At 36.7% G+C, this 123,179-nt stretch overlaps 5 protein-coding genes and 1 long non-coding RNA gene across 15 annotated transcripts; 4 read left to right on the top strand and 2 right to left on the bottom strand.

The window, feature by feature from the left end:
- Positions 1 to 4,231: 4,231 nt before the first annotated feature.
- Positions 4,232 to 8,965, bottom strand: LOC133867409 (protein NDL2-like). Of its 3 annotated transcripts, none has more exons than XM_062304165.1 (11): positions 8,823 to 8,965; positions 7,432 to 7,531; positions 7,074 to 7,171; positions 6,868 to 6,956; positions 6,495 to 6,555; positions 6,299 to 6,385; positions 6,068 to 6,145; positions 5,948 to 5,992; positions 5,765 to 5,820; positions 5,050 to 5,185; positions 4,232 to 4,785 (listed from the first exon to the last, which is right to left on the bottom strand). In XM_062304165.1, the coding sequence occupies exons 1-11, from the start codon at positions 8,916 to 8,918 to the stop codon at positions 4,564 to 4,566; spliced, it is 1,068 nt and encodes a 355-aa protein (XP_062160149.1). In that variant the 5' UTR covers positions 8,919 to 8,965; the 3' UTR covers positions 4,232 to 4,563. The 3 variants fall into 3 exon arrangements, with proteins under 3 accessions (XP_062160149.1, XP_062160147.1, XP_062160150.1); XM_062304163.1 differs by having other exon boundaries at positions 5,936 to 5,992; XM_062304166.1 differs by having other exon boundaries at positions 4,710 to 4,846; positions 5,936 to 5,992.
- A 40,323-nt stretch (positions 8,966 to 49,288) lies between these two features.
- On the top strand, positions 49,289 to 71,657 carry LOC133865502 (serine/threonine protein phosphatase 2A 55 kDa regulatory subunit B beta isoform-like). Of its 3 annotated transcripts, XM_062301927.1 has the most exons (15): positions 49,289 to 49,554; positions 49,664 to 49,802; positions 51,227 to 51,330; positions 51,451 to 51,549; positions 51,665 to 51,784; positions 59,904 to 60,113; positions 60,304 to 60,395; positions 60,952 to 61,070; positions 61,482 to 61,605; positions 67,603 to 67,726; positions 69,814 to 69,882; positions 69,988 to 70,079; positions 70,189 to 70,266; positions 70,457 to 70,524; positions 70,912 to 71,657. In XM_062301927.1, the coding sequence occupies exons 2-15, from the start codon at positions 49,688 to 49,690 to the stop codon at positions 71,046 to 71,048; spliced, it is 1,551 nt and encodes a 516-aa protein (XP_062157911.1). In that variant the 5' UTR covers positions 49,289 to 49,554; positions 49,664 to 49,687; the 3' UTR covers positions 71,049 to 71,657. The 3 variants fall into 3 exon arrangements, with proteins under 3 accessions (XP_062157911.1, XP_062157912.1, XP_062157910.1); XM_062301928.1 differs by having other exon boundaries at positions 49,289 to 49,802; positions 59,904 to 60,110; XM_062301926.1 differs by having other exon boundaries at positions 49,290 to 49,802.
- Positions 71,658 to 75,457: 3,800 nt separating this feature from the next.
- LOC133866761 (NADH dehydrogenase [ubiquinone] iron-sulfur protein 7, mitochondrial) lies at positions 75,458 to 81,369 on the top strand. Its single transcript, XM_062303392.1, has 2 exons — positions 75,458 to 75,964; positions 80,799 to 81,369. Exons 1-2 carry the CDS (start codon positions 75,567 to 75,569, stop codon positions 81,031 to 81,033), a joined length of 633 nt encoding a protein of 210 aa, XP_062159376.1. The 5' UTR covers positions 75,458 to 75,566; the 3' UTR covers positions 81,034 to 81,369.
- A 19,684-nt stretch (positions 81,370 to 101,053) lies between these two features.
- LOC133867487 (uncharacterized) lies at positions 101,054 to 107,882 on the top strand. 5 transcript variants are annotated; one of them, XM_062304274.1, is made up of 7 exons: positions 101,054 to 101,488; positions 101,808 to 102,091; positions 102,281 to 102,370; positions 102,450 to 102,521; positions 102,624 to 102,740; positions 105,300 to 106,466; positions 106,798 to 107,882. In XM_062304274.1, the coding sequence occupies exons 1-6, from the start codon at positions 101,134 to 101,136 to the stop codon at positions 106,455 to 106,457; spliced, it is 2,076 nt and encodes a 691-aa protein (XP_062160258.1). In that variant the 5' UTR covers positions 101,054 to 101,133; the 3' UTR covers positions 106,458 to 106,466; positions 106,798 to 107,882. The 5 variants fall into 5 exon arrangements, with proteins under 5 accessions (XP_062160258.1, XP_062160257.1, XP_062160259.1 ...); XM_062304273.1 differs by having other exon boundaries at positions 106,885 to 107,882; XM_062304275.1 differs by lacking the exon at positions 106,798 to 107,882 and adding an exon at positions 106,650 to 106,669.
- A 6,183-nt stretch (positions 107,883 to 114,065) lies between these two features.
- Positions 114,066 to 118,227, bottom strand: LOC133865970 (ferrochelatase-2, chloroplastic). The gene is made up of 9 exons (XM_062302507.1): positions 117,980 to 118,227; positions 116,891 to 117,236; positions 116,657 to 116,800; positions 116,382 to 116,483; positions 115,995 to 116,098; positions 115,764 to 115,890; positions 115,474 to 115,626; positions 115,166 to 115,266; positions 114,066 to 114,750 (listed from the first exon to the last, which is right to left on the bottom strand). The coding sequence occupies exons 1-9, from the start codon at positions 118,063 to 118,065 to the stop codon at positions 114,435 to 114,437; spliced, it is 1,479 nt and encodes a 492-aa protein (XP_062158491.1). The 5' UTR covers positions 118,066 to 118,227; the 3' UTR covers positions 114,066 to 114,434.
- Positions 118,228 to 118,386: 159 nt separating this feature from the next.
- On the top strand, positions 118,387 to 119,267 carry LOC133865971 (uncharacterized). Of its 2 annotated transcripts, none has more exons than XR_009899847.1 (2): positions 118,387 to 118,714; positions 118,803 to 119,267. It is a non-coding gene; the product is annotated as an uncharacterized LOC133865971 (long non-coding RNA). The 2 variants fall into 2 exon arrangements; XR_009899846.1 differs by having other exon boundaries at positions 118,821 to 119,267.
- The last annotated feature ends 3,912 nt before the right edge of the window (positions 119,268 to 123,179 follow it).

Here is a 123,179-nt window from a genome sequence, read left to right on the forward strand (position 1 = left end):
TCGTTCTTAATGGGAGGGTCGTCATATGTTGGGAGCCCCCAACAGCAATATCTCAAAGCAATTAAAATAGTGCTGGAAAAAAACTATATATACAATCAATTGGAAATGAGCCGAAATTGACCATATCCAACGTTTCTTGGACTAAACGCCAAGAACAGGGCCACTAGTAAAGGCGGTTTGTCAAGCAGTCCACAAATCATGAGCAAGCATGGAGGGACGCCTGCAGCAGCAACAAAAGGGCTTGAAGCTCAAGACAAGTGGGAGGAAGCACTGAGTTCAACTGTTCGGAAACCATTGAAGGGGATCTTCCATCCAATGTCAAATAGGAAGTTGTCCAACAGTTTATGTGCACAAGACACCGGTTCTTGCTTACTCCACATCAAAAGGAAGGGGACCTGTAGCTGAAGGGTGGAGAGGCGATGGAGAAGTACAAAAAGGCACAGGATCTACCGCTTCGAGGAGGTGGCTATACAGTAGGGTGGCAAGTAAGACTCACATGCAGGCCCATGGGTGGTGCGTGGCGCTCACAAGCGAAGGTGATGGACTGAGGGGCAGAAATGAAGCCAATGAAGATGGTGGTGAGGGAGGAGCCGTAGATCTAGCTTGAAGAGACAAAAAGGGGAGAAAAACAAAAAACCAACACAACTCTGTACAAAGGAATGAGGACGACGGGAAAAAGTGGGAGGGGATCGGAGGATGGGAGAGGCAACGCCATTTCCTTCACCCCATACACTCACAAAAAAGTTGGAGGTATCTCTCACGAATATAGAAGAGGGAAAGTCTCTTACTTGAAGAAGAGAGGAGCTTTCTCTCGAAGCAGTGAGTGTGCTTGGACTTTCTCTGAAAATCTACACAGCTTGAAACCAAAATCAACTACTTAGGTATGGCACAAATTACGACTTAGGAAAATGAAAGAAAAGATAAGATATAGTCTTGTCCTCAAGCTTAGAGGACTTATTACACTACAAGTACAAAAAGGGAAACTTCTTCCTTACACACTAAAGGACGCATGATAAAACATGCATTTCTTTTCTTAATAAAAAAAGAAGAAAAAAAATCCCTGAGCAATCGACAAATACATCTGTCTCATAGTAATTAACATACATTCTTTCATTGGAAGTTCAAGTTTATTTTGGACATGCACAATTTATAAGTCCAATACAATCATCAAGCTTTAACCAAATCGCTACTGCGAACACAAGCTTCACTGCAATAACTCTCTCTCTCTCTCTCTCTCTCTCTCTCCCCCAAAGAATAATAAGCGGTGGTGGAAGCAATGGTGGTGATTTTTTACTTTGACAAGGCAATTATCGACTATGATCGTGATAATTGTATTGTGGATGAGTTGGTTGTCACTGAATTGTTAAGTTAGCTCCTTCCTACCTCGCCTTGGAACTCTCTCATGGTTTGTTTTCATCCTATGGTCGTTTGTCGTTATGATACTTCTCGTTTCTGTTGTTGACATGCATGAAGAATTGTAACTCTTATAAAATTATTGTAGAGAATATTATAGGATTATTTCAAATTCATTTTTATTCCGCCTCTCTCTAAGTATGAATTAATTTTCCATTTTAGCTCTTTTTTCATTGGTTATCTTTTTCCATTTTTCTAAATAAAGTAGATATATTTGTACCACTAACTTGTCATTTTAATTCTGGGATTATGTTTTAATTGTAATGGTTAACAACTTTTTTAGTACCTATGGTAAGACTTACGGCCGCCTTGGTTTCTAAAAGCATCTTACATGATACTTGTCTTTAAGCTTAAATACCGAAATGATACTTTTATCTATTCTCCATCCATAATTTTAACAAAGAAACCCATCAAACCAATCAGAAACTGTCACGTGACCCATATGCCTCATTAAAAATTAAAAGCAAACTTGACGACCATATGGGAAGTTTTGGGCTACCTCTGCATAAAGAGTGGAGAAATGGCAAAGCCAAGGGGGTACCACTTACTCCTCTATTTGGATGTATATTTTTGGAGGAGATTATTTGAAAGGATATGAAAGGGTATGGCACCCTCAAATAGGGCGGTATGCTTGGTTACAATTGAAATTATTGCCTCTTAACCACAAATGCCTTAAGCATTTATCACTTTTAAATAACCATATCTATCTTGGTAGTCGCTAATCGACAGTTATTGAAGGTCAAATCGCACCGCTAAATGCCTGCCAAGTAATGGGTCTTCTAAGCATTTTTTAGTGTTTTGAACCTCTTTTTATGGTCTATTTTAAACTGTTTCGGCCTATTTTAATGTTTTAGAAGATTGTTTTTGTCTCCTTTTAATAGCTATGTAAATATTCTTTGAACATAATTAAAATATGTCTTATCTTGGCTACTATCACAGTAAATCATAAAGGGTGAAAAGCCGCAAACAGTGAAACGACCCCAAGGGAAGAGGAAACGTAGAAGGTTTGGTAATGCTCTTGTTGGGAATTTTCAACCAACAACTTTTGTCACCTCTTTTATAACAACGTTTTATATATATATATATATATATATATATATATATATATATATATATAAAAGGATATGCTGATAGCGATTATTAATCGCTTTTGCCTATTCTAAAATTGTTAATTGCATTGCCGTAGGCGGTTAGCAGTTTTTACATGAATACGATTAGTAGCGGTTAATAATCAACCTTCATGTATACACCCCTTATCCTCAAAGCTCTTTCTATATTTTTATTTTTTAAAATCACTAAAATTTTGGAAAAGTGAAGGGAGAATATACTAGGTTTAAACAATTTTTTTTACACTTTCCTTTTTACTCGTCAGAATTTATAAGATTTCAATATTATCTTAACAAACTTTTGATTCACATAATACCTCATCTTCTCCTGATTTCCATTCTACAATTAATACAAATTGCTTTTCCCTCCGACCAAAGAAATATTTAACTTTTGGCTTCCTCTTTTTCCTCTCCTCCAAAATCTTTTCTCCCTTATCCCCTCAATTGCTATCCCCTCCTTCCACAACTTTAAAACTAAAGACCGAAATTTCTTACAGGAAATTCTTACGTGCCAACCTTTAAAATTAACATATCTTTTAAAATGTGAAAAGAGTGATGCTATGGAGTAGTACTTTTTCTAAAATTCATCTGAAAAAAGTGCTACTCCATTGCACATTTGTAATTTAATGTGCTATGAATAATTACAAATGTGCCATAGACCAGCATTTGTTTGAAATGAATTCCAAATAAGGTGCTGCTCCTTAACATTAGCCCATGTGAAAAAAACATGCTTTTTTTTTTTTTTTTAAAATTAACGTGTACTCCTCACATGCTTTTTAATATCACAAAGACACATGTTGCTTTAAAGGCTAATTTGTAAGAATTTCTCCCAAACCAATTTATAGTAAATGACAGATCCTCCCAATTTATAGTCATTTCATGGTTGAAATTTTTTTATTTCATTTAACTATGGATTCAATGTCATTAGATAAAATAAAATAAAATCTTGACAATAAAATAACTCCATTCTATTTCAAGTAAAATGAAAAGAACCTACTTCCATTAAAAAGATGGTCAGTACAAACTGGGTTAAATTCAAGAGTTTAATACCTTATTGATACCTGAATTTTCAGCTTTTCTAAATTTAGTACCTGAATTTTCATTTGTTTTATAGGTGGTACATGAATTTATAGGTAAAAACTACTTTGGTACTTCTATTATATTTTCCGTTCAAATATTAACGGTCCAGCGGTTGACACGTAACACTATATAAAAAAATTAAAAATTTAAAAATAAAAATCTTTAAAAATTATATAAAAATAATAAAATAATACAATTTAAAAAAATAAAATTGACCGAACATGACAGACCATTAATATTCGGACGAAAAATGTAACAGCATAAGTATCAAACTAGTTTTTATCCCTAAACTCAAGTACCATTTATAAAACAAATAAAAACTCAGATATTAAATTTAAAAAGGTTAAAAACCCATACCAATAAGATATTTAACCCTAAATTCATTCCCATAAAGGCCCTAACAATTTTTTTACACGTACTAAGAGTAGAAAAAATGCTCGCAGAGGACAAGGGAGACAACGTAAATCCCACTCCCTCCACGTATCAGCCAACCAAATTGCCAAACTCAAAAAAGGTCTGCCACCTAAGCATACCTAACAAATCTCTTCCACTACCAAACAAAAAAGAAAAAGTAGAATTAAATTGATAAATTAACTAAGAAGATAAATATTAAAAACCTGAGAAAAGCAAAGTCACCATCCATCGCTTATTTTTGTTCTTATTATTATAATTTGTTTGTCATTGATGAATGATTATTAGAGGACTTACAGACAGCTAGGCTCACCTCAACTAACAGTTGTGGTTACAATGAAAGAATGAAAATATATGCTTTCTTTCTAAACTTTTTCTCTTACATCTTTGCTTTTTCCCCCCGCTCTATCTATACACCCTGGTAATCCTCTCACATATCAACCCCAACAATTCACGAAAAACACCAACTCCTATAATATAATAGATTACAAAAAAAAAAAAGAAAGAAAAAAAAAGAAAAAAAAGCAATATTCCCTGCATCTTTCATCTTCTTTCAGATTTGCAGAGAAATTCGTGTTTTTATTGGTTTCAACTTCAAGCCCATACTTTCAGGTGAAAAAAGCTCCGGGGCAATGCCAGAGGGACTCAAGGGGCTCCTTGGGCTGACACTTGATTGAGATGGCCTGTACAAGCCATATCCCATGAGGAAGTACTCCAATGGTATCATCATGGCATGGGGCTGCTCCTCTGTCACCATTGACCCGCATGCCTGAACCTGTAGGTCCCCCAAACCCTCCAGCAAATAAAGCTCACTTCCATATGGATGCCACCCTAATCTATATAAAATGAAATGATGAGTAATGCTATGACCGTCATACAACTTGATCTTGATGATGTGGTAGTAAAAATTAGCCATTGGATCTCTACATGTTAAAAAAGAAAAAAACCAATGGCTAATATTCATTACCACGTCATCCTAATATAACAGTTTACTAAATAGCATTACTCATAAATGATATGATAGAGCTGTGTTACATACCTCAACTAAGGCACTGTATCGTCTATCTAGATTGGAAGTCATGTGGAGAGCCTCGGAGTGAAATTGGGAGTTATCCCCAACAAAAATTAGAGAACGACATTGTAGTTTTCTCAAGCCCTCAGTGATGTCAGGTCTCCTGCAAGACCAAAAATAATTATTCCTAATCCCAAGGAATTAAATCAAGAAACCAAAAGCACATAAGGTAACCCATATCTTCTAAGACAGTCTTCAATAAAGTATTAAAACAATTTTTTTTTTTTTTAAATGATGAGGAACCCCTCCAAGACAAGGCCATTTCGTGTACCCATCCTTGTCGGGTAAACCTCGAACCTATGCAAAGCGCCCCCTCCACATAGATCGGATAGTATTCCGGCTTTGCCGGCGGGCTAGCCCCAAGAAATTGTTTGCACTCAATGTGATTTGAACCTTAAACCTGATGAGAATTCCACTAAGACTAAGACCCTTACCACTTGAGCCAAGAGGGCAAGTCACTGTTAACACGGTTAACCATATCAAGGGCGGCAATCCTCACATTGATCAGTGAACAGAAAGTCTAAATATTACTCTTTAGTATCACATTTACTTATCAAAAAACAATATTGATCTTTAGTGATGCACTCTTAAGCTGCTCTCGACCACAGAATGATTTCAAAACAGACATTCACACTTGTATGCTAAATGCTAGGGATGTTGCCATCTTAAGAACAGGGTTTACCCATTAATTGCTTCAAGAAACCTCCAAACATTTGAACTCTGCCTCTCCTCCAAAGACTGTTGAAAAAAACATATTATGTCATTGAAAGAAGACTACTCTGCCTTTGAACACCACAATAAAGAGCTTATTGTAAAAAAAAAAAGGAAAGATTGGAAAAGTTGGAGGACTAACTCTTCTACATGCCTGAACTATATCTGATTCTGATACATGGGCATTGCCGCGAACTTCCTGCCACCATTATTTAAAATCCAATAAAATTCTGGAAAGACAGATCAATTGAGGAAAATTGAATCAGGAGAATACCTTGCTGAAGTACCGCTTACTCAACAACTCCTTCACCACTCCACACATGCCATAGAAGTAGAGTAAATTCGACATCACCTGTAATGATAAATTTTTTTATAAGTAAATCAAAAGCGCAATTCAAGTGCACAGGAAGTATTTAAAAGAGACCCTCTATCAAGGATATTGAATCTCACATAATAATAAGATTCTCCAACCTAAATAAATAGTGAAAGGGTTCTGAAAAAGAACCTTATTATACAGCCATTCTGTCCAAGAGGGTGCTTTGCATAGAGGAGAGACAAGTATCAAACCAAGAACACGTTGTCTATATTTCATCTGTCATCAAGAGTAACAGTAAGATCAGTTAACTCACATGAGTCCAAAACAGAACCTAAAAGTCACTTACAACCAAAACATATCCACTGTGCCAAGTGGAGAAGCTTACAGCAAATAGGGTAAGGATGTAGGCCCCAGCTGTAACCCCCAAACACATCACAGCACCAAGTCTGAGAGAGAGAGAGAGAGACATCAGTCGTTTCCCTTCATAACATCCAAATGTAAGTAAAAACTGACGATGATGTATAACAAAACAACACATTTCAGGCATGTTTTCTATAAATAGTCGGAATGTCCTTCGACATATTTTTCAGACAACTACCAGAAGCATTACTAGCCAACAGAAATTATAACACGATGATAAAAAAAAAAAAAAAAAAAAAAAAAAAAAAAAAAAAAAAAAAACTATTTGAAGCAAATTCTTGATTTGCTGCCACGGAGAATAGATAAATATCAAGTGAAAAAAAAAAAAATTAAATTACCCAAAAAAGTTGAGAACCTCTTCAATCTGATCTGCTAAATCATCAACAGAAAGCACAGGCTTGTCAGGGCTAATTGCGGCAGCTCCCAACTGCAACAGCTCTTGAAGAAAGAAATGATGTGAATTATAGCATTCAATGAAAGAGATATTAGAAAAATGCAGACACGAAAACCAAGAAGGACTAAGATATGCAGACAAGTTACAAACCTCATGCCCTGGAGGACTAATATGATATATGCAAAAATTGTGGAGTAGCAAGGAACATGCTTCTGGACAAAAGAATAATCCTTGAAAACAGGACACATCTGATCAATCACATAAAAAGACAGAAGCCAAATTAGAGATTGGTACTTCAGTAACTAATGCCCCTTCCATTCCAAATTAAAAAATTTGGAATGAATGAAATCTCCCCCAGAAGGATTAAGTGTTGGACATGCTGCATGCATGACAATCTAAAATTGCAACAGATGGAAGAGGGGAAAAACCTATACTTGTAAAACATATTTTTTACCAGAAAAGGGGGGATAAAGCATTCTTGTAAAACATAAATTTAACTTTTACTTACGATTTAGGGCTAAATCTGGATAAGTTACAAGAGCTGGCTTGTCCGGATCTCCAATCACAGCAACAGACACAGAACCATGACAAGTTTCTATAAGATGCTCCTGCAAGACATATTTCAATGTGTGCTACTACATTTAGTCATATTAATGGAAGAAAAGTGAAGAAATTAAACATGGAGTATTAACCACAGAGCAGCAAAGTCAGTTTTTTTACCTGGAAATAAACAATCTTGTAATCAAACAATATTTATCATAACCTTGTAACAACCATTAAAGTGGTAAACCTTCCATGAAAAAGGTCCAACACCTTTTGGGGGTCATTTACTTCAAAAAAGTAAAAACATTCAAGGCACGCTCACTATATAATGTAACCAAATGGAGTTTTTATGTGCAGTTGAACTTTACATAAGAAACCTAACTCTTTTCCTCATATTGGTACATTAGCACTCTACGTGCAATCAAATTGTCAAAGCTCAAAAGTTAACAACCATATTCATCAACTCATTGAAAAGTAAATTGACCTAAATTTATAAACTACTAATTTGAATATTTTAGTATTAAAAGACATAAACAAAGTGACCATCCAATATCGCTCACAAAATAATAATTTCAGCAACACCGGGGAGAACAATTCTTAATACAAAACAAAAAATCCATTAAACTTGAGCGTTTAAGCCCAAATCATCAAACCCCGGACAATTATCAAATTGCAGAAGAAACATTCTCACGATACTATGTCAAAAAAGAAAAGGAATCCCCCCACTGCCTGTATTTAAAACAAACTAAAATTCCCAAATATTTGTTCATGATAAAAATGTTTAACGTTACCCAATACCCATCCATGTTCCTATTTCTGATGCCCAAACTCAAAGTCAAAGACTAACTACGGTTTTGGGGCATTTCAGAAAAGCTTAACTCAATGCAGCAATTGCATTTAACAGCCAGAAAAATAAATAAATAAATAAAAAATAACAACTTTTTTCAAATGCTAACCAAATAATCCCAATAAATCATCAGAATTTACCTTGAAAACACAATGAAATCAATCAAGGACAGAGAACAATATAAAGTTATAACCGTGGTAACAGTAATCAATTAAAAGCCCAGAAACTATGACTCCTTCAGTCAATTCCTATACAAACAAAAAGATATTTAAATTGTTCAAAATAACCTCAACTTGGTCAGATGTTTGCATTACGCTTAGTTGAGAAGAAAGGAGTCGTGTTCCTCCTGAGTGCATAACACTCAAAAACAATATGATTCAAAATTTATTTCCTACTTTTTTTTTTTCTCTCCAAAACCTAAATTTTCTGTCCATTCCTCCAACATTTTCTCAGACATGAAAAAGAGGTGCACGGAATGCGGTAGTACGAAACGAAAGGAATGCAGGTACCTTTCCGCCGAAGGAGATCCCCTCCATATCCACAGACACAGAATCGCTCGAATCCCCCATTTCTCTCTCCCTCCCTCCCTGAATTTGCTGAGGCATTGGCCTTGCCTTCCGTTGCTTATATACCACTCTGCCTCTCTCTCTATCTCTGTCCCTCTCTATTTAAAAACTAACTCGTGGTTAACTCGTGCGTGTCCGTCCGAGTCACCGACGCTTGATACTAGAGAGAGGGGAGGGGCTCACGAGGGGTCCGCAACAATCCTGCAACCAGGGACTCTGGTTATGATTAACCGGGGTTAGAGAGGCCGACAGTTTTTCTTCAATTATTATACTACCCCTGCGCCTGGGCAATGACGTGTTTGTTTAGTTGCATTAAACAGGGCTCACTTTTTCCTTTTTATTAGAAAAATAATATGTGCATGCTAATTGTGAAGAAGTTGTTGGCCAGTGATTGTGGTGTGGGCCATTACACTGAATCACTGATTAGTTGATCTTTGATTTCAATTCTTTAATATTCTTACCGTATTTAGTGATTGTGGGCCATTACATTGATTTGATTTGATTTGAGTTCTTTAATATTCTTACGGTATTTAATCAATAGATTATTTACCCGATAGATATTGTTGAGTCCGAGTCATATTCAAAATAAGAGGATACGAGAATATAAGAAGGTAAGATAATTTTTCTTTTTTCAAATCTCAACTTATTGATAATCCTTGATTCAAGTTTTGATGGTTGAAATTTTGTCATATTAGCAATTATTAACTTCAAAAATGTGGATAAATAATAAATATGGTGACTCCTAAGTAATAAATAGCAATATTCAAAGTATTAAATTCCACAACAATGGTTGAGTGTACTCTTCTTTTTTCTTTTCTTTTTTATAAGCACAATGGTTGAGCTTACTTGATAGAATAGTTAATGGCTTAGAAATGGAGCAACCACCCTTCAATTGGAAAGCCTCCGGCATCTAAGGCTCATAATTAAGTCATGTAACTTACTCACACAAAAAAAAAGTCAAGTAACTCATCTTTAAAAAATAAAAAATAAAAATAAAATAGCATTAATGAGATATCAAGTCTAGTTAACATCACTCTCTTTCTTCCTCCCACTACTTGGACCTTTTTTATTTTTTTAATACAATAATCCTCTCCAGTTTCATTTGAAAGAGTATTCGGTTAGTGTAATTTGAATAGTAAAATTGTTTTTTAATATTTTAAAAGACAGGTTTATCCTTATCATTACTCTAACCAAATACTTTCTAATTCAAATAAATTAGAGAGGATCAAAATTCTTTTTTTTTTCCTCCAGGTCTCGAACAACCGCAAGACAGCAGCATTGGATCCATAGCCGGACCCTCAGCCTTGTTGTTCGCAAGGTCGAGGGTCCGGCTAGGGACTCTGCCTCACCCTCTTACGATTGTTCGCACTTCGCGAGTACGAAGGTCTAGCTATGGAACCTGCACCGTCCTCTTGTGGCTATTTAACACATGACATCTTTCTTATTAAAAAAATTAATAATAATCGAGTGATGTAAGAATTCCTCCTCCCTCATATAAATTTTTAGAAATCTTAATCCAACCGAGGTTAACCCTATAATCTAATATGATCAATTTTCTATCTTTGTCATAGTCCGTATCGGTATGTAACTTAGCTGATACTACCATATCCTAAATTTTTGTTCCAAGTAAAATAATAAAAATTAAATTAAATTATCAATTTTCATGTACAAGAGAATTACATATATATATATATATTGCAAAAGCTTTTTTTGATTAATCCCACAAATTGTTATAAAATCGCATTTGTGGTAGATTATTAGTGCATAAGAATATTGTTTAAGCATGGTAAAAATAGAGAATTCCCGACTTCCCGTACAATAACTCCGACGAAATTGAGCAATAGATTATTGGTTTATTTCAAGAAATAAGAAATATTATTATGATAGTGATGGACATATTGCAGAAATTAGTCTAATTTTGCCATCACCATAACATGTACACACGTGGATTTATGTCGAAGACACGCATCACACAAATTTTAATCATTTTATGCGTCAAATCCTTAATAAATGTTACTTTTATTCTGTCTCTTTTTTTGTCGTTCTTGTTCTTGTTCTTTTCCCTTTTTGTCCATAACCTGCTTTATCTGAAAAATATGAACAATGATATATATGCATGTTTTTTCATAGCGGCAACATTCATACATACATTCATACATGGCTTATATTTTCTCAAAAACAAATCGATTGAAGCAATATTGTTTCAAATATCCCAAATGACAAGAAATATACTTAATAGAAGAAATCAAAAAAATATATATATATATTATAGAGATATTATATCGTATGTATATTTTTTTATATATATTTATTTATTGGATTTTACAAGACTTTTAAAAAGATGCGAAGTGACTTTCGACCATAGGTTTCTGTAGTTGAGACATTATAAATATATGGGGTTTAGTCAAGATGGATGGGGTCCATCGCATACGAATAAGCAATATGTCACTTTCCTTTTAACTTTTAAGTTGGTATCTGTCTTTACCATTCACCAGCCACTCACAAAAACGTTCCTTTCGAGTCTTTCTACTGAAACGTTTTCCAAATCAGAAAATGAGTTCTGAACAATAATTGACATAATACACCACGAGAAAAAAAACTGCATCCATTGCCTTTTGTTTCACCACTGCTTCTCCATTTCTTTTTCTTCTTCTTTTTTTTTCTCCCCCCAAATCTCCTCTCCTCGCATTTTTTTTTTCTTCAAATTATTACCCATATTTATTTCTTGGTCCATACTCCATAGAATAACTCTGCGAAAGACCTCTACTTTTTATTGGTGCATGGAGAACTCTTAGGAAGCATTAGCTTTGCCTTTAATTGCTTCTTTTTTTCTTCCTCAAAAAAAAAAAAAAAAAAATTGCTTCTTTTTTTCTTTTTCTATTTTTTCCTTCTTTTTTTTTCTTGGTACATAGGGAACTCTTATGGTCCGTTTGGGTATTGAATATTTCGAATATAAATAATATTCTAAATCTAATTGCGAATTTCAAGGCAATGAAAATGTGTTTAGATGTTGAATATAATTCAGATTCTTTTCGAATATGTGTTTGGGTGTTGAATTTCTAAGATTGAAAAAAAGTGTTTTATAATGGTAGAAAGTGATTGGATTGTATGAAAAGTTGTGTATAATGATTGGTATAGTAAAAAATAATAACAAAAAAAATTAAAAATTAAAAACTAAAAAAAAAAAAATTATTTTTATTTTTATTTAAAAAACAAAAAAAAAAAAAAAAAAAAAGAGGAGAGAAAATAATGTTTTGGGGTGGCTACCAGTGGGAGGGGGGTGGCTTGCGAGCCACTCTGGCCCATGGGGGTGGCCGAGTGCCACCCCGAAATCTATTTGGGGTGGCTTTTAGCCACTGGGGATAGTCGCGCGGCCACCCTCAGCCCCAGGGGTGGCTTTCAAGCCACCCCTAAGGCTTCTGGGCCACCCTTGGATCCATTTGGGGTGGCCCGAAAGCCACCCCTAGGGCTCAAGGGGTGGCGCGCTGCCACCCCCGGCCACTGGGGGTACCCGCGCGGCCACCCCTAAGGCTTTCGGGTGGCTTTCAGGCCACTCGTGGATCCATTTGGGGTGGCCTGAAAAGCCACCCCTAGGGATCAGGGAGTGGCGCGCGGCCACCCCCGACCACTGGGGGTAGCCGCAAGGCCACCCGTGGATTCATTTGCGGTGGCCCGAAAGCCACCCTTAGGGCTCAAGGGGTGGCCTTCCGGCCACCCTTAAGGCTTAGGGGTGGCTTTCGGGCCACCCCAAAATCCATGCGGGGTGGCTTCCAGGGGGTCTCGGAGTGGCGCGCGGCCACCCTCGACCCTTGGGGTGGCTCGCAAGCCACCCCATTTTCCTATTTTTATTTTTATTTTTTATTTTTTTAGTTTTTTTTGTCAGCTCTGATTTATGCAGTTGAAAGAAAATTCACCTCGAAATTCACGCGTCAATTTCATGATTTCATCACCTCGAAATTCAAAACCGCATTCAAAACAATATTCAAGAGGCAGCCGGGTTTTATTCACCATGGATCCGGGTTCCGGGTTTTTGAATAAAACCCGGTTCGAATATTGAATAATATTCGAACCAAACACATCATTAGGAAGCATGAGCTTTGCCTTTAATTGCTTCTTCTTCTTTTTTTCTTTTTTTCTTTTATCTATTTTTCTCTTTATGAGCCTCTTCCTTTGTTGGAACTGTTTTTGGGTCGATTACTGCAACGTCTTCAAGGGAGACCTTTCAACTAGTCTTTCACACAAGTCACTACAATTACAAAGAAAGTTAAGCAAAGCTTGTCGGATCAGATCGGCGGGGATAGCTTCGATGCCTAAGTCAGATTCTCATCTAAAAGGGAGAAAAACTATGCTTTAAGTGAGTGTTCTCGTGTGGGGGTCACTATCGATTCGTTCTATGCGTTCCGAACGATATATAATAGCCCGCTCCTCTCAAGAACCATTATAGCCTCTTACAGTGTAGTCACTACTTCCCCCTAAGAGCAAGCGATGTTTGGCCCTGGCCCAAAATTAATCCACTGGCTGGTAGTAAGCGGGGGCTTATTGTGTAAATGGGCTTCGTGATATGGGTCATAAGTGGCATGCTCATGTCCTAACAATTAATTGCTTGCCCATCACTTTCTAAGGTTTCACGTACCCTATTTAACTCATTTTGTTTCTATTCAATTTTTTTTCTATACAAAGACTATACACCACTCACCAAGGGGAGGATCTGCAAGAGAGAGAAGAGGTTAGTAGGGTTCGTTGGAGTTGGATCCAACGAGATTTCTCTGACACTTAAGTCGGTTGATGAGGGTGAGAAAATTTTAGCAAAGTATTGATAACGCAAAAAGGCATACATGAGTGAATGCCATCTTCCTCTATATACAAGTTGGCGGCGCCGTCCCTAGCCCTTCATCTTTAGGGTTTTGAAAAATTCTGCCTATAGTCTGTTACTAATGTGGAGATTCCTTCCTTAAATATGTTGGGAGAGAATGTATGGTGTGTACGTACAGGTGGTTAGCTGGGCTAGCGGAGTGAAAAAATCAATTGTTGGGTGCTATTTCTTGGCAATAGTATATTTAGACCCTTTTTGACTATTTGGTTGTTTGGGCTGCAAGCTATGAGGTAGTGAGTCGTCGGTCTTCTATGGATGACCTACCAAAAATCCGCCAATAACATGACCCTCTAAAGAGGATTGACGTCCGTCTGCGCGTTTATGTTAAATAAAATAGAAAATCTTTTAATAATGCGTTGTCCTAAATCTCATTAAGTTTCTAACAAGTAATTAGTTAGAGTAGTTATCTTGCAATATCGTTTCTCTAGTGTTTAAGACAGAAACACTCATCTCTCCTCCTCTTCCCAACTTAGCCGCTATTGGGAGGAGGGAAGAGACCCCTCCTTCCCTCCTCTTATTTTCTTTATGAAGTTTTTTTAATTTGTTTTTGCTTGGTTAGAGGTTTTTTTAGCCTTTTTGGCTTCTCACGAGGCTTTACCCGTCGCCATGTGTGGCTTATCCCACCCAAAATCACAAGCTCGGCATCAAGGCTCCACCATTGCGTCGGTCTTCTCCTCCACCGTGTTGGTAGATGGTTGGTGTCCCAGCTTTTCATCGCCATCAGCTGACGCTCATTCCGACCTCCCTGTGTCGGCGCATGGATCTCACGCGCCGGCCAGTTCCAATGCTCCTCCGTCCTCTGCCCCGCCTGCCGTCGAAATTATTATTATTATTTTTTTTACTGTTTTTATTTTATGTGTCTTTATGTTACATGGGTTCTTGGACCGAAAATCTTTGATCTTTGACGGCAGGCCTTGTTCATTTTTCTACAATGTTTTTCCCTCCTCAATGTCCTTTCAAATATTGTTGTAATTTCAGTCTAGTAGTGGTTTTGGTTGGATGGAAGGCTCTTTCGAGTGTCATGGCCCTTCCTTCCTTTGTTTTTGCGCCTATATTACTATATGCGGCCAATTCTTTGGCTTTTACCCAAGATTTAGAGGATCGAAATTTTTTTGACCTCTTTAGGGTCATAAAAAACTCCAATTTTCTGTTATTTTTTGTTTAATTGTTTAGTATTGCTTATTTGGCTTGTATTTGTTGTTAGAAAATTCACCCCTATTTAACTTTGTAACCCTTTGCTTTTTTAATGCATGATTTTTTTTTTAATTAAAAAAAAAAGAAAAAAAAGTTAAGAGCAGCAATGGAAACGGACCTCAAATTGAAATTACTCGTAAGAGCACTCCCATCAGACTCCCTAAAATGGTTCAATTCCTTATATTTAGAAAAAATTTCATAAAAAAACATAAAAAAAACCCCCCATCAAACACCCTAAATTTGCATAATCTCCCTGGGAATCTACAAATACATGGTTATTGTAGATTCCCAACCTAATATTTTAATAAATAAATAAACCATCTCTCTCTCCTCTCTCCTTCCACCTTTCCCGTCCTCCATCGTCTCCACCCCGTCAAAGCTCAAACCCCGGAAATTTCCTCTTGTTTCACCGGAAGTTTGCACCTCAAGCCACCAAAATCGCGCCCTCAACTTCGACGGCGTCGACCCAGCATCACCCACCAGAGATCGGACCTTCCTCTCACCGCGTCTCTTCTTAGGCTACCGAAAATCGGACCCACGGGTCTCTCTGCATCTCTGGTTCTCTCTCTGATTCGATCTCTCTCCCCAAGCTCTCTCTCTCTCGATATCTCTCTCCCTAATTAGGTCTCTCTCCCGGGTTCTCTCACTCTACTTGTTTTGGGTCACAGAAGAGAGAAATGAAGGATCGGGAAGATGAAGAAATGGAGAAGAAAAGAAGAGAAGAAGGGGTGGTGGTGGGTTTTGAGAGAGATAGGACAGAGATGACAAGAGATGAGAGAAGAAAAAAATGAATAAAAAAATAAAAGTAGGAAAGAGAAAAAAATAATAAAATAAGAGTAAAAAGTAGTATTTAATTGATATAGAAAAAATTAAATAAATCTATTGTGAAATTTTTTTTATAAAGAAGTAAAAAATAATTTTCTTCTTTAAATATTAAAAAAAAAAATAGTTGAAAAACTGATGTCTATGCTCTAACAACTCTACTATAGTCCAAATCTCGATGAATTTGACAGGAAATTAGGTCAATACATTGTAAGTTCCAACGTCCTTTCGTTTATTAACCCTCCAACAACATTTAATGACTACTAATAATTTTAATTAACTAAATTCCTTAACTATCACGTGGTACACGTGGGATTATTTTCGATAAAGATCCAAAAGCCTAGCAACAAAACCACATTAATTAATTAATTATTATTATTATTATTTTTAAAAAAGTTATGGAAGACGGATGGATGCATCACTCATGACTCATCGTTAATCTATAACCACATGGTGTAGTAGGCTTTTATGGGCAACACTTCACTCGCCATAAATATCATACATGTTATGGGGACTTTTATACGTTGCCTCATCCATCTCATTCATGCTCTTAATTACTAACAAGATCTACACTTTCATGGAACTTTAACGATGTGAGGCTGCTAATCAGGGATGGAGCTAGAAACTCTTATGGCCAGAGGCTAAGGGTCTAAAAAAATTATTGGTAGGGGCCAATAGGCTAAATTTTATTTTTTTTACCTTATAAATTTTTTTTGCCTAATTTTTTTTTTGTTGCTTTTTGGAATTGAGGGAGGGCCATGGCCCCTGCCAGCCCCCCTTAAATCTGTCCCTGCTGCTAATTAATTTTTATTTTTAGATTTTTAAAAAGAAATAATTAGCTGTGTCTCATCAATAAAGTACGATAAAAAAATTTTCAACAAATAATGTAAATTGAGTAATGTTATAAATTATATTTTTATCTTTAAATTATCACATAATTTTAACGTGATAATTCTAACTAATTTTTGAATTTTTTTTTTAATAATGACTAATTAAAGAGTTAGTTAAAATTAATACATCAGCATTTATGTATAAATGTTAGATAAGAATGTGTGGTTTTTAAAATTTTTCCTGAAATAATGCTGAATATTACGTCCTAATCTCATTCCACTTCACTGACCTAATATGAGAATAACAATCCGCTGTTGGATTTTTTTTTTTAATTTTTTTAACGAAGGTTTATATATATATATATATATATATAAAAAAGAAGAAAAGGAGCTGTTATTAATTGACTGCCTCGTCGTCAATGAATTGCACGTGATGTTGTCACTTGTTCGACTTTGATGTTCACGTTCCCATGCCATTGGTATTTGATTATTGCTCTTAAGGTAGAGCTTTGAAACGTTGACATGAAGCACCGACACAACCTGAACGAGGTCCAAAAACTAAATCCAATCATCTGAGTGACCGACAGTGCCTTCAAGATTCCTCGGATCGAGTTTTTATTTCAAAAACGTGGGTGTGTTTGGTAAATATATTTGGGTTGTGATTTATTTATTTTTAAATAGTAATAAGGACAGATTGGTATCAACCAGAGAGAAGTTTTGAAATTTCGAATGAAAAAATGAAAAAAATTTGTTAAAAAATAATTGATGTAATATAAAAAGTGAAAAAAATTGTTAAAAAGTCGTTGATCTGATATAAAAAGTAGAATGTTTTGACGTTGATATTTTAAGAGAAAAAAATAAAGTGGTTTGCCAAACTTAACCAAAGCTGTGTTTTTTTTAGATGTAACACTAAACAGAGATAATCCGGGATTTAATTGCGGGAAAGATCAATATAAACTTAATTAGTAAACCATGAAATTTGGAGACATTTGTAATTTTGTAGCTTATAAATTATGCTACGTGTTCAATAAAATTTAGAGAACAAGATTATTCAAATAATTTTTTTTTTTTTTTTTAAAAATATTGACCGAGCGTGAATCATTTTCTAGATGTTGTTTTCTACAAGTTAAAATGGAAAATCTTATGATTTCATTGCACCATTTGCGTTTGGGATTATCATTTCATAAATAAAAAATGTGATTTTAAATTAAATAGTATAAAATAAATAGTTTGAGAATTGTCTTTTTTTAAAAAATTTTGATTTAAAAAACACAAAAAATCTGTTTTTTCAAATTGTAGATAAGCCCATACTTTTTTAAAAATAAAAAATTTTAAAGTCTAACATGTGATTTTAACGTTTAATTTTTGATTTTGTCAATGCTTTTACTGCATTTTTTTAAAATCTCAAATTTTAAAATCGTACTTTTTAAAATATAAAAAAATCAATCGGACCCTCTTTCTTTGTTGAGAAATTCCTACCCACCGGACCCTATTGTATTTGTCTCTTTGTTCGTTCCTTTTTTCTTTTTTTTTTTCCTTCTCCTTTTTCCTTCCTTTTTCCTTTTTCCTTTTTTCCTTTTTTCTTCTTCTTCTTTTTCTTTTTGTCTTTTTTTTTTTCATGTCAATTGTCTTTTGTATCCCTCAAATAATAGGAGAATTTATTGTTTAAAAATAACCCAATAACATGTGTCGGTGATGTGCTATAATACAAGAGATAAATATATAAAATTATTTACTTATAAATAAAAATGATTAAATTACTATTAAGATATATATTTTTTTTAATCTAATTGTTAATTTGTTAGTAAAATACCTATAAATTTGAATTTAAGATGCAGCACCATCTCTATTTTTGTGATAGTTTGTTTCATGGAGACATATGTATATATAAATTTATAATTGTAATTAAATATCTTGCTCAGAATATCACTTTGGCTAATGCTAAAGGCTTCTATCCTTTGTTTGAGGTTCTAAACTTACAACTAACATATTAAACATTTATATTTTCAATTAAGCATGGTTTTTTTTTTTAATATTTTTTTTGTAGATAAATTAAGCATGGTTAATATGCAACTAGACTGAACTTAGGATCATTCTATGATTTTAAACAATCCAAACTATCAATTAATCCGAACTATAAAACTATCTAGTAGGAATATTGAAAAAAATTAAGGTTAATAAATTATTAAGATGTGTTTGAGATTGCGATTTTGTAAACAAAAAGTGTGATTTTAAAACAAATTGCAGAAAATGAACCGTTTGAAAATTGAGTTTTTAAAAAAATTTCGATTTGAAAACGCATAAAACTGCTTTTTGGAATCTCATGCTATTGAATTTTTTTTTGAAAACGCATAATTTTAAAGGCTAATTTGCAATTTTAAATGCTAAACTGTAATTTTGCCAAACGCTTAACTAGGTTTTTAAAAATCATTTTTTTTTAAATCGCAAACCCAAACAAATCTTTAGTTTAGTCCTAATTTTCTGATTAATTTTTAATATCATCCCTAAATATTTAACCGTGTCATTTTGCTTACCGAATCGTGTTAACATCCTCCTCCTGAACTGGAGTACAAAAATTACAACGTGGCTCGTGAAAGTTCTCAAGTCAATAGTTTTCTATGACGTAGAAGCTTATGTCACGCAACTTTTTAATGAATTATCTATGTGGCACATGTCATTTAACTAGCAAAAAGGAAATATGTCACGTCAATCGTTTATGAAAATTTCACTATTTTCTATCTTTTTAGATTTAAATTTTAAATATAAAGGAAAAATGTTTTTTTTTAAAAAAAAGAAAAAAGAAAAAAAGATATTGAATAAAAAACCCTCATTGATATTCGTAGAGAGGAAGAGAGTGGGAAATAAGGAGGTAGAGAGCGAGAATAGAAACATGATGGTGTCGAGTGTCGACTCCGTTAAGAAATCGACCAAAATCTGATTGAAGAGTAGCTAAAATCTAGTTCCATTTTGTTTTGATATGAATTTTTTGGAAAAATATTTCTTTTTATTTTTTTAGTGTTTGTTACAACCGAAAATCATGATCAAACTAAAAATATTTTCGGTTGATTAGAAAAACCTTCTTTAATTTTTGTAAAATGATTTATCTTTTATAAAACCGTAAACTATTTTATGAGTTTGAATTTCTAATCGTCGTACGTACTTTCTCTCGGTATTCATTCTCTACCGCCGTCGGAGGTCGCTGTCAGAAGTCACCAGCCGCCACCAGAAGTCGTCCATGATTTTTCGTAAGAATCAAACGTCGAAAAATGTTTTCAACTAAAATCATTTTTCTTGGAAAATGATTTCACTTCAAATATTTTTCAATATTTTCCATCAAGAGAATTTTGATAGAAAATCTTTTGAATTTGTTGGGAATAATTCCACTCAGACCGGCCCATCTTAAGAATCATGGGCCTTCGGGTTAGTATTGGCGCACCCAAGGAGGATTGATACCAGGACTCCCGGGAGATAGACACCAAACAACCGAAACAGAAGGACTCCCAATAAATCCTATCTTGTAAGATAGACACCAAGCAGTCGAGACAACATAACACTCGGGAAGTCCTATCCTGAAAGATAAACACCGAGTAGCTATTCCCGAGAATAAGTGACAAAAAGTGTATCCTAATTGGGTCCCAGGAATGCAGACAACTAAAGACTAAGAGTCAACTCAGCCACCCAAGGCCTGGGACAAGCATGTCTCGGAAACTCAAGTATCAGTTATCCCAAGAGATCCAGAATATGACTCTACTCCAAGTTGAATTGAAGTAGAATTCATAATCAGAGTCCAAGTCAAATCTGATCAGCAGTCCTAATCCCGGTAGAATTGTGATAGGACTCCTAGTCCAAATCTGATCCCGAATCTTTTAGGATCAGGTCCTACGTTTACTAAGGGATCAAAGTCCAAGTAGAACTCTGACAGCACTCTTTGATCAAGAAGAAACAGGAAACCTAATTTAAGTTGACCTCTACTTCTTTGCCTATAAATAAGCTCATACTCAATTATAAAAACAGACTAATTATTTTATTCATTTTAAGAGGGTTTTTGGAAAATGGCCAATGAGGATATTTTGCATTTTGCATTTTTCTTTTTTTATTCTTTTTTTTTAAAAAAAATAAAAAATAAAAGATGAAGGTTGGTGAGGTTTCATAATCTGTATGTTCCCTCACGTAAAAGTTATGACCATCACTTTCAATTCTCAATTCCGCAATCAATATCCCACAACCCCCCCCCCCCCCCCCCCCCCCCCCCGCGCCTCAAGCTGAATAAAGCTTGCATCCGTTTTGCTTGTCTTACGGGCGACTGCACTGTGGTACTCTCCGTAATATAATAGAGTACAAGCCAGCAGCAGTTTATTTTTAATTTTTAATTTTAAATTTAAGAAATTAAATTACTTTCCACTTTTTTTTTTGAAATGAAACTGAAGACTTCGTTACTGAATATGAGCCCAAAAGGAATTACACTTGACCAAAGGCCAATAGAAATACAAGAGGAACTCATACATGCCCGAAGACAAAAATCACTGCCCGTAGGCCCTATTGTGACTAGAGATATAGAAACTCCACCCACTAAGTCAGGAAAACCTGACTTAAAACAGCCTATCAAATGAGATAGACTGTGAGAAAGATCAAGAATATACATAACAAACAACTACCCAAATAAAAAATAAACATTACAAGAATAAATCTTTAAGCCTCTCTTAACAATAAAGCACAACCTATTACAAAGAAAAGAGGCAGATCTAGCAACAAGCCATCAAACAGTCTCATAATGTCTAAAAATTACAAAGGTAAACCGAAACAGAAGACACAAGCAAGAAAAAAACAACACAGTGCCGGCAGAAGATACAGAGGCGGACTCCGCCGGAGACAACGGCGCGTGGGAATTACTTTCCACTTTTCTATTTAAATACATTTCACGTTAAATTCTCTTATTATTTTTCTATATCATTTTCTTATATTATTTAAATTAAATATTAAGATAAAGAGAAATAAAAAAGAAATCGTTTAAATATTATTGCAAATAAATTCTAGAAGAATGAGAGAGAAAATATAATATTTTTTTATATTAAAATAATGCTAAGAGAACCACTTTTTCTTCTCTATATGTAAAAGTGTAAGGTACAATTTTTTGTTTTCTTAATTTAAAGAACAATAAGAAAATATGATTCAAGAGGTTTTTTTAGTAGTTTTCTTTTACGTATAAGGAAAATAATAAAATTTAGAGAAGCTGCTGTTACTACTCTTAGATAAAAATTTGAGAGAGAATGGTAAGCAAATTAGAATTTTTTTTTTTTTTTTTTTTTTTTGTAGTATTTCCAATTATCGTATACATAAATACACCTTTTTCTCTAATATGCGTGACTGATCTTTTACATGAAAGCATTTATTCTATATATATCTTTAGCCCTTTTAGAATGAAAAAGGAAATGAGTAGAAAAGAAGAGAAGATAACGTTGCCTACTTTATGGGTGAAGAATGAAGATGGTGGAGCAATCCATCTGAGGAGCGCCAACTCCACATTACACGTGATGAATTAAGTGCTCCCACATGTAGACAAGAGTCCCATTTAATATTTATCACCCATCGGCCATCGCTCCTCCCCAGAGTAACTGGTCCGTTTGGCAAACATTTGAAAACTCTTTTCAAGCAGATAGATTTATAGATGGATGCAGCTTCCAGAACAAACGGGTAGGCCTACCAACCTGAATACCTGGCCCATTGCCCAATGAACCTGAGCGTAGGCTTCGAGCATCGCACTGGAACCCGTCCCTTAGGACGTCAGCCTCTAAGGCTATAAATGAATACGGCAACTTGGGAACATGTTCGGACTCGGTTCATTTATCGAACGAATAGAACTTGAACAAAAAATTATGTTTGTTTATTAAACATGTCAAACTTGTATAAGCTTGGTTCAACTCGTATAACTTTATTTTATTATTTTTAACTTTATAACGAGAATATATTAATTTTTTTAAAAATAAAAAAATAAAAAAATCTTTTAATGTTATAGATATAACTTGAATTATTGTAATTTTTTTTTTGATGAATTAAAAGCTTTATAAACCAAACTCAACAGTACAAGCACTCCAGTCAAAACTAGAAACAAGAGTTTCAAACTAGAACTACAACCAAGTTGCATACTCAGCTACAATCAAAACACCAAAACACAAAAGCTCAACAAAATTAAACAACCCAGACAATACAAGAGTAATTTCGGAGGGAACTTACCCAATACCCTAGTTTTTACTTCCCATCTAATTCGAGATACCATCTTCTCTTCGGTCTAGAGAGTTTTACCATGGAGCAAAGAATTTCTTTGTAACCACAAGTGATATACAGTAGCACCAAGATAAATTTTCCGGATACACGCCTTCAAGCTTTTTCCCCCCAGCTCTGCCACACTCCACAAAACAAGCTCATCCCAATCTATAGGAGGATTATGGACTGAAAAATCTTGCATAACAATTTGCCAAAGTCGACGACTGAAGTTGCAGGAAAAGAAGAGGTGGGTTTAGCTTTCAATACAAGCTCGACAGAGGAGACACGAACTATCACCCATGTATCCCCATCCAACTATCTTCTCTCTTGTAACCAAAGCCCCATGGAAAGCAAGCCAAAGCACAAAGGAATGCTTAGGGATGGCAGCAGGAAACCAGACCACTCTATACCAAGCAACGGTCGGGTATTTCTTCCTAATCCTTTCCCATTCTCAAAGCTATTAAAATTACCTCCTTTTGAGTCCCAGACCGCTAAATCCATCTCCCCCAGATCAATCTTAGGTAATCAGCTCTGGATCTCCACCAGAGCTTCAGATCTTGTACAAGGCCAATACCAATCCCCTCCTTTAATAATAGAGGACAGTTTAGGACCTATAGCTGAACCTGCATCATACACTGCTCTATAACTATAAGCATCAAGAAGACACCCAGCCGAATGCCAATTGTCATACCAGAGGAATATATTGCGCCCATCTCCTACTTTGTGTTTTAAGAATGGTTTAGCAAGATTGAATTATTGTAATTGCAAGTATAGATATAGATATTTGTGTATTTGTGTGTGTATATATATGTGTGTGTAATGAATGTATATACAAATTATAAACTTATATACATATTATATAGATTGTTTAATATTTAAGTTAATTTCTCTAATTACTCAAATAAAAAATCTTAACTATAATTAGTATGAATCTACCAAAAAAAAAAAAAAAAACACACGACATTTATCTTATATATGGAATGAATAAGTTAATTAAGTAGCTTGTGAATAAGCTCGAGCTTGTTCGAAAAAAATAAGCTTGAGCTCGGCTTGTGTTCGTAATAAATAAGAGAGGTGCCTCTCTAAAGCCTTTGTTTTTTAAATTGTCATCTCTATTACAGCTCTATCAGCATCGGCCCCCATGATCCCAGCAGGAATTTATGGTTTGCAAGGGTCACAGGACCTATGGAATACCACAACAAGGAAACCTCCAATCAAGGCATGCCATGTGGAGGGCAACGACAAGTTGACTATAAGAAGCAGAGGACATGTAAAAAGGGGACTCATGTCCTCTTCATTCTATTCTCTCCATTTTTATAATATTATCCCCTTGAAAATATTGGCTTAAGCATCAGAGCTATCGCCTGCTAGCCCATCATTGCAAGCTCTTGTACTTATCTTCATCCTTCTTTGTAGGTACTTTGGATCTCTCCTTTGGCATGCGATCAACTGCTCTAACAGTTTCGCGCAGTTTGTGGAAACCAATTGTAGTTCCTTGACAAAAGATCAAATGTCAAACACATGATTCAAAAGTGTCTGCAACAACGATGGTGCTACATCCAACCCACCTGACACGGGTACATCTAACGAACAACGTCTCACCACCTTTGAAACTCACCTCCTGCAACTCTCCTAGTACATGAACGCCTTGGTACAACAGAACCATGAAATTGTGCAGCCCCTCCAACGCAACTGTCAAGAGGAGAGCTATCCCACCAAGACGACTGCAAGACCTATCCCAACAAGGATTATAACACCCCGCACTAAATTAAAATTAAGGACACCCTAATTTATGCCTAAGTGTGTTTTGTAGAGTTGAATTAGTCTTAAATTTCAAAAGGGGGAGAAAAATTGGACTTTTGGACACTTCAAGTAAATCTGCGCAGACCAATTGAACAATTGGCATCGGTGAAGAAGGACAACTGATCGAATGTTTCATGAACTGCCTTAACGGTACACCTCATCAACGTCCAACAGTGCCTTAAACATTCGAATGGTGACAATTAGCATACGAATGAAATTTGGCCTTTTAGCATGGGCTCGTGGAGGAAATGGCCATTTAAGGGTCTAGATTGAAAGCTAAAGCAATTTTTTCACCATTCGACCACCAGACCCTGAGAGAGAAAGAGAGAGAGAGAGGAGAGGAGTGCAGACACATGTTTGGCTTCTTCTGCATGCACGTCAACCTCTCCTAAGGTGAGTGCATACACTCGAGCCTGTGCAAGTGGTCCTTGTCCTTCCTGATTGCCGCCTCCTTGCAGCCTCGCTCTTCCTGTGCCAGCCACGGGGCAATCTCTAATGAAGTAGCCCGTCTGACCACATTGAAAGTATGTCCCGACTCCTGATTTGCACTCTCTAGCGTGCGGCCTATCGCACTTGGAACATGGGGGCCTCAATCCCCCTTGGAATGTAGGTAAGTTCCTTCTCACCCTTCTCTTTGTAGTGTGAGATGCTTAGGGCATACCTAAGTATCAACAAATTTAAGGGAGAAAAAATCAACATCCCTTAATGTCACAATCGACAAGAACACATTCAATAAAATTTGAGGGAAAAAAAAAATGGTTTTCTCCAAAAGTCAAAATTTACTAGGACTTGCATCTAATGTCAATTAGTCAATGTCAAAATGTTACACGTATATAGTACTATCATAGACTGAAACATCTCTAATAAAGGTAATTTGAACTCAAAAGAGGCTTCTCAGCTCAAGTATTGAGTATAACACATGTGACATGGCAATCGGCCTCAATATTTTCAAAATGACAATAGGCCAGTTGCATTCTCTCAGCATCTCTCCAAGGAAATAAACCAAAGATCAATCACATAAATGTTTGGTTGCTCCAACTTTTCTTATCTAATCCGAAAGTTTATATCACAGCAAAGATAGCAAAACCCAAAAGCAAGGAATCAAGCTACAGTAACAAGTATCAAGCCTCAAGGCTATTTTGACAAAATGTTGTGTCCATATAATGCATCAACAATAATGGCTTGCTAATCCTCCAGAATTCATAGTATAGTTGTACCTTTGTCTTGTCGAGGGTTCTTGTCTAACAATGCCTTAAAAATGTTGTAAGCCATCTGCCCATTTTACCTAGAAATGTTATCTTTTAGGCTTCATGCTGCTGTTAGTGTGACAATCAGAATCAATTCAGCTGCAATCTTGTTTCCTTCATATGTGGATAATAAGCATTAAAATTTTATTCATCTATAGAAAAATGTTTTACTTAGTATGTGCAGTAGCATCATTAGGTACTTCTGGGTTCTTAAGTTTCATACATGCATGTTGCAGCTAGAGAGAAGAGAAGTAGGGGAGCAATAAATTTTTCTTTATTGTTTTTCCCCCCTTTTTTTTTTTCTAAGATCTTTTCCATAATGATCATACCCTGTCCCCCTAATCCCCTAAAGCAAATCTTTTAGAATCCATGACTCTTTTGACTAGAAAATCAATACTATTTAGCTCTAGATTTTTTTCATTAGAGAAATGCTGGAGATTATAATTATATCTAACATTCATTCAACAAGACTGAATGGTACTCTCAATTAACATTTGGATTAATCATTGTTAAATAATAATAATAAAAATTTAATGATTAATTTGGAGTGTCACGTCAATATTGTTGGACAATAACACTCCCAATTAACATCCCAATCAACGTTGCCTCATAGGGTCGTGTCTATCATCCATGCGCAATGTGTGGAGGAGAGTTGACCAAAAAGCACACGGATTTCCTTTTTATTTTAAATTAAATGTAGAAATAAAGAAAAAGAGATGTTGAAATAAGATCACAAAGGAGGTTGAAAAAATAATTACATATATGAAGAGAAATGCCTACGTTACAATTGACAGAAGCTTATAATTTTAGGATAAAGTTTTCATTCAAATCAGATTAGAGAAAAAAAAAATTAAATCTAGTTTATTAAATTAATATGATTAATCGATTAAAACTGCATATAAGAATCACATGAAAAATATCAGATAATTCAACTAGATAATTAGAAAAAAAAAAAAAAAAAAATCAACCAAATTTAGAAGAAACTTATCCACAAATTTATGCCTGACAAGTTGATCGTAACAAGATAAATTTGCATAATACATGCATGTAGAACCAAAAAGAAAAAGAAAAATAGAGAAGCTATATTGTGACTTGTTTTCATCATAGACAATTGGATCATGACTTTGTGAATTTCTACATTAATTGCGGAGAAAATTTTTTATCCTAGTAAAATTAATTAATTACGTATTCTCAGTGTCATGAAAACAATAGAACTATATCTTTACCTTTTTCAATATTTTTTGTATCTTTAATAGAAATTGACGCTGATGTGGCGTGGACTAATTGGGCAAGAAGCTTAGATTAAGTCCTTGTAAAGGAAGGAGATAAAGTCCTAGTAAAGGAAGGAGTAGACCAACACTCTACACAGCAACACTGACTTAAATATAAATAGGAAGCCTCAATCCTCATAACTTATCTTCAGGATGAGGTAACGCCTCTTCATCTTTTGTAGTGTTTTCATTATAAGCATGTGTTTTAGGTTGTGATTATGATGTGTTGCTCGTTATTTTCGTTTGTGTGGTTTTAGAAGTTTAAAGTTAGGTTTCGTGTTAAAGATGAAGACTTTAGGTTTAGAGAGCTTGAGTTTTGAGGATGGTAAGCCCTATTTCGGATTTCATATTTGTTTTAGAGTATATCTCCTACTGCTAGAGGTGTTGTTGTGTAAATCCTTTTGACTTTTGAAATGATGAAAAATGAAAACTTTAATTTTTGAAAGAAATGTTTGATTTTTTTTATAAATCTTAAAGCTTTGGTGTTTGTGTAACACTCTAGTCTCATATTGAGAAGAGATGAATATGTCACATAGAGTGAGTGGTTTATAAAGATACTTATGAGTGCTATTGTAATGATCAACCCCCAACTACACAATACTGTCCTCCTTTGACTCTCCTGAACCAGACTTCCCAGGAGGTCACTCATCTTGGTAGTGCTCAAGCAAAAACACTCTTAACTGAGGAGTTCTGATAGGTTCATGGTCATCACGGCTTTAAAATGCGTTGTGTCAAGAAGGGTGCGAATATACATATAAGCACATCCTCATTCCTATACCCAGGCAATGTGAGACGTCACAATCACCCTTTCTTGGGACCTAATGTTCCCGCTAGCGACTCTCATGGGATCGCCCTATTCTTGGTGTCCCAACAAACGCCCGTTGGCGACCTCATGGGCTTGTGCACGCTCCTCCCATCTCAGATTGGACAATGACTTTAATACCATTTGTAACGACCTAGAAAAAAGCGCTAGCCGCATCTGTTCTCTAACCCCAAAATGACTAGTCAATTTGAAGCTTCCATACAATCCCTTATAAAGCCCAATTCCACCTTATAATGCCAAGCCATGTGGTACTAGACCGCTGCATGACGTAGTCCTGACAAGGACGTCAGGATTTTAAGAGGAGGAGTTTGTAACACCCTGGTCTCATATTGGGAAGAGATGAATAGCTCACATTGCCTAGTTTAAGAGGGTAAGTGATTTATAAAGATACTCATAGGTGCTAAATCTCATATTGCTTTTATAAGGGATTGTAGGGAAGTTTTAAATTGACTAGTCATTTTGGGGTTATAGCGTGGTTAATACTTTTTCTTGGGTCGTTACAGTTTCAGTTTTGCTTTAAGGTGTGATTAGTTTCTATGTTAGTGACATGAAGCCTTTTTGAAGCATTAAAATATGTTAGATGGGTCAAAAGTAAGTCATTTTCGAAGTTAGGAGTTTTTTCCAAGAGGTCGTCCCAATGATTTGAAAATCATCCTAATGGTGATACCATACTGACGATGGAAACATCTTCCTAATAGTGAGTCTGTTTCGTCGCTTGAAAACACCGTAAAGAAGCAAGCATCTCAACTGTCCTTGTACCGTCCTAACGGTCTAACTGCAAAAAGCTTAAAAGTCTAAGTTTTAGGTTTTAAGTTAGGGTTTTGGTCAATAAGTGTAACTAATGGTAGAATACATTGTAGACAAAGGAGGTGACAAGTACTTTAACGACTGTTAGGAGAACATCCTAGGACTTGCTGAGTAATTTCTCACATAAACCTTTGAACTAAGATTTTCATACATGAATATTTTACTATGAACTGTGCATCTTTATAATGCCATGAACATTTTTTATCCAACAATATCAAACCTAATTTTACAAGCGTGATGCCATGAATTTTACCGTCGGATGATTGGGTTATTGATATTTATTGTTTTACATGCATATGATAATATGAAACTCTAATTGTTTGTCACGGTAACTATTGTAAGTGTGACGTCCTACATCGCCTGGGAATGAGGATGTGCTTATATGTATAAATGCACCCTATATGACACAATGCGTTTTAAAGCCGTGATGGCCATGAACCGATCAGAACTCCGCAGTTAAGCGTGGGAATGAGGATGCGCTTATATGTATAAATGCACCCTATATGACACAATGCATTTTAAAGCCGTGATGGCCATGAACCGATCAGAACTCCGCAGTTAAGCGTGCTGCTGTGAGAGCAATCCCAGGATGGGTGACCTCCTGGGAAGTTCTGTTTGAGGAGCCAAAAGCGGACAATATTGTGTCATTGGGGGTGGGTCGTTACAGTAAGCATTGAGAACTTTTGTAAAATGAACCTATGGTATGACATACTAGTTATATACGTACTTGACTTTGTGGCCAAAGTGATGTGTGTGTGAGTTCTACCTTGGATTTCTAGGGCTATCGTGACTAGCGCAACCACACAATGAAGGAGTCACCCCTGCTCGCATTACTAGTTGGGTGGATCACTCGAGATCAAACTTGGTCGACCAATTTATGGATAGCTTTCTACATGCATTCTAGGTAAGGGTGTAAAGCCGGCCGGTAACTGGTAACCGGCTCTATTGGAGTGGTTATCGATTTTAAATATTGTATACACTCAATTATAACTGGTAACCGGGTATATTTATAATAATAATAATAATAATAATAATAATAATAATAATAAGATATTTATTTAAAAAATTATACTAATAAATTTAGCCTTAGGATTTTACACTTTTATTTATTTCCTTTATCAAATATTGGTTTAATTAGGTTCCAGAAGTTATTTGTACAACTGGATCTACTGAATAGGTCGATAACTATTTGGTTGATTTATGTTTTAGGGATAAAAGTACTGAGTACTTGCATCTAGCAGGGCATAGGTTATAATATATAGCTTAAGAAACTAATATTTTTTCTATAGGGCGCAACATATTGCATAGTTGAGAAAGTGTATTGTAGGTGATTGTGGATAATAGATATTGATAATAGCTTAAAAGTGCTTATTTTATCTATTAAAGTAAACAGTATCATACCTTATTATGATTTAATTCTTGTATTTTATATTTAATTGTGGAATATTGTTCAATTATTAATCTAAGCTTAAATAATATATTAATGCAAGAGATTGTGTTTGTAGGGATTACAAAACAAATAAAAAGAAAGAGGATGAAAAGAAGAGAAGTTGCTATTCAATTAGAAGAAGACCATCCTATCCTATGCCCAATGCTTGTTGTACGTGGCTAGAAGTCTTTGAGGAAAGAAAGGAAACCAAATGGGACTTGCTAGCTTAAAAGTAGGAAACAAGGGAAAAAGAGTATGAGACCTGTAGGAATAAGTTTTCTTATTCCTTATAAAAGCTGATAGTAATAAAGAGGAAGAGAAGAAATTCAAAGGGAAACGAAAAACAAAAGAAGTAGAAGTGGGACTTACGACTTGGAAATTAATTGGAAGATATCTCTTAGTTGCATGAGATGTGTAAAGAATCAATGCAATCCAAATAATAAAGAGATGATGATAATAATTGGTTTCCTGTAGACTTGTACGAGAAAAGGACTTTCTTCATGCTGAGTTTGAGTTGCTTTTATGAACGGAAATTATGAAGAAGATAAGAAGATAATATTTTTCCTTCTCTATTAAAAGGAGACGTTGGGGAAGGGGATGAAGAGCATTTTTTATCGACTTTTATTTGTTCTTATTTTCTTCCCAATTTATTTTATTTTGTTAGCTTGATGTTTAGGACCTTGATGATGGAATTTATTTTCATAGTCATGTGTAACTAAATCTCTAACTAAGGCTAGGGGTGAAACTTTTAATGAGATTATGGTATTTTTTCTTCCAACTCTTCTATGGTTTTTAATGTATAATCTTTTTAATTAATTGCATTTTTTATTTTAGAAAATGGTTTTTGTTCTGTTAAATTTCTTGATTCATTGTTAACTACGGGTACTGTGAATGCTTGGAATTCCTTACGAATCAAATAACTAATTTTGCGTAACGAAATCAATCAATTTTAAGATTAATCTTTTAATGATATTTTCTCTTTATAATCACTGCTCTATTTTCCGATTAGGTGCACTCTTTAGTTACCTGTCAATTGAATTAGAAAATGAGTTGATGAATAAATATTATGGTTTTGTTAAAAGTAAAACCCCAATGCCTTAGCAATTTCTTTTAATTATTGTTTCCCTTATATCTTTTATTGCATTTTATAAAAATCATTAAACCAAATCAATTGTTACAGATTTTTCCTAATCTGATTTTGTTAGTACTCTTTATTTCCCAAATCCCTATGGTTCGGCACTCAGACTCCTGAGAATTTACAACTTCGCTATAACTTGCACTTGGGATTGCACATTTAAGTTGTCAACAAGTATTGATACCTACTGTCTTATATAGCGTATGTTTTATCTCATCCTAATTGTTATATACAATGAATCTTGTAGAAAGGATTCTAAGGATGGAAGATCTTATAATTCGATTAAAATACAACCCTTACGTCTAAATGAAGCCAATAAACAAGCATATTGAGCCAAAAAATGCTTAAATGTTTTTTTTTTTAATTTTTGCTAAAAACGTATAAATAAAGCCTAAAAAATAGGCCCAAAACCCCAATTTTTTAAAATTTCAGTACCAGTCCAAATTACCGATAACCATTGGTTATTAAATACTCGGTTAACCGGTTACCCGATTACTGGAGCTAGTTGGAGATTTTGGTCAACCGGCTACGCTGGTTACGGTTACCAGTTTTAACCAATAAATGATAATTATAACATGGTTTTCACCCCTAATTTTGAGGCACCGAAAATGTACTTAAGGTCCCTTGTGGATGCACGAACCCTTCACGAATAGACTATCTATATATATATATATATATAAATTATGTAATGCATTATATAAATTATGTAATGCATCAACATAATTTTATGCCTTATTTCTAAGATGATGAAAAGTTGTATGAGATGTTTAGCTTTTACCTACATTAAAAGTGGGTACATAGCAACATTATGATTACAAGAGTTCACTACTTACAAAGTCATGGACTTACTGTTTTGTTTGTATTTTTCCACATGTAAAACATTATTATTTTATAGAGGACTTTGAGGATGGTGCACCAAGGCCCATTGGGGGGATTGGATGTGCATAACTATGTTTGTTACCCGTTTAATTGGTACGGTAGAAGGAGTCACCTACCTATAGGAGCATTACAAAGAGTTTGAGTTGCCCCCGCTAGGTTTCATGTATTGTTGGTATAGATACTCTACTGTGAGCTGTTGAAGATTTTGACTATGACTCCAAGACTTACTATGTGTTTTGATGTATTCCCGACTTTCAAAATTGATATGTATTCTTTGGTGAATTTGACTTGATGCCCAGTCTATGACCGGCATCTGTTGCTGCTATAATTGTAAAATTAAACCATTTTATAGGTGAAACTAATAGTCTACAGCTTAGTAAGCAATACTCAATCAAACTTGTGTGTGTGACATGAGTTTTCTTTGTTATGATAAAACGTTCATCTCTTTTGTTGAATTGAAAACGTTAAATACAAAAATTAATTTATCTAAGAATCAAGGTACTAATCTCCCTTCAAATGAAATATTTGATTACTTTGAAACTCATACGGATTATTCGCTTTTGGTTGAAAATGTTAGTACACATTCCTTCCTTGAAATAAAACGAGAGAATTTTCTACTGATTGAAATACTAAAACTAAAACATATAAATGCAACTACTCTTACTACTCAATTCATTTGCTAGTAAATTAATAATGAAGAAATATACTAAAAACAAAAAATTCTTTCTAAACTTAAATATATATACAACGAATTACAGAATATTAATACTGACAAAACCTTTGCAGTCATCACACTCTTGAATTATAACAATCGATCCACTTGTCTGCTTCTCTCTTAGAACCTTTGGAGAGTTTTTCTTCTTGATCTTCTTTAACTGGAACTCCAGTTGGCTTCAATTGTTCAATGGTTGAAAGTTGAACTAAAAACTCTAATTGAGATACATCATAATTCTATTCAGGTATAAAAACATTCTCTTAGCACAATAAATTCTATATAGGAATTATTATAGAACTATTGCCTATAAACCTTTTTAAATAGGCTTTAGAAACCCTAAAACAATTCAGGAACAAATTTTTAGGCGGCGGCGTGTGGACAGGTTAATATCGTGTCCGAACACAAAGCAGAAAGATAAACTTTCTGTGACTTCGGTCTGGACAGGTAACCATACTGTCCAGACACAAGAACAACAACAAACTTTTCTACAAGTTGTGTCCGAACATGGCTTTTGGCTGTCCAGACACATGAAGAAAAATTAATCTCTCTAGAAGTCATGTCCGGACACTGCTTCTGGTTATCCGGACATCTGAAGAAAATTGAAACTCTCTGGAAGTTGTGTCCGAACATAGCTTCTGACTGTCCGAACATTTGAAGAACTAGAACTCTCTGTAAGTTGTGTCCGGACACGACTTCTGACTCTCCAGACACACTAAGCTTCTTGAGACTTTTTCTTCAAAATAAACAAAAACTTTTGTCACTAGAATGAAGCCAAAATAAAAACTAACAGTTATGATACTGAACTTATTTTACTAAATTAACTAGTCTTTTTCTCTATGTCTTGTGTCGAACTTAAAACCTTATTCGACCTTAGTGTGTTGAACGTATTCCCTCATTCGTCTTAAGGCTCTCAAGCTTACCACCTCGCTTGACTCAGGGTTGATGAGCATACAACCCCTGTAACACTCCGACTTTTATATTAGTCGCAAAGCAGAAAAATTATAATTCCACATGGAGCTACTACATTTACATATACTGGCAGAGGAAGAAAACATGTATAAATTTTTTCTTTTTAAAAGGGATCACGTCTCACTCTTCATCACATAATACCAGAGCTTCTATTTGAAATAACATATTATAAATAGTACATAATATTATTACAACAACATGAAACTACTATTGTCTTGAGATAAAATTTAAAATGCCACAACGGCATTTCTACTCATAATTTTAAATATTGACTCAACATGAGTCAGTCCTTCAAAAGGTGAGAGGCCTCCTGCAAGCCTCATTAACAAAATATCCTGATCATACATGTGTGACGTGAGTCTCTCTTTTTCCTTTGAAAATCTCTATCTTAAATTTGCTAAACGGTTATCTTTGTAAAGTTTTCATAAAAGTGTTTACTTTCTTTTATTTCATAGTCGTTTTGTAAATCAAGCATAGAGTTTTGTTAATACATGCTTAATAAACACCCCAAATGTTTTTTTTTTTTTTTTTTTTTTTTGCATTTAATACCTATCAAACCCATATCTCATACCATGGAGTATTAAAACAATTTATAGCAAGTTAATGAAAAACGATAATTAAAAACATAAAACAGTATATATTACATCACATACTTGATTCACATAATAAATGCATTAACAAGTTCATTTATCACATTTCACACATTTAGATATTCATTTTTCATTTTATCTTTCTGTAAGTCAAGTGTATACTTCTACTTAGCCGTTGGAGTTCGCTAAGTGTATACCCCCACTTAACTGCTGGGTTTTTACCAATTTATTCTTCTTATAGCTTCGAGGTTAGAGGTTCTAAGTGTATAACCCCACTTAATTGCTGGGTTGGCTAATCATTTTTATTTCCCCTTACTAGCTTTGGGGTGTTAAGTGTATAACCCCACTTAACCATCAAGTACCCATCTTTTACAAACTTTTTACATTTCACATATAATCATATTTCATTTTCCTTTAAAAGTTCATTTTCTTTAAACACATGAAATATATCATATTAACATAATTTATCATGATCATATACCAAAATATACATGCTCATAATCACACTAAAAATATTGTACAATTTATGAAATAAAACATCAAGTGTAGGGTCAGTAAGTTTTATACTTACCGCTTTCGCGTAATCTCCTAAAATGATCTCTTGTATATTTACTACGTACTCTCTGTTGCTGAAAGAATCACTACTCCTTCCCATTCCTTTATTTTCTTTGGTTTCTTTGGTTGCCAAACATTTAATGCAATCTACCTTTTATTTCTCATCTTGCCTATTGATTACATGCATAATTTGAATTTATCAAAACATAGGCAAATGAGATGCATTTTACAGACAAAACGTGGAGATGAATTAAATGAAGAGATGCGCGTGCTTTATCTTTCATTTTTCTTATGACGAAAAGTTTCTCTATAATAAATGCAAGACACGCCATCTTATTTGATAAAACTTTGCAATTGATTTTTCTTTTTTCACCAGCTTTCACGGCGTGAAAGTTGGCCCTTTTTTCGCAACATTTACATCTTGGATGTGAATGTTGCAGAGAACCAACATTTAAATCTTCATGCTATGTTGACTTCTTTGATTTTTTATTTTGATTTTGATTTTTATCATTATTTTATTTGGGGTAGAACTAACTTTCCGTGCCTTTTCTTATAAACTTTCATGTCTACATAGCTAGGCCTTAGGCTTGTCTTCTAGATATTTCTTACACAATTTTCTTTATTTCTCAAAGACACTTTAGTTGACCAAATCAAATGTTTTATTTTATTTTATTTATTTTAAACTTCTAGTATTATTTTCTAAATCACTTCAAAATATTTTATATTAGTAGTTCTAACTACTAGCCACTAACCTTAAACTAAATAGCTAACACTTTCCTTAATTAAAATAATTCATCCAAATATTACCATAATAAATACTACTTAAATTTAATTATTATATCTTCATTAATTATTTATATTAGCAATCTGAATGATCCCACAACATCAGGACTCTTTCGATGTTGCACAATTCTTTTATGTTGGACGCTACAACCCCACTTGACCTAGGACAGCTGAGCGTACGACCTAGTAAACCTAGGGTTGCAAAGCATACGACTCTGCACAACCGAGGGCTACCAATTGAGCATATGAACATGCTCAACCTAAGACTATCAAGCATACTAACCCGCTTGATCTAGAGCTGTTGAACATACGAACCCGCTCGACCTAAAGCTACCTTGGGGTTAACTTGCATGCTCAAAATATCTCATGTTTTACTTTTCCTAAAAACTTATTTCTACTAATTATGAAACTATATTGTTAAATGGGTTATCATGCAAAACTACGTAAAACTTGGACTTATATCACAATTAAAATATAGCATGCTTTTCTACTACTTACATATACTTGTTATAACACATTTTATGTCAAATAAGATTGTAGCTTTTGAAAGGGAATTTACTTACACAATTCATGCAATAAAACTTCAACTAGTTTTGAAATGGGTTTACTTACTCTTTCACTTAGAATTCCTTGTAAACCTTTTCAACATGTGTCGTATGATTGCTTGCAATTTATTACACTATTAGTTAGGGTTTACAGTTTTAAAACCCTAGATCTATACTTAGAACCCTAAAATTTTCTTGCTCTTTGGGGAAAACCCTATTTTTTTTTCAACTTTGGGCCACCTTATTCGAATAGGGTTTGATCAAGGGTTCAAACAGGGCACTCTGTGTTGGCGCATTCTAACGGGTTGCAATTGAGGGTTTGATCGTGGTGTTCTGATCAAGTCTCATTTGAACAAAAACCCTACTGTTCGAAGGAGATAACACTGCAATGATTTTTTCTACATAAACTTCACTACAAATCCAATTTTCTACAACATCAAACGCTTCCTCCATAAAACCAACCCATATACAACCAAAAAACAACAATCATGGGGTAATTACCTTTTCCCCCCATCAACTACCAGCCATTGTCAACATGCCCCCATGAACTGACACCTCGACCAAAAGAGAGCATCCAACTACCATCGTTACCCACTTTGCCCCCATCCGTCAGTCTAATTCACACAAAGACCAAAATGCCCTCTACAGTAATTAATAAAAAAAATATTAAAATTAATATTTAAAAAAAAAACTGAAAAAGGGCGCCACCCTTAGATTAATTTTTGTTTTTGTTTTTTTTTTTAAAACAAAAAAATATATTAATTTTAATATCTTTTTATTAATTACTGTAGAGGGCATTTTGGTCTTTAAACAAAAATTAACACCCAAAAATGGAATATTCCATCCAAGTTAACGGAATCTTCTGACGGATGGGGGCAAAGTGGGTAACGATAGTAGTTGGATGCTCTCTTTTGGTCGAGGTGTCAGTTCATGGGGGCATGTTGACAATGGCTGGTAGTTGATGGGGGGAAAAGGTAATTACCCCAACAATCATAATACCAAAAGTTCCAATGTTATGTACAAACCCTAATTTTACACTTCTCTCATTTTCTTCAAACCACAAAACCTAACAAAGAAAAAAAAAAAACTTTACATAATTTATTAACACAACACAACTCAAATAATCAAATCCAAACCACAAATCATAACCCTATCGAAAACATCAAACCAAATACCACAATATTTCGTCTATACTTCATCAAAACTCCAAAGCCAATAACTTCAATCAAATAAACCCATCAATATCAACTATTAGTCAACAATACTAAAAAAAAACACAACTTACAAAAAATCAAACAAATAGAAAGGGGTTAGAAATTTATCTCTTTAGCTTTATACTCCAAGCCCCTCAAAGTTTCTTCTTGAGCTCCTCCTTTCTTCCTTGGGAACTCCCACCGAAGTCACCCTTGGACTTTTTAACGAATTTGGGGGTTTCCTATACTTACCCTTATCAAAGTAGTCATTGACCTCTTCCCTACTAGTTTTCAAAGTTAAGGTTTTTTTCTTGGGGTGAGGTAGAGTGAGTTCATTAGTATAAAGGGAGCCTACAAGATCTTAATTTTGATGGTGTCAAGGTCATTGCTTTCTTCAATAGTAGTGACCTTAGGTCTAAACCTCTCAAGTAAATACCTCATGACATTCCTAACAATCATATTTTCATGAATCTTTTCACTTAGGTTGAAATTAGAGTTTACAATATCATTCAGTTGGGCATAGACCTCACCAAATGTTTCATCATCTTTCATCATAATATTTTCAAACCTGGAGGTCAACATCTAAAGTTTTGAATTCTTGACAATTTTAGTACATTCATGGGTAACCTCTAGAATGGACCATGCCTCATTGGCAGTTAAATACATAGAAATTTACTTGAACTCTTCTTGTGAAATAGCCATAAATATAGCATGCAAACCCTTATTATTCTAATTACAAGCATTTAATTCGTGCTTAGACCACAAATTTATATTGGTTTCTGGTTTAATCCAATACTTTTCGACAGAAAGTCAAACTCATTCATCAAATGACTTAAGGAACGCTATCATGCGCACCTTCCAATAGGCAAAATTGTTGCCACCAAATAAAGCCTGGCAGACATGGATATAGATTGAGCTATGACCACAATGTTTAAGGATCACCCTCAAGAACTTAATTAAAACAAGTGAACCAAAGCTATCATTCCAGTTGAAAAATTCATTTTTGACCCCAAGTTATAACAATCATGAATAGTTAAATCTTATTACACAATTTAAGATTATCAAAGATATCAATTTAATCCAAACAACACGGTAATAATTACCAAAATCAAAGCAAGTACAAAACAAATCAACACAAAGATTTTGGTAACGAATTGGTTTTACTTTTAAAGAGTTGGTCAAAATGTTTCACTTTTCACCATGCACCACATCATCAACCTTGCAATTTTTGGTTTTTAATAAAATTTGTGCATCAAGCCTCTAAAGATGTAATAAATAAAAGGGTTAAATACTTTATTGGTACCTGAGTTTTGAAAACTTTATTTTTTTGAACCTGAGTTTCAATTTGCATCACAGATGGTACCTCAGTTTTGAGAAAAATACCAAATTGGTATCTTAGTCAAGTTTTCCGTCCAAAAACTAACGGTCCACCACGTCACTACCATTTAGCACCACTAGGAACACGGCACTTGTCCCTTGCGACACTTCAGCATCCACATAATTGTCAAGTCACCCAAACACTTCCACATCATATACCCACATCATTTACTGATTTTGGGTGAAAATTATTTTCTGTAATTAAAGAAATTTAAATTTGAAACTAAAATATTTCAAAAAAAAATTGAAAGTAGAAGTACTGAAGAGAAACGTCGGTCATTTCAAAAAAAAATTGTGGAAGAGAAGAGGACGAATGATGTAATGCCCGGGAAAGACGCCATACTTAGGTTATTAAATATGTGCCTGCATAAGTATAAGGCTTAAGAATTACTATTAGTCTAATAAAATTGTATATTTATGCATGTAGAGAAATGGATCAGTAAAGTTAAAGTCGATCGAGCGATTCTGATGTCGATCGATCGACTAATTTTAGATCGAACGATTTTATCCAGTACGACGCAACTTACGGGTAAACAGCAGAGAGTGATTTTCTACCTTTGATTTTGAACCCATTACTTGTGGACGGCTCCAAATGATTGAAACCCATTCAGTTAGCCTAAGTTAGCTTAGTTTGGTTGAAATTGAACTATATATGGTAGTACAATCTAATTCTGACACTAGATATGGAAAAAAAAATCTAATATTGGATATTGCATGATCTTGCATGGATATCTCTCCCTCTTGCTGTCAAAGATCCGACCATTGGAAGAAATTGTGCTGGCTTGATCTCAGCCATCCAAAGTTATTATATATAGCATGCATGGGACATCAAAAATCAGCCAAAGCTCTCCCCATACCACTCACGTAAGCTTTCCTTCCCTTCACTGTTTAAGTGCTGAATCTTCCATGGGAAAAACTCTCTCACTCTCCTATGAAAACCAGCACTTATGAGCCAGAAATGAAGCCTTAAATCTCCTCTTGTTTCTCAACAAAATACCAGAAACCAACATCTGAAATCCCTTTTTGATTCTAGCTCCAAAACCAACAACTTCCAACTCAGTTAAGTACTCTGTTTTGGAATCAGATCCCTTCCTTTTATCCAATCTGTTGGGTACGAATTTCGGTAAGTAAATCTTCCTTTTCACTCTCTGAAATTCAGTATTTGTTCCCTAGGATCATGGGTTGTTTCTCCTCTTCTAATGAGAGAATTACACCTATGAAGTTTTAAATAAGCAAGATAGTAACTTTGCCTTAATATTTTGTGTGTGAATGAGCTGCTGAAATGTATGTGTGCTGATTAATAAAATGAATGTGTGAAGTGAATTGTGTGTGAGGTGTATGCTAGAATTTCCTGCATGAATGAGAATATTAAAATAGAAACTTAGTGAGTGAGTGTATATAGGTATATGGCTAATATGTGTCTGTGTAGAAAGGATTATTTTAGCCACAAGGTGTACATAATATATATATATATATATATATATATATATATATATATATATATATATATATATATATGGGTATGAGTGGGAGTCATATATCAATATACTAGTTGGAATTAATGGCTAATAAAAGAGGATGTTTTAGTTTCATTATTTAATAATCTAAGATGTCATTCAATATCTTGATTAAGAAAACCAAAAAAAAAAACGAAAGTGTTAGAACGATCGTTAAAATAATACTTTAAGGATAAGTATAGTAAACATATTCGTAGTACCTTTCCACTAATTTAGTATTACTACATGATTGAAATTATGCAGTTGTAGAGAAAGACTTTTGAAGCAAAAACTAGTAAGTATCTCTATATTTACTGAGGACGAAGCTGGTTGACTTTTCCTATAATATTATGTTTACTGTTTTATTTACTTGTTTGCGCATGTGGTTTTGCATATTTTATTATTTTAATAACATGTCTAATAACAAGCTGTTGGATCAAGATCCACAGTGGGTATGCAAGGCTTCACATGAGTTCCAAGGTTCTCAGTGAATGAGGAGGTACTTGAAAAGAATAATAAATACAAAAATTGGTGTACCAAGGTCACCAGGGAAACCAAGGTTTCCAGGAGCCAAGGCTCCCAAAGATTATAATCAAAAGTTAAGTGAAGAAACCAAGGTTTCAAATAACACGCTAACCGTGCCAAGGCCAACATAGTAGTGGAAAAAGGGATTTACCTAAAACTCTACACTTAAAACTATCATTGCTTTATGATTACGTTTACGTTCATTTTATGTCTATGATTCGCGGTCATAGATTATATTTTGTATATACATGTGATTATATGGCCATTGCATTGTGTTGCATTAACTAAATAAATCAGCATTCATATTATTATTATTGGAAACAGCGGACTCACTTTAGTATTCTATGTTGTTGTCTTCTCTCTGTACTGTGTAATGATTCAGGCTGTGAAGAAGAAGAATATCAGGACTATCCCGACCCATAGATGGTTCCTGATTCAGCTTTTTGTAAGGCTAGACAGCCTCTCTTTTTGGGACTACCCTGCTGTAGTTCACCCTACCTAACTTAAGATATTACTTAGAGTTCTTCAGTTACATGTAAATATTTGGCTTGTATGACTATCTTGCCCTGTGAGGCATAACTGTTATCACTGTTTGTATAATTATACTTACTAACTTAATATATATATATATTTTGAGGTATTTCAGTAGTAGCTCTGAGGTGTCAATCTATCTATATTACATTTACATATATTCCGTTGCCAACATTTACCTCTGATAAGTTAGTAATATATAATTATACTTACTAACTTAATATATATATATTTTGAGGTATTTCAGTAGTAGCTCTGAGGTGTCAATCTATCTATATTACATTTACATATATTCCGTTGCCAACATTTACCTCTGATAAGTTAGTAATGTTACGTGAAAATTTGAAAATTTTCACTTACGCTTTTTGTAAAAGCGGGCCGTTACAAACGAAGAACCCTAAAATCCCTAAACTCCCTCCCGAACTCTCTCCCATCGAATCCATAGAACTGGCAGGCCGGTATTCTGTATCAGAAATTTGCGGTTGATTTTGGCCCTTAAGTCGGGCGGAAGGTAATTGCTACGTATTCTTGCCGATATCACACCTAACCTCGGCCGAACGTAGAAGAAAGGGGATTTCACTCATTAAATCGGCCCATTCCGACAACATTCTGAAGTATTTTGCTGCAGCACCATTTTTGTTTTTTAGAGGACTTGTTTGAAGTTTGTTTTGTGCTATATATATGGGTTGTATATTGTGATTGTCAATTGAATCTTTGTTTTCTTTTTTGAAACAAATGCTCGTTGGTTGTTGGGCAAAGTGATGAGGTTATAAAAACCGAAACTTTTGGTTGTTGTGAGTGGTATAAAGTTGGGTAGGGTCTGACCATTATCACGTGTTTTTGTCGTTTGTTGGGCAAAGGAAACCAAAAACCAGTTCGGTTGGGTTGTTGTCCAACACATTGCATTTTGGAATGTATTACTTTATTGCATGTCTTTGTCTTTATCTCTTTATTGTGTTTGTGGTTGCACATCTAGAAAGGGTTCTCACTAATAGGGTAGTGGTGGAACCCAAAAAAGGGACTTGCTTTTGTGATCCTCACTGAGATACCTCGTTGCTTTTTTCTTGACCCCTATTACTTGCATTTTGTGGGTCCTCACTCGGACACTAATATATCATAATTTATGCTACTATAAATTTATATGTGTTGCAAAGAAAAAAGATTTGACAATTAATGAAAATCGACCACAAAACTGTCAATGTGGACATGGATTGAGAGCACATGCATGATGCATCTTATAAAGTATAGGGTATTGGCTTAATTAGATTGGTACTTCAAATTAAATTGTGAAGGCAGCTCGGGCCAAGAGATAGAGAAGAGATGAAAAGTAACCAAATATTTTTCATATTTAAATGGATTCCTACTTATAACCACATTGGCTGTTGTTGTTTTGAATTGTGAAATGGGTGTGCAAAATGTAATTTTAAATATACTTCTATTATTTATACTTAGCTTATGAATTTATACTTAGCCCATGTAATTTTTAGTATCGCGTAAGAGAGTTTGACGATCCTTTTTTTGTTTAATTCACAGGGTGCAGAAATGTCAGATCCAATATTTTAGCTACTCGTTTATCATCATAGATTACTGTTTGGACACATGATGGCTTATGTTGGGGGAGACATATTGGCAATAGCCGGTGTTGATGCATACCGGTTCAACTTCTGTAATCTGACCAACATTTTAAAGTGTTATCTGGACTATGGTTACAACAAGATACCTAATATGTATTACAAGTTTGATGACAAGAGCAACGAGCAGATAAACGATCTTACTACAGATCGTGATTTCGTGACTCTGCTAAAAGGGCTATTGAATAGTGGCAGGAAGAACCTGCACTTGTTTGTGGATCATGAAGAACCTGTTCCCATTGAAGTGGTAAAGCCAGATTTGCTTTTAACTCAATCTCCTTCAGAAGTTGAAATAAACTATGCGGGGGAGGATTTATCACAGTAGTGCAGCAGCCACCCCTACAGCCACCACATCAGATGGATGAGGAGGAGGAGGAGAACATTGAGTTGAGTGATTTTGAATTGACAGATGGCGAGGAGGAGGACATATTTGTAAAGATGGAAAATGATGTCCTACGCAAACCTAGGGATGATACAAATACCTGGTTTCACACGTGGGGTAGAGATTCTAAAGCGGGAATTGGAGTCGATGCAGCAAATGACCCGAATACGGATTCATATGACAGTGACAACTTTGACAGTCTAGACAACGGAGAAGAAGATAGTAAAGGGTCATCTGTACAACGTAGGAGAAGATGTCCTGAATGGAGAAAAAAGTGGGACTAGAGTCAGAAAGTGGAGGTAGTGTAGGGTTGAGGTTTGCCAACCCGAATGATTTTAAGGAAGCATTGCAAATATTTGCAGTGCAGAACAACTTTGACTACAAGTATCTACACAACGAGAAAAAAGGGGTCATCGCCCACTGCAAGGAAAATTATCCCTGGAAAATACATGCTTCCTCCGTGTAGAAATTATTTTTAGATCATGACTCTCTATGTTGAGCATAACTGTGGCAGTCATTACCACAACAAGAAGGCATCTATAAAGTGGGTTGCACATCGATATGTAGAGCTTTTCCAGGACCAAAGAGACTTTAAGGCTAGGGCGTTGAGGGAATTGATACGCCGGGATTATAATGTGGAGCTGACAATGTGAGTTTATTTCTTCCTAAATTGCTAAACAATATTTTATTTCCTAGTTGAGTGAAAATATTTTTGTATACTGATGTGTTTGTCAAATATGCGGCAGGGAGGTACATTAGATGCAAGGACATCATGTGTAGGCACATCAGATGCACCTCCATCAGGTGCAGGCACATCAAATGCACCTCTATCAGGGGTAGGCACATCAGACGCATGGCCATCAGGGGCAGACATGAGGAAGTATCCCAAACGGACTAGGAAACCAAAGGTAGATATTGTGAGTTTATTTCTTTATAAGATGCTAAACAATATTCAATTTCCTGGTTGAGTGAAAATATTTTTCTATACTGATGTATTTGTCAAATATGCGGCAGGGAGGCACATCAAATGCAGGGCGACCAGGGGCACGTATGTAAGATGCACCTCCATCAGGGGCAGGCAGGAGGAAGTATCCTAAACGGATTAGGAAAATGAAGGCAGATATTGTGAGTTTATTTCTTCCTAAGATGCTAAACAATATTCAATTTCCTGGTTGAGTGAAAATATTTTTGTATATTGATGTGTTTGTCAAATATGCGGCAGGGAGGCACATCAGATGTAAGGCTATCAAGGGCAGGCATGTCAGATGCACCTCCATTAGTGGCAGCCCCATCAGATGCAGGGCCATCAGGTGTAGGACCATCTGCCCCATCAGATGTAGAGCCATCAATGGTAGGTCCATCAAGTGAACTGGCAAGCATACCTCGAACACCAAGACAAAGGCGAATATCTTCCGTAAACAGGAGGCAACCAATGGTTAGCCACTTACTATTTTTTTTTTTTTTTACCCTAAGTGGGCTGGTTAATAGTTATTTTAATACTTGTTGATTGGCTTATCTCTTGGTTGGGTTGTAGCGGGGTGGATCACAGCTAGTTGAAGCAGTTACACAATCACAAAGATATTGATGTACAAGACAAAGACAAGTCACATTTTGTGTTGATGGGTGTATCTCGGTTGTTGATGTACATGCTTGTTGTTGTGTTGATGTGCATATTTTGATTGATGCACATTTTGTTCATGTATTTATGTTGTTGGGTGTATACTGGTTGTTGATGTATTCATTTGCATCTATTTGTTAAGCAAGTTATTTAAAATCAAGGCACAGGTTGGAAACTTTGTGTTATTATGTGTATCCTAGTTGTGTTGTGAGAACTTCTTGTTGTGTTGATGTGCACATGTGCACATTTTGTTCATGTTTGCACATGTTTGTTGATGTACATATTTGCACCTATTTGTTAAGCAGGTTATTTGAAATTAAGGCACAGGTTGACAAATTTGTATTGATATGTGTATCCTGGTTGTGTTGTGATAAATTGTTGTTGTGTTGATGTACATATTTGTACATAATTGTTGATGTCCAGACAGGTCATACCCAAAATAAAACAAAAAAACATATTGTGTACGGGTACTACTTATGGTACAACTAACAAAACTTAAGTATCATTTGTGATACATATGTAAAACTGAGGAACCAACTATGATATAAATTCAAAACTGAGGTACCATCTGTAATACATATGTAAAACTGAGATACCACTTATGATATAAGTTCAAAACTGAGGTATCATATGTGATACTATTTAGAAAACAATGGAACAAATTGGGGTCACAAAAAATCAGTGAATGAAAGGGCAAAGGTTGACAAATTTGTGCATGAAGGGATATTTTTTGACATACCATATTAAAAAATATATTAAGGTATATATGTGATACATATGTAAAATTGAAGTACCCCATATGATATAAATTCAAAATTGAGCTACCATCTATGATATCGTTTAAAAAACAATTGAACAAATTGGGATATTTATGAAGTGACCAAAATTAGTGCATGAATGTACATTTGTTGACAAATTAGTGCATTTATGGACATTTTGTAGACTAAAACATATTGAGGTACCATTGATGATACAGATTAAAAACTTAGGTATCATTTGTGATACATTTCAAAACCCTAAGTACCTATTGTGATAATATGACAAAAGTTAGGTATTAAATGTGATACACATGAATCCATTCAAACCAGCAACTCCATCAATAAAACTTACATACTTCCCATACATATACAAACTATATAATCTACAATTCATATCTCAAACTACAGTTCATTTCATAAGTGCAATACAAGCAATCAACAGCATGGTAAACCATGACAAGAACAAAGCATACATAAAAAATTTCTCTTTTGCCCTATAGTTGTTATTTTCCTTTTCTAGACACCTGATGATTTCCATTTGTTTATCATCCTCCTTTTGCGATTGCCTAACCATTTCCATGCAACTGTCATTTTCATTCTCCAAATCTTTAATCCTTGCTACCAAGGTACCATTTGCATCCTCCACTTTGTTAAGCTTCTTGGTAATCTCATTTAAGACCTCCGCACCTCTTGCACAAGTTGGCTTGTCCAGCCATTTGAAAAATTTGCATACAGCTTTTGTCTGTATGTTGAAGTATAGCATTCAGTCAGCAAAAACTCACTCAAACTATCTATAATTCTAACAAAATGCTTACTCTTGAGTTGTAAGTGGCGCAATCCCAAAATCTTATTCCAGAGTTTTCTATAGTCCACGAGGTCTTCAATGGTGCGGGTAAATCGTAGAAACAGAAACAGGATACGTCAACACAGCCCACCGAGGATGATCTGGATGATGACTTCAAGGAACAAAGAACACGAAACAAACAAAAAATTGTCTAAATCTTCAAACGAAGCATGTTTTAATTACAAAATTACAAATTTTTTTGGCCTAAGAACCGACCTTCTTTACACCACTGGAAACTTCATGGAATCTCGTGTGCAACAAGAAGCCATTTCGTTCATAAGAGTAGTCTTCTCAACAGGGAGCTAAAAGTCGGCTGATCTGCTGCAGATTCCGGAGATGGTTATGTCTGAGCTAGGCAAGTCATCCAACTTCCGTTCACATCCGGGAGACTTAATGGATGAAATCGGCAAGTCTGCAATTCCAAAAACACCGGCCGACTTCGTCTGATTGTGTTTGGGAGAGAGTTCGGGAGAAAGCTCGAGAGATTTCACTTTTTGATTTAGGGATTTAGGGTTCACACTTTCTGTTTTTGTTCTACAGATTTAAATTTCTTTAATTACAGAAAATAATTTCCCCCCAAAATCAGTAAATGACGTGGGTATGTGATGTGAAAATGTTTGGGTGATTTGGCAATTATGTGGGTACTGATGTGTCGCAAGGAACATATATCATGTTCTTAGTGGTGCTAAGTGGCAGTGGCATGGCAGGCCGTTAGTTTTTGGACGAAAAACTTGACTGAGGTACCAATTCGATATTTTCTCAAAACTAAGGTATCATCTATAATGCAAATTAAAACTTAGGTACCAAAAAATAAAGTTTTCAAAATTCAGGTACTAATAAGGTACCCTAAATAAAAATTGAAAAATGGAAAGGTAAAGATGTGAGGTAAGAAATTCTTTGAGGGGTTTATACTAAACGATTCGATCGAACGGAACTTTTGTAAATATCATCGTAGCATCTTAACCAACGTTTATATCCATTATAATAAAAAAAATCTTAATATTTTTTGTCAGAGATTATGTATTGTTGGATAAAAAAACTTGCAATCATAGATTTTATACTCATAATTTAAAGACACAAGTTAATGAATTTTGCTAAGAACCGACCAAATTTGTGTAGTTGGTGTGGAAATGAGTGAAATTCCTTGTTGATTTGTAATTGTAAGATCGGCTAATGTCAAGTGCAGATAGAGATATATTTAGTTTGGTTTTTGTTTATCTATTTCAAATTTTGTCCCTTCTCTGGATTTTTGTTTTTGTTATAGAATCTCCTGACCACAAAAATGGACAAAAAAAAAAGTATGTCTCTTATTATAAAATCAATTACTCTAAAAAAAAAGAAGCAGGGGCGATCCTACATTGGGGCTAGGGGGGACCTGGCCCCCCAAGCCCCAAAATTTTCCCCCTAATTTTTTAATTTTTTTAGTTTTGCCCCCTCAATTTTTATTTTTTTTCGATTTGGCCCCTCCATTTTTACAAGCCTGGGTCCACCACCGAAAAGAAGAAGCAAAAGTTACACAAAAAAATTACATATTTTTAGGGACTGACTTCTCGTAGGCCATCAAATTTTATTTTAAAATTATATCGAATTTCTTAGATAAACATCATTCTGTCTCTGGGCTGAGGGTTCTAATGTCTACCAAAAAAAAAAAAAAAAAAAAAAAGGAAAAAGAAAAAGAGATTGTTTTTGCAGTGTTTTGTTTGATAAAAAATGGCTGATTGCTAGCATTACTTCTTCTTGAATGATTTTGTAGTTTGTACTAAAAACATATTCTATTTTTAAACACATATTTATTAAGCAATACAAATATATCCTATTAGACTTTTAAAAAATGACATATATTTTTTAACGGGCAAGGAATACATGTTTTTTCTTAAAGGATACATGTCATTCCTTAGAGATTGAGTCGTAGGAGTTGGTAATAAATTTGTATACTTCTTCATAGAAGGAATTTGATCATTTTAAATGAAATTGAAATAAATTGTTATATAATTAAAATTTAATGTTGTTGCATTAAATAATATAACATCATTTTTTTTACATTATTAAATATAATAACATTAAATCATCTTTATCGGGATATATTTATACCAGTCCAATAAAAAAAATAATCAGGGATTAAATAAATAAAAGATCATTGTAATCTACGCCATACTCATCCATAAAGCTTAAGTAGGGCCAGAGTCTGTCATTTTCAGCGACTTAACATCATTAATTTCCATCTGTGGAACAACTTATCGTCATCCTCCATCCCGTCTGTCTGCCATGATTTGCGTAATTATATATATTTATTTTTTTTATTTAACCCATCCATTGATTCCATTCAAACTAGCCGACATAAATATTAAACTAGCATAAATAAATAATAGTAGTAAATGAAGAGATTTGCTATAATTATACTTATTTAGAGATACGCAATCCGCCAAAAACCCTTTAAAGCGACGACGTTTTCGCTGCTCGATCGTTCTCTTCCATTCTCATTTTTTTGTCACCTCATTGGCTGGTCATCATCCACAAAAAGAAAAAAATAAAAAAATAAAAAAGTTAAAAGTTAAAAATTAAAAAGAGAGAGTGTTCGTGCGTGAGAAATTCTCATCGATTCTCATCCCAAAGAGACACAGACACAGATTGAGTTTCAGGGAGAGAGAGAGGGTGAGTGAAATCTCATCGATGTTAATTTCATAGTGATAGCTTGGGAGAGAGAGAGAGGGGCTTGTTCATCACTCGTGTCCGTACACGTATGGTTGGAGAGGACGATAATGAAGGACGAGACTGCATTTCCTTAGTCCGTGAGATTCCTACAAAAATCCGAGTCTCAGATCGACTGGTTTATGCATTTTAGTTGCGTATTTCGTTACTGATTTCATTGTTAATTTGGTTCCGAATTTTGCCGAAAAGAGCGAGCGAGAGACAGAAAGAGAAATGATCGGCGGAGACGAGGGAGCGCCAGTGACGTCGGCGGGGGCGCCGCAGGCGCTGGAGTGGAATTTCTCTCAGGTATTCGGCGAACGGGCGGCCGGGGAAGACGTTCAGGAAGGTTCGGTTTTCCAATTCCGATTTTCAGTTTATCGATTTGATTTTTGTTAGGGCTTGATTGTTATGGTTTCTTAATGTGGTTTTATTCTGTTAAGTTACTAATTAATTGTCAATATCCCTTTTTCGTGAGCTAGATTTATGCATTCAATGCTAGAATCGTATTACGCGAGTTTGACTGATAGAGTGGGTTTTAGTTTGAGGATAAGAGTTAGTTATCTGCTGTCGTCATTGTATCCGAATGGCTCCTGGTTTACCGCCAGATGAGCGTTCTCACGATTTTACTGTGATGATAGGATTTGTGGCTTAACTTGGTCGTTAAACTACTGCAAATGCATTCATGACTCTCTAATTTGGTTTCTTATGGGAAAATTCATTGTCAAAAGGTCACTATTGATAATTGGTGTGGTTTGTGTATGACTGTATGGCTGACTTATTATGTTTGTTGACTGAGCATAAGCTGTCTGCAAAAGACATATGTGCACATTAGAAACACTAGGCTTCATGCATGAGGCGTTTGCAGCGGTTTTTTTACTTTTCTTGTTTATAAGAGTATGTTATTAAAGTTACTTATCAAAAAAAGAAAAAAAGAAAAAAAGAAAAAAAAAAAGAGTATGTTATTAAAGTTATTTATATGTTTATAATATGTAACAGCTTTGGCTTCCTAAGGCTGGGAATTCACTCTTACTTGGTGGGGAGTGTCCAGTATTAGTTAGGATTTTTGTATTGGAATATTGTAGAGATTCAGGATAGAAGAACAGCTTATTAAGGACTAGGAGTTAAGATATTAGCTGGTATGATAGATTTACAATTTGAGAGGTTTTATGGTGAACATTAGCAAGAAATTGCTGGCCAGATTGACAAAATCGACACCCTATTTAGATCTAAGTAACCTTGTGAGGCCAAGTCACCAGGTCAGACCAGAAATTTTGTATATTTTCCACTTGCTAGCTACCACCATGTTGACATGGGGTTATAAATATTTCAAAGCAGTTCTTCAAACTCATGAGTCAGATCAAGTTGACACAAAATGGATTTATTATCTGAGCTAAAAGACTAGAAGCAGCTGCGTAGTTGGGTAAATGGTGTTAAGTCCTTGATCTTGCTTGATGGTCTGGGTCTGTTAATTATTTACTAAATTCTTTAGTTTCTTACAATCACTAGAATTATTGGGTGTAAAGTTTGGTGCTGGTGGATATTAACCCTACAAGTTAATTGGTAAGGTTTTCCCTTTACCCTTCTTGTTAAAAGGGATTAGAAATAGAATTATTTGGAATAAAACCAAAGAATGTATCATGTGTCACAAGCGTTGTTCACTTGATAATTTTGCTTGAATATATTCTTCTTCTATTTCTTTTACCTGAATGGCTATAGTGTTTGAGGGTATTACTAATTTGACCTGTTTACATGATGACTGTTTATCTGCAGTCGATATCATTTCTGCTATTGAATTTGATAGAACTGGGGACCACTTAGCTACTGGAGATCGTGGGGGTCGGGTGGTTTTATTTGAAAGAAATGATACAAAGGATGTAAGTTTGTGATGCTTACTTGTTTGATTTTGTAATTTTTTGTTTAGAGTATTTTGCCATAAATGTTTTTCTTGTTACAATCTCGTAATATATTCAATGATATAAACACAAAATATGTAGCATTATGGACATCGAAGAGATCTAGAGAGGACAGATTATTTAATCAGTAGGCATCCTGAGTTTCGCTATAGAACTGAGTTTCAGAGCCATGAACCTGAGGTATTACTTCTACTGGCTAGTTATGATTTTTGCTTATTTGCATATAGTTATAGCCTCCTTGCTGGAATGTGTATTTAATCATTTTTGTTGCCTTTTGTACCTTTTCAAAATTCAGTTTGACTATCTTAAGAGCTTGGAAATTGAGGAGAAAATTAACAAGATTAGATGGTGCCACACAGCTAATGGTGCCCTGTTTCTTCTCTCTACCAACGATAAAACTATCAAATTTTGGAAGGTAGGGAAAGCACTTTTGAGTTTTTTGAACTTTTCAGTTCTAAATGAATTGCACTTCTAAATTACATTCCTAAAATGTGATACATGTATTATAATTGCTCCACAGATTAGAAATGCTTGCATCATGTGACATAGGAAAATTTAGGAATTCTGTCAGGGGTGTTTGTGGCAGGCTTAGGGTTAGAAGAATTTGTGGATCTAGGCTTTGGGATTTTAGAATGAAGGTCTAAGAATTCTGGGCGGCAGTGAAATTGGGTATGTTGGGGCTTGTTTCTTTGGTTAGTTATGGGTAAAGACTTGGGAATACATGTAGTGTTTTGAGGTTTTGATATGGTTCCGGAAAAAGGCTTGATTTAGGGTTGCAAAAGAGGTGAGAAGAAGCTGAGATTGAATCTGTACACTCTGAACAGTACCAGAGAGAGGGAAGAAGACTAAGAAGCACTCTAGACATTAGGGCCTTCTACATATCAACGCATTTAATTAATTGACTGTGAATTATTTGAGTACGAAGGCACACTTATATAGATTTTGATCTTAACTTCTCCTAATTGATTTAGAACTTCTACTTTCATTAGTATAATTAGTAACAAACTCTGAATTGGATTGGACGAAAGGCCACACATAACCACTTATTTATAAAATAAAACACAAGGCCCACAACTATGACACATTCCAGCTATTTTGGATTACAAAATATCATCAACTCTAAAAAAATTCAAATACGAAATAAATCAATTATTGCCCCAAACCACGGACACTTGTTCTTGGACCAAAAGCTTTTTGGCTTAGTTTTGCCTTAGTCTTAGGCTTTTAAAGAGGATGCTTTATATTTAACCTTGCTATATATGCGCATCAATTCTCCCCCTCTGTGAAAAACTCGACTCTATCAAGTTTGGAGCAAAAGCCAATAATCCATGAGAAATGAAGCTGACACATTTGATGAGAAAGGAACCTGTCGTCTTCTTTAGCTTTATTAGTTGAAAGTGAAGGTCGAAGAAGTAGTCAAAGTTTCTCTTCAACACCATCCACTTTTTTATCTATATCTTCTTCCACCGCACAAACAATCACTTCCTTTTGCTGTCCAGTAGTATATCAGACCAACTTATTTGGGCACTGAGCTGAAATGCTTTGCAATTAGAGCATTGGTTTTTCTTTTCCTTCAGATTCAAGCTTGTGTTACATTATGCAGCGGAAAAGTTAGATGAACGAGATGGCCTAGTGGCAGAGAAATTGGAGCTATTCCCAAGCTTTTCCACAGACTTTTCTTGAGGGAAGCCAATAGAAGATTTATTCACATTTTGTATGTTACTTCCATATAGCTTCGAGTGGTACCTTCTTTCTTAATTCTTCCTCATTTGATATGCAGCCTGACTTGCATCTCCCATTGTACTCGAGCGACAAGGGGCTGAAATAGAAGCTATTTGTGCCTTCAAACCTTTCTGTTACATAGTAATCATAACATTCTTATCCGAGGGATGCACTTGCTAGTTTTAAAATATCTGCCAGCATCCTAGTGAGAATTGATTGTGGTGAACTGACTCTCTGCATTGGCGACCTCTTCAGCATGCCTTCTAGCTTTGGTTAGTAGTAGGAGCTGGGCGGTGCATGTGGGCGAGTGGGGTGGTGTTTTTTAGGAGTTGATTGGTGAAGATGGGTTTTGTAAGTTGGTTTTATGCTAAGGCTAAAGCTTTTGAGCTTTAAGTGGTTGAAGGGGGTTTTGTTGTCCACTTGGTGGGATGGAGAAGTGGATTTTCCCGAGTTGCTTTTTTCAGCAAGTTGTGTGTTGCTTGGCTGAAATCCATGGTGGAGGCACTGGTTCGTAATCCAGAGGTGAAGGATTTTATCCATTCGTTTAGGGAGAGGTCCAAGGCCTTCATCATTCAGAGAGGCTCCAACAGGTTAGGATGGTATGTGGAGGTGGTGTCGTATGCGGTGGGGGGATGCAGAGGCCTCATCGTGATCCCGGAGGAGACTTTGTCGTGTTTTGGCTCTACCCCACCATTGGCGCAGCTGCGGGTGCGTGGCCGAGGGAGTTTCTGAAGCTTGGGAGTTAAATCTACAGTGTTCGGGACCTTTTTGCCACACACGCGCCTCTCCGTGGCTTCTTCGGCAGATTCCACGCCGCTTCGGTGCGTGTGGCGCACGCCACTGCCATTGCATTTTTTTTTTTCCCTATAGCTCTGGCTTTTCCTTTGTATTCTGGGTTTGCTTTTTATTTCAACTTTTGTCAGCTCGGGTTTTGGGTGTCTCATGTGGGTTTTGGGTTTGTGGGTGTTTTTTTGGGAGGGTTGTTCGGGGTTTCTAGTGGGTTTTGGGAGGTTTGTTGGGTTTGGGTGCTTTTGGGGCAAGTTTGGGTGTTTGACGGGGGATTCAACTTTTTTTGGGATTTGGGTTTCACGTGGATTTTGGGTGTTGGTGTTGCTTTCTGGCTGGGAGGGTTTGACAGGTCGCTTTGTTGTTTTTGAGTTTTGGGTTTGCAAGAGCTCTATTGTATACTGTCTGTGTACGTAGGGGTGCCTTATGCTTTTTCTATAAAGTTGCATTATTACTTATTAAAAAAAAAACAAATTCACATGGGTAAGAACTTGGGTGGATGGGTTTTTAAGAAGAATGAACAGGTCGGAGTGGACTTGGGTGCTAACGACACCTTCCTTAGGTAAAGAATCTGCGTGGCGTGAAGGAGCCTTGCCTAGCCTGGCGGCACGCCGGTGGACTCGACGTCAATCCTCGTGGTTGTTGAGTGCGTATCGTAGCCCTCTCCAGAGGCTTCCGTCGCGGTGCATCCTCCCTCAGATCTGGCCAATGAGTTGGCTGGGTTGATCTCTATTTCCCTTGCGGGACAGATCATGCCGATGGACCTCGCCTAGCCTGGAGGTACGCCGGTGGACCTCGAGGCTGTAGTGCGTGTAGTGCAGCCCTCACCGGGGATTATTGTCTTCCCTCGTCCTCCCTCTGACCCCGCTTGTGGTGTGGATGGGTCAGTCTCTTTACCCCCTAGGATCATCACTGTTGTTAGGTCTGATGGTTTTGGTTGTTGGCCTGGAAGTCTCTCTCGTCTGAGTAGGAAAGGAGACACTCGTTCTTATGGGGAGGTTTTGCCCTCTAAGGCTTGCACTTCACATCTTGCAAGGACCGTCGCTGTTGAAGAGGGTTTCTTCTCCAAGGAGGCCTCTAATAAGGATAAAGGCGGTGAGTCTTCTGAGATGGATGGGGTGTTGCGAGGGGAGTGGGTAGGTGTGATGCCATTATTACTTGGCTCTGTATGGAGCTGGATATGTTCTCGAAGGTGGAGCCCACTTTGTTGAACTAATGTCCAGCAGTAAATAATAAGACTATAGGTGGGATGTTGCCTTCAGCCTGGGTTCTTCGGTTAGTACAAGAGTTTCGGCATTTTGTGAACTTTCGTGTGATGGTTTTGAAAAGCAGCTCCTAGCATTGTTTGTAGCCATTGAAGTGAGCAATTCTGGGCAGATATCAGGCTCTTGTTCGAACTCGGTCAAGAAAGGTGTTAGAGAACTAGAAAGTTTATCATGTGGCAGTGCATGCCGTGGCAGGAATAAGGGGAGGGCAGCAAGTGGTTTCTTATGAAGCCTAAGTTGCTTTCTTGGAATGTGAGAGGGTGAATGAGGGTGACAAGTGTTTGAGAGTCAGAAATCTCATTAGGCAGTGGAAAGCGGACATTATTTGTTGCGGGTTTTTTTGGGTTAGCTTTGGTTGTTCCTGTGTATACTTCCTGCGTACTTATGGGCGCCTTACGCTTTCTTTAATAAAGTTCTTCTTACTTATAAAAAAAAAAATTTGTTTGCAGGAAACTAAACTGGAGTTCATTTCTAGCAGTGTTATGCGAAGCATGTGGGGGATGTCAACGTGTGGATAGGTGTTACTCAGCTTCAAGAGGGGCATATAGTGGTATCTTGCTTATGTGAGGTGGCTTGTTCCTATAGAATGCTTTATGCAGTCGCTTTGGGCTGTCCTAGGTTATGGCTAGGCTGGTGGTTGACTTGTTCGCTTGCTGGTGGGTGGGTGGTAGCTCTCAGAGTGTCATATTGTGGAAGCTAATGTCCTTTTGCCTTTTGTGGTGCCTTTAGCGGGAAAGAAACGATCGAAATTTCAAGGACTGAGAGAGGATGTTGGAGGAGCTTAAGTCTTTTTTTTTTTTAATTCTCTTTTTACTTAGACAACTGCGGTTTTAGCTCGTTTGGTGATTAGTTTTAATGATTTTTTTATTCTTTTTACTCTTTCTAGATAGGCGTTTCTCTTGTATACTTCCTTTGTACTCGGTTGTGCTTTGCGCTTTTTAATGATATCTTGATTACTTATCAAAAAACATTCTTATCCGATGTATAATCCAATCAAGTGGGATACCATTGGATTTGCTAGTTTGTTCTTCCATAGATATACTCTTGTCGTGGATTGAGAAATTGAAGGTATTCTCGCTGCTTGTAGTTAGGAGAGATGAAGTGACGGATCATGCCTTGCTTCATCTCTTTGCATGTTTGTTATCTCCAAATACATTCCTCTTCTATAGCTCTTTTCGCTTAATCTGCCAGACTCTTGCTGTCCCCTTGCGTTTATCCTTGGCAAAGTAAAACATTTTCTAACTTCATTCACGTCATACCAACGAAAATATCTCTCCAAACCATGTATCCAATCTTCTATAGTTTTAGATATGCAATATCCAAAAAAGATCTGGCACATCTAACTTGACTCTTTTATTTAAGTCATCATACCTTCCAAAGTTCCCTTGCAAGCGTTCATGTTGTATGGGAGAATAATTCTGAAAGTCAGCTTTTGGAACAGCACTCTGATACACTGTTCCTAGAGCTGATTGTAGCTGCTGTGGTTGCATTTCGATGAGACTGTTCCATGAGAACTTGATGAAGAAAAGGGCTTAAAGCTGAACTGAAGCACTGGGGTTGTGGACCTGATTTGGACATCTCTAGCTCCTGATTAATAGCTTTTTCCATGGGTTTCTTGGCCAAAACAACCGCAGCCAACTTGTCCAAAGTTTCTTTAAACCCTTCTAAGTTAGACAACCTTTGATCTAAAGCAGAATTTTATTTATTTATTTTTATTTTTATAAATAAATAATTAAAATTTTATTAAAAGCGTAGAGTGGAGCAACCCAAGTACACAGAGTATACAAGAGAGACACCCAAAAAGAGACTTGAACATGATAGCCTTCAACTCTATCACCGTTCTCTTGCAATGTTTGAAATTTTGGGCATTGTGTTCTTTCAAAATACACCACATTAAATAGGGGAGCCGTCCTCCAAACTGATATATCATGATAGCTACCAAATTGATCTCTCCAACTAGCCAATTGCTTTACCCATTGGAGCGGAACCCACTCTATCCCTAAAAGACGAAAGACCGAAACTCACAAATCTCTAGTCACTTCATAGTTGAGCAAAAGATGATCAATGAATTCCTCGCTTTTCTTGCACATGTAACACCAAACCATCACTATGACATGCCCATTTCTTAGGTTATCCAATGCCAAAATCTTTCCTAATGTTGCCGTCCAAACAAAGCACGCCACTCTCAAGGGAGTCCTATTTCTCCAAATGCTCTTCCAAGGAAAGGAGGGCTTACGGGAGGACTAAGCACATGATTAACAGATTTGACCTCAAGCGTTTGCCTTTTGGAGGGGATCCAACAAATCTTATCCTCGCCACCTCGTTGCAACTCAAGAGAATACCACAAATTAAAGAACGACGAAACCACCTCCACCTCCCAATCATGCATTGATCTAATAGAAATTATATTCCACTGTAATGTGTCATTAGAAAACTGCATTTGATCTGCCACTGAGCCTCCTTAAAGCGAGCAATACTAAATAGCTTTGAGAAAGCTGCCTTCAAGGTTTGTTTACCTCACCACACATTATGCCAAAATCTGACCTTAGCCCAATCTCCCACATAATTCTCACAAATCTAGAGAAAAGCCCCCACCCCCTCTTAATGATTCTCCACACCCCAACCTCGTAAAACCCATAAACCGCATTGGAGTAGCACCCTCACACATGCTGTCATATTTAACTTCCACCATTGATCTCTACAAAGCCTCCCTCTCTGTGGTGTAACGTTATAATCATTTCTCCAAGAGAGCTCGATTAAACAAAAGCAAGTTTCTAACCTCCAAGCCGCCTGAAGGGATCAGAGTAAAAATTTTCGACCAACTGACGAGATGGAATTCAAACTCATCTCTGACTTTGCCCCATAATAAATCCCGCTGAATTTTCTCAACACGGTTGGCAACTACGACCGGGATGGGAAAGAGGAATAAAAAATAAGGAGGCAAGTTGGAAAGAACACTTTTAATCAAAGTGATCCTACCTCCCATAGATAAATAAAGCCTCTTCCAACCAGCCAAACAACGTTCCATCTTTTCAATAATGCCATCCCTTATTGATTTTGCCTTGAATGAAGCCCCCAACAGAAGATTCAGGTACTTCATAGGCAAAGAGGACACCCTACAACAAAAAATACTAGCCAAACCTCCAACATCTTCCACGGAATCAACTGGGACTAACTTTGATTTAGTCAAGTTAATTTTCAACCCCGAGACAACTTTAAAACATAAAAACAGATTCCGCAAATGACGGAGATGATCAACTGGCCTCACAAAAAATAAGGTTATCATCCGCAAATAATAGATGAGACATTAGGAACTCTTCATTATTCTTGGACCCCACCGAGAAACCTAATAAAAGCCCCCTATCCACAGTGGCATACAACATTCTACTCGTAAGAAGAAAGTAAGATTGAGTCTGTTTACTGGAGGAAAATAGTATTCATGAACAGTACCCTAGAAAGTAAAGAAAAGTAAGAAGCCCTCCACATACAAGCCTTCCATAAATCAATGTATTCATTTTTATTAATTAATTATGAATTATTGGAGTACAAAGGCGCACTTATATTGACCCTAGGTCTTAACTTCTCTTCAGAGGATTGGAATCTACTTTGACTAGTAAATAAATTCCTGATTGGACTGGACTAAATCCCATACTTAAAGTCTATGGATTAAATAAAACCCTAGGTCCACAACTATGTTCCACAATCAGCAATTACAGAATTATGAAAATACTATTGAGTCACAGAAATCGAAATATAAAATAAAATAAAATGAAATAGTATTAATCTAATTAACTATCATGGACATTTTTTCTTTGACCGAAAAGGCTTTTTGCTTGGTTTTACTGTGGTGATAGGCTTCCAAGGAGGATGCTTCATATCTAACCATGCTATAGATGTGGCATCATCATGTCACCTTTTAGGGCTTGAAGTGTGGATGCTAGGACATTTCATGATGCACTGTTTCACTATTGGATAATCTAAATGTAGCTGAAGATGGTAGTTAACTAAAAAGATTTGTAAAAAGAAAAGGAAATAAGAATTTGATAAGAAATTTAGTGACAGTTATTATGCTATGGTTAGTCACTGCTATATGAGGGCCCATTTAGAAATATAAAAGATGTTCGGACTTGTTATTTCTGAGTTAAATATGTGGGCACTCGCCTAGATAATGTACATGATATTGTTGATGGTGATCATAAAATTCTATTGCATTTTTTTTTTTTGATGAGTATAAAATTCTATGGCATTGAGTCTTAGAAAATAAATTTTAATGCATTGAGATAGACAATTCTACATAAGAGGACAATATTTGCTGGATACTTTGTGCCTTTCTTTGATCTGGGTGATCAGAAAGAATGCATCCTGGAGAGACAATTGTCTTAGGTTTCCTAAGAAAATCTGAATATATATCTAAGGACCATTATTATCCAAAGGGGAAAAGAAAAAACCATAAAATGCTCCCTTTTTCGTTAAATAACACTGATAAAGCTGTCTCTACTAGTGGGCTATTTAACCCTATAGCTTTTGATTTCCTGATATCTCGTAGGACAGCTAGGAGCCCAGCCTTTTGAACACCTCCCCCCTCCTTTTTTCAACACACGCAGGTATACAGCGTAGTTAGATCTTGCACTAATTGGTATAACAACTTAGTGAGTAATACTGGTCCTGTAAAGATCAACTGTCTATTTTGTTGAATTGTAACTTCCTAAGATCAAACTGATAAGTGGTGTTTTCTGCTGCTATTGATTTAATGCTGGGCAGGTCCAAGAGAAGAAGGTAAAGAAAGTATGTGACTTTAATGTGGATCTTTCAAGAGCTATGGGAAATGGTCCAGTTGTTTGTTCACGTATATCAGCAAGCTCCAAACAGTGCATGGAGAATGGAGGATGTAATGAAAGACCCTTTGGTTATTCGAGCATTGATGCTTCACTTCCATCTGGGGGTGTCGCACCCTTACGGCTGCCTGTGGTAGTTGTATTCAATCTGATTTACTTATTTTCTGGCACCAAATGGTTTTTAAGTTAAGAAATAATATTGTTAAGCAGCTATTAAGCATGCCATTGTTGTCAGGCTTCAAGCATTGGCAAGTGCATTAAATGATTTCTTGTTATGGTTGTATGTGGTTTGCTGCTTTAACACTTAACAACTTTGTTACACTCAGGTGACCAGTCATGAGACAAGCCCTGTGGCTAAGTGTCGAAGAATCTATGCGCATGCACATGACTATCATATCAATTCTATTTCAAATAACAGGTGCTTACTGATAGAATGTTTTCTTTAACCTTTTTCATCTTAAATGCTTTGTCTGTATAGCATGTCTTTATTATCTTGCATATTCATGTTGACTTTTGTGCTTGTATTGTGCTTGAATATGCCTTCTACCTATTCTATGAGCTCCTGATCAATAAGGATGCAAGTTATACATGTTGATTCACTTCTTCCCAGCATGGCATGTGAAACTGAGGACAAGTCTGTATAGCATTTCTCTATTATCTTGCATATTCATGCTGACTTTTGTGCTTGTATTTTTACTTGAATATGCCTTCTACCTAATTTATGAGTTCCTGATCAATAAGGATGCAAGTTATACAAGTCGATTCACTTCTCTGCATGGCATGTGAAACTGAAGCAATATGGTTATAAGGCACTATTTAGGAGAAAAAGGATTTAAGCCTAACTTGATGTCTTCGTCTATGCAATATGCATGTCGGTAGTGATGGCTGGTTATTATATCTGGAAGTGCCTCCTTTAGCTATGCTGTTCATGTTGTTCACCGATCACTTAATTTTTATTTTTTTTTCTTTTGCAGTGATGGTGAAACTTTTATCTCCGCGGATGATCTGCGAATAAATCTTTGGAACTTAGAAATTAGCAATCAAAGTTTCAATATCGTTGACGTGAAGCCTGCAAACATGGAGGATCTCACTGGTAGAACTCATGGCATCCTGAGTGGCAATTACATGATTTGGTGGATCTTTTATCATTTCTAGTTAAACTGTTGTCAAAGGATTTGGAAATGTAAAAAGAAAAATCCATTTCAGTAGATAAATCAGCATTCTTTCTGGTGTCTCCATTTTGCTTAGTATTTACTTTTCCCGTCATGCAAGGTTGTGAGTTGTGACCTCCCTTTCTTAAGTTTTTCTCCTTTTCTGGGTTGAGTGGATGAGATGACATCTAATATGTTTCATTTACTGTTCTTCTCTCAGCTGTTTGTGTTGGATTTTGAAATGTTCTAGTTATGTAGTCGACCTAATTTCATACATAATTTGTGCTAATGTGGTCAATGAGCTTTCTATATTTAAATATTTGTATCCACGGTGCTTGAATTTACACGTGCAGAGGTGATAACATCAGCAGAGTTTCACCCTACTCATTGTAATACGATAGCATACAGTAGCTCAAGGGGCTCGATCCGTCTTATTGATATGCGGCAGTCAGCTTTGTGCGATACTCATAGCAAATTGTAAGCTTTCTGTCAGTGTTTTGTCTACTTACAGTCCTTATCTTTTGTTTGCATCTTAAAGATAAAAGCATGAGAATATAAAGGCAAAAATCATATTTGGTCCTTAGGTTTTTATCTTATTTGAATTTAGTCATTGAGTTTTTAATTTCAAGAATATGGTCCTTAGGTTTTGCACAAATTTTAAATAGGCCCCTCTGCCACTTTTTTTCTCAAAATTAATAGTTTGTCATATTTCATGGGTGTCTCAATTGACGCATTATCGTCTATATTAGTACTTAATATCAATGTCATATCATTAAGAACCAAGTCATCTATAGAAAAAAGGAAAGAAAAGACCCAACTCTAGAACCAAAAATCATTTTCTTCGTCATCCTAATCTTCTAGATTTGTAACATTAAATAGAAAACCGTTAACTTTGATGTTGACATGGATATTGACATTGTATTGGATGCTAACATGAACCCTAGAGTGTCAAATGAAACACATGTGACAAATGAAAAATTGTTAATTTTGACGGTAAAGTAATAGAGGGATCAATTTGAAACTTGGGCAAAACCTAAGGACCTTATTTTATAAATTGAAAACCTAAGGACTAAATCCAAATTAGATGAAAACTTAAGGGCTAAATATGATTTTTTTCCAAATATAAATAATGTTAGAGACATATCTACCCCTCAGCTAGATATGTCTTCTCGAGATAAAGTTCCTAATTCTATGCGATCTCAAGATGAAGATAAAACCTAGATTATAGGAACTAGTGATAAGATAATATTTTGAATTCAAATACTCAGATTAGATTGTAGTGTTTCATTCCTATCAGAACTGTAGTCTCCTAAACTCATGTAACTATGTTCTAGTTTCTCTATATATACAAACAGCCTCTACCAACATTTGGCAAGGCAGCGCAAAGCATAAACACAAGATCCTCATATTTTATATGGTATCAGAGCCACAACAGTGACTCACGTCCTCCTCCTCCTTTTTTCCCTTCCCACGTTTCAGTCATGTCTGCCTCAAACCCAGCCTCACAACCACCACCTGACACCAACTCTCCTACTGTTGTTGTCTCCACCCACTACCAAACACCTCCGTTGGTGACCTTCACCAATTTTAATCCTACCAAACTCACCCACGTTAACTACCCAGTTTGGCTGCCTCAGATCGTTCCTCACCTCAAAGGCGGCAACATATTTGGTTATGTTGATGGTTCCACGCCCTGCCCTCCTCCCACTGTGACATCCACCAAAGATGGTGTTTCCACCACGTCTCCCAATCCGGCCTTCCTCCATTGGAGCATGCAAGATCAACTGCTGCTCGGAGCTATTAACTCAGCTCTTTCTGAAAAGATGCTGACCCATGTCACTCGCTGTGCCACCTCCCGAGATGCATGGACAACCTTGGAGACTCTTTTCACGTCTCAGACGAAGGCGCGCACCATGCAGGTGCATTATCAATTGGCGACTCTTAAGAAAGGATCTTCCTCCATCACCGACTACTACCACACATTTCAGACGTTGTGTGATGCCCTTGCTGTCGTAGGCCAACCTCTCAATGGCTTTGAGAAGGTGTCCTTCCTTCTAGCTGGCCTAGGCTTTGACTTTGATCCCTTTGTAACTTCTGTTACAACCAGAGCCGAACCACTCTCTGTGGACGAAATCTACGGTCATCTCCTCTCTCACGAGATGCGCTTAAAGCAGCATCAAGCCTCTCTTGATCTCTCTGTTGCTGGTGCAAACTTTGCTTCCCGAGGCAACTCTTCTCCACACTCAAATGGTGGCATGCGTGGTTCCCGCGGTAATCACTCTTCTGGCCGTGGCTTCCCTGGCACTTCCAGGCCATTTCGTGGCAGAGGCCGAGGACCCTCATCTGGTCGTGGTTCCTCCTCCATCCGCCCATTATGTTAGGTATGCAACCGTTATGGTCACGTTGACTTGGATTGTTACAATAGGTTCAATGAGGCCTACACTCGAGAACAACCTTCTCAGGCTCAGGTCTATCTCTCTACCCCATCCAGCAGCACTGATCAGAACTGGTACCCGGATTCTGGAGCTACACACCATCTGACATCTGATCTGGCCAATTTAAATATCAAGGCTGACGACTACTTGGGCTCAGATCAAATCTGTATTGGCAACAGTAAGGGGCTCTCAATCAAACACATTGGTACAACTCGACTCTCTACTCCTAATTCTCATTTTGATCTCCTTGATATTCTGCATGTTCCTCAAATATCCAAGAATCTCATCTCTGTTCAGAAATTCACCAAAGATACTAATACGTTTTTTGAATTCCATCCATCCCATTTTTTCTTAAAGGACCGACGCACGGGGAAACTCCTCCTCCACGGGCTGAATAAACATGGACTCTATCAATTTTTTCCTTTCGCAAATAAACATCCCCGTCGTGCCATGGTGGGTGAACGTGTTTCTGCTTTTCAATGGCACTCACGGTTGGGCCATCCCACCTTGAAGATTGTCCGCCGTGTGCTTTCTCGTTTTCAGCTTCCAGTTGCTTCTCCAAAAGACTCCACTGTTTGCATTGCCTGCCTTAGAGCAAAGAGCAAGCAACTTCCTTTTTCTTCAGCTTCCGGATCTGTCAATTGTCCTCTTGATTTAATCTATACTGATGTATGGGGACCAGCCCCTGTTAGCTCTAGATCTAGTGCCAAGTATTATGTTTCTTTTCTTGATGCTTATAGCAAATATACTTGGCTTTATCCAATTTCCTTAAAGAGTGATGTTCTTTCAGTTTTCTGCACTTTTAAATCTTATGTTGAACGGTTTTTCAATACCAAAATTAAAGCACTTCAATCCGATTGGGGTGGTGAATACCGCCCTGTCAACAACCTCCTCAAGCATCTTGGCATTCAGCATCGTGTGTCTTGCCCACATACTCAACAACAAAATGGTGCTATCAAACGGAAACATCGACACATTGTCGAAACCGGTCTAGCACTACTCTCTCATGCTCATTTACCCTTAAAATTTTGGGATGATGCCTTTTCCACTGCATGCTATCTAATCAATCGCATGCCTACCACAGTTCTACAAAATCATTCTCCATTTGAAACACTTTTCAAATGTTCTCCGGATTATCCCTTCTTACGCACCTTTGGTTGTCTATGTTGGCCCAACTTACGTCCATATAATTCAAACAAGTTTCAGCCACGTTCTGTCCCTTGTTTATTCCTCGGCTATAGTCCTCTTCACAAAGGCGACAAATGCCTCCACTTGCCCACAAATCGCCTCTACATCTCAAGAGATGTTATTTTCAATGAATCTACTTTTTCATATACTCCTCCCTCATCCTCCCTTGAGTCTAACTCTTGCAATACTCGGCAACAGCTCTCCCTTCCCATTCTCCTACCACAGTCAGCAGCACAGCTCCCACAACCTGTCCTAGAGCCCTCCTCTCCAAATTCCTCTCACTCTCTACACTCTCCATCACTGCAGCCCCTCTCTTCCGCATCTTCTAGCTCTGCCGATTCCCCACTTCCAGCTGAATTTACAGCTTCTTCAACTCCTCCTTTAGTTCCACCTGCTTCTTCACATCTCATGGTTACTCGTGCTAGAAATAACATCTCCAAGCCTAGAGTGTTTACAGATGGTCGAGTTCGGTACCCCCTCCCGAGAGCCCTGCTTGCCGAGTCCTCTCCTGTTGAGATAGAGCCTACTTGTCACTCTACAGCTGTGAAGGATAAACATTGGAGAGCTGCCATGAACACCGAATTTGATGCTTTACTACAGAACCAGACTTAGACCCTGGTTCCTCTTGAATCAGCTTCTAATATAATTGGCTGCAAATGGGTTTTTCGGATCAAACGGAAGTCTGATGGCTCGATTGAAAGGTACAAAGCAAGGCTAGTTGCTAAGGGATTTCATCAACAACCAGGCATTGACTATGGTGAAACCTACAGCCCTATGATCAAACCTACTATGGTACGCATTGTTCTATCAATTGCTCTATCCAATGGCTGGCCGATTCATCAAATTGACATCCAAAATGCCTTCCTTCAAGGAAATATTTCTGAAGTGGTATACATGTCTCAGCCTCCCGGTTTTCCTCATCCTCAGTTTCCAGATCATATTTGTAAACTCAAAAAGGCTTTATATGGCCTCAAACAAGCCCCAAGAGCTTGGTTCTCCAGACTTAGTGGTAAACTATTGGAGCTTGGTTTTCATGCATCCAAATCAGACACATCTCTCTTCATCTATAAGTCGGCTGCTTACACTACTCTAGTACTCATTTATGTAGATGACATTCTAATCACATCATCCAAACCATCTGCAGTTTCTACACTTTTACAGACATTGAAACAGGAATTTGCTGTCAAAGACCTCGGGAAACTCCATTTTTTCCTTGGAATTGAAGTTCTTCCAAGCTCCACTGGTTTTATCCTGTCTCAGCATCGGTACATTTTGGACATTCTCAAAAGGACCAAAATGATTGAGGCCAAACCGATCAACTGTCCAATGGCATCTTCCACTCACCTCTCGGCTTTTGAAGGTGATTTATTCTCTAATCCAACTTTATTCCGCAGCACAGTAGGTGCATTGCAGTACCTCTGCATCACAAGACCGGACATCGCATTCTGTGTGAACAAACTTGCTCAATTCATGCATAATCCCACGGATCTACACTGGCAGGCTGTAAAGAGACTCTTAAGGTATCTCAAGGAAACAGTTCAGTATGGTCTTCACTTCTACCGTGCACCAACAGCCTCCATTGATGCCTACTCCGATGCAGATTGGGCTGGAGACCAAGATGATCGTCGCTCTACGGGTGGATATTGTATTTTCCTTGGAAAAAATCTTATTTCATGGAGCTGTCGAAAGCAACACACTGTTGCACGCTCCAGCACCGAGGCCGAATACAAATCCCTAGCAAACACTGCAGCTGAACTCTCCTGGATTATGTCTCTCTGTTCTGAACTTGGGCTCAGCTTACACGTCCTCCTACACTATGTTGTGACAACATCGGAGCTACTTACCTATCTTCAAATCTAGTTTTCCATGCACGAACAAAACATGTCGAAATTGACTTTCATTTTGTTCGAGACATGGTTGCTAAGAAGACCATCCGCATTCAATTCATCTCCAGCAAGGATCAACTAGCGGATGTTCTCACCAAGCCTCTCTCTTCCGCCCGTTTTGCTTTCCTTCGTACCAATCTCAACGTTCTCCCTATACCGTTGAGATTGCAGGGGCATGTTAAAGACATATCTACCCCTCAGCTAGATATGTCTTCTCGAGATAAAGTTCCTAATTCTATGCGATCTCAAGATGAAGATAAAACCTAGATTATAGGAACTAGTGATAAGATAATATTTTGAATTCAAATACTCATATTAGATTGTAGTGTTTCATTCCTATCAGAACTGTAGTCTCCTAAACTCATGTAACTATGTTCTAGTTTCTCTATATATACAAACAGCCTCTACCAACATTTGGCAAGGCAGCACAAAGCATAAACACAAGATCCTCATATTTTATAAATAATGAGTATTTGGTCGGAATAGCATTTCCTCCCGTCATTAAAAAAGGGTAAAGTAGGGTGAGGTCTTAAGTTCAATTAAGTATGGGTACATGAGTGGTGTTTTACAACCTAAAGAAACAAAGAAAAAAGAAAAGAAGAAGCGTTTCACCCTACTTATTGTAACACGTTAACATACGGTAACTCAAGGGGCTCGATTCGTCTTATTGATATGCGGCAGTCAGCTTTGTGCGATACTCATAGCAAATTGTAAGCTTTCTGTCCGTTTTTTGTGTACTTACTTTCCTTAGCTTTTGTTTGCGTCTTTAAGATAAAAGCATGAGAATACAAAGAGTATTTGGTCAGAATAGCATTTCTTCCCGTCATTAAAAAAAGGCGAAGTAGGGTGAAGTCTTAAGTTCAATTCAGTATGGGTGCATGAGTAGTGTTTTACAAGCAGGCACGAGCATGTTCTATCTATGGAAAAAATTTACTTAGTTTTTATTATGCTTTTTATTGGTACAGGTTTGAGGAGCAGGAAGTGCCTGGTTCAAGGTCTTTTTTCACTGAGATAATAGCCTCAATTTCAGATATTAAGTTTGCTAAAGGCGGAAGATATATACTTAGTCGAGACTACATGACTCTTAAGGTTCATATTTTCTATTTGTTTCAGTTCCTATTTCAATGTATCAGTTGAAACTGTGTTTGCATCATATCTAAAAATGAAGCTGTGAAGTGTTGGATGATTCTTCGGACTATCTGGTTATGCATAAAAGTTCGTGGCTATGAGTCAGCTGTGTTACATCTTTTGCAAGACTTGATACTTTTTATTTCTTTGGTGGGTGGGGTGAAGAATTGGACTAGTGTTTGGGAGTTGTATCTATGTAATGTTGTATAGAAGTTTTTGCAATTGCGATGATTGTGGATAATAGGAAAAAATTTGTATGCTAGAAGTTTGAAAATTTCTATGGAAGACATGTCTATTCTATTTATCATAGTTACATAAAACTGTGTTCTGAAATATCTTTGAAGTACTGGGCATGGTTACGGTTTTAGCAAATGGATTAGATGGTTGATATGGTATATATATGATGTAATCATGCCTTGAGGAGCACGTAGGGACTAATAAGGAGTATAATCTCCATATAATTGCTAGTCATTTCTTCCCTAGTCTAGTAAGGAAAATATATTTCAAATAAGGTTATAGGCTATTCTTGAGTATTCTTTCTCACTAAGGTCTAAGTCAATGACGACTAAACCTAGCCTTGTAATATGTAGCTATTATTCCTCTAGGGTTTCTGCATGATGTAAATGATGGTTAGACCTAATGGTTATGTCTTATGACCTAGCTGTCTTCTATTCAAGCATAATCCTAATGAATAAAATATCATGCTTGAGTATTATCAAAACCTAGAACATCTTTTGGTGTCTTGGAGATCACGGCTCCCTCGAAGTAGCCTATATCATTTTCCCTTAGTTCTTGTGCCATTTGGTTCACATCAAGTGGTATCAAAGCAAGGTTGATTGTTTCTACAACAATCACCAATCCATGCCCATTACCATGTCTTTCCAAATTTTCTTGAGTGCAGAGCAACAAGCAAGGCTAGAAAAGATGCAGTCAGAATTCTTCACGTGGAATGGAAAATTTACCAAAAAGATGGAGGAGCATATGAGAAAAATTAAAAGTTTGTTTCCACCATGCCCCTCTCCAACAAGCCAATCCCCGCCCATAACACCTACCCCACCGGCACGATTTTTTGGGCCCTTTACATCCTGTATTTTACGTTAGTTTGCTGAAAAGGCGCCTGGGCAGTGAAGTAGTACTACCGCATCTCCCTGAAATTTTGGAAGATGATCGGATGATGTCATAGCGGCAAAGCCCCAAGCTGTGTTAGAGACACGAACCAGAAACAAGAAAGCCGAGGTATTGATTCATTGGCAAGGTCTATCCCCTACAGATGCAACATGGGAGGAACAAGAGATGATTCAAGTCCAATTTCCAGAATTTTCCCTTGAGAACAAGGGCAGTGTTAGGGGGAAGGGATGATGTAATCATGCCTTGAGGAGCACGTAGGGACTAATAAGGAGTATAATCTCCATATAATTGCTAGTCGTTTCTTTCCTAGTCTAATAAGGAAAATATATTCCAAATAAGGTTATAGGCTATTTGTGAGTATTCTTTCTCACTGGGGTCTAAGTCAATGACGGCTAAACCTAGCCTTGTAACATAAAGCTATTATTCATCTAGGGTTCTTGCATGATGTAAATGACGGCTAGACCTAATGGTTATGTCTTATGACCCAGCCGTCTCCTTTTTAAGCATAATCCTAATGAATAAAATATCATACTTGAGTATTATCTCAAAACCTAGAATATCTTTTGGTGTCTTGGAGGTCACGGCTCCCTCGAAGTAGCCTATATCATTTTCCCTTAGTTCTTGTGCTGTTTGGTTCACATCAATATATGCAATGCGTAATTTGTGAATGAATAATGATTTGAGCAATGTACTTGGTCTCATTTTGAATAAGAGAAAATTTGTAATAAATTATTCTGATTAAATTTGCTAAAGTGGTATTGTAGTTCCCTAACCTACATTAAAATTGACTTCTTAATAGAATCCAAATGGAGTATATATGTTAATCCCTTTCTGATCTCCAAGTTTCTCCATCATTTCATTACTCCATCAACGACTTCCTTTCATTTTGTTTTCTCAAATGGTTTTGTTTTGGTTGACAGCTATGGGACATAAATATGGATCGTGGCCCAGTTGCAACTTATCAGGTTCATGAATATTTAAGACCTAAGGTGACGAATTCCACAGAAAGCCTCTATCAATTATTGGTGATGTAGAATGGAGCTGATACATTTATAACATGTAATGCAATTTATTTTGGTTCTTTACTTTGTCAGCTGTGTGATTTATATGAAAATGATTCAATCTTCGACAAATTTGAGTGCTGTCTAAGTGGAGATGGACTTCATGCGGCGACAGGTTCCTACAGGTCTGCTATAAACATATTTGCTTGATTCTTTTTTAGCGCCATAAGTAAAACTCTTACTCGTGATCTCTGCACCCTAACATTTGATGCAACATTTCTCCTATGATTCCAGCAATCAATTCCGTGTGTTTGGTTGTTCTGAAGGCAGCACAGAAGCAACAACATTGGAAGCCAGCAAAAACCCTACGAGGTATTTTCTGAAAATGTATATCGGGCTAGTTTAGGTGTATAACAATGAGAAAAAGAGCTGTATCTGCACTTAAAACTAGTTTGACAATGTACTCTATCCGAGTTAATAGTATTATATGATTGTCAGGAAAAATTATCTTCTTTCTTTTTTCTTTATTAAATGTGATTTTATATATTTCATGCATTTCCAGGAGACAAGTCCAAACACCAACAAGGCCTTCTAGAACTCAGGGCACCCTTCCCCGTGTCCTCAGGCGAGGTATGTCTTTGGTCTCATGCAACTCATATACAATATAGTCCAAAGTCCTAGAAACTTTGTACAGGTGACTGCTGAATAGCTTTATCTTCCCAACCATATTACATTGACTTGTACACAATGAATTTGTTAAGCTCAATTTGATCGGTTAATTGGCCACCTAAATTTCCTGGTTGACTTAATTATGTTGAGGTTCTAGTTCATATGATGGTGACTTGTGATTCAGTTTGACATACATTTTGTATGAGGTACATAGTTCATTTTTAAGAGCAATATGAACCCCAGGAAAGTTATCTGTTGGGAAATTTTGTTGTGGCGTTTGTTTATAATCTTGTTCTAATGTTTGACTTGTGCCTCTGCACGTCTTTTTGTCCATTTCATCTGTAAAAGGAGCTGATACCTCGGGGGCGGATGCTAATGGAAGTTCTTTTGATTTCGCCGCAAAGTTGCTACACCTAGCATGGCATCCAACTGAGAACTCAGTTGCCTGTGCTGCTTCAAATAGCCTTTACATGTACTACGCGTAAAGATGGTCTTGGAAGAATGTACTTTTGCCAGACAAAGCTCTTGTGGCTTGCTTTGGCAAATGCTGCTTTGCCTTCTGCCCCAAACCGGTGATGTTGAAGCTGCGATATTTTTTCAGAATATCTGACACTTACAAATCTCGCCTTTCTCAAACCTCACGATTTCAATCTTGGGATGTGGAAACTGTCAAGGAAGTAACTAACCTTTTGCTCCAGGCCGGTTAGGCAATATTGTTGTTTTGTTATTTCTTACGAGGTCGAAGAAAATTTGATATTTGCTCTTCTGCAACCAAAAGAAGAGGTGCGCGATGGTGCTGGAAGTTTCAGACCAATGGGGTCCTAACTTAAAGCTAGAAGACGGAAATACTATGCTGCATCAATTCTTTTTGATACCTGGGGCTTCAACCTTGTATTATTTGAACCTAAAAATATAGGGATTGTTAAATTTTATCATGATTGTCGCTGTCGGACATTCTAACCATTCTTTCTCCTCTTTCAGAATTTGCTGATTTGTTAATGCTCAATTTGGCTTCAGAATAGAACACCTTGATGCGGGGCATCCTTTCAACCCAAATGTGTGGGTTTTAACTTTTAATAGGTCTATTTTTCTAAGGTCGAGTGTGTTGGTGAAGGCAACTTCCCATATCCATTATTTCAAAATTATAATATGCTGGTCTAGTTTACTTTTGTGAAATCACACGTTTCTTCTGCTCTGAAAAAAAAAAAAAAATAATAATAATAAACTAATTAAATTAAATTATATTATATTAAATAAATAAATAATCAGTGTTTCTTTTCTTTGGTTGCCCGTCAGTTCGTTCCTTGTGCATTCCTTCTCATTAGTTGATTATAAATGGATACATTTATATATGAAAACTTATTCTTCTCAAGTATTTTTTTAATCCGGTCATTTTATTGAATTTTTTGGGACTTTTAATGTCTAATGAATCTGAACTGGTTCAGGATTCCCTACTATGAAATTTAGATTTTCAAATTACGGAATTTAAGTCTGTTTTAGACATCAAAACTCTTAGGAAGTGCTTCCTATTAAAAATTTGGCATGTTATAGTTGAGAATTTAGTATATTTTATCAGGTTCTTGCTCTTTATGTTGTAAAAAAGCTTTTAGTAAAAAACTGTCTTTTAGTTTTCTGAAGAATAAACGTTTCTGTAAAAGTGAAAAAGAAGCCTTTTGAGAAGAAATTTTTTTCTGATTGTCTCGATAACATGTCACATTTTGCAAGCTTTTCAATGCTTAGAAATAGCTTAAATTTTGTAACTTGAGAATTTACAATTTCAAGAATCCTGATCCGAATAAATTTTGTTTCGGTTAGCGATAGTCTATCCGATGTTTTCGTTTTGATGCCTTATTTCATGAGATGTTTCTTAATGTAGCTTACAAAACTTGTTTAGTCAGTTTATAGATCCCCTGTTGATTTTGTCTCACAAATTATTCCACAGAAAACTGATTTCATTATCCTCTTAAGTCCATTTAAATGCTTCCTGGAACATAATTAACTTCAAATTGAAGCCGGAAGGGTGAATTTAAGTTCCAAGGGATGTTCATTAGCTTGCCTCATTAAGAGCTTGACTGAGATATTTGATAGGCGGCATGTGGGTTGGAAACGTGGGCAGCTTAGCACCGCTATGCCTCCATGTTGTTCATTAAGGGTTGCTGATGTAACAAGACCAAAAGAATGAGGTTTAGAGAAAATGACAGGGACCTGTAACTCGATTTCAAATTAATATATTCATCTTGGGTCGATCGAGAACAGTTGGCAGGTGGGAAAACCTACCACACAAGTGTCAAGTCTTAAATACACATGCCATTGTAATTTGGCTCCATGAACACTTCAACAAAATTATAGCTCATCGCATTAAGTTTGCTTTGACTCTATTGTTACATTTGGTATGGAAAATCTAATATTCTCGGAATAATATTAGCTTCGGAAAAAGCTAAAAAAAACACTACTTAAACACTCCATACACATTCACCCTCTCACATGAGGTGGAGCCCACATTTTTGTAACACTCCTCAGTAGCTCTGGCATCCACATGAGATTCCTGAGAATATTGCTAAGCCCACATTCGAATAGTTGAAAATCAGATAGGATATTCTTATGTTTGGTTTATTTTTAGTATTCCTGTATAAATTATTTATGCTTCCCAGAACATCATTATTGTTTATAAGGTTGTTTGATAAAAGTATTTAAAGATTAAACTGAAAATGACAGGAAACAAAATTGTATATTAAACGTGGGTTTTCTTTTATTTCTCAAAATATAATTTGTATATTTCTTTTTCTTTTTTCTTTTTTCTTTTTTTCATCTCTAATCAAATGAAACACGTCCATTTCCAATTCTATGTGGAATAAAATAGTTTTTGACCTTTGTATACAGATTTTACGGGCAATAATAAGTATTTAATAATGCAAATTTATTAAAAGTCAACCATATTACTGTATCATGCATACTATCATCACTTATATGCTGCTTTCTACAAATAATAAATAAGAAAAATAATGAGTCATGAAACCAATGAATTTTTTTTTTTTTAGTAAAACATAGGATGAATAAGACAATCTGAATGGAAATTTCAATTATCAAAGCATTTACAAACATTGATTACGTGGAGATTAACCCCGTGTATGACAAATACCATTAAAAAATAAGTTTAGAGAAAATAAATACTATATATAATGAAGATAAAAAAGAATTATGGTGTAAATAGATGGAGTGTATGTTTCAAAAAAAAAAATAGATGGAGTGTAATGGGCTCGTCAGCGCTCGATCGATAAGGTGTTAAAATTGCACAACAATCCCTAAAAAAATAGAATTGTGGAAGTTCGTTTGACCGAATTAAGGGTTCATTCGAACGAAAATACTATCTTCAAATGGTAGTGTCACATGCAGCAAGTTGAATGGTCAAACCTCAACTTAGTTTCTTGAACCTTAACCAGTCACCCTCTCAAGTATTTTCAATCATTAATGCACCTTAGTGGCCTAAATCTATTTGTTAGCCACTTGCATTTTTTGGGAAACAAAGACCACTTGATTTTCGGCTTTATAAGGTAAAAATGTGGAGTGGCATCACCTTTTTCCTCCATTTCTTTTGTTGGACGAGGGGTTCATTCTCTTATATAATGAGGATTAACCCAAGCCTTGAGGGGAAAATGGAATAGAACCCAAGCCTTAGAACACAATACAACCCAACGTAACCATCTACCATAACACAAAATTGCCGTCGACATAGAGCATCTTGCTCCTTCATATAATTTATGGAAACTCTATTTCCTTCTCTTACTAAAGGGTATTAGGATTATTTCCAGTTCAACTGAACTTGAGAGTATCTAGTTAGTTGTAGTGTATAGGCATTTTTGTCCAAAAAAAAAATGTGAAAAGACAAAAAAGCCCCTACACTTATAACTAGCTGGATACCTTCCGGTTCAATTGAACTAGAAATTATCAATTTCCTAGTAAAGGGGGATTAGTCCAAACTTCCAAGCAAGACATACAAAAAGGAAAAAGGGAGAAAATTTCTCATCTCACCCATATTATCCTCATATTTCTAATTTGAGAAAAAAAACTGAAAACAACACCTTAAGCAAAGCTTCATGTAAAACTCATCCAACCATAATAATAATAATAATAATAATAATAATACTTTATTTTTCATCATGCATGGCTCAACCATTGTCGATTTCAGGCTATGTCACTCATTTCTACAATACCATAGAGTCACGCCCCCTTTCCCTTAATCACTTTCTCCCTTTTTTTTTTTCCATTTCATTTGATTATTTAGATTAATGTTGTAACTATTACCCTATTGTTAACATTACAATTAACATTTGTACCGATTGTTATTGCTATTAATGAAGTTATTATTATTATTACTATTGGACCCCTTACCATTGTTACTGCTGAGCGAGTTACCTTTAGAAAGCATGAATGTTTGAAAATATGAGTATTGACAATAATATAATAAACAAATAATGATAAATAATATTTAATAGAAAGTAGATAAGAGAGTAAATAAATCTATTAGGTGTGTATAGAAAAAACATTAACTAAGGTGGAAAATTGCACTTTTTTATTATTAGGCATTTTACATAATATTGCTGAAGAGGCTATTAGTAACGAGAATTAAAACAATATTCTTTTCTTAATTAAAAAAGAAAAAGAAAAAAGCAAATTCCTTTCTTTTTTTCTTCTTTTTTTTTTTTTTTTTTTTTTTTTTTTTTTTTAAATATTATCGTTTAATTTACCTCAATCCTTAATTTCTCACTAAAAAATTCTCTCATCCTCCCGTTTCTCTCCCTGAACTTCGGGAGTTTCTTGTTTTTTATTTCATCTCTTTATATTTTTATCTTTTTCTTTACATTAGTAAACTGTAAAAGCATCCGATTCTGCTCAACTGTGTACAAACGCCAACAAGTTCCTAACTAACATCTAAAAACAAAATAGTCATTGTCGAACCTTAGTTGTTTCTCCGTTCCACTCCTCGTCTCTCTAAGGGCTCGGCCATGGCTCTCTTGACCCGAACCTCGACGCGGCTACCACTCGCGCTCTCGGCCCAGCGCGCCCTCTCCCTCCACTCCAGTGTGCCTGGGCTTTCCTCCAGCCCCGGCACCCCCGCTCCCTATGCGCGGCCCCCACCGCCCTCTGCCTCTCCTGCGGGGCTGTCGAAGACGGCGGAGTTTGTGATATCGAAGGTGGACGATCTGATGAACTGGGCGAGGAGGGGGTCCATCTGGCCCATGACCTTCGGGCTGGCCTGCTGCGCCGTGGAGATGATGCACACCGGCGCCGCCCGCTACGATCTCGACCGCTTCGGCATCATCTTCCGCCCCAGCCCTCGCCAGTCCGACTGCATGATCGTCGCTGGCACTCTCACCAACAAGATGGCCCCCGCTCTCCGCAAGTAGGCTTTCCTTACTTTTATTTTTTGTTTTTGGTTAATTTTCTGTTTGGTTGCAGGGGAAATGAAATGTATGGGATATTAGGTTTATTAAATTATCTTTTTCATTTTCTTTTTTTCATCCATTAGTTTGCTATGTTTATGTGTGGGTTCGTTTAGGTTTCTAGGGTTTTAAACTATTGATCTGAGGCTTGCACTTGTTTCGCCGCTGGAAATTTTTCCGTAATAGGATGTCATTATTGTGTAGGATTCAATTTTGATGACCCGCGTTAATTTCTTAGGCACTTATTTGCAATTACGATTGCCATTTTCGCTAGCATCGACGGTCAAATGGTGTTACAGAAATTTTTGCGTGAAAGACAGAAAGTGATAAGGATGGGGGCTCCTTCCCTCGTGTTAATCTTGTTCTCAAATGGGATGGAGAGGGTCTGCTAGATCTTGTTCTCTAGGGATTGTGATTTCAGAATAAGGTGGATAATTTATGGCTCCCTGGTCCACTTTTTTCAATCGTTGAAAGTAGATATTAGTAGTAGTGGCTTACAAATATCTATCGACGAACTGGTTTAGTAAAACTTCCTTTATCTACAAAAGAAACTAATTATTAAGCAAGTTGGGATGCATAGCCTTGGGCATTTTCTGTATAATAAGTGACTCAATATCTTCAATTGTTAATCTAGAATTCGTATGGCAGTTTCATTAACTAAGCACGTTTAAGGTTGGTTGATCTCGGCTTTGCCATGTTTGGGCTTGTTCTGAAGAATTGTTGAGCTTGCATGTCTGTGTTAGTAGGCCTCCTAGTGCTGCATAATAGAGTAATTTATCATGCCTCACTGGGTCTGTGTATCTTTTTAGATTTTTCTTTATTTTCAAAAGTTATTTGAGGAGGTTGTGGCACGATTATAGGGCTGAGAACTGCTCCCTACGGGCAGATTTCAGCCCTACCCCGGCCCCATAACTGCGCCCTAGCCAGGGGGACAGTTTCAAGAACCTTTTGCCCGTCCATCGTCCACAGGGGGCGGAGACCGGCCGTATCCGCTTCAGTGAACACATATTTTTAGGCCCCGTTCGTTTAACTTGTGGCTGTGTTCATAAGATGGGCGTTCAAGTTATTGGGCGAGATCAAATTGTGCTGCCTCAATTAATTAAGAGTTGGTCGAAGACAAAACTCAACGTCGGAGAAGAGAATGCATGTAGCTGAGGATCAAGCCGTGGGATTGCTCAAGGGAAGCAGGGAGGTTGGCAGCTAGGAAGTTGAAGACCGGAGTGACATTGGTGGGCTTGAAGGTGGAGGAGAAGAGTTGGGGGCAGAGGAAGGCGAGACGAGCGAAGTTGGGGTTGGTGAAGCCCTTGGACTTGAGGAAGTCTACGGTGGCGAGGACATGGTCAATGGTGCCTGGGGAGGGAAGCTTCTTGTTGTTGGTGGTCGTAGGGTTTTGTATGCGAGGGGCTTTTGAATGCGTTTTGTGTTTAAGAGTCATGTTTTGTGTGTGAGGCTTGTGTTTGAGGTTTTTTTTTTTTTTTTTTTTTTTTCTTAGAGGCTTGTGTTTGAGTTGATGTGTCTGTATGAGAGAGAAAGAGAGCTTTGACTCGAAAAGTGCAAAAAATGTGATTTGTTTGGATTTTCTTGCTTTTCCGAGAAATGATCGTGGCCAATGAAAATGAAATACTAAATATATGAAATAAATAATAGTTGGGTGAATTCACTGCTTTGCTAGATGTGGCGGTGGAATCGTACGATCGTAGTGCAGGGCCTACAGTCTGATCTTTGCAGGGTTTAAGTCATATGCGTAAGTCATCTACAATCTTGGATGAAGCGGCAATTGTAGTTCAATCAAACTAACAAAAAGTATTGGTTGTAGAAGTAGAACAGCACATACAAAACAAACTAAATAAGAGATAAACAATTACTTCACCAAAACAACAAACGAAACTTAAAGTATATTAATATATTAAAATGTATGGTGTATAAGTATAATAAATAACATATATTATAAGAATAAATGCATAATGTATGCGGCCGTTGCGGTTGATAACGAGCCCAAGGCTAGCAGAGCTACTAGATAATGACTCGATCAGGTTTTTTTTACCGAACTCGAACTTGGCTTAATACTTAAGCCCGAGTTGAGACGAGCATGTCGAGTACCCGGCCCGAATCGAATGGCGTTTTCAACGAGCTCGAGCTTGAGCTTGAGTTAGGCTAAGTCTTTAGCAAGCCAAGCTCAGACAAGCATTTCTTTGCCCAGCTTGAGTTCAAGCTCGAGCTTGGCTAGATTAAGGGTCCTCATAAACGAGCCAGTCCCGGAATTCCAAAGCTCGGCTTGACTCGATTCGATTATAGCTTTTAACTTGGGTAATGGGGAAAAAAATCCACCCATTATACCGTTGTGGTTGGGCGGAGCTTGGTGGGTGGGCCAGTTATAACTGGCCCATTGAGCACCCCCTAGGCAATTTGCAACTGCTAAAGTAGTTTTTGACCGGCTTTATACCCATTGTTTTTGTTGCTCAAACTTGCTTTTATAGAATCAAGCTTTTCAAATTGGGTTGTTTAGTTGGGCAAATATGCTTGAACGAAAAGACATGCTTGGGCTGTTCATGACTCTATTGGTAGCATTTTGATACATAAGTATACACAAAATATAATGAAAAAAACCACTCAAACTCAGGTTGTGGAGAAAATAAGTGAAGACCTGGACCAAACTTGAAGGAGCTTAAATGAAAATTTGCCATTTGCTGACGACACTTTGATTTTCTGTGATGCTAGCTCCTCCAAGTTGCAGTATTTGCGGAGTCTCTTTCTCTTATTTGAGGTTGTTTCGGGTTTAAAGGTCAACTTGGCCAAATCTAGTCTTATTCCAGTGGGGAATGGCGTTCAAGTGGGAAGGTTAGCCGACATTTTAGGGTGTGAAGTTGCTTCTTTGCCAGTAAAGTATCTGGGTCTTCCTTAGGGGGCTCCCTACAAGTCCACTCGTATTTAGGATGGAGTTATCGAGAAGATTGAAAATCGGTTGGCTAGTTGGAAAAGGTTATACCTCTCCAAGGGAGGGAGGGTGACCCTTATCAAGAGTACTCTCTCCAACATACCTACCTACTACATGTCTCTGTTCCCTATTCCGGTGTGTGTTGCCTCTCGCATTGAGAAGCTACAACGAGATTTTCTTTGGGGTGGAATGGGAGAAGAATTTAAATACCATTTGGTGAGTTGGGCAAAGGTTTGTACCCCAATTTCTAAAAGGGGGCTTGGCATTAGGAATTTGGTGTTGTTCAACTGTGCGTTGTTAGGAAAATGGTTATGGTGCTTTGGCTTGGAAAGAGATGCTTGGTGGAAAGTTGCAGTGGACTCCAAGTATGGTAGTTTGTGGGGTGGGTGGTGCTCCCGTGAGTTTGCAGGGGCTTTTGGAGTAGGGTTGTGGAAGTACATAAGGAAAGGATGGGAGACTTTTTCCAGATTTCTTAGATATGAGGTGGGGGATGGGAGTAGGACTAGATTTTGGCATGACTTGTGGTGCGGAGATACGGTTCTGAAAGAAGTGTTTCCTGATCTCTTTGATATTGCTCGAGTGAAGGATGCGTCAGTGGCTGACAATATGGAGATTTTGGGCGGGTCCATTCAGTGGAACGTGAGCTTTGTTAGAGAGGTGCATGATTGGGAAGTAGATGTTTTGGCCTCTTTCTTTCAGGTTTTGCATTCTACTAGGGTGAATAGAGATCGGGCAGACTGCCTTAGTTGGGTTTCTTCCAAGAAAGGTGTGTTCAGGGTTAAGAATTATTTTGGTTCCTTGACGTGTTCTGGAGGAACTCGATTTCCTTGGAAGAGTGTGTGGCGGTCTCAGGCACCCCCGAGGGCAGCTTTCTTCACATGGTCTGCAGCTCTAGGTAAAATCCTTACTTTGGACAATCTCAGGAAGAAGCACATAATCATTGTAGATAGATGCTGCCTATGCAAGCGAGATGGGGAATCAGTGGACCATATTCTTCTGCATTGTGATGTGGCCTCCGCTATGTGGAACAACATCTTCTCTCGCTTTGGTATTTCTTGGGTCATGCCTAAGAGTGTGCTAGACCTAGTTGCTTGTTGGTGGAAGTCTGGGAGATCAAGGAGCGCTACAACGTGGAAGATGGTGCCTATATGCTTATTTTGGTGTATTTGGAGAGAAAGAAACCTTAGGTGTTTTGAAAACCTAGAAAGCTCCCTTGAGTAGGTGTTAGAGTTGTTTCTCCATACGTTGTATCTCTGGTCGATGGCTTTTTTGTACCCTTTATCCATTAGCTTTGCTGATTTTCTTTCTTCTTTTTCCTGTTCTAGTTAGGTGTTTCTTGTTATATACTTCCAGTGTACGTAGGGGCGCCTTACGCTTTCAATAAAACTAAAATTACTTATCAAAAAAAATTTGCCAGCTTTTAGGGCTGTAAGAAACAGTTACAGGAGCTAGTTACATGGGAAACACATGCTTGCTTTATTGTTATTTTAAGCTTTCTAGTAGACAACATTGACTTCATTGCTTTCAATTATGCAAATGAACACACTTTTCTTGTGATGCTGTTTGTCCACTCTAGAGTTATGGAATATGTTATAACTTCTCTCAAACACCAACTTAAGTACCTGTTTTTGCGCCTGCTGCCTGCCCCCTGCCCCCTCTTTGTGGGGAGGTAAGGGAGGGTTATCAGGACATCCGATGCATTTTGACAATTGAACTTGCTTCAAATGCCACTATGCACTTGGCTATTTCTATCCTTTTTCTTCCTTTGAAGGCCATTTATTTATGTGTTATTGTCCTTTATAATATTAGAAGGGAGAGGCAACTTTTTTTGAGTTACATACTGAAATGTGTGGTTGCAGGGTTTATGACCAAATGCCTGAGCCTCGGTGGGTGGTCTCTATGGGAAGCTGTGCAAATGGTGGTGGATACTACCACTACTCGTACTCGGTTGTTCGAGGTTGTGACAGGATTGTCCCTGTTGACATCTATGTTCCAGGTTGCCCTCCTACTGCTGAGGCCTTACTCTATGGACTTCTCCAACTGCAGAAGAAGATTAACAGGCGCAAGGATTTCCACATGTGGTGGACCAAGTGAGGGCCATTCATATTTCTAGGCAGCTCTTTTAGCTGCATCCTCATATGACAATAATAACTTGATCTGTGCTTATGCTTGCCGCCTTGCCCTGCCCAAGCGCTATGTAAAGGGAGAAAGTTGTGTTTTACATGTTATGAATTTAGATCCTGGGATGTCATATGTCAACGTTTTTGCCTCTGTTTCCTGTTGTATTGTGGAGCTTTTATGGTGGCTCCATATACAGTAAAACTTTTTTTTTCTTCATCTTTTTCTGTTTTAACTTGGAAGAGCATGAGGTATCCATTATTGTCATATCTACTTGATTAAGTGTTAAATAAAAAGGTCATGTTTGTGCAATCAGGAGTTGGTGGTTTTGTAAGTCGCTTTTAAGTATTGCTTTTTTCTTTTTTCTTTTTTTTTTTTGTAAGTGCTTTTAAGTATTGCTGATTACGAATTCGATGGCATGGCATCGCATGGGAGATTTCTGATGGCAAAATTTAGCTGGCGTCCTACCCGGTAGACGGGAATGTCAAGCAGCACTTTTCGGGCGCTAATCATCAACGGTCAACATCCTCTGATATTTTCGTTGTTAGTGTTAAAGGGTATTATAGTTTGAAAAATGATTTTTTTACATTGCATTACCCTACATCAATTTTATACCAAGACACATTGGATGTGAGACCTATGTATATGGAACTTTTATATACATAGATCTCACACCCAATGTGTCTTGGTATAAAATTGATGTAGAGTAATATGATGTAAGAATAACATATCCCTTTAGTTTTTATTTTAACTTCTTATACAAATGGACGTGGCAATCTACATTGCACTTTGTTATTATAGAACCCAATCTTTATGTGATTAGAACCTAAGGGTTTTTATATTGAAAAGGGGATAAAATGATTGCTTTGAGGGACTTGAACCTCCAATTGATCACTTTGAGGGTATCAACCTCCAATTGCCTTAGACAAAATTATGTTTATTCATCATTAAATTGCCATATGGCATCTACACTGAATTTATAGAATGATATACATAACTTATTTAGGTAAGAAAATCTAGGGTTTAGCTTATTAGGAAAATAGCTAATACGTTATCTACACATAATTTATAGAATAAAGCAGGACTTATTTAGGTAAGAAAAATCTATGATTTAGCCTATTAGGGAAATCAAAGCAAAATATACACAGACAGCTTATTAAGGAAATAAAAATCTAGGGTTCCTAGTGTTATGTTACGATCATAGTGCCCCACATGGATTAAGTACAATCTTAATTATGTGTATATAATAAGCTTTTGGGCACACTCCCTTTGTAAGCCGGTTTTTAAGGGTGAGTTTTACCTAAGATTTGTATCATTTGGTATTAGAGCTAGCCACCACGTTGAGTATGAGAATGGATGCAGCTCGTCAACAATGAGATTGAATGGGTTGCGGCTTTGTGGTTGATTCATGGAGGAGGCAACATATAGGTAGGATTAAAATGTATTGGTACTATATATGAGCATAGTATGAAGATATTAAATACTGATAGATAAGTGGAGTCGTCAAAAGAGAAAATGCTACTGTCATGTAAGTGTCAATAAAGTGGGCCGTCGTGGACATCGGCTGCAGAGCGTGGTAGCATGTTACGATCCTAGTGTTCCACATGAGTTAAGTCTAATATTAGTTATGTGTATAAAAGTTATCGAGCACCCTCCCCTTACAAGCCAGTTTTCAAGGAAGAGTTATATCCAAGGTTTGTATCATTATGGGATTCCAAATCTTGCGTGTAACGTCTCGACCTAAATTCAAGGGCGAAGTAGGAAATTTTCTCAAGTAACCACGAAACGCTACTTTTACATTCTTAAAATGATTAACGCAACGAAAACAGCTGTAATAATTTTTGCCTTTGAAGTGACCTAATAAACATAACAAATAAACTAACCAGAGCTTCTACATCATTTCTCAATATCATTACATCTCAAAATGTTGTAACAATGTACAAGTCATTACAACATAACGAGAGATTGACTTGTATTAAGTCAAAGCCTCACCAGACAGAAACTCGAAGGAATCCCTTTGACGACCTCTAAGCTCGCATACGATCTACGACCTATGAAGCACAAACATACAACAAAAGAAACATCTATGCGATCATAGAATCTCACGATAACATAGGCGGATTAATGAGTCTACAGTCTCATCAGTATAAAACTCATTAAATTTTCACAACAAGCCAACATTTCCTTCTTTCTACCATGTGTTTACAATAACAACTACCTTTGAATAATACTTCATTTTAAAACATTTTGTAGTTAATGGGGTAAACACATGCGTTTTATAAACATGTGAAATCATACTACATAGATGTGAATGTATGTGTATGTTCCAATCTCCTACTTGGAAGCATACATATATATATACCCATCTACATCATATATATTTGTATATCATATAACTCAGTTGTACTCATATATAAGCATTCCACAACTTCTAGGAACACAAGCATACATGCACATCCAAGCAAGAAACCATATATCACACCATATAAATATCACAATACTGAGCTATACACATACACAAGTACTTCGCAACTTCGGCGAAATACAAGTATACGGGTACATCTAAGCAAAAAACCATATAAATCATCATATGCAAACCGGTTGTAACCCATAGTAAACCATGGCATACATCATCATTGTGTCAAGCATGCTTTTCATTCATTTCATCATATCCTAATGGCTGATGCCGATGGGACTTCAACCCAGACAGTCTTACACATGGTGCCGATGAGACTTCAACCCAAACGGTCTTGGTTCAGCGTTTTATGTTCTTGTTTCGTGTCATATAATCATCGTGTCCATGCTTTCAAACACTCATGCATCATTTAACATCATATACTTTCCATATTAATTACAAACAGATCATGAAACCCTCAAGTCATCATAAAAGTCTTAGATCATATCTTAATTCTCAAATCTCATCGAGCATATTTTAAAACTCATAAACCATCATCAAAATCTATATCAACACGATTCAAACAATCGGAAGCATTCTTAAACCATGCATCACAACATATTATTAGCTCGAATTCAAACAATCATAACATGCTTATAAAATCATTTGAAAATCATTTTTTAACTTAGTAAGAGATATGCCTACCAAGCTTTCAAACATTAAAAATAGTTAAAGCAATAAAACTTAATATCTTTTCTCAATGAGTAAAATACCCACCTAATATGCTTGGGGGAGAGAGAGCTTACAATGGATTCCCCAACATATGCCTTGTAATGCGCCACTTGATTTCCGACGAACTTTGAAGTTTCGCCACACGAAACCCTAATCTGTACCTTGAATATAGTTTAGAACTCCATTAAGCACAAAAGCCCTCAAAAAAATTTGAGGGATTAAACATAAACCCCAAAAATTAGCTCAATCTACAAGAAAAGCTATGGTTTATGGATTTACCTAAAGCCAATATGTGAAAACAACGATCTAGTACCAAGAATCGCATTTTTGGAGTTGGATTTAGCTTTAGATATCTCTACAAATCAATACCTAAGGTTTAGACACAAACCCTAGGTGTGAAAAGAGAGAAAATCATGAGAGAGATGAGAGAGAATGGGGAAAATGAGCTAAAACTGTGGGTTCCAGCTATTTATACAAACTCCCGTCTGGACGGACTAGTGAGTCGTTCGGACACCCCGAACATGGAATGTTTGAAAATCCTTAAAGAGGTATCTCGTCTACAACCCCTTTGGACACGAATGGGACCCTGTCCAGACACTTGAATGTCCCATCCGGACACACATATGAAACTAAACTTTCTGTCCAACCCGTCTGGACACACCCTGAATTGGAAACTTTCTGTGCCACCCATTTGAACACGATAATGCCCCGTCTAGACACGAGTTTGAAATTCAAATTTAACCAAATTTCTAAGTGTTCTTTCTCACTCCTTTATTTAATCACTTACTTAATTAGTCTAAATTGAGTTGAAAACTCTTATTTAATATCTTGGGCGTTACATTGCATCACCGCCCACCACCATCGCATGCTGCCGAGGAACGCCAACATCCACAACATTATCCATAACTTGTTATAAAGCGGGTAAGAATGAACCTTCAGTGTAAAATTTTCAATTAGTCTTAACACTCCCTTTGCTCTAATATCCCCTTACCTAAGCACCCACGTTAATTATTAATTTATTTTACTTCCTCTAATCCTTCTATCAACATCTTGCTAAACTTCAAGTTTTACATTTAAATTTTATGTTTTTGAAGTGGAGTGTTACAAGGCTTGTAAGAAAAACTTTGAAAGATTTTTTTGACATATTTAAATTTTTTTTCTTCAAGATCTTTAATTCTAGAAGAATCTATGTAGTTATGAAGGGAGACTAACTCAAGAAGGAAAATCAATAATTTTAGCTATGTATACAATAACTGAATCTGAAAAGTAAATTTAGACTAATCATATAACGAATAGCCAACTGTGCAATCATGGATGAAGCAAGTAAAAAATAAAAAAAAGTTTGCTGCACCAATTTTTGCGTTTTGTTAAGAGTAATATTATTTTGTAAAGAATTATACGATTGTTATATACGTTAGATTATGTAATGGTGACAATCAATCCTTAATTTTTTTATTTTTTTTTATAAATACTAATTTAATATTGTTGTAATATGTGTGTTACAAAAATTATTTCATTTTCAGTCATCTTTAAATGTTTTAAAATATATTCATGAGCTTTTATGGCAAAGGAAAAAACTAATTTATTAAAATATATATTTACGAGTTTTTATTTTGTAACCGTTGGTTATTAAAAATTGTTTTTATGACTTTTTGATCTTCAAACATTTTGTCATTATCAAAGTTTATTACTTTTGATTTGTAACGTTTAATAGTTTTGGCCGTTTGTCATTCATGAGCCTTAAAAAATAAATCTGTAGTGTTTACGTTTTTTGACCGTTTCTATTAATTGAATTCCCAATGCATTTGAGAACTTCTTCTTCTTTGGCTAAAACCTTTAACATATTTTTTCAGCGTGCATTCAAAGATTCCAATGTGAATTTGGTTTTAAGCCATAAAGCTATTTGTTATACTATTAGCTTTTCTACAAGAAAATTTATTCTGAAGTCGCCCATCCACTTTGATCAAAGGGTTGTTCTATTTTATCTTCGTTCTTGGAAGTGTGTCCTTAACGAAGATAGACGTTGCAGTCTAATCTTGGGAGGTTGCATATCAGGAGATCCGATCACACCGAGTTATACACTTCGGGAGGCACGAATCAACCTTTAAGAACAACGCTCTTGCGTGATTTTATAGCATTATGAGATATTTCCATACTTTAATTTTAATTTCTTGTACTGTATTTATTTTATTATTATTATTTCGGATAAATATGGTCTAGTATCATGTAACAGGCTGTTCTAGAAGTGATCCACAGATGACACGTGGCTCATGAGGTGGCAAGCTTAGAGGAGTGTAGCGTTAAGGTGGCGAGCTTAGAGGCGTACAGCAATACTAAGCACTAGTATTAAATAAAACGCTGCCGTTTAGTTCCTTAGTGCATTTGTATTTCTGTTTCTGTTATTAGGCATGACTTATTGTTAGAACTGGTATAAGAGGGCAGAGAGGCGTAATGGGTATTCATTCAATTTGGTTGTGATCTAGAATTGGATTTGGAGGTGTTTAGCTCCTCGAATTGCCATTGTGCTGTATAAACCCTATTTTCATCAATCTCAACCTCTTATTCTTTTCTCCATCTCAATTCTTTCGATTCCTCTCTCTCAATTCTCTCACTTTAGTTCTGAAATCTGTAACAGTTCTTGACGACTGTTACAAGTGGTATTAGAGCCTCAATCCATTTCTCCTACTCTCAAGTTTGTTCCATCGGAGATGACGCAGACACGATCAAGTTCAATTGAGCTTCGTGAGCTACAGGAAGGAATGCAGACGATGCATGTGGTGATTTCGGAAGTACAAGCAGAGATGCAGCAAAACCAGTCGGATGTGCAATCTAGCATCCGGTCGCAGGAGGAAATCTGCCGAATGCAAGAGGAGATGTTCAGAACGCTCAAAAGGCAGGAGGAACAGTTTCGACAGTTAAATTTGCAACTCAAGCTCAAGGATCCGGAGCATAGTGATGCTAATCCTGGACAAGGTGAAACTAGCAGGAATGGTGAACCGCTCATTCAGACGGCGACTAATGGTGGAGAAGCATTTCAGACCGGGCCTCTGCGCCTAGAATTTCCTCACTTTGATGGCGAAGATCCGGAAGGTTGGTGTTATCGAGCCTCCCAGTTTTTTGATTGTTACTGTATGTCTGATTCACAGAGATTTACAATCTCTAGTTTCAATATGGAGGGAAAAGCCTTGGTATGGTTCCAGGATATGCGCAATTGCAATAACCTAACCACATGGAATGAGTTTACTAAAGCTCTCCAAATTAGGTTTGGTAGGAGTTCATATGATGATCCAATGGAGTCTCTTGTGGCATTAAAACAAACTGACAGTGTAGAGGAGTATAAGTCCCAGTTTGAGTTGTTGGCTAATAGAGTAGTTGGATTATTGGAGAATTTGAAATTGAGTTGCTTCATTAGAGGTTTAATGGAGGAAATTAGGCTTCCGGTTAGGATGTTTAATCCTAAGTCTATGACAGATGCCTACTCCTTAGCTAAAATTTAGGAGGAATTATTGTCCAATGCAAAGAAACCTACTAAGAATTCCTGGAGTAGCACTCAGCTTCGAAATTCCAGTTAGGTTACTAATTCTTATAAACCTAGGATGAGTCTACCAGGACAATCTAAGGTTTTTCAACATAACTCTACATTTGGACAGGCTAAGGGAGGGGATAATAGTAGGGTTTTAGTGCCGGTGTAGAAGATCTCATCTGCACAAATGGAAGAAAAGAGGAAGAAAGGTTTTTGTTACTCTTGTGATGCTAAATGGAGTAAGGGACATGTATGTGAAGGTGACCCAAAATTGTTTTTGATAGAAGAGGTAGAAACTGAGGAGTTGGAGGAGATTGATAAGGCTACTTTACAGGAAGTTACAGAAGAGGAACCTGTTATTTCCTTAAATGCCATCACTGGTACTCCTACCCCTAAAACTATGAGGGTAGTTGGCACGATGAAGGGACAGCAAGTGATTGTGTTAGTAGATTCCGGGAGTACACATAACTTTTTGGATGAGAAGTTGGCTACCTTGTTAGGCGTAAAACCAGAAGGCCAGGGAGCAATTAAGGTGAAGGTTGCCAATGGACGAGAGGTTCATAGTCCGGGCAAGAGTAGTGATTTGGTACTAAAAATGAAAGGGACTGAGTTTATAGTAGAATTATATATCTTACCCTTGGTAGGATGTGACTTGGTCTTGGGTATTCAATGGCTCAAGTTGTTGGGCCCAATTCTGTGGGACTTTGCAGCTTTATCAATGGAATTTGATTATGCTAATCGGAAGTGTGTGCTCAAAGGGTTGCAGCAGAGGAGTCTTTGCGAATTGGAGGGTGCTAAAAATTTCAAGGTCACTAGACAGAGTGGAAAGGGCATCTTATTGCAGCTAGTGGGCTTTGAATCAGAATCTCTTGGTAAGGAAAGTCAGAATTGGACTCAGGAAGAGGTGGTTAGCTTGGAAAACTTGTTAGCCAGTTATGATGATATCTTTAAGGAGCCGACTGAACTACCTCCTCATAGAGTTTATGATCACTCAATTACTTTGCAGGAAGTGGTACAACCAGTCTTCATAAGGCCATATAGATACCCCTACTATCAAAAGGAAGAGATAGAGAAGATTGTGAAGGAACTACTTGCAACAGGGGTGATTCGGCCAAGTACTAGCCCATTAACTTCACTAGTCCTGTTGGTCCGCAAGGCAGATGACTCGTGGAGAATGTGTATGGACTATCGTTCACTCAACAAGGTTACAATCAAAGATAAGTTTCCTATACCTGTTGTAGATGAACTTTTAGATGAATTGTGGAGTTCAAGAGTTTTTTCTAAGCTGGATTTGAGATCTGGCTATCACCAAATCAGGATGGTTGAGCAAGACATTCCCAAAACTGCCTTCAGGACCCATAAGGGTCACTATGAGTTTTTGGTCATGCCTTTTGGCTTGACCAATACTCCTTCCACATTCCAAAGTTTGATGAACCATGCTTTTAAACCACACCTCCGAAAATTTATCCTTGTATTTTTTTATGACATTCTTGTTTATAGCAAGGATTTTAAAACTCACCTCACTCATCTTTCAATCACTTTGGATCTGCTTCGACTTAACCAAATCTTTGCTAAGCGCTCCAAATGTAAATTTGCTTGCCCTGAAGTAGACTATTTCGGTCATATTGTGTCTGCTAATGGGGTGAGGGCTGATCCTGGAAAGTTACAAGCCATAGATGAATGGTCGGTTCCTACAACCATTAAGTTTATGAGGGGTTTTTTGGGACTTACTGGATATTACAGGAAATTCATTAAGCATTATGGCATCTTAGCTGCTTCATTAACAGCCATGCTTAGAAAGAATTCCTTTGTGTGGACAGATGCAACAAAAAAGGCTTTTGAAGTTTTGAAGAAACTGTAACACAAGCCCCGATACTGGCCCTACAGAACTTTGCTCAATCCTTTGTGATGTAAGTAGAGTGGGAATAGGGGTTGTGTTGATGCAGAATGGCAGGCCAATTGCCTTTCTCAGCCAAGCCTTAAAGGGAAGAGCCTTGCACATGTCAACTTATGAGAAATAGCTGTTTGCTCTTGTCTTTGTCGTCCAGAAATGGAGGCCTTACCTGCTTGGCCAGACTTCTATTGTGAGAACAGACCAGCAGAGTCTCAAATTTCTCTTGGAACAGAAGGTTGGAACTCCATTCCAACAGAAGTGGTTGTCCAAGCTATTGGGATATAGCTTCCAGGTGGAGTATAGGAGGGGTGCATACAATAGGGCAGCAGATGCCTTATCTAGAAGAGAAGGTTGGACTGAAAATGGTGTGGTGAGCCTTTCTATCCTGTTCGTTCCTACTCTTACATGGTTGGCAGAAGTGAAGAGCCATTATCAGAAGGATGAAGAGATGCATGATCTCTTAACCAAATGGAACAGTGGCAGTTTGGATGAACGTAAGTATGCCTTGAGGGATGGGTTGCTCTTTTATAAGGTCCGATTGGTGATTGGAGGCAATCATCACCTTAAAGATCAAGTACTCCAGTTTGTCCATAGTGATCCCATGGCCGGGCATTCGGGCAATAAGAAAATTATGCACCGAGCAAAGAGAGATTTTTTCTGGAAAGGAATGAAAAAGGACTTGAAGAAATTCATAAGGGAGTGCTCTGTGTGTCAGCAAAACAAACATGAGACTACATTTCCGGCTGGACTTCTCCAACCACTTCCTATACCTAATAGGATTTGGTCTAACATCAACATGGACTTTGTGGAAGGACTTCCTAATTCTCAAGGAAATTCCGTGATTCTGGTGGTTGTGGATCGTTTGTCTAAGTACAACCATTTCATTCCTTTACCACACCCATATACAGTAGTTGGAGTTGCTCGAGCCTTTATTTCCAATGTGTTCAAGTTGCATGGAATGCCCACATCCATCGTGTCGGACAGGGATACCACCTTCAATAATGCTTTCTGGAAGGAGTTATTTCGACTTCAAGGCACCACTCTGTGCATGAGCACTAGCTACCATCCTCAGTCTGATGGACAGACTGAAATAGTCAACAAAAGTCTTGAACATTATCTCCGGTGTTTTGCATAGGACAAGCCTCGACAGTGGTCCTCTTGGCTGCCATGGGCTGAGTATTGGTATAATACTACCTGGCATGCTTCCATCCGAATGACACCATTTGAGGCAGTTTATGGAATTCCTCTCAGCCGCCTTTTGACTTATGTACCAGGAACTACCATTGTTGATTCAGTGGATGTTTTGCTCAGAGAAAGGTCTCAACTTCTCACTCTTCTCCGCGATAACTTAAAACGGCTCAGCAGAGAATGAAGAAGTACGCAGATTTAAGAAGAAGTGAGAGGCAATTGGAGGTTGGTCAACAAGTCTATCTCAGGTTGCAACCATACCGCTAAAATTCAGTGGTGGGCCGTCGGTCTCTCAAGCTGGCTCCTCGGTTATATGGACCTTTCACTATATTGCGGAAGATAGGAACCGTAGCTTATGAATTGGACTTGCCTTCCTCATCCCGGATCCACCCGGTGTTCCATGTGTCCCAATTGAAGCCCAAACTTGGGTCTTCCACAGTGGTCACTCTAGTCCTGCCGCCAGTGAATGAAGCTAGAATCATTCAGCCTGAACCAGCAAAGGTTCTTCTTCGCCGCATTCGACCCAAAAACAATCGTCCCTTAACTGAATTGTTGATTCGCTGGGATAGACAGTCTGCTGAGGATGCTACTTGGGTTGAATATTCTACTCTGAAGAATGCTTATCCACACCTTGCGTGCAAGGTGTTTTAAAGGAGGGGGTGATGTAACAAGCTGTTCTAAAAGTGATCTAGAGATGGCACATGGCTCATGAGGTGGCAGGCTCAGAGGAGTGTAGCATTAAGGTGACGAGCTTAGAGGCGTACAACAATACTAAGCACTAGTATAAAATAAAACGCTGCCGTTTAGTTCCTTAGTGCATTTGTATTTTTGTTTCTGTTATTAGGCGAGACTTATTGTTAGAACTGGTATAAGAGGGCAGAGAGGCGTGAGGGGTATTCATTCAATTTGGTTGTGATCTAGAATTGGATCTGGAGGTGTTTGTCTCCTAGAATTGCCATTGTGCTCTGTAAACCCTATTTTCATCAATCTCAACCTCTTCTTCTTTTCTCCATCTCAATTCTTTCGATTCGTCTCTCTCAATTCTCTCACTTCAGTTCTGAAATCAATAACAACTCTTGAGGACTGTTACATATCAACAATAATATTTTCAACCAATTATTTATTTAACAATTGTTTATTTAATTGTTAATTTTCAGATTGGTATTATTTTATTTCAACAAAAATTTTGTGCACCATCCAAAATTATTTCCAACAATCTTAAAGGTTGATTTGTGCTTCTCGGAGTGTATAACTCGATGTGATCGGATTTCTTGACACTCAACTTCACAGGACTAGATTATAGTGTCTATCTTCATTAAGGACACACTTCCAATAACGAATATCAAATAGAACAACCATTTAATCAAAGTAGATAAGAGACTTCAGGATAATTTTTCTTGTAGAAAAGCTAATAATATAACAAAAAGCTTTATGGCCTAAAACCAAATTCACATTGGAATGTATAAATGCACACTGGAAAAATATGTTAGAGGTTTTAGTCAAAGAAGAAGAAGTTCTCAAACACATTGGGAACTCAACTTATAAAAACGGTAAAAAAAATGTAAACACGACAAATTTTTCTTTTAAGGCTCATGAATAACAAATGGTCATAACTATTAAACGTTACAAATCAAAAGTAATAGACTTTGATAATGACAAAACGTTTGAAGATCAAAAAGTCATAAAAACAATTTTTAATAACCAACGATTACAAAATAAAAACTCAAATCAGTTTTTTCCTTTGCCATAAAAGCTTATGAATATATTTTAATACCAAATGGTAAAACATTTAAAGATGGCTGAAAATTAAATAATGTTTGTAACACACATATTACAACAATCCCCCACATGTTACAAACACTAGAATATATAAGGAGATTGAAAGCATGCATCAATGTGGTACCTGAAGGTTTTAACCGCACCTAGGATAAATAAGTAGGAACTTAATGAATCGTGGTAGAGTTAAACTCTTTTAACTAAATTCACAAGTTGACCAAACTTATCACCCACATAACTTTCTCCAAAAAATTGGGTTGTTCTATAGCGAGTTGGCGCCTTATACAAGCCATGCGCCTCTGGGTTTTATAAGTGCTCTAAAGACCTACTGGTAGTGCAAATCGACTACGTGGGTTTTAAATTTAAAAGTTTTACCACTCGTAATAGTTGTATCAATTGTACTATAGTAAGGGTTATCGAACCACAGATATTGGAGGGTTGTTTTGCATAACAGGATAATTAAGGAGTGTATTTAACTTAACAAAAAAAATAAAAACAAAGTAAATGTTGTAGAATTGAAGCTACAACGAGTAAAGTAAAGGAAAGCAGAAAATTAAAACAAATTTAAAATAAACTTAGGGAAACTTTGGGTAATGATCTTATCCAATCCTCATCCAATGAAATGCTTAAAGTCTATATGGATCTTCCTACATGCATGATATGAGCGCGTAATGGGCGTCAACCATGACGACGACCTCGACATGAAAACACTTTCGTTAAGACGTAATTATAGGGCACCTAGTTTCACATTAAACAACCCAACGTAAAGATTAATCTATAATTGAAAACGTTTACACTACAAAAGGTGTTGGGTGATTAATGCTCCCTAACTTATTACTCTATAAAACATCCTAATAAGCATACACAATACATGAAAATCCTAACTAGGTCACAATGATAAGGTATCTAGTTTCACACCGATCACATCACGTAAAAGTTACGCTATAATTGAAAAACGATTTAGACTACCAAAGGTGTGAAACGACCGATGCTCCCTAGCATACCCTATAAGATGACTCTAATAGGTAAACACACATCATGTCAAATAGAACAATTATAAAAGACATCGTTCTTATTTTCAAGAACGTTAGTTTTACTCAAGAATCCAAGAAAACTCATAAACAAGCAAATCCCTTTTTCATGACTAATTAGATTGGAATATTGATAACAAAACCTTTTAGCATGAGTTTTGATATCCTTTAGTCTTATACAATCACCAAACATTCATCAAGAAAATCCTAATAACATCAAGAACATTCCATGGTTTTGGAAAAGAGTTTGATCAAAACCCTAAGAAAGGGCTTTAATTACACATGATTAAACTAATCTAAGCATGAAATTTAAGGAAAACAGTAAAGAAATAAGAAGAAAATGAATCCAAAGCAACTATATTAAACTAGGGAAATTCGGACTACAAAGAAAATAAAAACCAAGAACAAACCTAAGCTACACTTGAAATTTAAAGAAGAAATGCAAAGGAAACAAGCTCTCTGGAATTAAGCTTAGAAAACGTGCATCAAAGTAAACTAAAACACAAGAAATTAAAGTGATACACCTGAGAAAATCCGAAACCTCCCAAAAGGTGCATAAAATAAACCTAAATCCTAATTCCATATATATAGGAAATTGGATTTACAAAAAGACTACAAGAGTTAATTCTAGCCAAGTATTCAGAGCTGGTCGCCGTCCATTTTTGTCCATAGAACTCAACTTTTGATTTCGATTGCACAAAGATTATGAAATATTTGGACCTTCTGGAAGATGTGAAGTTGATCGATCAAATATATTTCGATCGATCAATTGTATCATGTTCTGAGAATTGATCGATCGCATCTAGATCGATCGAAGTTAGGTCGACTGAAAGTCGATCGATCAAATGATTGGCTCTACAAATAATCGATCGATCGAAATGCCTTTGACGATTTTCATCTTTTCAATATCAACCTTGAACTCTAGAAATGACCAAATTGCCCTTGATGTATTTTCAGGTCTAATTCAAGTGTTTTGAACTAGATTTCAACTAAGACCTGAAAATAAGACATAACACAAAACTACAACAAAACGTTATATATACAACTCAAACTAGGTCTAACAAATGCAAATTAATGGGTCTTGAATCAAATAATTCAAGACTTATCACCTACCCAAGTCTCATAGGAAGCGGCACCACATCCACACTCACATAGGTGGTATCCATCAAGAGTGTGTGCAGAGTACACCCCATCCCAACATGTAGGGACAATGGATCCATTAAGAGTTTTAAACTCATCCTTAACCATTATGCATCTTGTACTGTCTTACACCATAAGGATGGACTCATCACTATTTTTTCAACAAGATAGTGGATAAACATAGAATGACAATACCTCACCATGATCACTTGTGATTTCGTTTCCCATTAAACCTCATTTATGAGATCTCCAATCACAGAGATTGGGTATCAATCACCGTGTCATAATTTGGGCATCAATTTTATCCCCCTCGATGTTTTGCTCACCAGCCTTCTTGCTAGTGGCTTGGTCAAGGATTTGCAAAATTCCTTTTTGACCTCACACATTCCATGGAAATTATACTGGTCTCAATAAGTTGCCTCACAATACATTCATTATTATAAAAAATTGCTATGCATTTATCTGCACAATTAATCAATATGCATTAGACATAATTACCTTGTCAAACTTTTCATGCCATTATTTAGAAGCTTGCTTTAATCCAACAAGAATTTCACCAATTTAAATACTTAGTGTTCTTGACCCTGGATTACAAGTCCCTTGGGTTTCTCTACATAAATCTCTTCACTATTTATAAAACAATTTTGACATTCATTTGATGTACAACAAGTTTATAAATAGAAGCAATGGCAAATAACATTATAATAAATACAGTTCTAGTAACCAGAGAATAAGTATCAAATAATAAACATTTGGCCTTTGCTTTTAACTTTTAGCTACCATGCGTGCCTTGTACTTATTTATTGTATCATCCGGTTTAAGCTTCTTCTTAAACACCTAGTTACAACCAAGTGACTTGGTCTAATGAGGTAACTTAATGAGTTCCAAATATGGTTAGCCATAATCGATTCCAATTCATCATTTATAGCTTCTAACCAAAACAAATGCATCAAATAGATTTAATTGCTTTACCATAACATGTTGGATCATCATCAACAATATAAGCAATAAAATCACCAAAATTCCTTCTTTCTTTTTTTTCTAGCTTGCTTGCTTTTTCTCAATTCTTGCACATCATCAGCGAATTTATTAGAAGCAACAAAAGATTCATGCAATAATTTTTCCTTATTTTTCAAAGGAAACATATGTTTAAAGAAAATAGCATTTTCAGATTCATTAATAATATTGTAATCTAAAACATCAATCTTGATAACAAGAAATCCATAGCATGAACTATTACAAGCAAAACCAATAAAATCATAATCACAAATTCTAGGACTAAGTTTCCTCATTTTTAGGCTTGAGTAACATAATCTTTATCAAACACCCCCACACTTTGAGGTATTTCAAGCTAGGCTTAATATTTTTCCAAAATTCATAAGAAGTTTTACTAATTTTCTTATGAAGCTATGAATATGACAAGCTAAAAAATGGCTTCCCCCACACATTAGTGGATAGCCCAAAACTAACAATTGTAACATTCATAATATCTTTTTATTTGCTTGATGTAGCCTAGATTTACATGTATAAATCTATCATACCAAATATTAATGTACAAACAAATTAAGAACAAGAAAATAAATTTTCGTTAATAGCACACAAGTGCTTTAAGAAATGTGACTTCCATGAGTCAATCTTTTCAACTAAAGCTTCAATAAATATGCAAAGTATTAGGCTCAACCATATAATAATCAACTAGTATTGGCTCTCTGTTATAAAAACGCCATTGGTATCAATCTTACAATATGATAGATTTTTCCAATATTAAATGAACTCTAATAGGAACATCAATAATCACATATATTTTATTCCTAATTAGCATGTTAGGAAAATTGAAGGCTAAATGATATAGATGAAAAATTAGCAAATACTTTTAAAGTATTCATGCTAATCTAGCATTCTATAACTAACATAAGTGCTAGATGCTATTTCTTTTTTCAAATAGATCGATCAACATATGCCGCTTATCATATACAATATTCATGTAATTAATTATAAATTTTCTCCAGCTTTAATTCAATCAAGGACCTTCATCACTTGATTTTTTTAATAAATGAATCTTAAAAAAAATCAAGGCATATGAATAAGAATTTAAAAATTCACCGTAGAGCCAACAGTTTAATTTACTCCAAGATTTTCCAAAATAGGCTAAGTCATCACACACCAACTGGGTGTCAAGAAAATCGATCAATTCAACATGCACACCACATCTCTTCCTCTTACTATGTGCTTACCTGCAAGAATATTCAGCAAAGTGGTATTCTTTGCACACAATCAACAATGTTTTTTTTCTTTTTCTTTACAACATGAGTAATCACTCACTTTTGCTATTATTAATTGTTATGAATGTTTTCCAATAAACTCAACGCAATACATTAAAAATTGTTAAGTTCCAAAAATCTATAAAAGATTCAACTTTTATTTCAAGATTCATGACCTAACAAGAAAATATTATTTGACAAACAAATTAAATAACACAAAATTGAATGCAAATAATCAAAAAATCATTTTATCAAAATATTTTCACTGTCAACACCTACACATGAAATTAAGCTTTTCTTTTGACAAACAAATCAATTATCATATTATTTTCAACAATCTTAAAGGTTGATTCGTACCTTCCGGAGTGTATGACTCGATGTGATCGGATCTCTTGACACGCAACCTCACAGGATTAGACTATAGCGTCTATCTTGGTTAAGGACACACTTCCAAGAACGAATATCAAATAGAACAACCCTTTGATCAAAGTGGATGGGGGACTTCAGAATAATTTTTCTTGTAGAAAAGCTAATAGTATAACAAATAGCTTTATGGCTTAAAACCAAATTCATGTTGGAATATATGAATGCACGCTGGAAAAATATGTTAGAGGTTTTAGCCAAAGAAGAAGAAGTTCTCAAATGCATTGGGAACCCAATTTATAGAAACGGTCAAAAAATGTAAACACTACAAATTTTTCTTTTAAGGCTCATAAATGACAAACGATCATAACTATTAAACGTTACAAATTTAAAGTAATAAATTTTGATAATGACAAAACGTTTGAAGATAAAAAAATGTTAAAACATATAAACATATTATGCTCAAACTAACATGCGCAGCGGAAACAAATAAAACAGGATCTAGGCTTACCTCTAGCCATCTTTGCTCAAGCGCTTCCACGAAGATCTGAAGAAAACAAAAATATTATTTGAGAGATCTTCTAACCTATGCATATAACTGTATTGTCGTACTGATGGTGTACACATGCTATTAATTTATAGGCTAGGTCAGGGACCCTCAAATATGGTAAATACCGTATTGTTCCTCATATCAAAGAAACAATATTATTAATTGATTTTAAATCAATTAAACGATTTCATTACGGTAATCTAAATTAATAGAAGTTACCATAACCATAATACCATATATTACATTTATAATAAATATAATAAACACCGTATATGTGGCATATAGGTTATATATGGAGATAATATCTTACAAAGAAGCCATGAAAACAATTTTAATAACCAACAGTTACAAAATAAAAACTCATGAATATATATTTTAATAAATCAGTTTTTTCTTTTGCCATAAAAGCTCATGAATATATTTTAATACCAAATGGTAAAACATTTAAAAATGGCTGAAAAGGAAATAATGTTTGTAACACACATATTACAACAAATATAACTTTTTTTTAGAACATGTAGCATGTGCTACTATATATTGCTGAAAAGGCCCGAAGGCTTACATCTTGAGAAAAGAAGTACAAGACTCTCACATTCTAAGTCAGAAAGATCTGACTTAAAAAACAGTTGTCTAGGCAAAAACACAACTCTTACAAAAATAACATTTGAGCATCTCTTTACAATAACGCTCACTCTCAAAATAAAAGATGGCCGATCTAGCAACAAGCCAACAAATATTCCAGTAAAAAATGAGCACTACAAAGGCAGATTGTACCGGAGAAACAAAGGAAATACACAAACACAACAGACAAAAAAACACCCAATCCAAGCCGGCAGTAGTGTGGCAGAGGCTATCTTCGCCAGACGACGGCGCGTGTGGGACACGCACCGCCACTGGCGACCCCCAAACAGCAGATCGGTCGTCCTAAACCCCAGTCACCACCATGCTTGGCTTGAAAAAGTGGAAATGTGGCCCTTACGCGCGGCCCAAGGAGCAAAGCTCCCTGATTCGTGAAAGCCATGCTCCGATATCCAACATGACCAAACCTTCTGGTAGCTAGAGCGGAGAACGACGATGATTGTGGCTGGGAGGTGCGTGTCTACCAGAAATCGACAGAAATGCGTAGATCTGGCTTAAAAAAACTGGAAAAAGATGAAGGTTCGGCCATAACATCCACCGTTGACAACATAGCACAGAACGGTCTCTCCCCCAACTGGACGTCTTGAGTTGAGTCTTCCTGCTTGAACAAAAGAAATAAACCAGAAAAACAAAGAAAAAATAAACCACCATAGCCCAGTGAAGGCTAGAGGAAGAACAACCACCACCGGATCTATCGAGGGAACAAAACTTTACAACCTTAATGGCTGGGAGAGACCTAACCTCCACTGGTTCACACCATGGAGAGACAAAAATCACTCTATAGCCCTAAGAGGCTAGGAGGAAGCCCTTACTGAGAGGAGGGAGGCGTGAAGCCACCCTCTCCCAACAAAAACACCTCACAAGAAGACTCTCATAGAAGAAAAACAGGAGCTTCTCTCTCCTCTCTCTCATGCCACTACAACAAATATAACAAATTTTTATTATCACACCATGAAATTAAAGTATATGGAAATATCGATACTCTTTTGTTAGTCATATGGTGCTTGAATTTCTTAAAGTGTAAAATTGTCTCTCATCCAATATGATCTTACAATAATTTTATAATTTTCTTATAATGTATATTAAATAATTTATATGTTGATCTACATGTCTGGAATTTGAATTAAATAAAAGAGAGAAAAAATTGCAAGGATATAGATGTCTTTCCATTGGTACTTCATACAAAAAAGAGATAAATTCAAATTAGTGATTTTCGCTTCATATAAAACGTAGTCCCAACAGACTGACACAACTCAGGGGACATGGATGGCACTAACAATTGAAAGAATTAGCTTCTCTCTCTCTTTTGTTATCCTTCTCTCCAGAACCTTCTCCCCCTAACAGTGGTGTCATTGGCCGGGGGAGGGAGGTTCCAAACCTCCCTCCTCCCGGTTTTCTTCTTCTCTTAGCCCTAAAAGGGCTAAAAGAGGTTTTGGTTCCTCCCTGGTTGTTTCAGTGGAGGCTAGAGTCTCCTAGTCACTAGGACTGTGGAGTTTTGAGTCCCTTGGGCTTATTCCGGTGGTGGTTTTAGTCTTCCTAGTCCGTTTGGTCTATGGAAGTTTGTATAGTTTTCTAGTTCCTTTAGTTGTTTGTTCGTGGAAGGAAAATACTCCAAAGAAGTTCCAGCGGAGGAGAGCTCGCCGCTCGTGTCACTGGTGGAGAGATTTGGTCGTACCTCAGTTTGTATCATTCTTTGAAGCTAGATCTGCGCTGATCCACCGCCTTCTAGTTGACACGCGCCCCCAGCCATGCTCGTCGTCGTCCTCTGGTTCAGCCGTTGCCCGTTGCGGACGGAAAGCTCATCGGGAATCGGCGCGTGGTCATCATGCGCCAGGGTGTTCTACACTTTGGGCCGCTCATGATGGGCACGTTCTGCATCTTTTGCCGTTCCTGGTGGTGCACAGGGGTTCCTTGTGTTAGGCTGTTGTAGGGGAAGGGCCGGTGGCGGCGCGTGTCGCACACGCGCCGTCTCCGGTAGTGCTTTATTCTGCTGGCAGCTTTTGTCTTGGGTGTTTTCTTGTATTTGATAGATTGTATTTGACAGTGTGCTTTGGGTTGGATTTAGCCTTGTCATTGCTTTTTAGCATAGATTGTTTGTGACCGACTCCATAGTGCAAGTAGAGGTTCTTATGTCAACGCAGAGGCATCTTTCTGTTGATTAGGCATATTTGTAGCAACTGTTGATATAACCTGTGTCCTAGGGTAATTGTAATGGAGTGTTTTTTTCTGAGTCACTGTAATGGTATTGAGTCGAGTTTTGACTCTGTTTGACTATAATGTTGTTACCCTTTGGTGAATTAATGAAATGACTACATGTTCCCTTCAAAAAAAAAAAAAAAAAAAAAAACAATTGAAAGAATTAACTCTAGCATTAAAGGCATATTCGTCCTTTTGTCTACCAAAAATACACGAAATAGAAAATTAGCCCCCCCCCAAAAAAAATATCTCCTCTATTAAATCAGAATACACAGCCACCGCTTGATGCTATATATAAAAGCCAACCTATTCTTACACCACCCAATCTCTCTCTCTGTCCCCCACTAGGGTTTCTAGCGTTTCTCTCTCGCTCTCTCTCTCGCTTACAATGGCCGACGAAGCGCAGTACTCGTCCGGCAGTGACACCACCACCAACAAGCGCAAGTACGAGGACCCAACGGTGCCGTCCACTGGTTCTCGCAGGCCCACCGGCTTCTCCGCGCCGATCGCGCCTCAGTCACCTGACTCGGTCCACGCGCAGCCTCCATCCTACAACAACGTCCCGCCGCCCGTAGACGGCTTGACGCTCGCCAAGCAGCGCGCCCAGGAGGTCGCCGCACGCCTCTTCAACAACTCTGGCGCCGGCGCTGGCGCCGGAATACTCGACGTCAAGCGCCCTAAGATTGAGAATGGTGCTTCTGGCTTCGATTCCAGCGATACTGGGTTCAGCTCCGTTCCTCCAGGTTTGTGTTCTATTTTCCTGTCCTTTGCTTTTCTGGATTTTGTGTATGGGATTTGTTGGTTGGGTTCTAGGGTTCTCGATCTACTCGTTTGTACTATAGTGCTTATTTTGACATTTTCTTTTGAACTCTTTATCTTTCTAGTGTTTGACTAGGGTTGGTTTAAGCATGTTCATTCCTAAGAGATTAAATTAAATTATTAAATGGGTTGATTTCTTTTGTTTTGGGCTATAATTGAACGTTGGTGGATTAATTATAATTTTTGTATCAAGATGTTACGTGGGTTTGTTTCTGTAACGTGTGATTGTTGCAATCTAAACAGATGTGAAGCCTCATCCTCTGCACTCGGTGCCTGCAGCGCCTACCTCATATGGCTTCCAGAGTTCGAGCAAAAAAATTGATATTCCGAACGGTAGGGTCGGTGTTATTATTGGGAAAGGCGGAGAGACCATTAAATATCTTCAGCTTCAGTCTGGAGCGAAGATCCAAGTCACTCGGGATATGGATGCGGATCCCAATTCTCCGACTAGGATGGTGGAGCTCATGGGTACTCCAGAACAGATTGCCAAGGCTGAGCAGCTGATAAGTGAAGTTCTTTCCGAGGTGGTGCTAATTTGACCTCGAATGGTTTTCTTTTTAGTGCCTTAAATGCTAACCAGCTACAGTCCTACACCAAATTTTGTATGATATAGCCATATTGACATTGGCATGTAGTAGTAACTTTACCAGAGTGCATTTCCATTATTTTTGAGTGATTGTGCTTATCGTTTGTCCCTTTGCGATGTGTTTGGCCAGGCTGAAGCAGGCGGTTCTGGCATAGTTTCGCGAAGAGTGACTGGACAATCTGGATCTGACACATTTGTAATGAAAGTCCCAAATAACAAGGTATGCAGAAGTTCTTGTTTTTGTCAGCTTATTTTATTGTTACAGTTCAGGATGGTCTGTGATGAGCGTCTTTTTTCAGGTTGGTCTTGTAATCGGTAAAGGAGGAGAAACAATTAAAAATATGCAAGCCAGGACTGGAGCTCGTATTCAGGTGTGTTTTCATAATTTATTTGCCATCTTTACTGATATTATTTTAATTGTGGAGTCAATTGGCGCTACCTATTTTTCTGAATGAATTCCTTATTTTGTCCAGGTGATACCGTTGCATCTGCCCCCTGGTGATACATCGCAAGAAAGGACATTACAGATTGATGGGACCAACGAACAAATTGAGTCTGCTAAACAGTTGGTCAATGAAGTCATCAGCGAGGTATGTTTGTTAATGTTAGATTGCAGACAAGAATTTTTTCTCATGAGAAGAAAAACTCATTGCAGTTATTATATGTATATATGTGTGTCTATATTCTTTGTTTATCTTGAAAGAGAAAGGAATTGTGCATTCTTTTTTTTGGGAAGTGGATTTGTTGTTTAGATGAACAAGTTCCTGTATACGGGAGTAGAGATGGAACACAACTCCTTTTGGCTTTTCATTTTTTTTAATACCATCTTAATACACACACATATGTACTGCACGACCTCTTGATCATCTTCTTAATGATATTGTTCTCTTGAGGTTCAGCTGTGCTCTTCTCTCCGCTAACAGCTTCTCCATTTGTTAAGTATATTCTTATTCATTTCCTGGAAAGTACCACTTGTCAGTGTCTTTCTACTCTATAATACTTGACTTTGGATAGGTTCTGTGGTTTTATAATTTACTATTTCTAGAATTCATGTATAAGCTACTTGTGTTGTTGAAGGAAGGATTATGATGTTATTAGTAGTGGAGTTGTCTATCAAATAATTTCTCAATTGTTATACCGGCATGCATTATCGTATTCCCTCCCTTCACTCTTTCTGTAAGAAAGACATAGGTGATATTTACATTCTTAATTTTTCTCCCATGTAATCTTTTTCTATCTATTGCGGTGGATGTCATCAAGAATTTTCTGGATTGTCATTAAGTGCCTACCTGGTTAATTTCGAAAGGATTGGATCTGTTATTTTATCATCAATTTCTCTTCTTCCATTTGTTGGACTTGTAAAATCCAGAATGTTACTTCTGCTGCTGTTCTCATTGGCTTGCATGGAGACCATATTCTGTGTCAGAATAAATCTGGAAGAGGAGCTGAGCCTCTGCAATACCAATGGGTCAGACTGAGATTTCTTCGATTATGTATTGTTACTAGTTTTTGAGTTAGGAACTGTGTAGCACGGTAATTTGCAATGCACAATATGCATCTGGATCTATTATGGATTGAGTTCTGAATTCTTATCTAGATTGTGAACCTGCAGTGTGTTTTGACTTGTCTACTACCTGAATTTATCATATACTGCAGTAAGATTCTTATGTATATGTCGATTGGTGGATGATGGATGTATGAATTTGGGCATTGGACAGAGGTGAAATTCGATAGTTTGAACTACCAGTCTATCATGAGGGTGCTTATTGCTGTCATATCTAAGTGCTATGCAGATATATTGGATAATTGGTTTCTGAGGCAGGCCTGTCGTACTTGTTTTTCTGTTTAGGTTAATTCCAGTGATTAATATTGGTCCAAATCTACTTCTTAGCTGTATGTCCAAGTGAATAATTATTGGGATTATAGTTTGTACAACCGTCGAATGTGCTTATTGATTCTGTACCTATGACTGATTATGTTATTGAGAACTATTGTAGGGTTAGTGTCTATTGGACCATTGGTGACACCAACATGGAATTCTTTGTGTTGGTGTTCCCTCAGCATCACTCTGGTATGGTTCTAAATCCCAATTTCTGATATTTAGTTATATATTGTGGAGAGAAGCTGCGAGTTTCTGTTGATGGAAGTACCAGGTCATTCGGGTGAATTATTTGTCATTGGATAAGGAACCTTAAGGATTTTTGTCTTTATAGTGTCTATTATGACGAGCTATATTCTTGTTAGTGCATTGCTCAACAGCAGCAACAGTTAGAAGATCCAGTTCACCGTATTTTATTGTCATATACGTTTTTTCTTTCTTTCTTTTTTATTTTTTTTATTTTGTAAACTCAAGTAATTTTTATTTCATTCTTTTCTATGTGTACTTCCGGTTTCTTTGTTATAATCATTCATAACATAATCCTTATTTTGGTCATACATAATCCTTATTTTGGTGCTCTTTTCAGTCAAAGTAATCCTTGACAGTTGGTATTATATTTTATTCTTTTAATATAATATTGCGAAGAATGTCTTTTGATTCATAAAAAAAAGTGTCATTAGTTTAAAGTGTCTAGCTGCAAACTATATATCTTGACAAAAAATTGTAAGCTCTTTCAAGGAGATATCATTTACTTGACCAATTTCTACTTGGCTCAAAATGTTGATATTCAAGGTTATATTTTCTCTTATTCTGATGCTTCTGCTTATTAATTACAAATGCATCAATGGATATTATGGAAAGATTCTTTCTAGTTTGCACTTTATTATAAACTTGTTGCCTCTTCACGGCAGTAGGGTTTGTATGTTTGCTTTTATATAAATGGATGTATAGTATTGTGGTCCTTTTTGTACCTATTTACTTCGAATAGGGAGAGGGTGGGCTTCTGCTGGAGTAACTCAATATCTCCTCAACCATTACGGTATGTAGGCATTTATACGCCCTTCCTAGTACGCTATGAAATCCAATAATCCTAGTGTGGTAATATTTGCTATTTGTGCCTTCTCTGTTGATTTTTTTTGATTTTTTTTTTTTCGATTATATATTGTTTATATGAATATGCATGTGCTTCCTGTGGTTTATTGTGTTCATATATGTTCCTAGCATTGCGGAAAAGTTCACCATGGTTATTTGTGGAAACAATTTTATGCAGAATCGTGTGAGAAATCCAGCAATGGCTGGAGGATATTCTCAGCAAGGTTATCAAGCACGACCTCCCACGGCCTGGGGTGCACCTGGGGCTCCTCCCATGCAACAACCAGGTTATGGCTATGTGCAGCCCGGAGCATATCCGGGGCCATCTCCCCAGTATAACATATCTCAGCCCTCTTATCCAGGCTATCCTCAACCTACCTCTGGTGGTTATCCCTCCAATTGGGACCAGTCAACTGGTGCACCATCTCAGCAGACTTCTCAGGGAACTGGTTATGATTATTACAGTCAACAGCCAGCTTCACAGCAACAGCAAACACCTGGTGGTACTGCAGCTCCAGCAGATAATTCTGGTTACAATTACAGTCAGCAACCACCTTCAAGCTATAATCAACAGGGACAAGGTTATTCTCAAGATGGCTATGGTGGGTATCAGGCACCACCTCAATCTGGATATGGCCAGCCACCAGCATATGATCAGCAGCAAGGTTATACTACTGCATCTAGCTATGGGAATGTGACCAACCCAGCACAAGATGGGCACACTCCGTCCTACGCGTCTCAGGGGGATTCAGCCCAAGCTCCACCTGTCCAGGCTTCTTCTGTGGGCCAGCCAGGATACACTGGTGCTCAACAGCCTAGCCCAAGTCCTGCAAGTTACCCACCTCAAGGAACAACTCAGCCTGGTTATGGGATGCCCCCAACTTCCCAAACTGGTTATGGAAATCAGCCACCGGCTCAGTCTGGATATGGGCCTGGCTACGGACCACCTCAAGCCCAAAAACCTCTTGCCAATCCCCCAGTTTATGGGCAGCCTACACAGTCACCCGGCACCCCTGGAGGCTATGGCCAGCCTGCCCCTGTGCAGCCAGGATATCCCCATTCTCAGCCACCACCATCTAGTTATGCTCAACCAGACTCTGGTTCACAACGTGCCCCACCATCCAATTATGCTGCTGCTGCTGGTCAACCGGGTTATGGGCCTCCATCTTATGGTGCGCCACCTGTTAGTCAGCCAGGTTATGGACAGGCGCCCCCCCAATACAACGCCTATGGTAGTGCTTACGCGCAGCCTCCGGTTTATTCTGCCGATGGCAGTGCTGCTGCTTCTCAGACTGCTCAGCAGAGTGGAGTAGCCAAAACATCACCCCAGAGTTGATGATATCTGGTAAGTTGGGTCATTTTGATGCTTTGATGAATGGTTTTGTATTCCTATTGTTAGGTCTAGTTAGATTTTATATTGTGGAAGTCATAGATGTTAATGGTAAGGAATGGTTGGTTTTGGTGTTATCTTTGTCTCTGATGTTATACTCTGCTTGTTCTAAATAATTCTGCTACCTTTTGTTTCTAGTTAATCTACTTTTAAATGCTGCTTGCTGTAAGCACACCTTCATCCAGCTTTTATCCTTAAATCATGCATTTTTGAATGCTGTTTACTTGGTTTGGTCAACCCTTCATTCTTCGGAGTCACGAATAATTCTAGTTACTACATGAGGCAGTGTCTTGCTTGTAACCCAAATACGGTATGGCGGGCCCTTGGTGGTGCATGCAACAATTTCTGAACTAGGTTTCAGCATGTATTACAGATTTACTACTGCAGGGGAAGGTAAAGGAGAGACAGTGGGATAAGCAAATTGGCAAGGGCCTCGTGATTTTTGCACTCAAGCTGTGATAATGACAGTTGTTTAATATGGTTCAAAAACATGTCAATTCCTATCGTCATAGAAGATTTCTATTACGAAAAGGCATCTTTTGGTAGTACTTTGCCGAATGAGTTTAGTCTTTCATGATGTTAAACGAGATTATCAATGATTTTATAATCGAGTAGGAGACAAAAAGATTACTGATTTTATTGATTTTTTTTTCGTTTTTGGGTTAAATTGAAGTGGATCTACAGTACAGGTAGTTCTCATCTTTTCTTGCTGACTTGCTTGCGTGCGCACGCATCAATTTTTGTAAAACCATTATTCACCCCATATCTAAACAAAGTCGAATTAGGAAAGAAAAAAAGAAAAAAAAACTCCAATGGTCTACAAGGATTCATTTTTATAAAATTATTCTTTTCTTAGGTTTAAAATATAGTCATTTTTTTAAGGTTTGAATCGTTATGGAATAACTCTTATACCCTTTTTGTAATATTTTTCTTTTGTTTAAATTTTGGTAGTATTTTGTGTTCGTAGTGTTAAGTCTATGAAACCATGTTTTGTCCAAAAAAACCAAACACGTATTTATTGATCCTTCAAGGAGGGATTTGAATATGCCCATTAGAAAATGGGTTTCAGAAAATTTGTCCTGACTGGGGGTTGTCGGTGAAGGTGCAATTGACAACAACGACGGTGTTGTATCCCCAATCGGGAAGCATCTTAGTGGATTACCCCAACCCCGATTGGGGATATGACCTTAAGTGGACATTATCATTGTCATTGTCAAGGCAACCATGTGGCAAGTCCAGCTAACTATATTTGATCGTGCGAGAGATTTACGTGTTTACTTTTTATTGACGTGACGTTTCATCACGATGCAACATGTCATTCAATACTGTACAGAATTTAAGTAAGGGTATGAAAGAAGTGATTTGATAACAGTGCTGAGTTTTAAATCTTTGATAGATTTGATGAAGAATGAATTTTTCTCCATGAGTTATCTCTATAATAGTTATTGGGTTCACATTTTGAGACGTGGTTTTCGTTGTTATACCTCTTCATATTCGACTATATTGGTTTTGTAGTAATTCTAGAAGTTTTTCTTGTGTCTTTTAAAAAAAATGATGTAACTTTTAAAATCACCATTTGATCAAAATTTAGTAGTGATCAATCACAAGTTCAATGGTGATTTTAAAAGTCATATCATTTTTGGAGGGACACAAGAGTGACGAAAGAATGACTTTTAGCATTACTCATTGGTTTCCTACTTCCCTATTTCATTTTAAGAGTATCAGCATCGGTTTCCGTAAATCTTATTATTTCTTTTAGATGCAGGAAAAGCTCTTAAAAATCATATTGAATCATATTTTCTTGTTGCTCCCTAAACTAAAGAAACACTAAATAAACCAAAAGTTGTACTATAAATCTTCAGAAGCAAAAATAGTTTATTTAACATTATTTTAATATAAAAATCTTTATTTTTTATCTCTCATTTCTCTTCTATTTATTTAAATGACTTTTTTTTCTTTTATCTTTTTCCTTGCATTTAATTTAAATAATATTTAAATGGTATAGAAAAATGATAATGGAAGTTATTGTGAAGTGCATTTAAATAGGGAAGCAAAAAGTGGTTTAATTCCCTAAATTGAGGAAACGTTTAAGGGATGCTGCCGCTAGTGCTCTAAAGTGCCTCAAAATTGATGTTCAATTTGAAAATTCAAACTTAAAACTCTTTCCTCTCTTCAATTATCCTTTTCAAGAAAAGTTTTGTTATACCTATAGATCTTTAATTTGTGAGGATCATCCTCGAGAATTTAACACTTACACCTGAACGTGCAGTTTGAAGTGTATGTTTCTCGAAAGAATCTAGAAATATAGGGCGGAATGGCTGGACAAAATAACTTGCATGTTAATTGAATCAATCTCAATTGAGTTTAACCTGTTTTAAAGTTCTTACATTTTTAGGGTGATCTTCGTGGCACTTCTTTGAGGATTCTCATGGCTTCTCCATCAATATATTTGCATTTAACCAACAACACAAGACTGGTTAAAATATATTTCACAATAATAATTAAAAGTCTAAGGATCTGTCCCTCTTTTAAGTATCTAGAATAATGATCCGCTCTCACCATTTAATGACAGTCTAAAAATTTGATTATAATATAATTTCATTCACGTACGTATTTTTCTGCACTGTAGTTTATTCCAAATAGTGAAATACATACATATTCATGGTTCTATTCCAGTGTTACAATCTAACTAATAAATAAAAATAATTATTCCATTTCGGCTTCTTCTATTTCTAGTAATAGCCATTATTTTTTTTAATAAAATAGTTATTTTGCATATCAAGCTTGCCCTAACTGTAATAATTAATATCCGGTGGATTTAGATTTTATTACCTAGGAAAATAAACAAACGAAATAGTAATCATATGATTGGTGTGAATTAAGGTATCCCATGTGGAAAAATGCAACTCTCTCTTTTAGAGAAAGACTTTCCTCCTCTCTAGAGTAAGGCATCTCCACCTCCTTAGTGAGGTGTTTCCTCCACCTCCGGTGGCCACTTAAGGGAGGAGGGATGGATTTCTTTCCCTTCCTCCTCCCTTTACCTTTGTTTCTCCTTCTTGTTTTTCTTTCTTTTCTTTGTTGTGTTTTTATTTTCCTCCAAACACTTACTTTGCAGCTCAAACACCACCTCTAGCCCTATGCTCGTTGCCGTGAAGCCCATCGTCTATTTTCTGCTCTCCCCAGCCGGTTGGTTTTCGGACTTGTGAAGATTTGTGGATTTTTAAAGTCTAGATCTTTAAGTCTCCACTAACGCTGCCTCTTACTTGCCCCTCCACCATGTTCCGGAGCCTCCTAGCTTCCCACTAGTCTCTCCCTCATCACCGTCAGCCTTCCACACGCCGGCACGTGGAGCCGTCTCTTTTGGCGCATGGCTCCTTCGACGGTGGGTGCTATTGCTCTCCTCCACTGTTGTTGCTGTTTATGGGGTTTTTGCTGTTTTCTAGTTGTTTTTCTTTTGTTATTTCATAGCCTTTTATGTTTTTTGCTGCTTCGGTGTTTTGAGGGTTATTGTCTCCTAGCTTTTTATTGGTTTCATCCTTTAGTGAAGACTTTTATAAATGAATTTGTGTTAGTGCCTCTCCCTTCTGCAATCTCGGATTCGGACCCTAACAATGCTTCTATCGCTTCAGCCTCCTTCCAGTGGTTGTCGCTGTTGCCAAGTGGAGGTTCAAATAGATTTGCCTTAATTTGTGCCCCTTTTGGTTCTGTAACCGTCGTGAGCGGCTCATTGAGAGGATCAAGTCACTTATTTGATCCGTTCTTACCCTATGTAATTATTTCTGCACTGTTTTAGTATTTTAGTTTGATTTGGGTTTATTGTTGAGGAGCTCACCCATTTTTCGTTTATAAGATCGTCAACTCCTTTTTTTCCTTTTAGATCATGAGTGTAAATGATCTCCCCCTATAATCCTTTCCTTATTCAATTAGAAAAAATAAATAAAAATCATATGACTGGTTTCGGTTCCTTTTCTTCTAACCTAATCCCAAGATATTTCAATTTAGGATTTTGGAATCTAGCATTTTATGGGCGTCACTAGTAAGCAATGCCAACCAACCAAATAGCTAGCACTACATGTTACTGCATCCTTCAAAAATAAGACCAATTTTTATTTTTTATTTTTATTTATTTAACTGGGTTAGAAGAATTTTTTTTCAACTTAGTTTATAAAATTGCCATATGTTTCTTAGACATGTAAGAGAAACACTTGTTTTTTTTTTTTTTTTTAATAACATTAATAAAGTTGGAGGAAATTCTATTAAAAAACAGGATAAATACAAGCATTTTTAGTCCCCTATTGTTTAAAGTTTTGACTAATAGCTCAATGAGTTTTAAAAAGAAATTAATCACTTCCAAAGGATTAAAAAAAAATTGGTCTCTATCGTTAGAAAAGTTGACATAATTTGTTAATGTGTCACATACTCACCAATTATAATGATAAATATGTCACTTACAATAAAAAAAAATAAAATTAAAAACTAACCAACTAACTATATATATAAAAGAATGCAGGGGTTGGTTGGGCCACCATTTGGCTAAATGGGGTGGCCGAACCAACCTATTGAACCGAATTTAAGCTACTTGACCAATTTTTTTTATTTTTTTTTTTAGCTTAAGCTACTTAGGATCTGTTTAAGTTTGCGATTTCAAAAAGTACAATTTAAAAATAAGGATTTTAAAATGTCCAATTTGAAAACATAATTTTTAAAAATGCAGTTAAACAGCTTTAAAATCGCAGTTTACCTTTTAAAATTTTGCATTTTAAAAAAATACCCTATTGCTTGCTATTTGAAAAAACTGATTTCTGCGTTTTGAAATCGTAATTTTTTAAAAACACAAATTCAGACAAGTCATTTTTCAGGATTTGATTTAAAATTACACTTTTCATGAAAACGCAATGTTGAAATACCCTTAACCATAAAAACAGCTTTTTCATCCTCGGGCAAAGGACCTTTCTTATTGAAAAGTGGAAGCAGTCCTTACCTGGTAATTACCCTTTATTGTTCTATAATGATGACATGGCGAAATTTTAGTGGATTAAGAACTACTAAGTAATGTTTCTTGCACACAAAGTGTACACACTTTGTAAATTTTTTTTTTTTAAAAAAAAAAAAAAAAAAAATCTGCTAAACAAATCAGATTTGTGTACAAAGTGTGTGCAACTGCAAGAAACATTACTCTTGAGAATTTGTGGTCGCTTCATTATTTGTTTCTTTATTCTCTGCAAATCTAAGGTTCTTGAAGCTTATTTCACAAACACACATCGATTCATATCCAGGACCGCATAATTGTAGATAACAACGTCCAAACTCTTTGTTAAAACACTCTTGTTAAAGTTGTGCCTTCATCTTTTACAAATTTGTATGATGTTGCCTTCGATCATATAAGTGTTTAGATTATAAATTTGCATCCTTGTCAAGATATTGTACGTGGACAATGCATGCATGTACAAGCTGGAATGGGTTTATGATCTGTAAAATATATATATATATATATATATAATCGGTCTATCAATTGTTTGTGGTGGTGGTACGACAGTGTTCGATCGTGGACGCAAGGAAAGCATTCTGGAAGGAGCTAGCTTGATTATGTTAAGCAACTGTGGAAGAATAGGAAAATGAGCTTAATTAAGGTTGAGGATGCCAGGCATTGCTGCTCTGTTTGGATTAGAATGCTTTGCCTGGTTCTGTGCCGGTGAGATCGATCGTAGGACGTACGTGTTTAAATTGTTTTCCGGCGAGAATATGAACACTACTGTCCATGCATGTAGATGAAACAGTTCATTACCATCAATAATTGTTTGGATCCATTTTTGTTGGGGTCCACCACTCCCACTCCTTTTGTAGTTTTATTTTATTATAAAAATAAATAAATAAAAATAATGCTTGGAGTCAAAGAAAACCATATATCTGTAATTTATGAACTGGAGTCAGACTTTTTACCATAGATTTCAAGAACTTGGTGAGGTTCGACATGATCAACAAGTCGTTTTCCCATTGGACGAAAAAATGTGTGCCAAAGAATGGCATTTTGTGGAGTAGCTGGACTGAAGCGAGTAGCCGTTACCAATACATGCAAGAAGATGCAGAGAATACAAGAAAATAACTGACTACTGATGCCCTTCTTTTTATGGGGAAAGATAAATTGGCTTATTACAGCAAATCTCACATAATTTTTTTAACCGTTTAAATTTAATTTCAAGTTCCATGAAAAAGAGAGAATGAAATAAAATCTGGACAGTTAGAAAAACTACATATTCCTATAGATTTTTCTTTTTTTTTTTTTAAAAAAAAAAAAAAAGTAATTTCTTTTATAGCACCTAAGCCAAACCCAAACTAGAAATAGGCCAAAGATTTGGCTTGGTCCAATAGTTTCTTAGCATGATTGGGAAAAAGGAGCCATCGGAACGACGGTTTTTGAAGCAGTTCAATGGATGAGTTGTATGGAGAGACAACTATAACGGCATAAGGAGTTTAGATGCCACAATAAGAAAGACTGTGTTGGAGGTGATAGAGAGGATCTCCACTTTAATGTTCGGTAAAAAGAGGACATTAAATCTTGTAGCCTTGATAGGCCAAAAGCAGACGCACCAACTACAAAGAGGGGGAATTGACCCAAAGTTAATCGTATTAGTTTATTTAATTGATGTGTAATCCAATAATGAGCTTGGCCCTTAGCATATTAGGGTTAGGATTAGAGTTAGGGTTTAGTCTATGAGTCTATTTAAGTATAATGTTCATTGTAATAGGCAGTTAATGATGAATAAAAAATTGAGCGTGCGCCGCTATTGTCTTCTCCCTATTTTCCCTCTCTCGGTTTTCTTCTTCCTTTCTCTCCCGAGCTTGTGCCCCTCTATTTCTGTGTCTTCTTTCCCTTAAATTCTTGTTTTATTTATTCTATTAATCTGTCCTACATCAGGTGGAAGGAGTGAATGTACATGAACCATAGATCTATCACCGGCAATGACACATGAGAACCACTTGCGACAGAGTGGCATGTAAGATGCATGCATGGTGGGTGGAGGATGCAAGGGACAGAGAAGAGACCGTTGGTAGGTGGTCGTGTAGGGTGGTATATTTGGCTTCCAAAAAAAAAATTTAAAAATTTAAAATAAAAAAGAAGACAAAAAAAAAAAATAAAATAAGAAAAGGAGGAGAAAGAGAAGGTTGGGGAGGTAGGAGGCGGGTGGAGAGGGTGAAGAGAGGAAGCAAAAAATATATCCCCAAGTGCGGTGGCGCGTGACTCATGACACCTACTCGCAACTAGGCATCATATGAAATGGAAGTACAGTGGATGGAGGGTGGGGGTGACGACGAAGGAACCAATAGTGGTGGTGGGGGTGCACGTAGGTGGAGGTAGGGGCCGGAGGGTGATAGCTCACTTCTCAGTTCAAAGAAGAGGAAAAAGAAAAATGAAAACTCTTTTAGGGAGAGGAAAAATCTCTACTTAGGGAGATGGGAGAGCTTCTCTCTATTTTTTATTTTATTTTATTTTATTTTTTTATTTTTGAGAGAAAAGTATTCCTTCACCAAGTATTCATCATAACCCATGCAAAGTTAAAACTTAAAAGTACTCCATTATATCCACTAGTGATGCCCTTACATTAAGAACATTGATGCACTAATGCTTTACATTCAACTGATAATAGTGATAGATACATGTTTTCCCAGAAGAACAGAAATCATGGGGAAAAAAAAATTGCAAAATGAAGTTTCACTTATCACAACTATGCCCTTCTTACAAAACTTGCAGTTCAAGAATCCTCTCTTCGTGTAGTTTTGGGTAAAAAAGTAAAACCGTGGAAAACGAAACCAAGAGAATGCCTCAATACCTCATAACACTTTCTGTTACCTTGTTTAAACTTTTCTTCTCTGTAACTCCAGCATCTACAAGATACTATATAAATTCCTGTATTTTGATATCCTTCAAAAGAGGCGGTTCCTAAACGCCATTAACGCTTTTGGTGACAAAAGCAAGACAAATGCCAAGATGGAACCAAAGAACATTTTGATAGCATATTGCATTGGGTCATGCTCAACTGCTTTGGAGATGCTCCTTGACGTTGACATGGCTGTTGCTGATGGTAGAGCTTCTATTACAGCATCTGCCAGATCCGTGATGAAAGAAGAGGTGCATCCAAGGGCAGGGACACGACCCCAGTTTTCAATTCCAGATTCAAGAGCCAAGTCCTTGTACTCCACATCAATCTCTTCAAGAGTCTCTATGTGCTCACTCACAAAGCTGGAATATACATAGACATTCATTCAATTAAGGTGAACTTTTCTACAGCTTATATGAAGATTAACATATTCATCAGAGCTGCAAATGAAGGAAATACACCAACAAAGGTAAATATTCAAATTACCAAGCAGGCTGCTATAGACAACCAGGGGAAAGATAACACAGCAAGGTCTAGACCTTCTGCAATAACTCCTCTTTTAAAAGAGAAAATTTTGAAGCTAAACCAACAAATAATCGGTAATTATCTTCCAGAAACCAGATGACATCTGTTATAGAATTAAGTGCACTATTTATTTAATAAAAAACTAGCACCTAGAAGGTATCGCATACTGTGATAACGTAACATTTTCAAGTATCATCGAGAACTAAAATCCACACGAACCAAATAATTTTTCTTTAAATATGAAGAATATACCTCACTGGAACAGCTAGGAGACTTTTCACACCTTTCTGGCCAAGCTCAACAAGAACTTCGTCGGTGTAGGGCTTCAACCATTTTATAGGACCAACTCGGCTCTGTTCCAAAAGCACAAAAGGTGAAAAAAAGGAAAAAGACAAAATAAAGTACAAGGATATAAGCAATTAAAGATAAAATAGCCTCAACCTAGTGATGGGGAAAATGGGATCTTATGGTGGAGTCAAGAGAGCAACTCAAGATGCTGTTAAGAACAAGCAAAGGAACTTCGAGGGTGAAAATATGAGACATTAATTTCTACAACCAACCTGGTAACAAAGTGTATGTTCATTGTTAGTTCCTCTAGCTTTCAGCTCTTGCATGATTAAGTAGATGCACTCCTCCATTTGATCTTTGTATGGATCTCCTGCTTCCTCAACATAACTGACTGGTACTCCATGAGCACTAAAGAGTATCATAACCTAAAATACCACGCAACAATAAGCAACAGTTCCCACAGAAGTAAAATTCATCAAATGACCAAAGCAATAAATTTTTGACACAGACACAGACATCAAAAAAGCCATGTGTCATCAGTCATTGCGAGAATTAAACCCACCTCCTCAGGCTTCAAAAAACTCTTTAACTCCTTCTCAATCAAATCAGCCATTGACTTAAGGTAACCTTCTCGTTGATACCAGGACTTTATAATAGAAACAGGCAGCTCCGATAGATATGCATCTTGCCTGACAGAAGACTCAGGTTCAGACTTCAAAGAGATTTAAAAAGGTTGAAGAAATATCAAATTACATGCTTAAAGAGGGAGATCACAAGCTGACAAGATTATCACCTGAATATACTCTGGAGCACACGGATGCTTGATCCAGTTGTAGAGATGGAGAACTGGGGATACAAAGGCAGCACAACAAGCCTGGTTATCCTGTCCCGCTTAATCTGCCACAGATTAGAGAAGATAAACTTCAACTATTTGACTCAACCAATTGGAAGATGGATGGGACCGCTTAACTGATTGACGTCAACAATGTTACAGAAATTTTTATTTTTCTTCTTTTGTTAAACAAGACGCTTACAGAAACATAGGGTAATTGATTGCCTTTTTTTTGGTCTATTTCTTTTCTTTTCCAAATATAAATAAGGTACTTGACCGCACGACCTTTCAGGTGTCTTAACATCAACCAAAAGTTAATAGTTTGCATTACAAAAATAAGGGACTCACTTGCTCAATTGCTTCCTCGGTGAATGGGTACCAATACCGCATTCCAACGTAGACATTTACGGGCGTGTTCATGGCTTCCAAAGCCATTTTAAGTGCATGCCCCTGCAACAAGTACCACAAACCATAAATAAATTTATACTCAAACCAGATTTATGCAAACCTAAAAGATATTTGCAGAACACGATGAATAATATCAACAAGAATCATTAAAGAAGAATAACATTTGCAAAAAAAAAAAAAAAAACATCTGCATTTCAACCAGAAATGCATTCTACCTGCTCATCTGTTATTTTACGCAAAGGAGAGCCACCTCCTATAGCAGCATACCCTTCTTTGCTTTTGGGAGCCCGAAACACAGATATTAATTTCGCTAATGGTCGCCGAACAAACTGAAACAACCTTGGGAGACGAATGATATCCTGACACAAGCATGAAAAACATTAGTGGTCCAAAGAGACAAGCACCTACTGGTGCTGAAACAATTAGGTGACGCAGAAACAATAACATACTGGATCTGCAAATAGATTGAACAAGAATGGTTGAACGTCATCAAGTGTCTCCGGTCCTCCTAGATTCAGAAGCAACACTCCAACCTTCTCTTCCGTAATGTGTGAATCAGACCCTATATCAGCTTCACCGGACGTGCATACTCCCACAGAGCAAAATGTTTGCCCCACTGGGTTTCTCTTCTCAATGGGGCTACAATGACTTGACCTCCCAAGCAAGCCATTTCTTTTATCACTTGAGCCAGAACATGAACTCACTAACGCTTTAGATGTAGATTTATCAACATCCTCTAATCCCTGGGATATGTGGCATGAGAGAGACATGGGAGATCTGGTATAGGAGCATGACCTGCCAACAAATAAACTTTGTTTAAAAACCTTTAGCTTCTAGGAAATGAACAGGTCAGGCACATCACAGAAAAAAAAAGGGTAGGTTCAGTTTTCCTAGAAAGTTGCTCCACTCAACTTAATTATTACAAAAATTAATGTACACGAGGAAAATGAAAAGGCTCATCTACTTAATTATTACAAATTTAAATGCACACAAAAATCAATCTTCAGTTTTTCCAAAGAGTTTACTATATTCGTCAGGTGATAAAACCATAACCCCAAGAGTCCATTGATATTTGAGAAGAAATATCCTAGAAACTGGTTTTGGAAACACCCTTTTACTGAAAATATAACAGAGGAACTGAGATAACCGCACTTGTTCAAAGGTTCGTAAATGGCTCTCTTTTTCTAACCTTGCAAAAAGCTAACCTTCAGGGGATAATCGGATAAAACATTAAAGGGAGGTCGATAACCTTACAATTTCAACAATTGCACAGACTAACTCAGCATTAACGATCCATCTAACAACCCAATCCAAAGTAACACAGTATGATCAACACTATTTCTTATGGATACTATTGGAAACAGAGAAATGCATACCATCGTAACAAAAAGCGAAAGATTTGAAAACAATGGATCAGCAAATCTTGCGAAAGGTCCACTAACCGTCCGACTCGAAGAGAGCCCGAATGTTTTAAACATCAAACAAGAATTTTGGAATATACAGAATTCATAATTAAAATTCATCACACAAAGGCTTACGCTGGAATTCTATGATCCGATTTGTACAGCGTCGAACCGAAGACCTTCGTATGGGGAAGAACACCGGAGATTGACGTCGAGGACATGGCGTCGAAATCGGAAAAGGTATTTTTATTAATAACAAAAACCCTAAAAACCCGAAGCGTTTCGAATCCTTAATAAATGTCAATCAAGAAAGAACGCGTTATAAAAGAAGAAGAAGAAGAGGTGCCTTATAAATGGGAACCGAATTCTCATAAATATTGGGACGACTTTTCTTTGGGGGGGTTAGTTGGGAAAAGAAGAACAAATGCGAATTGAAAAAGTCAAAAAAGTTGGATTAAAGAATCGTCAAAAGCCCTCCCTAGTCCCTACAGCGACGTGTCTCCAAGCTCGCCCCATGTGTGAGGGGGCGGTTGGCCTAACGCTTTAGATCTCTTTCGTGGAAGTTGGGCTTCTACGTCGGCCACCTTTCTCTGTCTTCATCTTTCATTTTCCCCCTTATTCTCACACACCAAACAGCATGTGGGGCCGTGGGGAAGAAGACCCAGGCCAGTTGCTTCTAGGGACCCATTGGGCTAGACAGTGGGCCGGATCGTTTGCCACTTTTCTGGACTCATGCCCATTTCGGTAATTCAGCACTCCCTGCATTTTAGGGTTTCCGAGAACCACTATAAATCAGTGCTTTTTGCCTCCGCCCTTACGAATCCGCTTCACCTGCTGAAGATGTATTGGCCAAGAGCTGTGGCCAAGCAGGTACCTTAGAAATTTTTCCGTAATTGGATGTCTGTGTTCGTGTTTGTTTGTAGAACGCGTTTAATTTTGCGTAGAATCGGGTATTCAGGTTGTGTTGTTTGATTAGGGTTACCTTTTGTGGCATTGGTGGTGACCCGATTTGAGGCGGACTCCATTACTGAGTCAACAGCGGGGGCCTATTGGTGGTGACCCGTCTGCCGCTTGGAGTCCATATGAACTCACCGGAGGAAGATCCTTGAAACTCACCGTTGTTTCATGACACAATACTCTGGTTACATTTTCACGCTTTTTTTCTTCTTTTTTTGATCTGGTTGGCTGTTCTTGATTGTACTTAAAACGCAATCGTTTTGATATGTTATTGTAGAAACATGGCACTCAGTCAGACACGGGTGTTTGTTGGTCAACTTGATAACAATCCACCTTTTGCATGGTGCCTAGAAATAGCTACTGATCACGATTGGAGGAAGCCACCCACTCCATGGTTTCCTTCAAATTTAAAGCAGCTAAATTCTTAACAATATATTTTACAGAAAAGTGATGCATTTTCGTTGAATGTCACTGGTTTTCAAAGGATTCATATGGATTTGTGGTTTGAAATTTTGCTATTTAAAAAATATTAATTTTTTTTTCTTAAAATGTGTTATAAGAAAATAATTTTTTTTAAAAAAAATATAGTTAAGACGAGTAATACTAACAGAAAAATTAAAATTATTATTAAATTAGATGATTTTAATAATGAGATTAATTTTGAGATGATGAATGTCAGAATTGTGAGGCATAATAAATCATGGGCCTTGTTTGAAAACTCTCTTTCTCCTCTCCCAATTTTTTCCTTTTTTTTTTTCCCTCTCCCGGGCCCAATCAACAGTCCTTGCCAGAAAAAATCTGGACAATTTTTGCCCACTCAAAGAAAAGTTGGATGCACAAGTAAAGGGGCAAAAAATGTCTAAATTTTTTTTGACAAGGTCTATTAAGTGGACTCGGAAGAGGGGGAATAAAGTAGGAAAAAATTGGGGGAGGGGGAGGGGGAGGGGGAAGGGAGTTTTCAAACAAGCCCATGGCTCTCTATCTACGAGTCAACAGCAAGTACCAAGCTTATGGTGCCTTGACTGCCGCTTAGAGCCAATATGAAGTTGCTGGAGGAAGATAGTTTGGAACACTGTTGTTCCATTCTACTTCATTTGGCTACATTTCCTATCATGCCTCACTTCTGACCAATTATTGTTCATGTAATATGGTGTTTCTTTTGCAGAGATGAGTGGGGGTTGTGTAATGATAGACTCCATAGGTGCTTGTAGGTTGTCACTGAGGGTGCATTTGGAATTGCAATTTTATAAATAAAAAGTGTGATTTTAAATCAAATTGTAGAAAATGAATTGTTTGAAAATTACATTTTTTAAAAATTCAGATTTGAAAATGTAAAAATTATGTTATTTCAAATTGTAAATAATAAAGTGTTTTTTTTTAAGGGATAATTGTACCACTGGTTCCTGGAGTTAGCCTAAATTACGAATCAATCCATGTGGTACTATAATCACAAATTACTTCTTGAATCCGTTTTTTGTCTACCAAGTACCAAATAAACAAAGTCTGTTATTAGATTACAATACAAATGATATTTAGATGTTGTCTCACTATTTATATGACGTGACAAACTAACGGATTTTGTTAACTTGGTAGACGAAAAGCGAGTATAGGAAGTGATTCGAAATTATAGTTTACCACAAGGACTCCATAAATTTTTTGTGCTACACGGAGTGATTCGTAATTTAGGCTAACTCGGATCAGTGGTGTAATTATTCTTTTTTTTTTTTTAACACAAACTTTTAAAGGCTAATTTGCGAATTTAAAGGTTAAATTGTGATATTACTAAATGTTTAACTGCGTTTTTAAAAATTATACATTTTAAAATCGCTATTGTAAATTCGTACTTTTTAAATTCGCAAACTCAAACAAACTTACTCTATGACATGGTAAAAAGTGGCATAAACATAAAAATATTCTTTACACACTCTGTACATACCCACTCTTTCACATGAAGTGGGATCTATGTGGTGTGAGTCACATCCCATGTAAAAGAGTGGGTGCCTAAGAAGTATGTAAAGAATGTTTTTTTATCAAAATTTTGGACCATATTGACGTAAAACATGATGTATTATCATATTACCACATTTAATTATAACATTGAATCATTAGAAAAAAAAAAAAAAATATTGATGAAACATAATACAATTGAATTTGTTCAAAGATTTGATCTAATAAAAGGGTCTGACTCTGTTTGGTATGGTGGAGACAAAGTGACCATTGTGATAACGAGTAAGATGAACAATGGGAGTAAAAGGAAACTAAATTTGGACTGTTAGTGGCCATTTGTAGTGGAATAGAATTCCTTAATTTGATATTATTTATTTTATAGTCAAAATTTAAGGTTGATGCATTTATATATAATTTCATATTATTTAAATTTTTAAAAGACGTGTTAATATTGATTTCATGTTTATCGTTAAATACATGAACTTTAAATTCTGACCATAAAATAAATAGTATCTATTTCATTTAAAATGGAGATGATTCTATTATAGGAGAGAGCTTCGTTAAGAGAGGTGCAAAGTGTTTTTCATTTTCAAATGCACTATACTCAATTGGGTTTGCTTTGTTTTCATAGACATGCACTCCAAATTTTTCTTTCTATAGTTCAAAGAAATGACAATATTTCAATTAATCCAAATGGATATTCATAATGGGCTCATTAAGTTTATTTGATAAGAGTAACGCTACGAGTAATGCTACATGTCATACTCATGTCCTTCTTGTGTCCCTCTAAAAATGAGGTGGCTTTTAAAATTACCATTGAGCTTGTGATTGATCAAAATTAAATTTTGATCACATGGTGATTTTAAAAGCCACCTCATTTTTAGAGGGACACAAGAGGGACATGAGTATGACATTTAGAATTACTCATAATGCTACATACCAGTAGTAAGAAAGCACAAGTAACATAGGCAACATAGCATGTAGATTTTTTTAATTTTTTTAATTTTTTTTTTTTTTTTTCTGAGTTCATCATAGGAACTACATATAACCAACAAAGCAGCAACAAACTATAGAAAAATCCAAAAACAAATACAAGCAAATTAACAAATTTTTTTTGATAAAAAAACACATTTAGCACCCCATTGCTTCATAGGGAGACCCCGGAGGGAAAAGTCGAGCGGAAATGCCGCCCACAAAATTGGTAGTGGCCTACAATAAAAATTAAGAGTGCTAACAAGAGAATTCTATAAAACTTAGCCCTTAAACCAGTTTTGAAAGAGACTTAAAAGAAGAATATAGACAGAAGAGGGATCTCCTATTAAGGTGTTGAGCTTGAAGCCCAACCCGATGAGATTATGTTGAAGCTCATATTCGAATTTGAGAAATTTAAAGGACCAAAAAGGCTTTTTGGAGGGAAGATCTTCAAACCAGAGCTAGAAGACCATGGATCTACTACAAAAAACCCATAGTAGCAATGGTGCGTGTAGCCCACACACACCATGGAGGTGTTTGTGCTATACCCGCTGATACATGAGCCATAGAAAATATCTGAGAAGATGGAGAGGAGGCAAGTAGATGACAATGGTGGATGGATGAATGTAGATCTGACCTCCAAAACCCAAACAAAGAGCAGTAAAGGATAAACCAATTAAAAAAAATTGGTGGTGCAAACAAGTTTGAAGAGGGAGGAGGAGAAGAGAAACCCTAATACGAAGCAATTTGTGAGATCATACGGAAGCTTTCCTTTAGCAGGAGAATAGCATGGAGATCTTGAAGTGTTGAAAAAGGGAAATCCCGTGATCATCCTTACAAGCTATACGAAATAGAAATTATATATATATATATATATATATATATATATATATATAGAAGTACATAAAGGAAGCAAGTATCAATTCGTCTAGAACATGATCCGATTCAACTCGAAGAAACTTATTAAATACCACAACCATTGAGTTGATTCAAAAACTCAAGCCCAGTGCTCCATAAATGGTGCCTAAACACATGGCGTTCTTCTTGTTTTTTTTTTTTTGGGAACAAAGGGACTGAAGGAGATCAAAACTTCTGCCATGCACAATAAGGCACTAAAAATCAACTCCAATTTTGTAGTCATGCTGTAGCAGTCAAAACTACAATTTTTCATGCTACCACCCCTAGGATCGCCTTCACAAGTTGCATACGACAATAATTACGCATTTGTTGGCAAAGGAGATCATACCTTTGCAATGAGACAGATAATAAGATGGTGAAATGTAAATCATATAGACAACTAAAATCATTTCTGGTTAATGAAACCCTGTATCAGACAAATTTACAATTCTGCAGTTATTAGTTCTCGCAATAATATCCCCAAGATCAACTTCAGAAGCGGTATAATTAAGGCTTTCAGATGCTAAGCAATACAGTGCATCACACAAATTCACAAGTAAAT

The sequence above is a fragment of the Alnus glutinosa genome, chromosome 4 (assembly GCF_958979055.1).
Source record: "Alnus glutinosa chromosome 4, dhAlnGlut1.1, whole genome shotgun sequence".
In the NCBI taxonomy this organism is placed as follows: domain Eukaryota; kingdom Viridiplantae; phylum Streptophyta; class Magnoliopsida; order Fagales; family Betulaceae; genus Alnus; species Alnus glutinosa.

Excerpts from the sequence above, each read along its gene's own strand:
- LOC133867409 (XM_062304163.1), bottom strand. The coding sequence starts at position 8,918 with ATGCCTCAGCAAATTCAGGGAGGGAGGGAGAGAGAAATGGGGGATTCG. Across the intron at positions 7,532-8,822 it reads GGATCTCCTTCGGCGGAAAG|GAGCATCTTATAGAAACTTG; the intron begins GTACCTGCATTC and ends TATGTCTTGCAG. Across the intron at positions 4,786-5,049 it reads GATACAGTGCCTTAGTTGAG|GTTCAGGCATGCGGGTCAAT; the intron begins GTATGTAACACA and ends GGGGACCTACAG.
- LOC133865502 (XM_062301927.1), top strand. The coding sequence starts at position 49,688 with ATGATCGGCGGAGACGAGGGAGCGCCAGTGACGTCGGCGGGGGCGCCG. Across the intron at positions 51,331-51,450 it reads AAAGAAATGATACAAAGGAT|CATTATGGACATCGAAGAGA; the intron begins GTAAGTTTGTGA and ends CAAAATATGTAG. Across the intron at positions 67,727-69,813 it reads GAGACTACATGACTCTTAAG|CTATGGGACATAAATATGGA; the intron begins GTTCATATTTTC and ends TTTGGTTGACAG.
- LOC133866761 (XM_062303392.1), top strand. The coding sequence starts at position 75,567 with ATGGCTCTCTTGACCCGAACCTCGACGCGGCTACCACTCGCGCTCTCG. Across the intron at positions 75,965-80,798 it reads ATGGCCCCCGCTCTCCGCAA|GGTTTATGACCAAATGCCTG; the intron begins GTAGGCTTTCCT and ends GTGTGGTTGCAG.
- LOC133867487 (XM_062304274.1), top strand. The coding sequence starts at position 101,134 with ATGGCCGACGAAGCGCAGTACTCGTCCGGCAGTGACACCACCACCAAC. Across the intron at positions 102,092-102,280 it reads GTGAAGTTCTTTCCGAGGTG|GCTGAAGCAGGCGGTTCTGG; the intron begins GTGCTAATTTGA and ends GTGTTTGGCCAG. Across the intron at positions 102,741-105,299 it reads TCAATGAAGTCATCAGCGAG|AATCGTGTGAGAAATCCAGC; the intron begins GTATGTTTGTTA and ends AATTTTATGCAG.
- LOC133865970 (XM_062302507.1), bottom strand. The coding sequence starts at position 118,065 with ATGTCCTCGACGTCAATCTCCGGTGTTCTTCCCCATACGAAGGTCTTC. Across the intron at positions 116,484-116,656 it reads GTAAAATAACAGATGAGCAG|GGGCATGCACTTAAAATGGC; the intron begins GTAGAATGCATT and ends TACTTGTTGCAG. Across the intron at positions 115,627-115,763 it reads GTTTTTTGAAGCCTGAGGAG|GTTATGATACTCTTTAGTGC; the intron begins GTGGGTTTAATT and ends GTGGTATTTTAG.